The following is a 144,179-nucleotide window of genomic DNA, read 5'->3' on the forward strand; positions in this document are numbered from 1 at the left end:
CCTATCATATAATTTGGAAACACGTGAGATATTCCTGACGAAGAATCAGCAAGAGTAGCCTATCCTATGCATTTGTAGATGCCTATATGCAAATATAACAGCAAACACGAAGTCCCTATAAGAATACTATAGGGATACCATAGGACATAGAAATATAGATCGTCATTATAAATTCGCTAATAAATAGCACAGACAAAATAAATTATAGCCTAGTAATTTTCATTAGGAAGCCAAAGACTTTGGCTGAGTTTGAGTTTTATCTTGTCATGATTCTAGCATGAGAGTTATTGACATCCAATCACATAAAAAAAGTAGCATGCAACGCTTACAGTTACTCACGTCATACTACACAAATACCACAGCAAGTCCCTGTAGGAATATTTGAGGAATATTATAATATCACCATAACATTCCATATATTAATTCCCTATAGGAATATTTCTATCTCCTAGGGTATCACTATAAGATTCCCTTATGATATCATATGAGGTAGAAAATACCTTTAAGTACACTATGGTCACCATAAACTCACTACTGAATATAACAGACACTCTTCTAGCAATATTACAGTGATTTTTTTGTCCTCGGGGGATAGAGGCAAGTTGAGATGGGTTTCCTTTGGTCTGACTGGATGAGTCTTAGCCATCATGTTGTGGTAGAGAACAGAACTGATGGTGAACAAATTCATGTTAGAAAGAGATCCTTCATTCTATTAGCTAATTTGCTATCCTGTTTCATTTGAATAAGTACAGCTATCTAACATTTGTTAAAGAGACAGCTGTTTCTGGAGCAAATCCCCTAATTTGATCAACTTAATTGCAATAGATTCCGTAAACATCAAGATTGAACGCAGCAACTTTGTCAGTTAGTACAAGAATGCTTTAAACCTAATCTAATAAAATTGCAAAGGAACCTTTACAAAGCCACTTACCCTGTAAAAGGCTTGCATACCCATTAGGCTAAAATTCCCTTAGACAGGAATAGATAGCAATTGATTGGGACTTCCTTGAAAATATGTGATCGCTCCTCCTAATTTGTGATTTGGTGAAGTCATTGGGTGGTCTCCAAATGCTTTTTTGTCATTGGTCTCACTTGTCATTGGATCCTGGATTAGGAGGCCACTTTTTCTTCTAGATCCTAATAAGCCAGGAGAAGTCAATACTGTGGGGTTCTAGTCATTCTAGCCAAGACAAACCTTCTCCACTCTCCCTGCATGAGCCTTAAAGATGTAAGCCACATTTTGTTTCACCATCTACATTTTGGGTATGAGTTCACATATAGGCTACTCTAGAAGACTTTGTAGATGTAAAACCCTCTTTCAAACTTTTATAATCCATCACAACTCAAAATACAGGTCATTGTTTTCAAAGGTTGCATGTAGCGTATAACCAAACCTTTTACAGCTTTACACTGTGATTCTCTGTGTATCTGAAGTTGAATTTGAGTGGGGAAAAAATATGTGTAATCTGTTTCAGGATGCAAGATATGGTTTCCACCGGTCTAGCTGTCTTGTTGCTTTAAAAGAAGGTCACTCAAACGCAGAATCGAGGCACCAAAGGAAGGGAGATAACATTTGGCGTTTTGGTTTTAACGTTATGAAATACGTTACAAATTCAAAGGCAATAAGCACGATTTTTACTGCCCCATAGCACAAACTGGTCACTGATAGAGGTTGATGCAGGTCATGGATTGCTTAATGCCCCTTCAAATCATTTTCGTAAATCTAAGGTCTTCCAGTATTTCGGCACAGTGCACCAGTGCAGTAAATTATCTTTGAGGGACTCATGCTTTGCTTACAGAGCCTGGATATGTCTGAAGTGTTGGATCACAGTAACGCGGAGGAGCAGCTGCCCACAGAGCCCATCACTGCAGTGGGAGTGGTCGCGTCACAGAACAAGGCCCCTGATGGCTTCCATGTCGTGAGTATTAGTTTTGAACTGTTGAAACACTTAGGATTGGTTTCATAGACGTGGATTAAGACTCGAAGGCTGTTTATTTTCTTTGAACTTCTCTCATGAACTAAGAAATATCTGGGACTAGTGTTAATCTACGTCTGTGAAACTATCCCACCAAACTGCTAAACATGTTTTTGCCAGCAGTATGACCGAATCAAACTCCAAATGGCCAATCACTGATTGAAGGAATTGATTAGGTCTAATCCTTTTATTTTTGCCAAGTTTTTGTCTTTGCTTTATGTTGTAGTTTAATGAGAAACGTGTACAATGCAACAAACCACCATGAAGCTGGCAGCCTTCCAAGGTGTTAGCGAGTTTTTGTTAGAGCTGTTAGATGACTTATTCATAGAGTTTACTTTGATGATTAGGGGGATTCCACTTCCCGACATTATTATTTGTTGCCACTCGTATTCCAGACGCACCAGAGGCTAAGGATTAATGATCTTTGGCGGATGCCCAGCGCAGTCATGTAACTTTGTCCCCATATCTGCTTTATACTCACGTGAAGACGGGTTGATACCCCAACAACCTCAACGGTAACCTGGTTTTGTGAGGCAGTAAAGTAGGACAGAGCATCTACTGGTTTATGGAAACTTTTGGCTTGTTAGGAAGAGAAGAGAGTGTGTTTGTGAGTTTAACAGAGCACAAAACAAGCTCAAGGGCAGATCTCTCTTCCTCTCTCCCTCCCTATCCATTCTTCTTCTTGCGTTCACCCTACGCCCCCAATCCCTCTCTCTCCCCCCACATTTTTTTTCCTCTTCCTGCTCCACCCTACATACCCTGTTTGTTGTAATCTCTGGCAGATGATGGTGGGTTGGCATTGAAATGGAGCCACTGGCAGGGAGACTGCACACACACACACTACACAGCAGTGACAAACAGAGAGAAACCCCATCAGACTTCCTGCTCCGCTGCTCCAGCGCTGCAATACATTTCAGTTGATGTGCAAATACTGAGCGTGTTCTGCAGGGCTTACACCTAGTCACAGGCTGTTATCGGCTTTGGTTTTCCTCTGTAATGGATGTCGGCTAACTTCTAAATACTCTTCATGTCAACCTCCAAGTAGTACAGGAGTTAGTTGATAGATCCAGATTTCTACCATCAAATTTGGCATCACCAGTGCAGAAATATTAATAAACATCATGAAACAATTTCTGCGGTCAAGTGCAAAGAATGAAACATTTATTTTAAACAAAATCAACATTCAAAATGCCATTTATTGCATGCCATAACTAATGTTTACTAAGCTACTTTTTGGAATTTTTGTCTGTGGTTGCATGTCATGAAAAATTAATTAGAAGACTATACAGGAGATAGAAGTTGTTAAGTGCAAACAAAGCAGATCATCACAATGAGCATAAAGTAAAGTCTGCAAAGTCTGTTTTTTTTAAATTATTATTTCTCCCTATTTATTTACATCTAGGTAGTCTATACGAATCTTTGTTTAGTTGCTTAGTAACTGCCTGTTGGACCCCCCCAACCCCCCGTTTTTCTGGTCAGTTGGTAGTATAGCTTACTTTGTTTTGTTTGTCCATTTAAAGTAACACTTGTTTGGGACAGCCTGTCTGAAACTTAACAGAGTTACAGTACACTATTGTATTTAGCCGAAGTGATACCTTTGATGGTATGATGTTTTGTGATTTTCAGCACTGAGGCATATTGCATTCTGCCAATGTTTTATTTGACTTTTGTAAAAAAAAAACAAAAAAAAACCTCAATATCCCTTAAGGTAATAAAATGTCAGAATTATGCCCATGAATAAAAAGTCAGGTACAAGTCAGCCAACAAGATAAAATTCAAGGCCTTTCAGACTCTGAAGCACTATTTAAAGTGCATTTTCCCCATCTTCAAGAACATCTTTTCAACATCACTATGTGGTCTTTCATCTATACACTTGAAATACAAACAAAAATATCAACACTTGGCATCAGCGTGCCAATACAGTACCAAGGGGGGAATTCTCAGGATATTATGCTGTATTGATTTTTTTTTTCCTTTCCCTTTCATACTAGACTTCTTTTTGAATTCATCCTCAATGGTGACTGCTTACCATTCTGTACTTTTTGCACAGCAGATCAAGGGGCTGATTAACTCTTTTGCTCTCTGATACAGTGCGCTCACATCTCTGAACTTGAGCAGGTTGTTCCAACACAAGAGAGCACAGGCCCAGATCAAACACCGCTCCACTGGGATGAGGAGCTTTTGCTGAAGCACCAGCAGCCACCCCACATCAAACACCTTGAGCACACTCACACACACACACACACTCACATGCTCTACAAGGGGATGCAAAGGGGATACGTGTGTAATTCAAATTCACCTGAGCATTTGACACACTACCCTCATGAATTCATTACTGTAACATAAGTTTATTTGAAGAAGCAAAGTACCAGCTGGAGATCTGAGTCCTGTGTAATTGGCTGGGACGTCCGGTGAATGGGTATACAAACCTTAGATGGCTCCTTGTTGGCACTGGAGGGAGCGTCATTTACAGTAGCAACTTATTCACACCATCAATAGATGGATAGCATGCTGGAAAGTGAGACCAGTTGTAGCCTACGTTGTAGCAAGATGTGAAACAGGTGTATGTTTTTTTCTTTTTTTATGAGGAGCAGGTGGCACCTAAGTCAGAGAACTTTTTCAAAGTAATGCAGTTGTAGTTGCTTAATATAGTGAGAAGTCAGTTTACCTATTTTCTGTTTTAAGATAAGATCCAAAGAAGCATTTTTCTGTTCCTCTTTGGAAGGACTGGTTTGTTTCCCTGTGACTCTGTTATCTTTTCTCCAGCTGGTCTCACTCCCCAGAGATTCTTGATTGTATGCCTTTATATCCTTTTAGTTACAGCTCTGCCTCGCAGGGCTTCATACTAACTCACTAGTGGTGTCTGTCTCCTGAGATCCTTCACAGGAACATTTCCAGCACCCCCCTAAAGACTTGCTTCACAGCAGGCTTTCAGATCACCCTAAGCGGAATATTTCAGGAATTGGCAGTCGAATCTGTCAGCAAGTTTCAAATCAAATGATACGATCATATTTCAAAGATCAATTTCAACTCGGAGCTGTGATATCTCTTTTTTGTCAGAGATGTAGCTTTCTCTTTATTGAGTCCTGTGTGAAGATGGAGCCAGACAATGGCGGACTTGAAAGTACTAGAGAAGAGCCACCGCAACTTTACTCACGCCTTCTCCGCTGTGGCTCAGCAGTTGGCGTTTCACATTCAGGCTGCGTCGCCTCCTTGCTGCCGGGGGCTGTGGCAGGATGATGCCTGAGGTGCCTCCTAGGAGGACCGTGCCCTCGTTACTCCTCAACTTGACTTTGGGTTTCACAAAGCTAGCCCTTTGTTTACGCTGACAGGATGCGCTGGCTACTGACCTGGAAAAAGTGGCCAAGACGGGTTGTCTTGTAAGGAAGAGGGAGGCTGGTGATGTATAGGCTCCTTCTGGGACCTTTCACAGTGCTGCCGTTGGAGACACCCCGCAATCCTTCTCTCTCTCTGCTCATCTTCTGCTCTTTCTCCCCCTCATCCCGCTATCTATCCCTGTTCCCCCTCTCTAGTCAGCGCTCTCATCCCATCTAGTCAGTGGTGGTTTTGCATGAATCTCTCCATGCCACGTTTCCCCCACCCAGTCACCGGGGTCATTCATCATTATTGTCAAGGGGGTAATGTGTGTGGGTGGGTGCAGAGATCTATGACTTCTTCATTTGAATGAACCTCATTAGATTGACTCTTCTTTGTAAAGGATCCCTTCAGAAAATAAGTCTGGCAGTTATTTAGGTGATTCTCACATGATAGCCAATGGAACATGACGTTTCAGCCAAGCATATTTGCTCGAACGATGGAAGAGTCTCTGTGATGCAGTCTGCAGGTTGTGTTTTGCTTTATCATTCCTGCCCGCATACTTACATTTACATAGCGATGCTCTAGAAGACCTTGAGCTTGACTTGTGGTGGCCACATGCTATCAATATGATGCAATCTATTGTATTTTTACCAACCCCACTGATCATTTACAACTGTGAATGAGCCCATTACAAGAGGACAAGCGGCTCAATTCTTTGGATTTAGATTTATTTAGGCACACACATGAAATTGTTTTTAATCCTCAGTAATTTATTCTTAGAAGAATTGTCTCATTAAATAATAGATTGAATCCACACAGGGGTTAGTGAAGTGTGACTATTCAAGATGCATGTACACAATGTTCTCAGTTTACTAGTGTCTTAAAAATCAACATAGAAACAAATAAAACCTCTTCAAAAATGAGGACATCTGTCAGTGGATGCTCAAGGGAGACTACAGTGGGTTTTTAAAAAGATATATTCCATATTTACACCAAATATAATCCCTGCATTGCCATAGATGCACAGTGAAGTTTGGTTTTCCTTATTAGAGCAGATCTTTGTCAGGGCGTCTTTAATCAGCCTGGTCCCGAGGGATGATATTTTTAGCCACCTTTTTGGAGGCTAAGACTCCTTTACCCACACAGAGCACTAATGAGATGGAGCGCTAGTGCAGGCATGCGTTAATTAAGGCTAGTATGCAAGGGAAGAGGCAAAAGCAACACGCTCATGGCATACATACATTAACTTTATCCCACCTCCTGCATGTTTTTCTCTCCTTGTTTTTTTTTTTTCCTCTCTTTTTTCACGTAGGTTGCACAAACAACAGATGGCTCCGACGCCGACCTGTGGAAGGACGGCTTATTCAAATCCAAGGTCACCCGCTACCTCTGTTTCACCAGAAAAAATGTACGTGCGAATGTAAACTTCTCCCTTTCCCTATGCATTCTCCAGTAACACCTCATCTGCAACACCTTTTTTTTTGCCAGCGGTTACCTTAGTTTTCTGTCACTGGAATATTTCTATGCAGCACTTTGATCACCGAAAGTCCCATTTAAAAGGCCAAGCATTGCCCATGCAATTTTAAACTTTTACCTATTATGTATTTGCATGCATATTCTAGAGGAATAATACCTCAGTGAGAGATATTTTTTTATTTTGTGGATCCTCCAGAGAATATTATTTATGTTTATTCATGAAATAACAATGAGCTGTATCTTAACTATTCCAATTTATTCAATTAACACCATCCCTATAGAGAATTTGGATACCAACCAGTGATTCTTCAAAGTTGTTGCACACATCCAAAATATTGAAATTTTGAATATGAAAATACATTTTTTTATAAGAAATGACACATCAAAAGGCCCTTTTAATATGGTTGTAAATAGAGCTTCTATAATTTGAATAGCAGTGAAGACTCCTCTGTGAATTGACTGATCTTTGGATGTTCCCCACAGTATAATAGCTGCTAGGCCATTTTAGCTTTTCACTGACCGATAGCATTGCTCTTGGTGATTCTGGATTGCATAGTCCCTGAACAGTAATTGCTCCATTTTACCTTTTTAATGCCTTTTAGAAGAGTCCATCTACTCATAGCTTTTATGTCACACTGTTATTACTGCTGCTTCTGCTGCTACTGCTGGTGTGTTGTTGCATGGTTGTCAGCTGTAGCCATACACACTCATTATCAGCCTCTCTAACCTTAGCTCATGTGCCCTACTATTCACTAAGTTGTGTCAGTCTATTCATTTATTCTCCTTAGTTGCAGGTAGATACTGTAAACAGTATTGTAAAATATTATGTTTTTGCATTATTTTCAATTGTTCATAGTTTTGTCATTATTTTGCATCAACTCATTTTCTAAATATCAATCAAGTCTTTCTTTGATATCCTCTAAAAGCCAGGCAGCTTGGCACCGGCTGCCTCATGCCTGAGCTCAATCTGGTCCTCAGTTTAGTATATAGCACACAAATCGCCTTCCCCTAGTTCCTGTATATTATCTTAAAATGTGTGTCCACATTGTTTTAAAGACTTTGACACAAATAAAACATGACAGAGCCATCAACAAAGGCTATTTTGTCTGCCAGTCAATGGAGCTCCCACTGTAATTGTCTATGACAAAAACAGATTCTGTAAAATTAGCCCCTGAATTATGTGGGGGGAAGTAAATAGTTTGTGATTTATCATACTGTAGGTTAGAGGTAGATAGCTCTTTTGTCAGGTCCTGATGGGAAAAATCTCTCCAGCAAAAGGGGGAAAAAAACTAAAAAAGGTTCCATGCATAGTAATAACATTCATCCATATTCCTCCTTAAGTCAGTATAAAAACTATGAATAAAAAATGTCTCTAATGGTAATGACTGTCGGGCAACTGTAGCAGTGGAATCCAGCCTTTCGGACGCATCAAGTCACGGCTCGCTCGCCCCACTCTCTACTGCCGCTGTGTATTATTGCAATTTATTATGGCAAAAAATGAAAATGTAATGGGAGGCAGGGAAGAGTCATGCTTGAAAATGTCAACTACACAGTCCCTGATTGTTTTTAACCAATCCCATTCTGTTGATCAGGCCGCCTAGCCTGTCTCACATCATCCCACAGTTTCTCTCCAAAGGTTGAGAATGATTACAAGTTCACAGATGCAAAAAAAAAAAAAAAAAAAAAGCTATTAGGGAGTCATTACTTCCGCTATTTTGTCAACCCTTCTCTTTAGAGACTTCCCGAGCTTTTAGTAAATCATTGAATCCATTATCTCTACATTTTCTTTCCTGAGCCCTCCAAAAAATGAGTAACCTTTTATTTTTCTTGCTTTCTGTCCTTTTGAAGTTGAATTTGCATACGGTGGACTCGACTTTAAATTTGCTGCCTGTTCTCCGTTAGAGCCAACAAGGTGACGTTGTTGTGGACATGAGGCTGATTGACATTAAGGACACATTGCCAGAGGGCTTCACACCTGTACAAGAAACAGTAGACACGAGTAAGTAAACAGTCAATACCAACCACAAGCTCGCTACCCCTCTCCTTGTTTTCCCTCTCAAACCAGCTTATGCGGAGGTCCTCTGGGGCAGCTTTGCTTGAGATAGTGAATGTTTTATGGGTGCAGGTTAGCTTAATTTATGGTAGACTGTGGGAATAAAATAAACATTTTGCCCTGGAGGTACAAGAGAAGAGAATCATGAGTCATTGTTTATCTCAGCTGGAGCTGTGCTTTTCTTTATGAGGGGCTTATTTATTTATGTATTTATTTGGGGAGAGGACGAGTGGATGGGGGTTATCTAATATTAATGAAATGCATTCCCCAATGCTTTAGTGCTTTTTGAGTGCTATGTATTTCCCCCTCACTATCCATGCCTTGGAAATGTAATAATATTTTGGTGTGGGGAGTGAGGACAGCTTGTTTATTATTTTTATTATCATTGCATTTACACTGCACTTTCTAGTGCTGCTGGGGAAATAAATGAGCGAGCCACAGATGCAATATAGGAAGGCATGGCAATGCTTTTTTGCCAGAATGAAGAAAAGAGATTATGTTTTGTTTGGCTATGGTGTAATTTAATGTTTTATTACTTTATGTGAATCCATGTTTAATGTATACATGTGACATTATGTATGAGATTCTATCTAGAATATCCAGTTTAAATCCCTGTTGTGCACTATAGCTGATGGAGGGTTCACTTGCATCTGTCATTTTACCTACTAAAATGATGAAAATGATAATAATACATGTGGATTTTGTGGCTTTCCACTGTCCAGTCATTTCCCTTTGAGCATAGCAAGTCACCCAGAAACTGATATTAGTTCATCCCTTATCCTGAGACTGGTAATGACTAAATAGCAGAGTGAACAAAGTGTGAGTGCAATTTCCGATTGCATATTTCTCTTGGAGGATCAAAAAGTGCAGAGATTGTTTTTTTAAGCTTGAAACCCAGAGAAGATAGAGCTGAGTTGCTGCTAAACACCCGGCCTGTGGCTCCTGCCTGACGGCCTCATGTGTTCCTGCCTCATCAGAGGAGACTGCCATGAGGAAGAGGAGGCTCTGTGTGAAGCTCGGCCCTCTTGCAGCTGCCGAGACCGCTGTATATGACATCCAGATCGTTGGGAAGTCCAAGCACCATCTGGTTAACTACACTTGTATAGGGTGAGCTGTTTGGTCCTGGTAAAGTAAATGAATTAATGTTTATTTATCAGTCAATCTTGCTTTTACACACAAACAATTGCATGATATTTGATGAGAAGGATTGCTCACTTATGCTGCATTAAACTAAGTATGATAAACTCTTTACAAGTTAATGTATCTTTACGCAGTGAGTTAAACAGTATGGGAATATGGTACAGAGTGGGAGATGTCCTTCAGCATCAGTCATCCCAGAGAGGCCCCACCACAGCTACCAGTGACACACAACCCACCACAACAAGGTAATGCCTCCTTATAATGCCATGCCAGAATATTCAACAGTGCCTCTTGAAGTTCAACTTTCTTGCTTTCTTTCCATTTTATGCCCATTGTACTTGTGTATGCTGACTGTATGTATGACAATGAAGACACAAGCCATTGATCACTGGCGGGCAATCTGCTGTAAAGGTTGCGGCTGGACAAAGAGGTAGCGAGGGTGAACTGGAGAGACAGGATAACTAGACAGGATCCCCTGAACAAGAACATGAGTTCAATGAGGGCTAAACTCCTGCTATTTGTGGTGTGTCCCAGGAGGCAGAGGCAGGTCGCTCTCTGACTGCGGTGACAGGAGTGTTGTACTGCGCAGACAGAGAGGAAGAGCCGTAGCCTGGAGAGGGAGAGACAGCTGCAGAGGAAGGGAGGAGAGCTCCGAGATCTCCGCCATGCTGGAGCGCCCCCCCCCCCCCCCCCCCCCCCCTCCTCTCAGCTGCTCAGTCTTCCTCCGCCTCAGGCCCAGACAGAAGGAGCAGCCCTTTGTACTGTGTCCAGATCAAACAGCTCAATTATTTATCGCGACGAAGAACTGGGGATTTCCACAGCAAATTGTAAATAAACAATCGAGACTCCTTCGGCGTGGCAGCGCTGCGGAGAGGGGAGCTTGGCATGGGCGCCGGTGCGTTCGCCAGCTGAAGTGCTGTGCTTTGCCATCCAGCGCTGGGATGAGTAAAAACCACTTAAAAACCACAACATACGCCAGAGTGGCGAATGCCAACGGGAGTGTTCGGAATCGAGCCGCTGTGCAAATGGCAACTCAGGGGGATAAGAACAATAAAAAGGTCAGCCGTGAATTCCAAAAGTAAATTCAAACTGAAACTGTGATTTCACAGAGTACAACTGAGAAGTGGAGTTTTGCGAATCGTCCATATTTTGCTGGTTGATGGTCAATAATCTTTGATGTCTTGAAACGATGGCGAGAGCTCAGGCCATATGCCCTCTTGCAACTGTTACCGGTAATCCTCAGTTCTTTTGAAGCCCACTTTCAAGTTGGTGAGGCATTGGGGTTGGAATAAATTGCACCTCGAAGCAACTCACACCCCCTCCTGATGCCTGCTGAGATCACAGGCTCCTGTTTTTGTATTAACATTAAAATTCATGCCACAGTGAGAGAGTCTTCTTTTTAGTGTATTTCCATCCATAATGCACTGACACATAAGGACAGGACTGTGGGCAGAAGAAGCTCTTGCCAATTTAGACAGTGCCAATTCTTTGGCTATTTATCTTTGGAAACTGGCATCCTTTCTGTGTAGTTACACAGACTTTAGACAGCTATTCATATAGCCGTAGATATTTCTGTATTTTTTTTTAAGTCACAGATTAGAAGGTTTGACGCAGTGATTTATAAACAGTTGCTCACCAGTCACTGACTGCTAAAGTACAGTACAGTAGTACAATGTTACTGTCTGTGTAGCATCATTCGGCTGTGCTTTATTCATATGCAGCATGTGAAAATTCTCTCCTCCATCCCTCCTTGGGGCTATCTATAACAACTTTATGGCCTTCGGAGAATAGCACCTCTTAAATTTAAGTGCTCTTTACAGTCAGTGGAAAAGATGTTTTAAATACAGTCAATAATGTGTAAATTTTTAATGACCCTTATAATTTTGAAAGCTGCGGTGATCCCTCTCAAATGTTAGGTTGCCTCAGGCAGTGGGAGATTGTTAGAGTTGTGTACAAACGTAAACCACAAGGCAGGTTTTCCAGCAGTATGGAGCTGCAGTATACAGGAACCGCTGGGCATTGCGTCATGAGGCCTTTATTCAGTGTGTGATGTGCACAGTGATTACATCCAGACTGAGGTATTGTATTTAGGTATTGATTTGCATTGTGCCGCTTACACATCATTATTGTCAGTTGACAAATATATCCATGTATGTTTTTCAGGAATTAAGAGAAGAATGCATATTTTCTCAGTAATGCCCAATTATTTTTGAAATTTTGTAATTGGGTTTTAACAGGTGTCAACATGCAAAATTTCAGTCAAAGAAAAAAAAAAGGAAAAATACCCAAATTTAAATTCTTATTTCTTATTGGCTCAGGCTGTCACACCATATTGAGCCACTAAAACTGCCGCTGTAGACGACTGTAGCGGCCTGTTGTCCAAGTGCTTTTGAACCCTGCGTGTGTTAATGGCTCTTTATCAAGTTTGTCCAAAGCGTTTCAACCAGCGGCAGCACTCCCATTTGATTCATGGCTTCAGTCTGGTGTCAACCACTTTGGCTTGCTTTCTGTCAAGAAAGACCATATCGCCTCTCTCTGACTTTATAATGTGAAAAACCTGTACCATCCGGTCAGCCTTTTAATATGTCCACTATAGTACCACCGCCCCCCCCCCCCCTCCTTCTCCTGGCTAACAGTGCCATTTGTTCTCCTGATAAAACTGTCATTGCTGAGGCTGATATCTGACCTCTACAGTGACTGGTAGCATAAATTAGCCTTGTCCTAATATTGCAATTTCTTTCCCTTCCCTCAGAATCAAGGTTTTTGACATTTCTCTTAGAATAATAGCCTATTGTACACATGGACACTTTTTAAATCAAACGGTCCGACGATAAAAATGTCAAGGCCAAGTGTCTTTTTTTCCCGTTGCATAGCTGGCTGTTGCTTTAACACGTGAAGCCTAGAGAGTCATCAGTGTCAGGATTGGCATGCATATCAATACGCTTTGTATTGCACTGTCTTCCGCTTTTGACACTCCGCACATTGTTCCGGCTCTGCAGGAGTATTGTATCTGCTTTCATTGCTCGCTGGTTAACCAAGACTTCCCACTGCACATGACTCTTGAGAAAAAGAGACACCGTGACTGTCAGTGTGCTGTGTGACAGATCTCCCGTCTGAAATGTTGGGGGAAACAATCATTTCTCTTTAGCGCAATCTGATTCATTATTTCGCTGTGTTCTTAAAAGTTGCAAAAGTATCTCCGATCAAGCCAAAGGGACACATTCTATCATTTGCGACGCCGCAAATGATAGAATGATCAGCCGAGATCTGATGGGCTCAGACCGTTCGGTGATTTGCCGCCGAATTCAGAGAGATACTCTTTTCAACACCTGACACCGAGCTTAAAGGAGGATAATGATGGGTGAGAAAGCAGCTCCCACAAAGCAGCAGTGTCGGCACATAGAGGAAGGTGTGGAGATGTTGTCACGGGAAAGGCTGGATGTGTGTCAAAACAAGAGCTTCCAACTCTCTGGATCGCAGCTCTGGCTCTTCACTGATATTACTCTCATCCTCGTCTTGCCTCTCTACAGACTACCACTTGTCTGTCCCCACTGTCTCACACAGCTTCCTTTCCCTTCCCTCCCTCTCTCTCTCTCTCTCTCTCTCTCTCTCTTTTTTTTTAGGTAGACAACTTTGTTTCCTTATTCCACGTGGAACAACATATGAATGAACATACGAAAAACTCTGTTCAACCTGTAGTTCATGTTATCAAGCAGTCCTTAGTGCGCTGCTTTGCACCGCTGTACTAATATGATTTTAACTCATGGGACCGTAAGACTCTTGATCGGTGTTGTAATTGTGTAAATCTTGTAGGCCATGTTCCCAGTTTTACACTAATTTGATGAGGAACTACACCGTAATTGAATATTCAAATTAGGAATATGTGTCAATATGGCTTTCCTTGCCTGAAATGAGGATTAATTGTTGTCAAAACTCCAGTGGCCAACGTAATATGAGCCCAACCACTGCTGTTGATTAGCAATGCACTTGCCATGTTTTTGTTTTAAGAATTAGTTCTCAAATTGATTTGCCATATGTTACCCTCTCCAATGCACCTAAAATTGTATTTAGAAGTCACCGAATTTGGATTGAGACAGTTTTCTGTTTCAGACAGATGGGTATGGCAGCCCTAGAGGTTGGCTGTAGAAAAACACTTTGTGTACACACTTTCCTGCTTTCACACACTTCAGAGTTTTCATGATTTAAAGGCCACATTCGCTCTTATTTGTATGGAGAGTGAATAATTATTTTACAGAACACTTCCATTTGAAAAGCTGATGGAAATTAAAGTTTTGTTCATTTGGAGATACATATTTTTTTATAGATAGATAGATAGATAGATAGATGGATAGATAGATAGATAGATAGATAGATAGATGGATAGACAGATAGATAGATAGATAGATAGATAGATAGATAGGTGTTTTTCAACATATTCTTCCTTTTTAACCTACCATTCTGGAGATATTTCAACAAATGAATGTCTATGTAGTTTTAGTCCGGATGCTTTATTGGAATATGTTTTCTTTATTCATGGTCCTTCTCAGTATTGACGGATAAATACAAACTATACACAGATGCCTAAAAAAATACCATCTAAACCATTTTCCCTCCACTTTATCAGTTTATGGAATGTCTTGGCGCTTTGAAAGATATGTACCTTTCTTTCTCAGCAGTGGAATCAACCTTTGCAAGGTAAAAGAAGTCTGCATTGAATGTGGCAATCGTTCCCACAAGATTGATGCCAACCTTTTAAAAATTCACCATTGGCCTGGATTTAACATGGCCAAATGCTGATGTAAATGAGGAGGAGAAAAGTCGACCCTTTCATTGCAAATAAATCTGAGTTGCAGGCTTCAGCTCATAAATACCACAGCCTGTCAGAAGTCTTGTTTTATTGCTCTTGATGGAAATTATTGCATTTATTTATCTCGTGCGAAGAGATAAGGCTGTGAAAGCCACAACTCACGCACAGTAGCATCACCCACAGAATATGCAGATCTGCCATTAGTCTTAAATTTTAAGAATTTGGATTTCACACCCAGCCTCACGCTAAGATTGATTGTGTTATCCATAAACAGACCAAATAAAGAACATGGACACACAAAACACACTTTATCATTTGCAACTTCAAACTTGCTCAAACTTCCAAAATCTATTTATCTCCTCTTTTTTGATTCAGTAGTGTCTTCTCCTTCAAGATCCTCTCCACCTTGTTCTCTTTCTTCAACAAAAACCTCTTATTCCCGCATATCCTCTAATCAAAGCTATTCCTATTTTAATGATATTGCCAAGTACTTTGCTCCGCATTATCATTATAAGATAATTTGTTTTATAATGCCACTCTGGAGCTCATTTTACCTTCAAAGCATGTCACATTATGCAGCTCTCTTGAAGCTCTGATTTTTTTTTTCCATGCTTGCTGTGGATTTATCGATCCGTGGGGGTGAGTCACAGGGTGTAATTCATGATAGCTTGATTGATGAGGATTTCAATCTTATATGGTTTGTTAACTTCGGCTGCCCGCGAAGTGCATTCCATGCTGTTTTCTGTAATACAAGGCCACGGAACGGTAAAAACAGACTTCCCTTGAATAATAGAATCGCTCAGTTCCTCCAGAATTAACAAGATGCTGCTCCGAAACCGCTCTTAAAGGTCTATTCAAGCCCCTGGGCAGCCGAGGCACGGTTTAACTTTTACTGTATTTCACCTCTTCAGATTCAGCCCCCTGTGTCAGTGCGTACCTTACCTATTCTGTTTTGCCTATATACAGATGAGAATGCCATTTGAATAAGGGGTGAAACAGCTTCTTGATGCTAAATCATTATATTTTAATGTGTGAGAAATGTCTCTTTGAACATAATTGTCTGTCACGCGTTGTTTCTTTGTGAAATATGTGAAATATGTGTCCTTGATGTTGCATGCGTGGCCTTATGCATTATATTCTGTTCTCAGATAAATGCATTTTTTAACATGTCAGTGAGTTACATAGCATTGGTCAATTAACAGAGTGTTGTTGCTTTGTTTCTGCCCCACCAAACCCAGCAGGAAGACCACCAGCAAGCCTGACTATCAGCACCAGAGTAGTGGCATCTACACCATGTCAGGTAAACTGTCTCACACTTTCAATGTACATAAGTCAGCAGCATTTATGACAGCCTCTATATAGGCTTTTAACAGTTTGCCCTGTGTTATTTTAGTTTCTTACACTGTAGATCTCTCACTTTAAGGCAGCTTATTTGAAGAAAGGGGCTTATATGTTTAGATAACAGGTTCAGTCTTTGGTAACAGTTATTTATCCAGGAATTATGCTTTCTACAATACACTGCATGCCTTTACAAACGGTGTAATCTCCACCTGTGTGCAGAGACAGTTTCTCTGGTACTTTATCTACAAATGCTGTACGTCTAGATTTCCTCACTGATGGGTACTATACAGAGCCGTGCTTATCTGAGTGAACGTGGCTTCCCAGAGGAGCTCCGCATTACACTCAAGAGAACATTTAACAGCTGTCAAAGATGATTCATCACACGCCATACTTACATCTGTACTGTACGCGGCGCTGGACGAGTTCCCCTTCTCTTTGTCGAGTAGGAATTCAGCTACAATACTCCGTGACTAAAACTGGAGAAAGGCTAATTCGTTTGGAAGCAGAGCTTAGCGATGACGGCCCGGCCCGTACAGTCAGAGGCTGGCTGAGGCGGTCTAGCCTTAAGAGTGTGTGATTCAGACGAGGTGAACGAGGCGGGCAGGTTTTATCCAGCTGGAGAGAGACACCATGTGGTGAGGAATCCTCCTGCTTCCCCAGCAGAGGCACACCCAAGCCACAGCCACACCAGTTATCCACGTTACACCCTGCACTGCCATTCTGCCATCTAGGCATTTAACAACAATTACTAAATCATCAATAGGGCTTTGTTTACATGATGCAGATGCACTCTATAAGGACATATTTAAATTTCAAATAATTTCTTTCATTTGAAAGTCTCATTCTAAATTCAAATTGCTCAACACTGTTTTTGTTTTTTGTTTTTTTTCAGTATGCCACTACTCATATTAACATAAAAACACATAGAAATTATTTATTAGAAATTGATTAATACATTATTGTGCTGCTGTGACAGTCGCATTATAAGTTAGTTAAGATAGTGCAAAGTGCGCCCCTGAAGGAGCAGACATTAACACACAGCTGAATGGCTTGTGGCATTTGGTGTGCGATTCGTCCACTGGGACGGGGTTTGAGTGACAGTGAAGAACATGCAGATACAGTACGCTGCCAGCAATCATCATTTATCACCAGAAACTGTCCTCTGTAATCGCACACACTCCCTATTTCCTCCACCTTTATGTGTCTCTTCATCACTTGGTGAGATTTTAAAAGAAAAGAGGATCTAACCTTTAATGGAGTTCTCCTGAGAAGGTTCCTGCTTTATTGCCTCAGACTGTGCACTCGTCAACCTCCCAGCCTCACATTGTGAATGTGAGAGAGCGCAACTTCCCTTCATTAACAATGTGATAGCCTGCAGACCAAGTGTGAGGTCGTAGCCGACAGCCTATTTGTGTTAATTGTTAGCGTGGTGGTGGTTCTGGTGTGTGTGTGTGTGTGTGTGCGCGTGTGTGTGTGTGTGTGTGCATGTGCGTGTGTGTGTCTGTGTGTGTGTGGGTTGACAGCTGGCCAGGTTCGAGTTGGTCTAAAACCATGTGCGCTCTGTCAGGGTTGTACAGGCGCCTTCTTTAGGATTGATGAATTGCCTGCTTTCTTGATTAAACCCTCCGTCACTTCCCAACAAAACAAAAACCCCAACACAAAAAAAAAGAGTGAGTTGAGGGGAGGAGAGGTAACATGTCTGGGAAATCTGTCATCTGCAGTCACATCATGTACAGATGTGATGTGCAGGCGCTTTGACATTTATTACCAGAATATTAAAAACTAATTCACATTTATTTTGCAGCCCTCTCTCACTTGACAGTTCAAGCTCATTTGAAAAGTTATCAAGTTTTCACAGCAGCTCCAACCCTTTGCTTTTCTGCACCGGGGTCGGTTTGATCCGTGCCAAGTTCCTTTGCCAATTAGGTCTATTATCCATATATTTACAGAGGAGCAGGATATTTTTAAAGGTAATTAAAATTAAACTTGCATTCATGAAACGTGCCTAAAAAGGCATCGTTTTGCATAAAAATATCATAAAAGGTGGTGAAAATTGTCCAGTTGAAGCCCTATTTACATCCGCAATGGTCCCAGTTCTTTTGAAGGTGTGCGACAAATTTAAAGAACACTATGTGACATTCAGCAGCAGTCTGTTGCATTGCAGTCTCTCTTCATTACCCAGGGAACAACATATAGTATTCAGCAGACATCCTCCTGATAAAAAGGTAAACCTAATAAAAAGTAATACATTTACATATCTATCGCATTAATCAAAAATAAATCCTGACATTGGCCCTGATCTAACGTAATATGGAGAGCAATTATTTCCCTATCCATTAGGAGAACTTCAATTAACAGACACGAGACAGTTCATCCTTTAGAGGAGAGGGGAGAAAAAATGGGAGACTCAAAATTAACTTGGGTTTGCAAAATATCTTGGCAGGATGACAATGATTTTTGATTTTCAGGAAACAATATTAGAATTCTTATTAAACTATGTGCATCTGCTTTTAATTTGCTGCAAATAATTGGAAAATGCAATGGAGCTTTCCAATTAAAGCGCCACTTTATGCTGTTTAATAATACCCTCATAATATTATAGCTTATGAAATGACAGGTGAGTTGGTGTATGAATAAAACATAAAGCCCCGTAATAAGAGACAGAAAAAAAAAACGAGACAGTTGTTGGGGGGCTTTTAAATGCTCGACATAATTTGCATATATTAATCTCCTCTTTTCAGCCTTATCAAGTATTCCACTGTATTTGAAGTTAAAATAGTCGTGACAGGCAGGGGTACGCTTCGTTTTTCCAAGGATTTATTACTTGTATAATTCTGGATCTTTAATAAGCCAATATGACTGATCCTCTGAGTTCTGTGGAATTTGGTTAATTGTTCCAGATGGTGCTCACTGATTATGCAAAATTACTTTCTTTCTCCTCTTTTTCCCCCAACTACACCATTTTTTGATTGACTAACACGGAGAAAAAAGATTATTTTTGGCCCAGCACTTTCATTAAGAGGGTTCTCATCAGGTTTCAAACAAAAGTTCCATCTTATCTCCCTGTGTAGTTCTGGGCGAGGCTGTGCAGAGGGAGGAGATCAGCCGGCTCTTATCTCAAACCATGATGGATCTCAACTGCTTCTGCACCGCTGGGGCTATATTTTAGAATAACACAATTCTTTAGGCTGAGGGATTAAAAAACACGACCTCTGGATAGTGACACAAAAGTTATTATTACTGTATGCCGTTCTCTCTTTCTCTTTTCCCCTCTCTTTCTCTTTCTCTCTCAGGGATTGATGAAATTACTAAGCAGTGGGGTTGGTCCTGCACTTGCAGCTTGGGCTCCATCCACAACTCACTAACATTCTGTTTTGCATCAGCTAAATTGAGCTGAATGAATCATTTATGGAAGTGTTATGGGGGAGGTATGGGCGGATTTACTGCCGAGCTTTTACTTTAGATGGAACGGGATTTCTATGAAACCGTTCTTGATGTCTGAAGTAATGCCAAAGCTTACATTAAGACATGAAGGGAACGCTCTTAAAACCTACATTTCGCTTCTTTATTCCCGTGGTCAGCATAAAGGCAAAAGAGAGAGAGAGAGAAAGAGGTTCAGCACTAGAATATTATTGAACAGTATTTACACACACACACACACACACACTCCTAACAACTCATGTTATCAATGGGTGGTGAATTTCTTATTAATGCGTTGGTGATTTGTAAATTAAACAGTAGTTCATGCTTATTTAAATTTGCCTTAAATCATATTCTTGCATTGGCAATCCTTGCATTTACCATACTGAAATAGCTTATCGTTTCACCTTTCAGAGGACACACTCTGAATCAAACCTTGGGCAGAAAAACACACTGGCATGCTATGGGCATAGTGCTAGATTAAATGCAACTGTATTTTCCCTCATTTCATCAGTGAGATTAAAACAAAAGTTATACATGTACATGAGAAAAGTATGCAGGTATGACAGAGAGTGAGGAGAATTATGGGTTATTATCAAATTGCTAGATTGAAGACTGCTTTGCTGTCTAGTTTGTTGTCAGAATGACTTTAAATGGATGCATTAAAACTAGGAGCAGGTCTCCACTTTATTGTGACCAAAGCCAATCACAACATGCACTTTGGTATAACTCTTAATTGGACGTGACAATTTTCCTTCTCCTGATATTGAGGGGAATTTGTCCCCCTGCTTCCCCCCATATCTACACATATGAGTATATACATGTTTTATAGACTGTATACGTCACCCTAGTCAAAAAGTACTTTTGGAATCCAACAGTAAAATCATATTTTTTGTACAAACCCTGTGGCTGTTTATCCTTCAGATGTGTCAGAAATCTTATTGGATTATCCAGGTTTGGTTCCAAAATATGAAAGATCCCAATGGGATTGTGTCATGTCATATTCGGCGACCAATCCTATATGATTCATAGTGGAATTTTTGACTAAGGCCATGAGGCCCTTAGGCATTTTGGGCCCTTATTACAGTCAAATAAGCGACTTTGAATGGCTTTGCATTTGCAGGCCAGACTGGACTCTGGAGTCTCATCCCTCATTGCTTTCTATCCATCCCTGAGATAGAAGCAGTGCTCCATTAGTTTCAGTGTCCAGACGTGGACAGCCTCAATGGATGGGCCTGTCACGGCTCCCTCATTTGCCCCATGTACAGCAGGGTTTGTTATCACACATCTAATTAGAACTTGATAAAAAATATTTCACAAAAATCCAGTCATTAAATATAGTTTAAGGAGATTTATGGTCAAATATGCCTTAAAGATCTTTTAATGGCTCTGCTGACTTGTTAAGTTTGTAATTAATGATCTTCTAATACATACTGTGGTGTGATTTAGAAAGCACAATGAGATTCTGGGAATGAAGTCGTTTTGGAAAAGGGCATCTGGGGCTCCCAGAAGCTATATTAAATAGTTCTGCTCAGACTGGTTTGCTGAGAGCCATGAAGTCTGCTATGAAAAAGTTCAAACCGATCAGCCTCTTTACATAGACGAGGCCATTTCCGTGTGAGGGAGCGAGGCAAATGGCATGATTAAGAAATTGTTCCTTTGTGATTCGACAAGGGGCAATTAGTCTGTACAGTAAAGTCCTAGGCTTATCTGTAGATGGTGTTTCCATTCTACTGTACATTGTGCAACTGTTTTGTTTATGCAGTGGAAAATATCCCTTTTCAAAGTCTACTAATCCATATGCAACTAATAACTAAATGCATATGTATCAAACTGTAAATGCATTATACTAATAACAGTCGCCTGTTTCATCAGGAGAGTAATGGTGTCCTTATTAGCATAATTAATGACAAATGGCAGAGCGGCATTGGTGGATTGGTTCTGGGGGATGATAAATTGGTGGATGCCCAGGTTAGTGGCTGCCAAGGAGGCCTCTTTGGCTGTCATCCCTCCTGCTTCCGCTCTGGCACAGTTCATTACTCACCGTGTGAGGTGCCACTTTACATTGCCTGGTACTGTGAGCATGGAGAACTTAATAATGCCACCCACAACCACACAGGGCCTGCTGCTTTACCCACAGTCCAGAGGGCAAGTAGCTCAGCGAGGGCTAGGGATTTGGGGGGAGCAGGGCAGCATGGGAATCATCTCCTACAGCTGCACTGATCAAAACAGATCACACGTCAGTCACTACTTCAGGGGAACCAGGGCCATATGACCCAGTCTCCAGTGTTGGTGAGTGTTTCTTGTTAGGATTTCTGGGGCTCGCCACATCCCTCGCATCATTACGGGTTAGTTTGCCCACAGAACCGCTAATTAAGAGGGGATTTGTGTAATTGTGCCTTCTGCTGTGTCCCATCCGGCACATGCAATTTACTGTCAGCACTCTGCCAGCTTTTACACTTGTCCAGAGAGGCGTACCCCATTTATACACACACATTCTGCTGCACATTTACCAGCAGCCACAGCTGGGGATCAATGCCAGTGCCATGGCAATGTCTTAAAAGACACTGTGCGGCTGATTAAAGTCTGATTGTCCATTTAATTTCATGAGGGTTCTTAATAGTTGGCACCATGAAAAGCTCTCCCAGTACTTCTCAAACCCTGACAGCAATATATGTTTTCCTTTTGAACAATTGCTGTGCTGCACAAGGTTGAGGTTTTGTTATTATACCAAATGACCGCAAGCATAAGATATTGGTAATAGTTACAGTATTACCGCAAATACCCTTTCCACATAGCTAACCTATATGCACAATGTCTTTTCTGCCTATATGTGCAGCACAAGTGCCCATATAGGAGAAGCTATCACACATGTACACACCTCCTCAAAGCATTCTGTGTTATGTAGCCGTGTTTGTGGCCAACTCACCATAGGTGCTGCTGGCTCTGCCCACTTTCTGGAAGACTGATGGACCAGCGCCCGACTGGGACTGCCTCCTGGCTCCCTACCCACAACCAGATTTCAAGGACTGCTTGTCACAGATGGAAAAATAAGTGGGTCATTCTGCATAAGCTTGTCATTTTGCATCCCACTGGTAAAAAATAATAGTTAAAAAAAAAGTGAAATTTTAATATTGGTGAATTTGTAATGAACCAATCAGAAGACATGAATGGCATGATTCTGTTCATCGCTTTTTTGAGAACAGTATTTTCTGATGGTTATGATTATAAATGCCTGGATTTGTAATTGCAAAAGTGAAACATTTCATGCTACATAATTGTCAGTTAAACTCAGAGTAAAAAAGTCCATTCTATATAGAGTTATGGTATTTTGCTAGATTTTAGGCTGGTGTAAAGATTGACGATGCATTCAGTACATTTCAGAAATATTGTTTTAAAAAGTAATAGAAGATAGAAGATATCCTGAGTTAGTGCAACACGTTTTTTCCAGCCAAATGGCTAAAAATATTTGGTTTTGAAAGACAGTTTTCAAGGTGGTTGAATGGCAAGCTTATGTAGAATGACCCAACTCCACTCCCTCCTTACTAATCCTCTGCTTTCCCTTCCCAGTACCCCCCCCCCCCCCCCCCCAGCCGAAATAACTACAGACACATTCATCCACTGGATTCCACCCATATATTAAAAAATTCTTAACATTAAAAAACACTTTAATTCTTTTTGGAGTATTTTTATGACCTTTATTCCACACATTTCTGAAGAGAGCCTTGAGATGAATATTTTAGTATGAAGTAACTGCATGTCCTGACTGGCTGTCAGGAGAATTGCAAGAGAAAACCGCCTGCATACACTACAGTGAGACTAGGGAAATAAGCTGTACACAGCAGGCAGAAAGGAAAATAAAAATAGATCATCAGAAATCCTCAACATCATTTCAGTGCACGGTCTATTTTAGTATCGACGTTATACGCTTTTTTTTTTATAATGTTAATTGAATCCCCAGTAAACATTTTAATAATTCAAAAGTTACACTTCCACTTTTCCAAGTGAGATTTTCTGTAAATTGAAGAGTTTTTTCTTTTTTTTTTTTCCTTTTTTTTTTTTTTCACTGTTCTGTCTGGAGGGCTTGAAAAAAGGGGAGAAAGATAAAAGAAAAAGAATGGGTTTCATAGAGCCATAGTCATTAAAAGAATCTGAAAATAGCAACTCGCTATCATCTGTTCTCATAGCACGGGTCAGGAGCTCTGACACCTCCAAAATTCCTCCTGTCAGGGTAGGGGGCCATTTGTATTCTCTCTCATTAGGCAATTTGACTAATGACCTGCCGTGGCTGCAGAGCTACTGAGGGACCCGGAGCCTCGCGCCCTCTCTCTTGCAGCAGCCTGAACACACACCCTCTATTGGAATGGCACAGATGGCATGCCCGGGCGACAAAATAAACTACAATATGTCTCCGAGATGCTGTCAGGGCCGGGCACTATTTCTCATGTCAGAGCGGGGCTAAGGGCTGTGAGTGGGCATAGGGGGTCCTCCTCCAGCTCTCTGTTCGTCTACTCACCATTATCCGCAGAGGTGACAGAGAGAGAGGGGTCTGCAACTAGAATAGCATTTCCATGGTCTGCATAAAGAATCCGCCTCAAATTGAGAGTCACGCCGACAGGAAAGGTATTGCATGTGTGCAATGTCTAGGCTGGCTACACATGGGGGAATGGCAACATCCAATTGTTTGGAATATGAAATATGCTCCAAACTCAATCTCGATCTAACCTCTTTTGCATAGATTACTTAATATTTCTTATTATTTGATGGTATTATACAATAGGAATCAATTGAAATATCTGTTAAAACATATAATAGATACTTTTATTTATATGCACACTTCGCCTACTTGCAGTTATGAGATTTGTCAGAGCTATTACTCTGTGTGTGACTTTCTCACTTGATTCAGGCGCAGAGACAGATTCACCCGAGTAATCATACTAGACAGAGATCAATGCAATTCTGCTGAATTAGTGAAGTGTAAAATAAAAGTTCATCAACATTCCTAAGGTGTTACTCTTGAGTTGTGGTTCAGGTAATATGGGGTATGCTCGATCACCCACGCACATTTTTCCATCAGTCAATGTCTGGGCGCAACTCTGTGTGTGTGTGTGTGTGTGTGTATGTGTGTTTGTGTTAGTGTGTGCGCGGGCATACAAACCTATGCCTGTGTGTGTGTGTGTGTGTGTGTGTGCCCACGTGTGTTAGAGCCCTGCAAATGCGATGTATGGTTGCGAGTGGGGCTGCCGAAGTCCTGGGTGACAGTGCATCCAACAATGGAAGAGTGAGGGATTAGTGCTCAGCCCAGCGTACGAGGGAGCCCTTCCCGCCCTGAAACAGCCATTCATCTGTGCCCAGGGGCTGGAGATGACAATGCAGCCATTGCTCATCGCACCTGACGGAGCCATTAATAAGGCAATGATCCACACGGGGCCCGTGCTGACTCCGTTCTTTACACTACCATCACTCAAGCCACAGGGTCCTCCTTACTTAACGCCACCTCTGAGCTCGCCGCCGCCATCATCATCATCATCACCATCATCATCATCATTATCCTCATCATCGTAGTCATTGTACCAAAATTCCAGCCAGATGTTTCAGTATTGGCTGCGTTCACATACTCCAAATGCCAAATAAGCACTCAGTTCCCCATCCTGCAATACACTCATGAGTTAATGGACTGTAGCCTGGCCGTTTGAGCGGCTGCAACATGCTTCATAGTGGGATTCCCGGTCAGAAAATTGGATTTACATTATTTCTGCCCTTTGCCCCTCCAGATTTTTCCCCTGGTACCGGTATCCATTCCTTACCACCAAGTCATCCTCCGTGCCTCTCCATTTGTCTGGATGCAAGATAGCCTCTCTAGTATAGATGGTGGAGGAATACAAAGTGAGATCTGGTTTTAAATGTAATCCTTGAGCAATAAAGAAACTCTCTGGCCTTCAGCTCTGCGCACTCATCTGTCCGTGCCACACAGATCCATCAGCGGCCACAATCTCTGCTTCCCGTTGCCGGGTATTGATTCAAATGTATTCCCCCCGCCTACCTCTTTGCCTGGTGGTTGGTGCTCCCGGCGACACGGTAGCACATGTTTATTCACTTGTTTTTATGGGCTTAAACAAGCCATCATACCCACCCAATCACACTGGCTTGCTGCTCCGGGCGGCCACGTATCCGAAGCCGCCGCCGCTGCTAAATAGTGCCGGAGGAAGTCGGGTGTCAAGGCCGGGCCGTTGAATGGCCCTTGGGCGAGTGTAAATGGGGCCAGGGGCAAACCTCTCAGTCCTTGCAATTCTCTAAAGCTGCAGATTTACTGTGGGAGACGGTAGTTTGGGGAGCCAAGAAACGGAATAGGTTTTCCTCCGGTGGTGACGGTTGAGGGTCACGCTTTGATTACAAAGATCACATTGTACTACACTCGCGTGGAAAGTGCAGAGCCATGGATCTGTGTAATAGCCTCGAAAGGAAAGCAACTCACATAAGTGTCAGAGTGAGGGATATTTAAAAATTTCATAGTTTTAAATATTGCCGTGAAGAGGAAAGACTAAAAAGAGTGTCAGTTCCAAAACGATGACTCATGAGCGGCTTTGGCTTACATTTATGAGTTCCTTTTCCTGTGCCAGCGGCCTGATGGACTGTGGGTAAAGGAACACCAGTTGGAAGCTCGGCCTCTTGATAGTTGGGGCTCCCGCCGAAGCCAGCGGCAGCAAGTTTTGTGCCTCCAGATTTGGGAGTTTTATAATGAAGCCGAGCAGCTGTAGTTTTCCCTTCAGCCTGGAAACGAGAGGCTTTGTGTCCCCTGTCACCCCGTGTTAATTTGGGCCCTAATGTATTTTATAAACAAAGGGCTGCTCTCTAGCCTGACAGTCGTGACACCTTGATTCCAGTGCAGGATGCATGCAGTACAGGGTTACACCATTAATAATCAACTGGCAGCCATCACACCGTTTTAACCACGATCATTATGATAAAGGGCATACACTTAATTACAGGCCTGCTTAATTATAGCTCTGTTGAAGCTCGTTTGTTTGGTCAAATGCTAATTATACCACCACGCTCTTGGCAAGTCCTCATTTCAATCCACTTTTTGCCGGCTGAACAGTGCGGCTTATTTTCATGCAAATTTGATATCTGGTGAATGTTTTGTCTCCCTTCTTTCCGCTTTTCTGTGCTAGCGCGAGTGTGTCTTTGTTTCGGAGGTGAACATCTCTCAGACAAGACAGAATCAGGAATAATCAAGAGTAATTAAACTGGAAGAGGGGTGGGAAGGGCCGGGTGGGAGAGAGAGAGAGAGAGAGCGGAGGTGCTCAAATACAGCGGAGAATAAAAAAGCCTTTCATCTTCGTTCCATAGAGGGAAGAAGGGGAGGTGTTGGGGCTGCAGGGGATGTTGATAGCTCTGCCGCTTTATAATCCAACGTTTAGTCTTGTTGAGATACTCAGGATCAAAAATAGGGAGTTATGTTTTTTTTTTCGTATAAAAATGTCAAATAGTTTTCCTTTTGTGTGTGTTTCAGCTCAACTTTGTTTCTTTCTTACTTCTTTGCAGCCATGGATGACGTTCCCTTTGTGATCTCTGAGAAATTTCACGGCACCGCCAAAGAGGTAGAGATTGTTGGTTGATGATTCAACTTTTTTTCGTCTTTTTTTTTTAACATTTAATATGATATTGATCATCATATTCACAGTTTCTGATCCTGCATCCTTAAATGGATCATGGGCCACATTATGCTTATGATCTGCACTGTGTTCTCAAGTGATATTTAGTCCTCTCCCTCCTCACAGTACGCAGCCCATATTCCTCTCTCCAGGTCATGAACTACAATCAGTCCTCCTCTCCTCTCCTCTCCTTTCCTCTCCTCTCCTCTCCCCTCTCCTTTTCTCTCCTCTTCCCTCTCCCCTCCTCTCCTCGCCTCCTTTCCTCTCCTCTTTCCTCTGCATTCCTCTCCTCCAGTGCAGACTGAGTGATGAATGCGTGCAGTCAGGCAGAGCTGGCTCAATGCAGTCCATTTGGCTGGCTGGCGGCGGTTGTCACTATAGCCCCGTTTGTATTGACACAGAGAGGGAGAGGATTAAAGATTTTAAGCATGCTTACTTAGCCATGAGCCTAACCGCCATGTTTCTTGTTTTTTTTTTTTTTTTCTTCTCCTCTCCCTGCTTTTGATTTCAGATGCAGCAAGTCAATTTAATGGGCATTACGATCAAATCCCTGGCAGAGATCGAGGAGGAAGTGAGTAGGGGCTGCAACGCTCGGCTGCCACTGACGCCGCTGGCCCAGAATGCAAAGCAAACGGTCTTGGGGTTGTAATTAAGTGTCTGAGACAGCAAGGCCCTGTTGGCTCCACTAAGCCCCAATTGAATAAAAGCATGGCCAGCCTAGGCAGCCATTCTCTCTTAAAAGCTTCGTCTCCTGTTCCAAAACACTTGACTTTTATTCCCCAATTGTTCTCTCACACAGCTCAATCTAGCACATCTCGGAGTGCTTTGGATTTTCAGGAGCTTTACGGTGCAAAATGACGACCAGGACCGGATCCCGCGTGTTTGTAACTTTTAGTTCTCCGATCAGCTTGATCATTCCTTAACTCCACTGCAACACTGAAAAAGCGGAGAACGCGCACAAGTTATGCAGAGCAAATAAAAGCAGTACAAACACTTCCCCTTTTCTGATGAAACACTGTAGCCTGCAGGCATTCGGAGGAAGAAAATCATCTGTGTGTACAGTTGCTTCTTTATAGAGACGGGCCCATGTGTTTGTGAAAGCAAGTGAAAGAAAGCGAGAGCGAGTGAGTGTGCGAGTGTCACATGTGTGTGTCTGTGTGCACGCGTGCGTCGTATTTGTGTGTGTGTGTGTGTGCATTAAAGAGAGTGACACCCCCCCTCTCTCATTAGCACGGTATCTTGGTATCAGAACTGCCAGGAAGTGACAGACCACTGTAAAAGAACAGGTGCTGTTGGGTTTGAGATGTGTTACAGAGCAAACACTCCCTCATCAAACTGGGTGTCTGTTCTGCACTCTGCCTCTGTCTTCTGTCACATACTATCCAAATCACACAGAGTCGCCATCTTGTCATATGGTCATCTGAATGAAGCTCATTGTCAGCTCAGGTATTAATGGCGTATACACATGTATGTATGTGTGTGTGTGTGTGTGTCCAGTGTGGAGACAGCCTGGCAGCTCGTCCCATACGCTCTCCTCTCCTTTCCCCCTCTACCAGCTCCTCTCCTCTCTTCTCCTCTCATTTCCTCTCCTCTCCTCTCCTCTCCTCTCCTTCTCCTTCTCCTTCTCCTTCTCCTTCCTCTTCTCCTCCTCTCAGAGAGTGTGATTAGCAGGAGGACACATGGTGAGCTGAGCTGGGGAAGGGAAGGGAAGGGCGCGAGAAATCATTAATTACCGCCGCGCTGGAGCTGATGAAGTAAATGTGAGATAGTGTAACACACAGGATTTAGTGAAGTGGACGACAGCACAAGATTAATGGCGGGGCCAGGCTGATGAGGATGAAGTCACAGCTTAGCTTGATAATTAGTTTCCAAGTGGAAACATCCCTCACCATTGTGTTATTTTTACTTCTCTGCTCTTATTATTATCCCATGATGATATCTCCGGTGCAAGGGGGAAATATAGTGGTAGTGATATTCCCACTAACATGCAGAACATCAGTATTGCATGTTAGTGTATTGCTTATAGGAAATGATGAGTGTTTGTAGTACTGTTGTTACTTTAATGTTGTGACTTTTGTTCGTCTATCAACATTACAATATAAATATAAAGTCCACTGTGTTTACTGTAGGCTTCTATGGAAGTTTTTGCTCATTTTCTCTTTGATAAATGTATTATTACGAGATTGAAGTCCAGAAAGTAAAGCATAGTTAAGCACAGTTTTTTATATGAAACTGCACCCTAGGTTTCTAAGTATTGCACAGCTATTCTTTGCTGTTGTCCAGAAGAGGTCACTGTCAATGCTCTGCTGTACGTGAGGCTTTTTTTCCTCCTCAAGAAGTAAGAGGCACTTTCTGCACAGGATCTAATTGCCTAGTTTCTAAATCCATTAAAAAATATATATTCATGAAAGAGATGTACTTTCTAGTATTATACATATGCACATGTAATTGAGGAAAACTGTTGTAATCACAGACATAGTTGTAGATAAGACCATTTCCTAACAGGCATCACTTAAGCCATGTCTCAGATGATGTTGGTTCCAGCAATTAGGCATTCTTTTCATTTCCCAAATGACTCGCAAAACTTGCGGATATTATAATTGCTTTTAGCCACGCATATCTAATTTGTGTCTTTTTAAGTGTTAATTAGTAAGCGATTTAAAGTGACATCTTTATGTAGTTTGCTCTGCTGAAAAATGTTGTTGGCGGCTGGCTAATGATTTTCAGAGGGAGTGCGTGAGGGAGTGGATGGAACTGCGTATGCACACATGACAAGATTTTCATTAGCACCTATGTATGATGGGTTCTCAGCATTTGGGGGGAGTTATCCGTGTGTGTGTGTGTGTGTGTGCATCTGGTGTCTTTGTGTGCCTGTGTATGCTTGTGTGTGTGTGTGTGTGTGTGCGTGTTCCTATTTGAATGTATGGAAGGACAGTAGTGTACGGGGCTATGTGAGAGGTGTTAGAGGGAGAGCTCCAAATAGAGGTGGAATTAATGAAGACAACATGTCACATATTTTTGGCAGTGGAGCAGGGACAGGAAATGAAGCTCGGCTCGTCTGGGTGACTGCCGCCCATGTTCTAGTGTGTCACTGTCCTGTCAGCCTGTGTGTAAAAGTGGCAGACATTGATACATGCTCTCCCTGATAACACCCCATTCCCCCATCCATCATCTGCACACACGCACGCACACACATACACATACACACACGCACTGGATTATTTATTTACAGTGCCAGATGTTGAGACTGAATTTTTTTGTGCAGTGGGGTGGGGTGGGGTGGGGGACGGGGGGGGTGCTGGATTTCTTCGCAACTAACTGGCTTGTGATATGTGACAGGTTTTGGGTAACTTGCAGCTCCCTTCAAGTAGATGAAAATCGGGGTAGGAGGTATTTTGATCGAGAGAACCCTATTTCAGCCATTGTGGTTCAGTGGCTTCTCTTGGAGTTGGAAACTTATTTCAGTGATCATGCAGCATCACCTAGTGCTGTGTTGCAGTAATACAGCTCTCTAACTTGTTGAAACGATCACTGCTTCATATAATGGGACTTTACTGTTCAGTTCATGCAACTATCCAGAAAGAAAATGCTTATTATTTTTGTTTTCTGCTCTATTTTATGCTTGTCTAACACCCTCAGTCTAACAAATTATACTGTTTACATCATAGTTTTCATTGGTTCTTTAACCATGATGACGTAGAATTGTGTCTTTTTCACATTCATTTCTTCATAATTTTGATCTACTGAATAAATGTAATGTAAAATGTATTGATTGATTTAAGTTACATAGCTTGGATATGACTCAGTTACCATAAGATAAGATTCAGGGGGGAAAAAATCACATAAATGCAAAAAAAATTCTAGGGTCACTTCTATAGAATCCTGGAATAATTTATTTCACTTCGTCCTTCAAGTGCCATAATGCCAGAGCTATAACCACTGTTACCTTTGACCTTCATATTAGAGTTAGTGGTAAAATGGGATAAAATAGACAAAACAGACTGTCAATAGGCACCGGAATTAATATCTATAGTCAGAAGGCTACCATGAGTTGTTTGTCAGAAAATTGAGAAACAGAAAAAAAAAATCACTCAAATTTTGCTTTCTCCCACCTTTTAACTGCCAGGTTAAAAGGTTTGTTTGTTGTTGTGTCCTTGGTACTTTTTGTTTTATTGTTCGAGACCCATGCTGATGCCATTCCATGCCATAAGGGGGCAGTGTTTGTTCATATTTCTTTGTCCCTCTTTCCTGATACTGCCATCTAACCACTCTGCTGTAGGGAAAGTTGTAGGCCTGTAGTTTCCAAGAGGCTGAATAACATTTTCACCATCATTTCGTTTCTACCCTGTAGGTCAACTAAATGCTAGTCTCCTACATTCAACAAGTAGTATATCCTTGTATTATCCTGTGTATGAGGCTGTATAGTTTGTTATAAATGTATATTTTTGGTTGCCTGTAGGGATTTTTGTGTCTTGTTTTACTTTTGAGAATATAGTTTTATTAATCTTTGTTTGTGTGTGCTTCTCTTCCCATGCAGTTTGACTACAACTTCAGCACAGAGCGAAGCATTGCCCTGTGACTTCCACCCAGCTCTCAGAAAGCCTGCACTGACAGAGCCACAGAAACGCTATCAATGCGCAACAGGAATAGTTTGTAAAAATATTAAATAATGTAAAACTCTTAAATAAATAAGTAAATTATATGGAATTATACTAATTCATGAATGAAAACGTCTCAACTATTGTATCTTTTTTACCTTCATGAATTCAACTTGAATGATTCAGTTGCTGTATTATGTATGTTAAAGAAACAATTTTTACATAGACTTTGCACATTCAGTTTCAAGATGTTAACTTGTAATTTATCCTGAAAATTAATGTTTTTTGTGTGCGAGATAAGAGAGAAATAGTGAGAAATAGTTTTACATTAATGCCTTGCTTGAAATAAATCTGAAATGACTCACGTCCGGAAGAGATGAATTCCTAAAAGTATGTTAACTCTGACTCACACTTGATTCCGTGTTGCTCATCAGAAGAAGAGAAGAAGAGGGGGCACGCTGACAGTGAGTAGCAGTCAGTGGGACAACGGGGGAATAGAGAGCAGCCTCATCGCGCACAGACAGGCCCCTCTGATGTTCATCTTCCAGCAACAGCATCTTTCCATCACAAAGTTCATCATGAGCAGCGTGCAGCAAGAACGAGCAGAGTGTTGAGATATGGACGCCTTTACCCCAGACGCCCACCCACTCCAGCACAATGCCTCAGCACTGACTCCCGCACTGAGTCAAGTCTTAAAGAATAGAATACCATTACATCTCGGCTTTGAAATATGCTCTTCCTATATACAGCTCTATGCAGAATGAATTTGAAAAGATGGAAAAGGTGACTGTGACAATATCCTGCAGGAGTTTTTCCGGGGGGAAAAGCGTGCGTTTTCTAGAGGATAACTCACTTGGAAATTGCTACTATAATATAAAACTCATTAGACTGTAAAGGTTATAAGAAATTGTTTAAGCCCGTATTGTCAGTCGCTCATTCATCGTCCATAGAGGCGCTTCCTGTTGCAGGTCAGGGTGGCATCATAAATTAGATTCTTAGTTCTCTGGTTTCTGGGTATTTTTATATTCTCAAAGACAGAGTAGAAAGAATAAGAATATTATGAATTATTAAATTGAATGGCATTTCCCTTTTAGCTAAACAGTCTAAAGCCTACCAACCATTTTACATCAGTGTTTTCTCACTCCTGTATAGGTGTGTAATTTGCAACTAATGAAATGGTCAGAATCTACTTGCACATTTTTTTTGCAGGTCTAAAAAGTAGCAGAAACTCCATTGAATTAATTCCCCTATTGCTAATTAGACTTTCTTCCTGTTTGTGAACTTATGAATTCTGGAAGAAGTGTGGAGTTTGTTTTCTAACCAAAATTCCTGATGGCTTTTGGTATTCGCAGGTGTTTAATGAAGTGTGCAACAGATGACAACCCTCTAAGAGTATTTGCGCTAACTCTTCTGTTCTGCTGTTGAAATCAGAGCGACGGTCTGAGGAATCCTCTGCTGGGGGAGCAGCTTCCACGCTCATTCATGAAGGTAACACCCGTGTCAGTGATGCCCTAGAGCACAGTGACAGCCTCAGACAAGCCCTCCTACACTGCTGTACATAGAGTGCATACTGCACGCCATATTACACATACATGTAGCCATATTCCCAAAAAACACAGATTGCACAAGCGAAAGGTGCTGCTGTGTTAACCCTCCTTTATTTCCATCATTACTTATTCTTTGAATAATATGTATGACTAGAGCTTTGCAATAAATAATAGATGGAAACAGGTTTTGCTATTTTTATTAATTAAACCATTCAGAAAATGAACCACATAAATCTTAGAATATTAAGTTTCCAGATAAGTAATATTTACACATCTCACTGTCTATAGACTGTGTATATGGTTCATAACAGTAGAGGTTATGTACTTTCAGGTGATGCATAAAATTCAAACAAATTATTTAGCATGTAGCATGTGTCTTGAAAACCCTCAGACTTGACTTATGAGGTTCTTTTTCTGCAGAACCTACAGTGTCAAGCCTCATCTGTACACAGAGGGCTGTATGTGATATATTTAAGGCGTATATTGGCTATGTGATGAGATGGACCGCAGGTAGAGTCTGATGTTAGCTCTGCAGGTCAGATGTGTAGTGTTTTGAAGCGAAGCTAAATACCAGTTGGAGTTCTGCATCCGTGGCGAGCCAGGCAGCAGGGCCAAACTCTCCAGATGGGCACAGAGCAGTCCTGCTCAGAACCACAACTCCCTCATGAGCCGTGCCCAGCGTCGCCCATCAAAAAGCTGCCTCACATGGTTTCACTTTTCCTTTGACTCCATTTTATGATATGGAAAATAATGATGATATTCAGAGACCGCATTTTAAAATGAAAATGGAAAAGGCCTTAATTTCGTGCGCATTATGTGTAAGCCGCGCCGCAGTTAAAAGGCTAGGGGAGCAGCACTGTGGGGCCGCCGTGTGTCTAAGCGTTACACATATGGTGGATCTGTTTTAAGGCATCTTTTTAAACTGCCTTGCTATCTCTAACCTAGAAGGCCCACTTCATGCTCCTCAGTCACCGCTGCGTTGTGTGGAGGATTTGCCTGGCTGAAGTTGAGCTGAACTGCAGAGCAGCACATCAAAGCCCCACCCTCTGCGAGTCTGCCAGATGTCCCATGGTCATTTTTAAACTCACACCCCAGAGCATGACATGGAGCAGTGTGTAAGCATGTAGACAGAGGTGGATGGGCCGCTTGGAAATTGGAAAAGGAAGCCTGTATTTATGAGGTGGTTTGAGGTGCTGTGTTAAGACGGGCTTAGCCTGCCACTCTCCCTCTGACAGCCCTGTTTCCCCTGAGCTGTGGTGACCAGAGAGAGGGAGAGGTGAAGGAGTGAAGGCAGCAGGCCTGTCAAAGCCAGGCCCAGACCAGACCCGGACCCGTGGTAAACAGACTCGCAGGCAGGTGATCCAGCAAATCACGGCTTGATCTTCATGCAAGAGCACATGGACAGAACTGTTATTCCAGAAGATGTGGGGCCACGTCTAATGTTCACTAGATTACTGGCAAACAGGATAAACAAGAAATCTACACTACCAGTCAAAAGTTTAGACACATCCATTTTTCTTTATTTTTACTATTTTTCACTATTTTAGAATAATAGTGAAGACATCAGAATTTGAAATAACACAAATGGAATAATGCAGCAACCAAAAAAGTGGTCAAATCAAAACTATCTTTTAGATTCTTTAAAGTAGCCGTCCTTTACCTTGATGGAAAGACAAGAACTTTGGAAAAGAAATTCATACATAGGATCAACATCACTATTTATATTTGTCTAAGAAACAAATTTCAAGCATTTAAGCAGAAGCCTTTAGATCAAAATGGCTTCAAGATAATGAAAAAGTACATTCAACCAGGTGTGTCCACACTTGGCAGTGTATACATGGTGCATACTAGTGTGTTGCCTCCTACCCAATGCATGCTGGGATAGGCACTAGCCTCCTGTGACCCTGAGCAAGCGTGTAAAGAAAATGAATGAACGAATCCTAACGGGTTCCTCTCTGACACACTAGTGCAAACACTTTTCTCAGAGAGAGAAGTCACGTGGACTTAAGAGTCCCGTGGACCGAAGGAAGGGACGGCGCAATCACTTACTGTACCGCTTATTGGTCGGCAGTTAACTCCAGCAGTCTCTTGTCTCTCGGGCTGATGTCATCAAGCGGCGGGGTGCGCCACTGAGACTTTTAAGCGGGAGGTTTTTGGACGCGTGGTCTTCTCCGCGCCGCCACCTTATAACGAGCCCCCGGGCCGGACTCCGAGGGGAGCAGCACATCAAAAAAAAAAACCTGCCTGCCTTTACCTCAGCCAGAGGTACGATGAGTGATCTCCAGAGCAGGGATCCCCTCCTCCCCCACACACAACGCCTCTCCTCCCTCCCTCTGCCACGGCGGCCGGCCCATGTGAGTCAAATTATTGTAATTGAGCAGGGATGGAGTCGGGTGTGAGGTGATCTCTCTCTTCATCCCCTCCCTCTCTCTCTCTCTCTTTCTCTCTCTCTCTCCCCCAGATTTTTCTGCACATGTTGTGAAATGACCAGCAAGAATTTTTCCTTTCTTTCCCCCCCCCCCTCCTCTTGGGAAAGTACAACATAAAGTGCCTGTAACACAGAAATCAATTAACTCCTTTCAAGTCAGATCAAAGGCCCAATACACCGTCCAGGTCCCTCCACAAACCTGTGGGACAATTAGCTCTGCCTATAGGACAGCGGCCAGACTGGACAGATGAAGGGAGGCTGCTGCCACCGTTCACATACGTGTGAAGCAGTCGTAAACAAAAGGTGATGTGATTGGATAGAACTTATACTAGCAACACACTGACTTCGCAACCAGTTTGCCGCTAATAAAAAAGGATGATGCTGCATTTTTGATCCGTTTATGGATCCCGGCCGCTGCGAAGGTCAGGAAGAGGCAGTGGGAGGAAAAAGAGTCTTGATTTATGTGGCCAGGTCGCGCAGCACCACCATATATACCTTGGAGGAGGTTCATGCTGCCAGCTGCCAGCGCACGGCGATGTGACTGGCACAGCGGTGGCGGGGAAAGAGGAGTGGGACATCAAACCGGTCGGACGCAGGGGAGCGAGGGGAGCTTTCGTCCACAGACAGGTGCGCTGACCCCGTCCACCCTGAAGGTGCGACATGCATTTTATTGGACATTTATGGCCGGCCAGCATTTTTTAACAGCCACCTGGATGCAATAAAGGGCCGGCTCCTGAGCTCTGGCTGCCCAGAGGATTTCCCAGCGGCTCCCGTGGGACCGCTGGCTAGTTAAGATGTTTATTAAGCTGAAAGTGGTCCAGTGGGAAAAACACAGCACTTCTGAGAGATTCGGGCCAGCAGTTTCTTGTTAGTCGGAGCGCTCCCCGGAGGATTGGTTTTCTTTTCCTTTCAAATCTCCAAGGGAGGACAGGGTCAGTTCACAGGGCATGAGGTTGACCAACTGGTAACTAGGCACATGAACCCAGGAAGGGAAATATCTAGAGACCATCAAGGTCAGTTTGGAGCAGTTCCCATCTCACACAGAGGAGGAGGAGGAGGAGTTACATATGATACAGCCAGACAGACTGAGTGTATTATTTTAAACACGCCCTAGCTCTCATACACTGGTAGCCATTGTCAAAGTTTCATTGCCTAAAAGGCTCTTGGGCATGGGGCAACAGTGCAACAACAGCAGTAAGCGTATAAAAAGTGGGCTTCAAGGCCTTCATCTATATTTGAGGAGGTTTTTAAGTGTAAGTGACATTACTCTTTCAAAATGACTGCATGAAAATTAAAATGAAATAAATCATGGGACCTTGTGAAGGATAATAGGGCAACTTAAGTCCAGGATTGACAAAATTATATTATATTGATCTACTGTGGAGATATTGAACAATAAACTTCAGGTAATGATTTGACCCCAAAAACTGAGGCCTTCAGTTCTAATAACGCACTGTAGTACACACAGAAGCCCTTTCAAGAAAAGGTTTGGAATATAACTGTTCTCCCTTGTGCCGTTTGTTCTGCTTGGTGTTTGACAGATCTTGACCTCACTAAGCTCTGCTGGACCTCTAGTTCAAAGCCTCGGTTTCTAGCCCCAGGCACTCTGCCTAATAACTCCATTTTGCCCATTAGCCTTTGCTTTGCTTTTATTAAAGTTTATCAACCATATGCCGCGCCTGACTGAAACGAGTTGGAAAGGAGTCACCGACGAATAGCGCGGCTAAACTTGCATCTTTCTTTTACAGTTTGATGGACATCTCATCCGTTGTTCTTGTTTACTTGTGACCTTCAGGGCCTGAGCGCAGGGCCTTCGGTCCGCACGTTGCGCACAGAGCAGCACACACGGCCGGTGATGGGTTTTAGTGCTCTCTGCCTAATGTTCAGGACAGATTAGAAATGTTCGCTCGTGACAGACGCTGTCTAGATCTTCACCACACCACCAGATCCACCCAGCTGCAAAACATCTGGCGGATTTCTACCTTTTCTCTGAAGTGCGGCCTATTAATGACACACTCACAATCATACATGTGCTGAGTACACACACACACACACACACACACACACACACACTCTCACACTCATACGCACAAAACACATCTAGTGTGTATGTGTGTATGAGAAAGAGAGAAAGAAACACATATGTACAAGAGTATTTCGTTATGGCCAGCACCAGAAAATGAGTTATGTCTGATAAATCTGAAAGTCTGATTGTAATGGTGTTTTATTGCCACGGGCCTCTGTTGCCAAATTCTCTACAAAACTAGATTCCATTGCAAATCTTTTCTTTATTGTTATTTTTGGTCACTATCATTGGTCATGCAGTACTCATTTTAATGGTCTCAATGCCTGTGTGCCTGGGGATTAATGCTGGTTACCAGGTACTAACTGATTCTCCAGACTGGTGTTTGCCATGATTATACAGCCATTAAGCCCCAGCTCTGTGACACCGCCAGTATATGTAGATGTATTTAGAATATCTTTCACTACTTCAGCCACAAAGTCTGCGGGCACATGCAATTTAGACAGCAGACAGAGAATTTATGCATTCCACATGAGGAACGGCTAGTGAAGGCCTATACTTGTTGTTAATGGCACACATCCTAAAATCATGCTCTTGGCCTCCTGCAGCCTCGCTCTTTTTTCGTCAGAGGAAACATTATTTTTCTGGAGACAAATCCAATGAATAACATGATCATCTGATGAAAGGCGCTGCAAATCTTGCCTGAGCCGAGACACTTTCGCTAATGATAAAAACAGCCGCACATATACCAACAAACGCCATGTTTCCCGCTGTGTTTTCTGTGACATGAAGGATATAATATCCATTTGCCGAGCCAATGTTTGTTTTATGAGCTTGATTGTGTCACTTGGGTATGTTCTGCCCTGCCCTTTTATCTCCCACTTACAAAATACAATTCTCAATGGGCGAGCCACTTCCCTCACTGTTTCCTTTCTGTCTTCTGAATATGTTAAATATGAAATGTTTCTTGGTTGGAGAAATATTTAAGATGGCTAAGGCCTTCATCAACAATGTTCAACAGTTGGGGGGGAAAGTCACAAATAGATGTGGGTGTGTGTGTCTGATGGAGACATTCGGAGGACACGATTTAATTTTGTCTGAAATTAAAGTGCAGTAAGTTGTTCCTCATGTGTCTGAACCAGCTTAGGCTGTGATGAAGGCTTGTTTTGCAGTTTCCTGTGTATGAAGCAAAACAGAAGGTCGGGGGAGATCCCCACATCGCAGCATAAAAAGCTTTTGTTATTGCTGGGTTTGACAATGTTTCATCTGCTGCCATCTTTGATCCAGCCTTGAATGTTTTGAAGGTGGGCCTTTGCAAAAAAAAAAAAAGAGAGAGAAGAATTTTTATTAGACTTGTACAAAACACATTTCATATTTCTTGTGAAAAAATATTTGAGTTTTGTATGAAACTGTGTGGGAGAAAACTATTCTAATCTACTTTTTTATTATGTATTACTTGAGAAATACAGCATCAAACACACAAACTGATACAATACACTCTACATAATAGCAAAGATAAGAAAGTCAGTAATGTTAACAGAAAAAAAATTGTTATTGCCATAGTTTTTCTATTGGAATAAAACACTGAAATACACAAAACAATATCTGAAAAAACAGCACTAGTGTAGCTTTGAATTTTCAGGTTCTTTTGTAATAAGTGAAAAGTGAGAGTTCTTGTTTACGTCTATCTCCTGTTTATCCAATATATTTTGTGACTGCAAATACATTATTCTCTTATGATTAATCTTGCTGATTTTACATTTAAATGTCCCTTATAACACTGAACCACAAATTAAAAGTAGGCTAATACTTGGATATAATAATAGGTACAAAATAAATGATTGAAATAAACTTGGATAAACTTTGATGAAAAACTAACATTGAATGTCCATAAAACAATTTGTTCATCTGTCAAATCAAAGTGTTTTTTGAGAACCATGAACATTTTGTTGTCGTTTTCCTATATATTCTATGCTGTTTTGTAATATTTAATAATGTGAAAAAAACAATAGGCTATATCTTTTCTTTCAGATGTGTCATTACATATTAAGCTACACCAATATATTGTTCATCACAACTTCTGTTGGGCTTTCTTAAAAGCTAGGCGATGCCTACCTGACATTATAATGGCTCTTGTCAGGTAAGGGTTTTTAATAAGATAATTTAATGATTTATTTGTATAACATTTTTTAAAACACAATTGCAAAGTGCTCTACAAACAATGAATCAACAATAAATACAAGCCAAAAGCGAAAAATGCTAGACATTAATCAAAAACAGGGTTAGAGAAGAATAAAACAGGTCAAAACAATGAGTATGAAATGGCTACAAACAAATAATAAATGATCTAAAAGCCTATTTGTAAAAAATTGTTAGGATTAAAAGCTAAACAAAGACTGATTTATTCACTGATTCATATAATGAAACGCTGATTAAAAAAAACCTACACATATTTATATACAATTAAGATGAAATACTTAAAAATAGAGCTAAATTCTTACTTTGAGGAGAAAATACTACAACCCACTAAAACCCAACAGCATGTACTTAATTAAAAGTTAAAAATAACTTGGGCAAACTTAACTGTTTGGAGTTTATGTGACCTGGAAGGGGAGCTTAAAGTTTATTTTGTTGCATGAAATATTTACTTTGATTAGCTCTACCAACCATGTTATATAAAATGTAATTTTTGTTTTATAAAGAGTGTTGTAAAGAGCGTTGCATACGTTGCAGTGAAAGAGCACAACATGGTGTAATGTGTGGTTTTGTCCAGCAGGGGGTGATATTGTAATTCAGATAGTGGATCACAGAGTCTCAGGTGCCATCAGCCTACAATGTTTAGCATGTTTAGACCTAAGCTGAGTCAGTGAACCAGATGCATAAATATGGCTGCATGCTGATCACTGTCATCAGTCCCATCCCATACAGCTATATACAGTGTTTCTAAACTGGGAACTGATTGTTAGGATAATGTGGGGTGATATTGTGTAGAGCTGGTCTATTAAAAAGAACGATATGATAGAGGAAAATATAATGAATTTGACGATAATGTATTTCATTCTAACGATGTTCAGTTATGATATTAGTACATTTTCATAATAGGAGTTTGATTAATGGTTCTCATTCCTCTTCTAGGCTTAAATGCTGTTCTACTTATTGGATAAAGATATCAATTTGCATGGTTTGTTTGAGACTCACTGGCACGACTTTAGAAGTTGGTGTGTAATAAATGAGAAAAGTTGAACAACTTGAACAGATATGGCTGGAGGACTGTAGAGCCACTTTATATAATATGGACAGTGGTTTACACCTTTGATTGTGTCCTCTGGAGTCCCAGCAGTTCAGTTCTGGATATGAACTCATAACTCAATTACATCTGAATTTTAAGAATTTGATTCATTAGTTGCTTCTGAACAAGCAGCAGCAAAACAGTCAAAATTAATCTTTCAAATCTTCAAATGATCCATAAGATTTCCAAAACTTTATCTATCTATCTATCTATAATCTAACTACACATTGTTAGATTATTTATAACATATCATCATTCTTTGACTCTTGGATATTTAGGTGCTATTTCTTGTTGTTCTTGTTTGTAAGCAATGTGATCTTCATGCAATTGAAAATCCCCATTTTGTATTTTTTTATTTTTTTTTGTGTGTGTGTTTTGAGTGCATCAATTATTCTGAGGGGTCTAGGTGTACATTTCCAGATCTCCTGTCACTTCAGATGCAGCTCCATTTTGCTCCAGTGTTAACAACCTATGCAAATCCAGGTAAACAGTTTCCAACCTCACAGTAGATTTAAAACTTGCATGTAGCTGTCACACAGGAGCCTACTGTCAAGCCTGCTGTCGCGAACTCAATAAATCTGACAGTGGGAAAAAAGATAAATCCAATAAATCAAAACATAAACAAATCTAGCCTTGGGTTGACAGTGCTGTATTATACTTTGGCTTAATCCTTAGGGAGTTGGTATTATCCTGCAGTATCATTTTGTGACAGAGGTCAGATCATGTGGACCACGTGGTTTAGGCAGTAAAGGAAAAACTATGTGAGTGAATGGGAGGAAGGGGGTGTGACTTAAAAAAAAAACCTCCACTGCAGTTTATCTGATAATGCAAGTACATTTAAATATAGTGTAGGCTATGTAACTAAAGTGAAATGTAAAAAAAAAGCTCACATGAAATATGTAAATGTGATCTTTCCAAAACGAAATGGGCTTGGTTGTGTGACTTTAAGACAGATTTGAAATCAGGGCAGAGAATTGTTATATTTACTATTCAGGGGCCCTCGGGCCTGGAGGGGCCCCAAGCTGTCTCATATGCCACTCTGTTATTACAGCACCGCTTCTTTGCATGTTCTCTATGCAATCAATACTTAATGTTTGATCCATGAAAGCAACTGAAACTGTGCTATTATTCTAAAAAACATTTAACCACACGACTCAGCAAAGACAGATTAAATTACAGTTGATTCGTATCAAATTGCCGACGTGCAAACCGTCAATAAGCTTCTCTGTTGCTCCACGAGCGGTCAGCATTATCCTTGAATTGACGAGAAAAGCCTTGAAAAGCCTTGAAAACCAACCTTGGAAACAGTAATGATCTTTAAGAGTGATTTCCATATGAGAGATTTGGATATGGGCTTCATAATCTAAAAGAATGAAGGAGCATTTTATCCAAAAATATTTATTTTGCCAAGTATGAATATCTTTGTGCTAGGCTACACAGTCTCTGTCTATCTGATTAGCTTTTTAAGACGTTCAAGTGCATGTCGGGAGCAAACAAGATTGCCTGTATTTTTTTGTTTTTTTTTTCATTCCAGCTTTTAAAGAAGCATCGTGGAGAGCTTAAGCTTTTTAGAAACACTCATTAAAAGATCAAAGTGAGTTAACTATTAAAGTCCTCTCCCCCTGCAATTTAGGGTGCCATTATGTCTTTGGTTGGCTGAGTTTCTCCTTTGAGGACCTGACGTGTTCTTCCCATTTTCACCAAGGTATTTGATTTTTAAGCGCTCTCCGTGAGTTATTAGTGCGTTTTGTTTTAGGCATAATTGAAAATGTTCACATTGTAACAGCAGCAGACCTGCAGTAGTAGTGTAGAAATAGATTATGGCAATGATGCAAGGTTTATTAATGTAGTCAATTTAAATGTATTGTGTGTCGGATCAAATGCAGTTGAGATTATTTTTTTCATTTAGATTTTTCAATACATTTTGTGATTGCAGAAGCCCCCGGGTTTGCACCGGGCCTAGAGCTGTGTGTTATTTTAAAGGTTGGAGGGTCTGCGGGGCATAGCATTAACGGCATGATATCACTGTAATTAAAGTTGAACGGTAGCCTATGTTTATGTTGATATTTTAGTTTGATAAAAGGCATTGTTTATCCAAATATGACAATAAATTAAACGAAGTCGTCTAAGATTTTGATTTATTATATATTTATGACACTGATACTGGATCAGTTCCTTAGCATGATGATGATTATCTTTTCGACACACTTTCATGTAAAAGGTCTGACAAATTCATTTAAAAAAAGCCTAATGAACAATTTCACTTTTGCAAAGATAATTTACATTAGTACTTCATATATTCTTAATGCACTTACAGACTTCGTGCATACTATAATAGACTGCTGAGTTTTACTTTGAGTCCTTAAAACAGTACACGAATTTGCGCACTTTTTTAATTCGTGTAAATCGCCGTGTACTCATTTGAATATTAGAGTGATAATTTCGTATTTTCCAAAATCGATCAGTTGCCGAAGACTTCTTCTATTTCCAAAACTGGGGTCCGATTTGAAACAATTTCACCCCATTTTTCGTTAAAATTCAGTCATTGCACTTTCAGTAAAAACTCTAGCACAGCAGCCGGTGCTCCTGCCTGTAGGAATGCGCATTATAATGAGCTCTTACCTTTTCGTTGGATGCAACAGGACTGGTTGCTTTAAAAAGTAAATTGCTTAACTTTAGGGGACTATTGGTTTCTGCAGCACACCTGCTGCAAGGGCTTTCCTGCCTTATAGAAGGCGAGGGAGGGCTTGTCATGTAGAGGCTCATTAAAAACACCGCAGGCTGAAGCTGGTGGATTGATTTATTGATTGATTTGTTGATGCCCTTAATCACGCAAGTGACCTGCCCGATAACTGGTGAATGAATGGGAGGGGGAGGGAGGGTTGTGAACTACTTGCTTCATATGTTTTAAAATGATATTGATTATGTTATATTGATGCTCAGCTCATAATGCCGCTTAGTGGTGAGATAATCCAGTGTTGTGTAAGATGGAGGTAATTGACCCCGTGCTGATATATATATGAAGAAAAAATAAATAACGAAAAGACTGGGCCTAGCTGGGTTGGGGTGCATGACTTCATGACTTTAGGTATGTGCTCACTTTCACAGATCATGTTATGGTCTGTACACTCACTAAAATAACCACTATAATATTCCTATAATATTCCTATAGGGACTTACAGTATGTCTATGGTACTCAATAGTGAGTTTAGTTATCCTATCTTTTGCTATCTTTTATCTCCTCTATGACTATAGGACTTTCTGTGGTATAGCCTATTTTTAACCCATAGTAGCTGCATGATATTTGGACGTTTTGCTGTGAAATGTGTGTAGTATAGGTTTAAAATGTATCTAAAATTTGATTGCAGGATTACTATAGGCTAGTTATTTCCCTTAATGCCTTTCTGCGTTGTATTCCCCTTCTCTCTTAGATAACTTCAGCTATTCGCCCAGTGAACAGCAGAGGGCAACGCCAACAAAACAGCCCACAATCTATTCTCTGTTTTCCAAACTGGGCTACAGGTCATCGCCTTGATGCTTCACAAAGGACATCAAAAACAACCCGTAGGTAGGCCTAAGGATGGAAGGTAAATACCGCATAGACATTTCACATAATTGTACTGTTTTCTTCCTTTAAATAACCTAAACCGGGCTAAAGCATGAACTAAATTACGTCAAATATAGGACAAGTTTTTTTTTTATTCATATAAGTTGTAGAAATGGTAGACTGTGTGATATTATTATTATTAGTAGTAGTATTCTTATCATTATTATTATTATGATGCTATTATTAAGCTATTCATATTCTTATTATTATTATTAGGATATTGTTGTTGTTTTTGTTGTTTCCTGCAGGGCTGTTGCTGATGTCAGAGAAATACTCTATTCATACTATGTTGCTGTCAAAGTTATAGGCATGCCTTGAGTAATTATCGTCATTGTTGAGCAGCAGGTAGCTTTTTGTTAAATACCAAAAGCCCCCAGCACCCTGCAGTCCACGAGCTGATGTAAAATCTAACATGCAGCAATATTGCCCTATCTTTTCCTCAAAACTTACCTTGGGCTCTGATATTTCTGTCAAATCCACTTGGAAACTATTTGCCTAGGCCTGTAGCTTTTTAAACAAGTTAATATTGATAAGAGCCATCTGACTCCCAGCGTGAAATGGATGACGTCGCAAAATCCTATTAGCGCCCCTCTAATTTCAGACAGGCCTCAGTACAATATTCCTCACCTTTGCAAACGTCTGAATTTTCGCACAGGTCTCGGTGAGCCACAAAGCACATCACTGATGACCTTCAGCTGGATATTATTATTGCATATTGCCTGAGAATAAAGCTCACACTGAACACAAATGCTTCTAATATGCTTCCATAGCCTATCTGTTTTTTTAAGGACGGCTATTTGGATGGCGGTTATTTTCAATTAACCGTTTTAGCTTTAAATTCTGTACGAGGGCCCGTGCCGCAGATGAAAGGATGAATTGATAAATTGATGAATAGCCCATAATAAGGGCAGTTTGCCTGTTTTCTATAGCTGCGCTGTTCCTAATAAATAAATGTAGGGCAGGCCTTGGGTGCAAATATGTTGTCGTTATTGTTTTTGTTTTTTTATTTCTTGTCGGAATTAGACGAAAATGCATGTTTGCGTGTCTCTTATTGGCCATGTCAGAGCTGGACAGGCCGCTGTTATCACCACTGATCGCCAGGTGCATCAGTTGAAGGAGGTTAGCAGCTCGACTGGAAACAATACACAAAAGACCAGCAAGTAGGCTAAAGCATATGATGCTTCAGCAGACCTATAGGACCCACCTGTATTTTTCCCCACCAAGGAAAATATTACAATTTAAGATAAGTAAATAGAGTTTGGCAGCAAATGCGGTGAAATTCGCCTCATCATATTTTTTTTAAGTCAATAAAGAAAGATAGAAATAGAATCGATAGAAATCTCCGCAGCACATTTTGTAGAAGGGCATGCAAGCTGAAAATTAATAGGCTAGGTCTAATGATAATATGATAAGCCTAATAATAATGATCAAATAATAATGTAATAACAGAACAAAATAGGACTTTAAATATAGCCTAGTTGTATTATCATTGTTATTATTATTGATGTTATCAGCCTATCATTATTATTATTATTATCATTATTATTATTATTATTATTATTATTATTATTATTATTACAGCGTTGTTTTTAGAGCATGCCATGTCAATCCATGCCCATAGAAAAATATCTAGAATTTTTCTACTGAGTCTTCTTTACGGGTAACTGTCCCTGCGTGTTGTTATTGGACTGCGTGGAGCGCACTGTACTCTGCACCAATAGCATCCCAATGGCAGTGAATGGGGTGAAAAAAGTGTGGCCATGCATGCAGTCAGGAGTGGGAGGATCCACCCGCTTCAATCTCGATCTCAGACTTTTTGCAGCGACAGGGGCACGAGCAGCCCTCTCTATACTTCCAAGAGTTACTGTCGGAACATTTTTCACTCTCATATCTTTGGATTTGTTGTCATTTTTGCCCTTCTTCTGCTTGACTGAAACAGTTATTTCGTGAAGGAATCCGGCTTTCTCCCGTCGGCTTGCGGAACAGAAGATAAAGCTTCCTCAGTCCTAATAATAACAGGTGACTGTTCAGAGACTTTTCCACGTTTATTGTTGCTTTACTGTCTCCCCACGCTTCTCTGACATATCAGGGATTTATTTAGCCGACCTAGGCTGCGTTTACTTTGACACTGTTGTGAGCATCAAAGGCGATTTTTTTTTTTAACTTCTGTTAAGTTCATGTTTTTTTTTTTGTCCTCCCAGCTGCAGGCTGTTTCATACGGAACTCATACGGTTTCAACAGGTTTTGTGCTCAGCAGTGGTCTTCTTCCAGACAGTGTTGTGGCCGCGTAGGATTTAGTAGTGAAGTCTGACGGTGTTCTTATGGATATTGCAACAGGTCTGGTGTCACTGGAGCGTCTCTCCACGGCAAAACAGTCCAAGGCGTGCATCATGTTGGACGGCATAAAAATTGAAGATCATCCCCTGCGATCGGGACAAGCCACGCTCGGAGTCATGCTCGGTAAGTCTTATACTAGGCATTAAACCCCAATGAAACACACATAACTTCAATTAAAGTTAAAAGAGACTAGTATTCCTGTCTGGATGCCATTACCCTATGCTGCATGCTCACTGCCCTTTCCTTTTTCCGTGACACGTTTCTATCCTCCAATCTTCCTGGCAACCAGCATGCTAAAACAATGAAAAGTGCTTTTTTTATGTGTGGCAAACAAAAACAACAATGAGAACCAAAACAATAAGAAATGTAGGTTTATTCCCATAATTGCCAAGGCTATACGCATCCTCCATGCATGTGTAATGACCCTGCCATCAAATGGCTGGACGAGTGATGTAGGCTGTAGCCTCTATAGGCCTTATTCCATAGGAAATATATAACGTTCATCCACTACTTTCTTGGTTTGGCCGAATAGCTATAATATTAATCCCATTCCCAATGATTTTGTTTGATAAATCAGTGTAGATTTATGCGTTCGGTGGCTTTTATCTGAGAATATCGACTATGATTTAGGCCTTTTTCCCTGTTTTGTTCTGACGGGCCTGTGCAATTCCAATGCCATTTTAGGGACTGAATGTCATCATCCCTCCGTGTGTGAAGGATGCCAGCGGCCCATTTCCGACCGCTTCTTGATGAGAGTCAACGATTCCTCGTGGCATGAAGAGTGTTTGCAGTGCACTGTGTGTCAACAACCTCTCACCACCAGCTGTTACTTCAGAGAAAGGAAACTTTACTGCAAACACGACTACCAACAGTAAGCAAATTTCGCAGGATGTCTGTCTAGATGTCCTCAGATGTTTCGGCTGGTGTGTGCAGTGATCAAAAAGTCACTGCAGTGGCTCGGCTGCAGTTGGCCTGTAGGCCTTCTTTAATGTGTCTCACTCACAGTGCAAAAAATGTCCATTTTAACATTTCATTTAATCCAGTATGAAGTCTAATTTTGCTTAAAACAAGTTGGAAAATCTGCCAACGGGGTGAGAAAATACAAATTAACCGGTTTGTTTTATTTTTTTTTATAAGATTGACTAGTGTCGTTTTACTGATGCGTTATTGATACTTAGTGGCTTATTCTGCCGTGTGTCAAGATAGTGACACTTGTTTATTTAAATTCCTGAAATAAGTCAAACAACAATTGGAGAAATTGGAATTATCTCATCCCACTGGCAGCACTTTTCACATGTTAAAAAAAAAAAATAAGAATAAATCAGAGACTGAAAGATGGATATTTTTCCAGTGCGCTCACACTGGCTGGACGGTGATTGCATTAGTGGCTATATATTATTGTCACATTTATTGCTCTGTTATTGTCACAGTGGCCCACGGTATTTCCACATTTATTTCCACGGAACCAGTGAGTGCTTCACAACAGCGCCGTGGTCCCGACCAGGCCCGAGAGCGTGCAGGCGTTTTGTCTCTCCATTTTATTCCGCTCTCTGTCATATTTTCTGGTTTCATTATGCAGCCTTTCCCCAGTAACAGTTTCAGATAGTTTCAAAACAAGAAGAAAAAAAAAAATTCAGTAGGTTAATTCCTTACACACTGAGCCACAGTATAAGCCCACAGCGCAGTTTAGATTTACTTTCTGATTATGTCAATTAATAATTCAGTTGCTAAACCCGATGCCCCCTTCACTCCACTTTTGCGTTACGTTTTCTATTAGATTTATTCCCTCCCCTCATTTTATCTTTAAATTTTTTTGGTGGATTTTAGTTCATTTTATTTTATTCCATTTTATTGGAGATTTTTTTTTTTTTTTTGCGGTCGGCATGCGAGGCACGGCAACAGTTTAACAGTTTCATGAAAAACAACCTGTCCTTTATCCTTTGTAGAAGTTAGACCTACACGCAAGGCTAAACACAGTGAAGGGGAGTTAGTAAGAAAAAATAATTAGGCCTAAAACTTCACACATTGACGCACGCGCGACATACACACACACACACGCACGCACGCACAGCATAGACCGGCTATAACCTTATGAATAATTTACTGTCAAATTTCGAGTTTCAGAGTTCGAAACATCTAATTATTTTCGGACTTTTTTTTTCCACTTGAAACGCCGAATTTAATTACAATAGCAAACTATTGTGATAAAGTACAGATTAGATTGTTATTGAGATACAACAGCAGCAACAACAACAACAATAATAGTCATAATAATAATAATAGTAATAGTAATAATAATGTCAATTGTGCAATTGTGATATACTGCCTTACTGTTATTATAATAAATGATCATAATAATTTTGAAACTTTTGCATTCCAAAGTATGGCAGAAGCCAATTTAAAATGAATTACAATTCCAAAATGAATTTAGAAAAATACTTTTGCATGACAGTGATAAGCCAGGGAGTCAGATAAATTAGTAAACTGAATTACTAAATTAGTAAATTATCACATTCAACCGGTAATGGCAGAGCTAATCAAGAAATTGCTGAGGCTAAGTCAGTGAGGGCTAAATGCTGAGGACTGTGCAGACTGTGTGCACCCTGGGGTGCCCCTGTGTTTCTCATTGCATGAGTGCTTTTCATGCTTGTCACTAAATTTTCAGCTTTTTGTGTCTGGGCTTTTTAACAATTCTACTTCGATTACTAGGACATTATGGCTCTCTGCTAGATACCTTGCAACCAACAATGAGTTACATCTATTGCCATGCGTGCCATTCATCCAGCTTTGTGACAAGAGTGTAGTCAGTTGATAACAATGGGAAATTCATAGCAGTAACTATGGGAGACCGGAGTCACGGCGTCACGGCTTAGAGGTGGCTGGAAGCTGAGACAGTCCAGCAAAGAGACGGATCTCGTTTCCCCGCCTGCTTCACCACAGCCGATTATTCTTTATTTATTTGTTTGTCTTGTGTGTGTAGTGAAAGAAAGAAAGAGAGACAGAATCTATTTCCTAACCTCTTCCAAATAATATGTGGATATGCCTTTGAAGTGCCATACTTGGTCTTCCATTCTAAACTGACCCCCCTCTCGCTTTGCTACCTTTGGTAGTTTGAATGCTGTGAGCTTGTGTGGCAAGTCTGAACATCCAGGCCAAACACAACAACCTGCTGGGCGCCATCCTGTTCTCACACACTATTATTCATCACACGTTCCATCTTTTAATTCTTCCTTCTCTCTCTCTCTCTCTTTTTCTCTCTCTCTCTTTTTTTCCCGCCTCCATCCCTCCCAGGTTCACAGCTAGCTGGAGGGTCTCCCCTTCACCTAGACAAAAGTATCCCTTTTTTTTTTTTTGTTTATTTCATTTGCATTGATGGGATACTTAAAGATGTAATTGGCACCTTTTTGACTTTTATGACACCCATTTAAGATGCATTTGTCAGCCCACAAACTGCTTTGGGCGGTGAAGAGAGCTCCTAGCCTTGCAGAGGTCTACGTGCCTAATTACATTCCAACAGCAACTGATTCATGCCCCGTAATCAGCTCTAGCTAGCTACAATAAATCAAGGGATTGGCAAGCAGTCTTTTTTCACACCTTTGGAATAGGTTTAAGTGCAGACAGGGGAAAACAATTGTGTACTGTGCTATTAAAACTCCCACCAACACAGTTCAACACAACTTGCTCCATATAGTGCAATTATATAGTAACAAGATTGGATTTTATTATCCTTTATCCCATATGTTTTCCTCTTTTTATGTTATGCAGTTGACCTGTGTTTGTTTTTCTCTGTCTTTTTACCGGTGTTCGATGTGAACATATTGGAATTATAGCGATTTGTGTGAATGAGTGGAAGATGGTGAATGTCTGGGGTCGTGACAAGTTACATTTTTCTTCAAGATTTCATGCTAAAAAATCTGTGATGTGGAGATATCAGCCGAATTTTCCCCAAAAAGGGAAATCTTGAGTCTGAAATTTGACTACATTTTCACAGAGGGGGAAATACAACAATATCGGCGCTGCCTGCTGAGAGAGTATTTCAGAGCGAGTTTGATTGGTAAATAGGCAGAGTTGTCAGCTGGATGGGAGCCGTAGCCGAGTGAGGGAGAACAAGCTCGAACGAGACGGGCGGTATGTAAAAGGTAGAGTGGAATTACACCACCCCCAGAGAGTTTGTTGTGCCCTGGTGTTTGGAGGTCAATTATACATCATTAGAAAGAGGGAGATCTTTTCCCCAGAGGGACCTTTCCTCTAACCAAGCAGATGGTTTGAAGGGACCCGTGTAATAAGGCTATCACTTGACCGAAGTGTTGGACAACACCCCTGTAATGGACTGCCTTGTTAGAAAATGCCATGTTCAAGCAGTGGGCTCCATCTACAAGCATAACATTAAGTAACTATATTACACACTATGTGCTTTCGGTTGCTGCTGATGTATAAAACCCTGCATTCCAGGGTGGGATTTTTTTTTTTTTTTTTGCTATATAAAGTTTTATTGTCTAGAAAAATGCTATTTTAGAATGTTTTATTTGTAACGGATCCAAATACGTCAGCATGCAGATTTTTCCAAATTTTGCAATTCACGTGTTGAAAGCAAAATTAAATTCACGTTACGGTAGTATGAATAGTAGAAAAACAGAGCGGTGATGAAGCCATAAAACTGGAGCTCCCAGAACCTGTCTCACTTCCCTTGTAATTCTCAGTGTTGGACGATCCCCTGGTGTGCTGAGAGGTGCTTTTTAGAACTGTTAGGAGTGCCCTCCTGTGAAATTGTTGTTTTTTAATTAGCTGTGCTTGGGACGCTGCAGCAGTATGGTGGATAGATGCTGACGGCTGGGTTTCTGTGTTAGCTCACCGTGTGTTTTACTCACTCTGAGACACTCCCGCGTGGCCTGGCACTTTGTGAACACTCATACACAAAACGGGATGTGCTTTGTGTTGTCAACCTAGTCCCACAGTTTTGTAGTTAACTACAGACTATCTGTCCTGCCAGCGTATTTCACAACAAACAACCAAACAGCTCTGTAGATGATCCATAGGTGTGCATGTTGTTCTGTGGAAGATTTTCTAACTTCAAGCTACTTTGTTTTCTAATTCTACCTAAAAAGGATAAAAATGTGTCTATAGCCACTTCTCTTGGGTAAATAAAGGAGGACCTCTACAGAGAGACAAATCTAATGTTAGCAACACTAAGCTAGATAATATTGCTTCAGCTTGCCGGGATTTTTAGTGCTCGGCAAGGAGCTGGCTGGAGCTGGCCCCGTTCCTCTGTAAGGAAGTATTGGGTTTTATGTCAACATGGCTCGGCCTGTCCCAGCAGCATACTAGGATGCATCATCTGTCATCTCATGGCTTGCTAACCGTTCCCCCCTCAACGCATTTTGACCCATTAAGGACCTGTTGGAGTGGTATTTATTTGCATCACTAACTACATCTTGTATTCACTCGTTTTCGTCCTTTCCGGTTCCCACAAATAGCCACTTTCAGTCATAAATATTTGATTAAACAGATCATTTTACATGAACACACGTACATATGAATAGTGTGCTGTTATAAATTTTTACACAAGATACGTGCATATAAAAAGTTCTATAGTCTGTTGTTGATATTCACTTAACCAGGTGGTTATTTTTTTGTTGGGCTTTTTGCATTGTTATCCCAGTAAATTGTAGGTGAAATTGGCTGTATCATTAAATCATGGGTGATATCATCAAGGTTTGTTTTTGTAAAGGCACTTCCGATCTGTGCGTGTGCATGTGTGTTTTGGTAGGGATGCCTGGGTATGGAGTGTGTGTGTGTGTGTGTGTGTGTGTGTGTGTGTGTGTGTGTGTGTGTGCGTGCGCGTGTGCGCGCAGCAGCAGTTGGAACACAAAGCACTTCGCAGGACTCTCTGGGAAGCCACAGAGGCTCAGCCACGGTAATGCCCATCACCACTTTAGAGGCCAGACTGGTGGCTGGGGATGTGGAAAGAGGTCTCTGTGGCTTTGTGTGGGGGAGCTGGAGTGCAGGGGAGGAGAAGGATCTGCAGAGGGATCTGCCTGGTGTGCTCACATTACACTGGATGATAGCAGAGGGGTGCAGAGGAACTCAAGCATGCAATTTGTTGGTAGCCACAATTTAACCTCATCTCCTAAAGCCGGCTGTTAGGCAGCCAGTGGGACATGTCAGTCAATCGGGAATGCTAATCAGTGACGGTGGAGAGAGCGGCTTGGGCTCGGCAACGCGGCGATTTTCCTCGTTGGCTCCAAGTCCTCGGGCCTTCAGGTTTATTTTCACAGCATGACAACTCTTCATAACAAAAAAAGGAAGGCAACCACAAACCATTAAATGCAATTTACAAATTAGATTTTGGCTAAATCTGTGAAATACTGTAATCGGTTTGAGGTTGTTAAAGTGGCCAACCGAGAAATACACGCACTCAGCAAATGTTTTCACTTTTGGATCTGCCAGAGTCATTGTTTAAATGAGGAGAATCAAAAATTTGACTAGCAGGCTTTTTGCTAATCCAGGTGATAAAATGATTCATTTTAGATATCGTTTACAATGTATTTGCGAAAGTGTGTAAAAAATGACAAAATAACTCCTTCACATTCTTACTAATTCTAATTATGTTTCAGATCTGTTTGTCTGGTTTGCTTATGTGGAACTGGTTTCGTTTGGAAATAGTCCACACTTGTTCTCGAAGGCAGCCTGGTCGAACGTGCATGAGAAATTGAGACATGGCCTCTGCTGCTGGCTCACAGTATCGCTGCTGGCCCCAACTGTGTATATGTGATCCCACTCTGGAATGTTTTTCCAACACGTAGGCTTTTCACAGATACACTAGAGAGGACTGGCATCACAGTGGCAAGTGCTGCATTCAGACTGTTGTGTGCCCAAGGCTTACTCTCACACTCACGTCACACATTCTAGCTCTACATGGGAATCTGGGCAGAGCAGGGTATTTATCCACACTACACCCCGGGTTTTGTGAGGGTGTGGGCACATGTGTGTGTGTGTGTGTGTGTGTGTGTGTGTGTATGCGTGTGTGTGTGTGCGCACTTGCATGTGTGCATAGGCAATTTCCTCTGTTTCTCTCTCTCTCTCTTTGTCTCTTTCTTTTTCTACGCTCTTTCCGCTCTCCCAGATTTACTTAAAAAAAAAAAAAAAAAAAAAAAAATTCAGCAACTCGCAATCACTTCCTGTGGGACTGCCTCAGTTGTTGCATGTCAAATTCGCCTGCCTGACATCATTCAATAGTATAGGTATTTGTGCAGATACAACAAAACAAAACACATTTCTTTGTCTTTTTTACCCCTTTTAATCTTCATCAAACGAGATTAGCCCCCCAAACACCGGTATTTCTGCCCAAAGTGACTGACAGAGATTTGCACTTTTATCATTAAGTGTGACACTAAGCCGGTCGCAGCTTTGTCTTGAATGGAGGGTCTGACGGAAACGGGGGCTCCTAATCCTTTTATTTGTGTCAGGCCCAGAAAGAGGGGAAGAATGGGGCAGGGGTGGGATGGGGCTGCAGAATGCCACGGCCCCTCGGCCCCTCCAGACCCCGGCCTCCACAGCCAAGTGAGCATGAGACTCATCTTATGTGGTCTGTGCACTCCAGCGGACGCATACAGACACACACACACGCACACACACACAAGCACATGCATCTGTGTACAAATGGCCATATTTGCACAGACACACACACACGAGCACATAACGCATGTTCGCCCGCTCATGCATGAAATCACAGACACACACACACACATATCAGAGTGTGTACCTGCTCACACCGGAGCATGTGTCTGTATGCCAGTCTGTGCGAGTGCGTGGACTGCAGTGGCGGGAGGGTCCGGTTCTAGGATGAGATTAATAAAGTTTGCCGGTTCCCTGGTCGAAGGGCCCGACGCCGGCTTTTGTCTGTCCCATCGGGGTTTGCGGGGGCTTCGGCTCCCTTTGTGTGCGCACCTCCTCGCGGTAATCCGTCTCCAGCGGGAGTCCCCCGGGGGCACTTTATTTACTCATTCAACTGTTTGGAAGTCTGTTAGACTGCAGATCAGATGCGGTGAGACCAATGTGATTACTTTTAACGCAGCGGCGCGGATTCCTCGCCCCAGCGTCGGGGCCCTCTCACCCCGAGCCGGAGCGCTCGGCAGGTGGGGGGGGGGGGGAAGGTTCCGCTGGCTCGTCCCTCCTCTCTGTCTGTCCTGTTTACCGGCCTGTCCGAGGGCCTGTCCGATATTGCACTGTATGAAAATTTTGCATTAGGTATCGAACCCCCCCCCCCGCCACCCCTAGAGGGAATTAACTAGATTCTTTTGTCGCTCTCATTTCTGCGTGTTTATTATTTTCACTCGCCTTTCAAAAGATAGAAGGTCTCAGTTGCAGGGGCAGCAAGCGTTAACCTCTCTAGAACTGGAGGAAGTTTTTTTTTTGTTTTTTTCTTCGCTCTTTGCGTTTCTCAGCTCCCTTGCTCGGTAGATCATTATTCAAGTACCCCCCCCCGCCCCCCCCCCCCAAAAAAAAAAAGATAGCAAGTGTGGTGTCACAGTGTAAAAACTAACATCTTTGTTTTATTGCAAACCATGAGATGGATTTGGTTTTCCATCTATCAACATAAACCCGGAGCCATGTATTTTGGGGCTAACCCCCGTGCCTAACCACTGCAGGCTGTCAGGCTCTCTGAATTTACTCTCCTCCTGGTGTGGCTGGGGAATATGGTTGAAATCAGCTGCCAGGACAGCATCGAGAGCCCGCGAGAGCTCCCTAAACTCTCTGTTTAGAGCCGGCTGCTGATTGGTGATGGCTGCCTTGGCAAGAAAAAATAACCCCCATATGAAAACAGTGCAGATTGGGTTTCCACGCGTCCGACTCCCGTCCTCTCCGACGGCCCCCCCCCCCCCAGCCCCCCCCCCCCCCCCCCCCCCCCCCCCACGGCACGGCCGGCGTGATTTGTGCACGAGGTCCCGTGACCCATGGAAGCTTCAAAAAGCAGCGAGGGGAAATATTTGGATGATCTCGACGGGGGGGGGGAGTGGAGGCGTGGGAGGGAGGGGAGTGGAGGGGAGGGGAGGGGAGGGAGAGATGACGGAGGCTTGGTAAGAGCAGGGTTAACCGGTGTAAGGCAGGGCAGATGTGGAGGATCTGCAGTGCAGTGGTGATGACAGCGGAGTGTGTGCAGAGTACAGAGAAGATGACTGCCCATCCTGGACCCCCCCCCCCGCCCCCCCACCTCTCCCTCCCAGAGAGCTACGACATAGACGCCATGTTCTCCCCGCACACTGAGGTGACATACAGTGTAGAGAACTGTGCATCGGGGGATGGAAGGAGTTGCAATTTAAGAGGCATTTCATCATCAGATACCGTACCATGATACTGATCGTCTGTACCCCCCCCCACACACACACAGACACTCACCAACACACACACACAAACCCTTCTCCTCTCCCTTTACCTTATACCTCTGTTGGCTGGATATTAATATTTCCCAGAGAGCCGCTATAATACGTCTTCCTGGGAAATTCCACGACTCTTGAAACGCTGCAAAATGATCCGGTGTCTATGAAAGGGATGGCTAAGGGGATAAAACATGGAAATTTTTCAAAATGTTTTTTTTGTGTATGTGTGAGTGTGTGTGTGTGTGTGTGTGTGTGTGTGTGGGAGTGTGACTTTATTTTGCTCTATTCACGAAGATTTCTATTCAGTCGAGTTGGTAAGAAAAATGTCTTGCTGCAGGTGAAAGCTGAGATGTTTTGCTTGATTCACCTCTATTTTCTCCTTGAGCCTGTGATATTGTTTGACTCAACTTCGCGGCCTCGTAGCACATTATTTATGCACCGAATTTGCTTCTGGGGGCCAGTTAAATGGAAAACCCCATTGAACACAAATAGCTGTAGTAGGCTGTGGTTGGATGCAAACCCAAACTCAGCAGTTAAAAAAGCAAACCTGTGGTCTGAGGGAACCCAATCAGTCTTTTGCCTGTGTGCTTGTCGCTGCCTCCTCCTGAGAGCGGGTGGGTGAGTGGGCCCACCGGCCCCCCCGGGTGTCTGTCTGCCTCATGTCGGCCCCGCAGGCCTTAGCCACACAGGGGAGAGCCATCCCGGCCCCGGGCCGGCATTGCGCTCTGAAACCCAAGCTCCGCCGTTTGTGTTGTGATCCCAGCTGGAGAGACAGCTCCGGCTCTGAGCGGAGCCCTCTCGCAGCGTGGAGCCGGGGTCACCGCTGGCCTCTCCGCCCTCCATCACTCCGCTGTGCTTCTGCTCGCCGCTGACTTATTACCCCGACAGTCTAACAGCGGTTCCAAGGCTCTGACTCGCAAACCCATCTCCGAGAATCGAAGTTTTGATGTGATCGCGTTATCAATTACGACTAGCTTGAGAGCTTAAGCTTCCCAAATGTTAGGTCTGTCTGTACAGTTTGCTAAATGAATGTTTCACATGACTAGTAATGTCAGTGGAAACACACTGCGGCAGTGAAAATACAGCGAGGCCATCACTTGTTATGTCTGCGTTAGATGTTTTCACTCAAATATTAAAAGCCTGTAAAGCAGCAGGAATAATATGGTCTTAGCATGACGGCATTTTAAGTGTTTGTGGTGCGAAAGTGTTTTCATGTCTGTTCTTGCCGTCGCTTAATATGTTTATATCACAATGTGTTATATGTTACAGTTTGTCTTTGTATGTGTGTTTTTGCATTCTTGTGCTAGCATGTGTGTAGCTGGGCGCGAGTGTGCGTGTGCATACCCATATGTGTGTGTGTGTGTATGTGTGCCTGCCCGCATGAGTGTGTAGCGGCTCTGTCATTCCGCCAAGCATTGGACACGCTGTTGGCAGGCGACACAGTCTGTGGATTCTCCTCTCGGTTGTGCTGCTCTGGAGGCAGAAAGCGGTGCGTGCCACCCAAACCACCAGCACCCCCCCCCCCCCCCTCTATCATCAACCAACCGGCCCTCTCCCTGCTCTCCTTGCTCTCCCTTCCTGGGCCCCAGAGCCTGGGCTGTGGCCTGTGGATGAGTGCTACATCCTGGCTGTCAGCACAGGGGTTAGCTGGGGATTGGCCTGCGGTGGAAGTGCAGTATCAGGCCCTGTCTGTCAGCTCCTCGTTCCCCTTCCTCTCACCCCTCGGCGCGGGCTGCAGGCGGCGGCGCAACATGCGCGGCCCCGCCGGAACACAGAGCCGCGACTGACTCAGATCTCTGGGTTGAAAATGAAAGGATCGCCCTCAGAATAGGCATATTCATGGCCATGCCAATGAAAAGGGGCTGTTTAAAACCCTTAAGTGCTCTGGTGTTGTGTTTTCAAACAGACCGAGGAGGCTTTGACAGACGGTTTACTATTTCGCCCGGTATTTCATTTCAGGCACTTTTAGCTGTCGCTTTCTGACTTCCGAGGAACGACCAGTCACCCGCAGACTGTATTTGCATACAGTTACAGTTCCCTTACAACATCTTTTTCTGGGTGGACCCATGCCCATTTTTTCAAACTGGCTCATGGTAAATTCAGTGTATGCAAAATGTCACTCAAGGTAATTCATATTTCTTGTAGGTAATTTATTTTCAGCCATGATGTAGGATTTTGTGAATATTTGCATGTGTACACACACCAGTAGCCATTTATCTCTTTCACTCTATCTATCTATCTATCTATCTATCTATCTATCTATCTATCTATCTATCTATCCATCTATCCATCTATCCATCTATCCATCTATCTATCTATATATCTATCTATCTATCTATCTGTCTATCTACCATTCTACCTACCCACCTCTCCATCTATCTATATATCTATCTCTCTGTGTATTTCTCGTCATACATACACACATGCACACACATCTGTACCGCACATGGTCACGGACGGGCCTACACATGTTGGAGGATTTGCGACTATAATCAGATTAATTGGTCCATCTTTCCTTGGAAACATAACATATACACATGAAGCCCTCTGGTAGCTTTCAGCTGGATGCTGCTTACACTAACCAGAAGCCAGGCAGCAGGCTGGAGGTCAGCGGGGTCACGGCTCGCTCTCTTGCATAAGCATCTCTTATGGCTTCCATGTTAGAGAAGTTATCACAGCGCATACAGACCCATTCTATCTGACAGAGAAGGAATTTGTATCTGCTCCTCTGAGAATTGAGATTTTTCTTTTTTGTAAGCCGCGCTCTCCCCTTAGTTACATTTGACACCGAGAAAGCTTCATACAAAACTTCTTCAAACGCAACATGAAAGTTAGTGTTGCTTGGCAGAAGCCCTTGTCCTCTTCAAAGACAGTGGTGAAAACACGCTCGGGCCCTTTTTGCGAAGAATATTATAAGTGCATTAACTCTAATCCTTATTAACATTCTCCAAACTCGTGCATGAGGGTTCAGTGCCTCAGTAGGCAGCCTATGTTTTTCTTATTGCCCACAAGTATGTCTATGTGAGGGACTATCTACACACATGCTGCCATTCATGATTTTATTATAGGTTTTAGCCTCACCACAACTTACACATAGGAATAACTGCTGCTCTCTCTCTCTCACTCTTTCTCTCTCTGTACATTCTTGCTCCTTGTCAGATTGTGTAGTGCTCTAATTGTCTCCTGATAATTACATATGCTGATATCTCACTAATATGCGTGCATTTATGTCGACTGAAGCGTCATCATTACTGGCAGTAAATAGGGTCAAGGGGTAACTGCCGTGTCATGGTGCTACTGGGATAGAAATATGATCTTATATTTGCTTTAAACATGCAGGCACAGCAGCAACGTCTTTCCAAACTTGGGCCAAATAGTAGTTGCAAATGATTGTATGCATTTGCTTAAGTGCCATTTATTTTACCCAGCTTGGAATACCAGTGGGAATGCGGTTTACCAGATCAGGAGAATTCAGATAGTGTCAGGTAAGTTGTCAATCACAAAAGAAAAAAAAAACAACTTATACTTCCTTGTGATTGTCTAAACTTTCTGGCTGTGTTGCCTTATGTGGTAAACCCCACACTGCTGGCACTTAAGCAGAGCGAAACAACCCATAAAAAAACAGTATTTGCAAATGCTATTTCACCCAGGTCTGGTTTTTTCACACATTCTGGCACTAATAACCTCTGACACGCCCTAAACACCCACCCTCTTAAAGAGAACATCTAGTGTGGAGCGGTGGTTTGGTGTCTAGGGGAAGCCTGTGGTTCTGGAGCCAGAGAAGGAGTCGTGCCCTGCCGTCCCACAGAGATGACAGGAAGATAAGAGAGAGAGGTGGCCTCTCCGCACAAAAACATCCCACCAGGAACTAACCTAACCTGAGGGAGAGACGGAGGGCTGCAGGACTCACTGTCAAAATCCATCCCCGCTGAAAGAAAACACTCAAAACGTTTATTTCCTCATCGTCCCAAAATGCGTATTTCAGTGTTGACGACGTGTGCGCGGAGCGTTACTAACGCAGCATTCATCAGAATCCATTGTATCCGAGTCATCAGAGATGTTCATGCGGTATCACAATTATCCATGTCGAGTTTATACTGTAACAGCGTGCCTCTGTATGTCACAACTTTGGCTTTGTGGCATGGCTTCTCTTACCAACAGCCACAGAAAATAGGGGGGGAAAAAAAAAACCCAGAGTGCGAGCGACAGACTCTTGGCAGAGACAGCCCCTGCAGTTATAACTTAGAAAACCGCTTATAGTTTGCAATATTTGAGAAGGCGAAGTGAAAAAGTAGCCATTTCTCCTAGACGATGCGTAATGAGGGAACCGTAGGGAAGGAGAAACAGCGAGCGGTTTCTGGAAGCGGCACTAACGCAGGGATCAGCAGCATTAAAAGAGATTTACACCCCCAGCTCTTAACCAGTTTTCTTTTGCTCAATGGTTCCTCTTTTACAGATATTTCAAGGAAGTAATAAACTGCACTGACAAGCGTTCGAGTGGCTTTGAAACTTCCCTCATGGGCAGCAGAGCTCCATCACTTCTGCCACACTGCCTTGGTTCCACGGCACGCTCTCTATAAGCAGTGTGTCGCTTTCTCTGTGCGAGCGGAATTCGGCTTTTCCTGGATATTACGATGCTCTTGTTGTTGTTTATATCAAAGAAAGGTTGCGTAACTAACAACTAACAATAATGCATCAGGCGCTACGCTCTTTCAGAGGGCAACTCAGTTCAACATTTATCTCATTGTGAGTGCTGCTTGGCCCTGTGGTTTAGGCCTACAGACTGTTTTTCTTGATGGTTAAGTTCTTTTGAAGCTGTCTGCATGGTCCAGAATGGGGCCCTGCACAGTGTAAGATGTCATACTCCCACTGTGCTGACCAACATGCTCTCTGGGCCTTGATGTGCCCATAACATTTAATGGTACTTTGGCAAATGCTAATGGAAACTCTTACTTTGCCTAGCAATCACATTTCGTTCCCCACTTTTGGGGTTGCATTTCGTTCTTTTTTTTTTTTTGACTTTTTTTATTTACCATAATGATTCGTTTGCGTCTAAGATATGCGCAAGTATGAACTCATGGCTGAGAGGGGGGAAGAATATGCATTATCTGCTAATTATTAAGATTACGGATGGGATAAATAAACCAAAACGAAAGGGAACATTTGTCTTGAGTAAGGCACGGTTCCCCCGCGCTCGCTGCCTGCCCCACGGCGTGGATGTTTTTTTTTAAGTCGCGCTGGGATAAAGGAACATCACAGAGCGTCCCTTTTGGATGTGGAGCTGGGGATGCAGGGTTGGCAGGGTACTGAGGAGGAGGAGGAGGAGGAGTGGGGGTGGGGTGGGGTGGGGGGCAGGTCATGCCGTGGCACGTGTCTCAGTGTGCGATGAGGAAACATCTCGACCTCGGACAGGTTCAAGAAGAAGCGGCCTGCTTCTGATTAGCCGCTCTGATCCGCGGCGATAAACAATTCCTGTGGTCTCCTGCTCATAGGGAAATCACTGGGAACCATTGATGTGTGTTGCGTTGTGTTGTGTTAGTGTAGTGTCATGTTCTGGGGTGGTGTGTGTGTGTTTGCTTGTGTGTATGCGTGGATACTCGAGGGGGGGGGGGGTGAGTGTGTGTAAATCCATAAATTAAATCTTAATAGTAGTATATCACCAAAAATATAATGACTAATATGTCTTAAGTCTTTATGATGATAGTCGGGTGTATTTCATCTGGTTAGATACAGGGATCAACTATACAAACTTTAAAAACAAACATGGTTTTAAATGACATGATGTGTTCCATCTATGTTGAGCTTTGAGTTTGTGGTATTTTTTATTAACCATAGCAAGATGTTCACGTTTGAATAGCACAACTAATAATAAGCCCATGCAAAAACCTACAATAACCCAAAATAAGAGCGTGAGAGAATGAAAGAATAGTCTAACACATTTAACCTGGAGAGCCTGTTGTCCTCTTTGCCCTCGCCTGGTGAGTTTATCTGTTGCTACACTTCCGTGCAGATGCCTGGCATCAAACCTCAGGGTGATAAAAGTGTCTTCAGAAGGTAAGTGTTTACGGTGAGGATCCATAAGGTTCGCAGGATCAAAGCTCCGCTGAAAGGACATTAAGCGAAGAAGCAGGAAAAATAAACAAAATGGCCTCATATTTGCCAGTTAGTCATACAGCCAGATTTATGGCATCTAGGAAACCATGTCAGGGAGAGGCAAATTTCTGTCATGCTATTCTTTATTGCTGTGAAAAAAAAGATTTAGTCCAAAAAAGAAAAAAAGAAAAAGAAAACAGGCCACTTAAGCAAAAAGAACAATAGCAGTTAAAAAGGAAGGGAGGAAAACATTTGAGATTTCACACCACAGATATATATCCTAGAGGGGTTTTTTTGGCACTTTTTATTGCTCTTGTAATATTTTTTTGCGATTTTTTTTTTTGCGCCGGATTGAAATGAGACGCTGATTGGATGAAAATCATGTTTGACTTTTTCATCCTCGGTGAGTTTCTGGGTTTGTGGGGGGAAAAACGCTGAGCGGCCCTCTGCATCAGTAAAGCATTTTAGCGTCAGACAAGAGCCTTGTGTATCTGGCTCAGCTCTGTCGCTCAGCTTGGCTTCTCTCTGGTGCTCGTCGACCGGGGGAAAGGCTGATTGAGTTGACTGTTTTAGCTGCGTATGTTCACAAATGATTATTTTTTTTTATTTTTTTTTCAGATCTCACCGCGGGTAAAGTTCATAAATAAGCGGCGTTTCACTTTTCGACCTTAGGGAAATAGTTAGAACGTAATCTCTTTTTTTATGATGACTTTTGCACCCGCATTCAAATCAATCAGTCGGATTTTTAGGAGTTTCTGTGTTTTACGAGCGCTTCGCCACGGCCGACAAACGTGTTTTGGGGCGGCGGGGTTTCGTACGGTAGCGCGGACTAGCTTGGTGAAGCCTGCCATGGGAGCGGCGTACCACCCGGGCCCTGCGATTCCCGTCCTTTTTCCAGTCATCTGCTAGGGGGCCTGCGGCTTTAAGTGGGAATTATTACTTGTGAGATAAGTATGGAGATAAGCTGGTCCTTGCCTGTAAGATATATGAGGTGTCTGGACGCGGCGAGAGGTGCACCTGACCTGGAAATGAATGGCGCGAAGGTACAAGTGCAGCCCCTGAACCTCCTTTTTCATCCGTCCTCTGTCGTGCAGTCGCGACGCCCCAGATCATTAAACAGATAGGAGGAGGTGGAGATAATTGTGCGTTCGTGACACTGGAAAAATAAGCGTTCATCTGACATTGAGGTCAAGAAATGAGTTCATGTATTGTAGCTCTAAAAATGTTGGGGGAAAAAAAATCAAATTCTAAATGTATTTTGCTATGTAGAATGTGAAAAATATAAAGCTTAGTGTGACTGCAGATGGAATTCCAAGCTCACATATTGTACTTGTCTGATCTGTGTTTTCTTGAATTTAATTATGACCAAATACACAATTAAAGGGATTGGAGATTATTTATTTATTTATTTATTTATTTTGCAAGAATTGCAATTCGGTCTCTCCTGCTGTAGTGAGGTGTGTGGGAGAAACATTCCTGTTGCTTGGTATGTTAATTCACGGCTCCAGGGCCTGTACCAGCCTTCGTCCTTTGAAGTTCCTCTCCACGTTGCCTTTCTCCCATCACATGAACTTCTGCCTTCTTACCATTTTATTTATTAGACAATCCCTCACCTGTAAAAGATGATAAAGTTGACATCTTACAACTCTGCAGGCAGTTGCCGCTTTTGCGCGTAGATTAATGAGGAGGAGAGTGCTTTGTTAAACACCTCGACAAATTTGAGCTTTAAATTTGATGACACTTAACATGCTAAAGGAGTTTGCTCATTGGACAGCTGCCAAGCCATATTAAAAGAAGCCAGACCAGATCATTGTGATCTTACAAACATTGTCAGTGAGGCAAAGTACTCACAGAGTAATTGCGTGTTTACATATCTCTATCACTTTCCTCGATTTGCAAAGCTCCATTCCATTTGATTCATATTTTAGATCTTGATTTACTGTGTGTGCAACACATTTCTCCTGCTTAGCTACCTAGAACATTTCCCCTCATGTGCCAATATTGAGGGGTTTTTTTTTTCTTCTTTTTTGAAACTCTCTAATAAGAATCATTGTCAGGCAGCCAGCTAATGTCCAAAAAGGTCACCCGCTGTTATGATTGAAGCGAGCGCCGGTGGTTTGACCCGCCACACAAAGAGTTATAGGTGGCGGGTCAGCTTGTCAGTCAGGTTGGGTGGTTTTTTAATCATTTCATCTTTGCTGGGGGGCTCTCCCGAGACCCCTGCAACGTTTAGCAGTCTGCGGCTCAGGACCCCGGGGCTCGTCTAAGCCCTGCCTGTATCCGAGCTGCCATTATTAGCTCTGCTCTCCAGAGCACGCCGCTCATCTCTCCCCCGAGAGGGCGGCTGAGAAATGAAGCGCGTTGGCTGGGCGCGGCAGCGGAGGGCCAATAGCCCGACACGGAACAGTAATTACTCCATTGATATTCCTCGCACAATAATACTGTCATCTCTCATTTGCATAACCTCGCTCCGTTTCGCCACGGCAGATGAATGCGTATGGTCTCGTCAAGGGGCTACAGGAGTTTAGATGGCGTATCGGTGTGTGCCTTTTTCGGCTCTTTCTGGGTGCCGGATTTGTTTGAAACAAACAGGATAAACTGTTTGATTATGATTGAGTTCAAACAGAGAACAGCTTCTACTTCTGTTTTGAACATACAGCGCATTCTGCTCCAGTTGTCTTTGCAGTATTAGAATATAAACAACGGAAAGGGAGAAATGGGGCTGTGGTGGCTCAGGTTGGTAACCGTGTATACGTGTGTGTGTGTGTGGGTCTGCCTGAGAGAATGAGAGTGTGGTGAGGGGGTGGGGTGTCAGTGGATGTCATAGGGCCCTACCTCAGCCCTTGGTTAATGGCCATTGGTCATAGGCTGTCTCCCCTTTATTTCTTTTGCTCTCCTGCTCTATCCTCCCAGGTCTCCCACTGGAGCAGCGCCCTCAGGCACCGCATCATTTATTGCTGTCAGGAGTCGCGGGGGAGAGAAGGGGAGAAAGGGGGGAGAGAGAGAGGAGGAGGAGACGCTGAAGAGGAGGGGGGGGGGGAGTCGAGGAGGGGAAGAGGTGGGGGGGGTGGGCAGGGGAAGATGTGCTGCAGAGAGAAGCCAATGGAGGCGATGGGGAGAGGCAGGCATGCTAGACTGTCAAATCTCAGCCGTTGAATATTTAATGGAGCCTGGAGTGTTTATTTAGTTAGCCTGTCGATTTTTACCGCTCTGTCAATAGCGGCTCCCGTGTAGCCTGCTGATGATCTTTAGTGTCTCTTCCCCCAGGAGAGGCCAGGCACTAAATGCAATTATGGATTTTCCTCCACCGCAATGTGTTTGATATTTTTACTGATCTAATTTGCAATCTGGTAGTTTATTGTTTGGCATTTTAGTGGCGCTCAAGTGGCGAGGCAAATTTGATTTCCCCTCATAATTCTTTATAACTTCATTAATGCTGTTAGCACATTGGCACAGATCTTAAATAAAGCTAAAGAATCATCCCATGGATGAATGCATTCCTCTTTTTATTGTCTCTATGCCCCATTCTTTTTACTGATTCTGGTTCTAATTAAAAATCATCCTAGTGGTGTACTGTCTTTGTGAAATATGAAATCATAATCGGATTTGAATGGCTCCCTTCATAGAGGCATGTGTATTCAACCGAACATACGTCTAGATTCGTCGTGGGCAGAATGGAACGGAATCAAAACAACTTTCTTTCAATGGCATTCGGCATTCTGGGAGACAAATGAGAGCATTAGCAACAGAGCAACAAATGTAACAGAGGCAAAATAATGTGGGTGATTGTCTCTGAGAGACAATGCGGTTCCACGTGTTTTTGTGGAGCCGTAGGATTTCTAGCTCTATGACGGATGTGTTAGTTAGAGGGGCAGCATTAGCTGTAATGCTGTTAGCATGTAGCTGTGTGAGTGATGTGCTAGTTAGATGCCCAGCAGTAGAGCTAATGGTGTTAGCGTGTTGAGCCTTCAGAGGGATGCAATCGGTTAGGCTGTGATGGATGAGTGTCGCGCCGCAGAGGCCTGCAAGCCTCCTCATTCGCCAAGCTGTCAGCTTCTTAAGTGGACGTGCACAATTAGTGCTGAAATCAGAGCCTGCTTAATCTGATGCTAGGCTCCACATACAAAAGGAAAAACGGCCCATCTATGTGGTGGTGAGCGAGTGATGGCTACTATAAACAGAGGAGTCAAAGCAGTGTAAGAGAGAAGGGGCTGATACACATCTTTCTGCCTCATTTTGAACCGCTCAGTATTCCAGCAAATGCAAGTGGTACATGTCACTGAAACTTTGTTGGTTTCTGTGGGGAAAGTGGGGATGGTGGGCAGCTTTGATGCATTCATACACTTCTCTCTCACAGTTTGGCTGTTTGGTTTCAAATGAAAATGATTGACTGATCAATCGTCACAGGCAATGTCATCTGTCACAGCGAGCAGACAGCAATATGCATTCCTCTTCTGGGGTAATGAACAGGGCACGTCACACACACACACACACACACACACACACATATTGACACACTCAAGCACAAGACATTTTCACGCTTCAGTTTGTTCCCAAAACAAACAGAGGAAATATCAAAGGCAGATGAAGCACCACCTTTAAGAAGTACATCAGATCAACATAACCTGTTCTCACCTGGCCTAGTGCTCTCCACAACCACATAGCTGTCATTACTGACTGGATTATAGACTAGAACAGGCTGCTAGGTGAGACGAGTGTTTAGGCTCAGCGAAATTATGACCCACAAATAACATTAGCATGTATTTCTAGTTACATCACATTTATTCTGTCTTGATCTGATGTTAATTAAAGAGATTGAAACGAAACCCGAAGTATTTATCTATAATCTCATGTATTGTTTTGCCCTGTCTTAGTACTCTTTCTTCCTGTTTTGTCCTGGTTTAAGCTGCACTCACACAGCAAGATTTTCTTCTGCTTTTCCAGAGGTTGTGAAAATAAGTTCTTGGACTTTATGTGATGGAAACGGGGATGATTTATTTATTTGGGCAGATTTGAACGAGAGGGTTAAACTGCAAAATCTGGACGTTACAGTGTAGGGTAAGTTTGAGGTTTAGATAACAAACAGAAATGCAGTACAACTATCTTTGAGAATTCGTTGATTTATTTACAGGCAGTGTGGAAGTACTCCAAAAACCCGGGGTAGGACCCACCAAAGACCCTCCTTACACAGCCAACTCCCTGCCATAATTCTGTCTCCATTACCTATAAATTGTTAAAATATTAGAATCCTATTGCAGGCCACTGGCATTTCTGATGATTAATGAAAAAAAAGATCCACCATCTCAGTATGAAGCTCTTTGTTGCGTCACCACGTGTATTTTTATATAAAACAGAAAGCACATTGTTTTTATTTGCAGTAATCCCTACCATTGCTACTGTTGAGGCCCACTCTGAACATGGGACTCTTATTTTGTATAGACGTTCATGACAACAGAAGATCCCGTCTCTAATTGAGGACTGTCGTTAAATCAGCCAGAACTTTCACCATTCCCTTCTCGCATCAGCTGCGGTTTGGGAAGAAATCTCCCGCGTGGAGAATTCTCCAACCCTCGCAGCCAAATCTTAATGATCTGACCAGAGATGAGAGATGTTTATTCTCCAGCCGTGGCTTTTTTTTTTTTCTATCTGTATAAAATTCACTGCTGTTATCAGCTGAGATGAGAGGGGGAGAGAGGCTGAGGAGGATTTCTCTCCGAGAGGGAAATGTCATCTCTGTGTAATAGTTTATGATTCATCCCTGCACCTTTGACTAAATAATGAGGGATGACAATTAGAGCAGGCCATGGGAGTAGGAATCAAAGGACTGAGATTCCCCTTGGCAGAGTCGGCCCTGTCTGAGTGCGCTCCCAGCAAACTGGATCCAGATGTCAAGGTCTGTGCTGCCATACAGCCAGGCTGCTGCCACAGCCACACAACAGGGCCTTTCTGCCAGCCATCCAGCCATCCAGCCAGTCAGCCAGCCAGCCAGCCAACCAATCTCTCAACCTCCATGCTGCAAACATGACAGGAGACTCTCCCGGAGAGAGCCCGGGACGGGGGCCCCGCTCCAAATAAAAGAATTCCAGCTCGCCTTCACAGAGCCAAGGGCTGCAAAGTATCATTTCTTCGCATGCTGTGATTTATCTAACCCTCGGTTTGTGTCTCTATCCCTTCTTTGTCTTCCCTCTTCCCTCAGTCTCTGTCTCTCACTGCTTACTGTGCATGTGGGAGATCGGTGAAAAGGCTGGCTGGCGGAGGCAAAACTGTTGTGTAAATAGGCCTTTATAGGTGCAATAAATCTGCAGATTGGCATGAAATTGGAAGTGTGTAAAATATAGTATGGTGTGCTGGCACAATATTATAAACAAACTTGTAAGCTGTTTTTTAATTAATTCATTATTTTATTTATTTATTTATCAATCAAACATTTTTTTCTTGTATATTTCTTGCAAAAAATAAGGGTTAATAATAAAAAAAATAAATACAGTGCGTGTGCAAGCCTGTCGCTCACAAGTGGTTCGATGTGCCTGTTGGTTTTATGGGTTGGTGCTGCTGGTGGTGGAGGAAGGGGGGGGGGGTTTGTCACTCAGCGCCACGGCTGAATCAATGGTCCGACGTGGCAGAGAAAAGGCCAGCGGAGCGCTATTGATATGTTTAACAAATTAGCCCTGATGACGGCAGGTGTGATTGTGAGCGCGGCTCTGAGGTCAGCTCGTCATATGGTGGCTAACAGACACGATATTGCCGCGCGTCCTGATCTCTCCATTCCCACACAATGGCATTAGGGGCACCCCAGGGAAATAAAGAGTCCCACTCCCCGATCCCCAGTGCTCTTCAAATTAACTCCCCAGAAGGTTAAGCTCCCTGATTCATAATTATTCAAGCCCCCCCCCCACCACCACCACCCCCCACCCCACCCCTCTCCACATCCACTCCTCGACCCCTCTCTCTCTCTCTCTCTCTCTCTCTCTCTCTCTCTCTCTTTCTCTCTCTCTCCCTGCCACTTCTTCTGAGTGGCACTTGGCTTTTTGTGGGAAAGCCCAGGAATTAGATTAGCTAAGCCTGACCTGTGAACATACAGCCAGATGACGGGAGTGGGATTGGACTTGATCTCTGCCTGTCTAGCTGTCTCTCTATTCAATCTAGCTGTCTGTCTCTCATATTGTCTGTTATTGCTTGTGAGCGTCCCTATGGATGAGACATTTTCAGCCTCACCTATTCCACAATTGCGTACATGGCTCTCTGAGGAATGGCCAGTGTCACGAGTACATCTCACTTGCATGGACATCATTTGAATGATGCGAGATGTTATTGGCCTTTAGTTCTTCAGTTGTGAGCGGTGAGGGTCTCGGTGCTGGAAGCTCTTCATCCTCCTCATTAAATAAATGCCGACATCAAACAAAATGACATAGTGTAACTGTTTAGCACGGATGCGATGACAGTCTTAAAACTATTGTTGATGGAAATACTCATATTAATTGCAGTTTGAAGTTCTCTTCTGTGAAATGTTATGTACTTTCTGTATTCTGGCTCTTGATTTTTTCCCCCTGATATCTATGATCTTTAGAGGAATGTTGGTGGTCAAAAGCAATGCACTCTACTCCTCCTTAAAAACAGCTGCATTTCAAATGTCATGCACAATGATTATTCATGGTTTCATGCTATTTCTAGCCTCACTAACATTTTATATTTCACTGCAAAAGAAACTATCTTCATTTTCAATGTCTAGAAAGAAAATTACCTGAAATATTTGCTATGCTTTACAATTATTTAAAACAATTGTGAGTTCGTTCAGAACATAAGTGTCAATTAAACCCAAAATTCACATGAGAAACTGATTAACCCTCACAGTGCATTCTTTGCTGAGATGTACAGTAACATATCTACTCCCAAATCACCGCAACAATAGGCTTTAACCTCAGCAATTTTGATTGTGACCTGGTGGAATTACAGCAGCACTATTGAGACGGTGCACAATCAACCGTTAATAGTTGTCACAGTTCTCAATCAGTGTAAATCTACTGTGGATGCTTCACCTCTGCTGCGGAGGAGCTGTGTGCCTCTGAAGTCAATTGGGTTTCTCTGGAGGCCGGGGGTAATGTAATGAGGGACCACTCTGACTGAGGGCCGGGCTCCTTTTCCACAATCACATAATTAATCTCCTGATTCTACCACTCACCCTGTCATGACAGATACGTTTGTGTTTGGTGCATAATGGTGAAGTGTTCTGTGCTCCCGCATGCCTCTGTTTTGGAAAATGGTTATAAAGCCCATTCCTTTACAGCCTACAGAGGGTTACGTACAAAACAACACTCCCTTTGGGCCCTATTAGGAGACAAAGAGAAACACACACACACTTCTCAACCAGGTACCCTAATAATATGTCGGCAATTTAGATAATGACTGGGAGTGAGATAAACTGAAGTGTGTATTACAGGTAATTGGATCTGCAGTGTGTTGGCTACCTAAGCATCTACGGCCTGTGTATTGTAGAGCTTGTTCCTCAGCTTACCAGAGGCATTACGAGATGGACTGTCAATGATAAGTATGTCTTTCTAAGGTATGCTGTAATAATAGCCGATTTGAGATATTTTAGCGGACATCATCAGAGCCCGCAGCAAATCCGAGCTGGCTTCAGACATCCAGCTCTGGACAAGGCCGACTTTATATCATTTCTCCTCAGATCCCCGGCTCTTGCGGGCATGGCCAGTTAGTCGGAGGATGACAAATACAACACCCGGGGCTGTCAGAATGATCAAGTTGAGAGAGTTTTTTCTCCGAGGTGAAGCCTAGAAAAGTTGGAGTCATAATGAGAGTTGTCAAGCCTGTGAGGTGAGGCACGGAGAGCAGGCGGTGGGAGCCACGCCGGTGCCTTTGGGGGCCAGTGGGCTGGATCTCCTTGGCCTTTAAAGAGATTACCTTGGCAGTGTAAGGAGCAGGTCCACCCAGAGGGTTTAGGGGGAGATAGGCCAAGCAGCGCATTACCAATACTGCAGAAGACCCTCACAAGCTTCATTAATAATCCGATGATGAATCACTACTTTAATTGGACCTTTATAGCTGCCGCCTAATCCCTAGTCCCATCTTCTTCTTCTCTGTTCTTAATGGGGTGGTAGTTTGTTTTTACACACAATGATCACAGCTTATCTGAACTGATTAAGTTTTTAGTTACTTATTTCCAGAACTACACATTAGATAAATAGGAATCATGGCTAATGTGACTACTAAACGAAGCGTTCCTTCCTTTCAAAATCGCTACTTTGAGGTCTTTGTTTGGATATGTCCATATGGTTCAAAGTATTGCCTATTTTAGGACTACACACAGGGTCAAATTTCTCCCACTCTTAATTAGATGAGGGACGGCCTAATTAAATCAAATTCATTATCCTCAGCTCTAGAAATCAAGAGGCTCTATTGGAAATAAGGTTAGGCTCCCCCTCATCCATCATGCCCTAACTAACCAATTTACAGACCAGCCTTTTGCATGAGGCATTATTACCTTGTCATAAACAGTTACCTTTAAAATCCTTGAATCAAGCCGTGATAGGCTAAGCTTTTATCACATTAGTTTGTGCTACTGTGTCAGCCTCTTTCTGCCTAAGATAAAGTAGGCTCCAAATAATTGTATTAGCCACATCAGGCAGAGACAGTGCAAACGACTGCTATTTAAAGCCGGCTGATAATTCCATATAATTAAGACATAGCTGCTCACATAGAAGAGGGATATAGGACTTTTCTATGGGGAAACAGTGAAATACAAAACAAACTGTAGTGTTTTCATGAGTCCTTTTTTTTTAAGAAGAAAAAGTAGTGCTTTAAATCATTCTAGCAACACCAGTAAGAAGAATTTCAAGTCAGTCATGTCGTCTCTTGGCTGCGTACAAGTCTTACACCATTAGCCACACACTTGGCCACAATGTCTCATTCCTGCAGCTGCAAGTCACGAGTCACACTGCGTCCATTGTCTAGGAAACACAAAAAGCTACCATCATGATTATTCTCTGCTCAACTGATCTATCTGAACTGATGCGTCATTCATCATTATGGCTTGTCTTTGATATTTGTGATGACAAAAACAATAAAAACTCTATACTTTATAATAAACCCTTGCAGCTCCGTTTCACAGTTTAGATCTTTGCATATTTATTCCTGATTATTGCGCCTTTAGCATGTGAACAGTATGCTAGGGATGTGAGAATGCTGTTGCATAAAATTTATAACAGTCCACCATAGGGCCACAAGCCTTTTAAATGGCATTCAGTGGTAGAGCCATATTCTAAAACACATGAGGGCTGTCCTCTGATCTGTGTTGGAAAGTGAATTAGTAAGCTCCATTCTAAAGCCAGTGATAGCAATGGGCTGAGAGCAGTGATTTGTTGGCAGTGTATATTACAGCCCACGGTCAGGGAGGGAGGGATCAGAGAAGCGTGTGTGTGTGAGGGATAGGACAGGGGGCCTTATCACTCAGTGTTTACTCACAGTAAATTGAGTTGAAATAATAGTCTTTCTCTGAGGCCAGACAATGGAGCAGGCTGCAGGCCGAGGGCTCAGGCTGTGGCAGAGCTGGCCCAGGCCACTTCAAAATGAAAGGCTGAGCCCGGGGCCATGGGGAGGAGGCGCGGGGGGCCTTTATGCGGACGGTTACACCAGTCGCGGAGCAGACACCCCTCCGACAGGCACCTGGGTAGGACAACGGGGAGAGAGAGGAGTGGAGGGGCCGGGGGGTGGAGGTCGGTGGGGGCGGAGTGATGAGGCCTCGGGGCTCTGTCATTAGGTTGGCGGTGGAAAGGAAGATGACTGCCCTCAGGACAGGAGAGCGACAGGTCCCGGTGGGACAGGGACCACAACCTCTCACTCCCCTGGGTCTCAACTGGGACTGGTGGGACGTGTCGGTCTGTTAGCTCCCCCCCCCCCTCAACACGCTCTCATAACCTCTGGCTATGGCTGAGCTCCAGGAGCCTAACCTGCAGAGTGGGTGTGTGTGTGTGTGTGTGTGTGTGTGTGAGTGAGAGAGAGAGAGAGAGAGAGAGAGGAGATGAGAGACAGAGAGAGCATATCCATATAGTGCATGGGCCCTCCTATGCCATTGTTTCTGTGTCTGTGTGTGTTTCAGCTGCAGCTCAGCTCTGCCTCTTCCCCTTCATTTATCATTCTGCAACATAAAGTGCTGCCACAGCATTATAGAAACAGCTGCTTTTTTCAGACAGGGGCAGAGAATGGGCTGCTCCCCGGCACACAAAGACTACTCCCGGACCTAAAGAGAGTGTAAAATTGGTCGCTGAATGCAAAGCCTTTTTTTCTCGCTGAGAGGGCCGACCATGGGTGTCACTGTGGCAGGAGACATTGTCATCGTATCTGGAGACAAATAAAGATCCATATCCGCCAGATCATTTGTACAATGAGTGGCAGGGGCACCAGCGAGATTCTCCTTGTTCGCAGCCAAATATGCATAACTACAGCTGCTGCCACATCACGCTCCCTTGAGATTTTTACACCGGTCCGTTTAACCCGGCGTCATATATCAGTCTTCCGAGTTGAGGCACCTGTATTTCTGTGTGTCTCGGCACAATACGGCGTGAAAGCGTTGAGTCCTGGGCTTGAAGTGAGGGAGGGGGGGAGACAAACCGTCTCAGCGCTCTGTTAGGGGTCATAATGCGATCAGCAGAGGGCCATGGTTAGACCACCGAGTTGACTTGAGGTAAGCGCCGGAGGGCCGTGCAGATAGAATGTCAGTTGGAGGGCTGGGCTCCGGGTTGTGGAGAGACCAGACGTGCTGTGCCATGCTTCGCCGTTCCATTCTGTGCCTTAGAGGCTCCACGTGGAGAAAAGGGAATTTTGTCGAACCTGTTCCCTTCCAGCTGGAGAGATGAGATTATACACTCCGCCAACCACATGACAGAGAAATGCTCGGTGTGTGTGCCTGTGTGTGGGAAAGAGAGAGAAAGAGAAAGAGAGAGAGAGAGAGAGAGAGAGAGCAGAAAGGGCATCAGACAACTCCTTTGCCAGACCTCCTGGGGCAAAATGCATGCTTGAATACTTTAAGACATGAACAAAATAGTTTCACGGTAACATTAGCTGGTAACATGGAGAGAAAATCCCTTTCAAGATTAAACGCACAAAACACACACACACACACACACACAATGCAAGTTTCAGCAAGTATCAGAAATCCAGACAATTCATTTATTGTTCTTTTATGGTTATTTGTTCCTCTGGTGGAATTTATATTATAGATGGCAATGTATTGTAGGTGTTGTTTATAGGTAACAATAAGAGTAATAAAAAATAATTTTGTTTTGTTTTACATATTTCAGATATAAAAATTATTAGCTTCTTGCGTATATGAGCTTTTATGACTCTACAAATGTAAACCACATTTGTGTAAGCTATGAATAACATGACTTAACAACTCTGCTTAATATCAGTAATTACCAGTGGTATCCCAATTAATAAGGAATGTATTTGCAGAACTCGAATTTATTCAGTGTTTGCAGTGCACTTTCAAATGATAACTACAGTACACCTCATGCCAATACATTGTTGTAGATTAACTCTTAATGGCTCCCTTGACTTAAAGTACATTGTAATGTAAAAGAGAATAACGAGGAATAATGTAAGAGGCTAGGGCTTACATGATTTTACAGTAAATTGGCTCAGTATATTTTCAAAAATGTCTCCGTTTCCTTGCAGTAGCCTTCCTGGCCGGTGGCTGCTAAACCTGCAGCTCCCTGTGAGAAGTGTATGAGTGACCCTTCTCAGCCAGAACGGAGAGCACTTGACATTTTGTTGAACACAGCATGATTCTTCAGTGCAGTTTTACATCGGGTTTTTTTTTGTTTTTTTTTTCAAATTCTTCCAATATAAATCTGTCACTTTTATATTAGACTCCCTCGGTCGGTCGTTCTTAAATCAAAGCGGTTGGAAAAGCATGCATTAAAAAAAAAAAAAAAAGATGATGCAAAATGACCCTTTCTTTCCCTCTCGACCCAGAGATCCTTGGTATTTGTAGGTGGTCTCAGTAATGTAGCTGATGGTTTTTAGTGAAACAGCAGGTTTTTGGTTTGCTCTGCGGTGTGTGTGCGCCCCTCTGTCTGTTTGACACATTCCAACACTGCACCCCTCTCCAAGGCTCCTAACTACCATTCAGTCTCTATGGTTACAGCCATACATCCATGCCAGCCCTTCACACTCAAAGACATATTTGTTTGGCTAGTGTAACTACGTTCCGACAAAAAAACACAGCTTTTTAGCATAACACCTGCTAATCTTGGGATTTAGCTCTTTGAAGAGGATTGCTGATCAGAAATTCAAATATATTATTTGAATGCTAATCTGAATGTTAATCCCTGGCCCCTGGGTCTTAAAGCATCCTGTCTTTCAATAACACTGTTTATTTTTCATTTGCTTTCTCTTTTTCATTTTCTCTCACTCTCTCCCCATTAGCTCTCTAGACTATTCCCTTAAGGTTATTTTAGGTGGTTTCATCTTTAAAGCTATGTGGCGATTTGAGAGCATCTATGATTTGGATACTTCTGGATAGAGGAACTATGATTGTCCACCCTGTGGAGAATTTAAGGGCACTGTGGTCTCTTAGTGAATGTTTTCGGGGTGAAATTTTTGGTATTGACCCTGTTTAACGAATGAATCCTACCACAGTCCTTCAAACACCACCATCCCCTGACTATAAGGCCTGTCCATCTAAATCCCTCTCAGTCATATCTAATGTTAGAGTTGTTGCTAAATGTAATGTAATGTTAGCACATTACATTACACTGAATGCAATGCCATGCACCATTTTTGTTTTTTTTTTTTGTTGTTTTTTTTTTGTTGTTTTTTTTTCCCTCCCCACCACGCTTTCATTTAATTTTCTTGTCTATTTTCCTTTTCCTCCCTGTTTTTTTTTTTTTTGCTATTTTCCCTGCGAATGACGTTATCTGTATGCCTATGTGTTTATGTGTGTGTGTGTGTGTGTGTGTGTGTGTGTGTGTGTGTATGTGTGTGGGTGAATGTTAGCGACTGAGGGAGATGAGTGGGTGGGTTTTCTTTAAATTATATTCTAAATTGGATAAATAAATTTAAAAAAGGAGACGATAATGAAAGACAGACTAGACCAAAACACATACATCCTCATATAAGCTATTGTTGCTTATTGTCTGTCATCTGAGTAGTTATATAGTGTCCATTATAGCGTATACATTAGTCTAAAATATATATAACAGCTTCTATACTTTCACTACATTGTTTGGCAGTCAGCAGGCAAGGTTGGTGATATGTTTGATGTGTTCTTTTTAGATCTACTGCTATAAAGCTGATAGACTGATAATATTAAGTCCAAAGACAAGACTAGTCAGACTTAAGGGCGTTGTGTTGGTAAAGACACAGAGACAGAGAATCAAGGCGCTGGTAAAGCAGGATCACAAACAGATGAATCCGGATCTTGTGAACAACTCCTAAGTCCCGGTCGCCTCGCATTCTTCCCCCCCAAACTAATTTTGGGCTTAGACTGAATCTCCGTTAAGTAAACAGAGCCTCTCATACAGCACAGCCTCCATCACAATGATCTCCAGATCATCTCTGCCCATTAAAACCTGGGCAAACACTTTACTTCACACCAATATACTAAAGATCGGAGGAAGACGAGGGGGGGAAACACACAAGGGCTTTTTTTTCCCCCCTTCTTTCCCAGATTGTCTCTCTTTCTCCTTCGCTACCTATTAATCCAGTATCTTTCAGCCCTGGTAAACTCCTCAAGATGGACATTGCTTGGTTCAGGGTGGAAAGGGGTCAAGCTCCATTGGCCTCTGCACGGAGCTGTGGAATTTTTCATTAGTGCACAGCTGGGTCACAAGTGGCTCCAAAGCCGTCTTAATATTGTGTAGGCCCACAGATTAGGAGCTGAGAAAAGAAGCCAAAGCGTGATGCTCTCCACCAGACCCTGTCTTTGCATATTTGCAGACTTGTGCTTTAGAACACCTCATATTACTGTTTGTTTTATTTCTTAGACCCAGAACCTCTGGGTCAATAGTAATTATAAAGCCCTCCAATCCAAATGTTGTTTTTTAACCATTTCGGCGCCGAATCTGAAAGATGAGTACATTTATTTTCTTACGGTGAAGTGAGTGAAGTATCTTAGCGCTGGTTGAGACTTCTACTATTTCACTACAATTGAACATTTATATTGGCGTTATTTTAATGTAGTCTTTGAGAAAGATTTGCTATTGGATTGACTGGACACCAGATCGTGGTTGTTTTCATTTCTCCAAAGGTGATGTAAGCACTATGACTGGTGGTGAACACCCTCCCACACACACACACACGCACACGCGCACACACACACACACACACACACACACACACACACACACCAGACACACACATTCTTCAGCTGAGTTGGCCTTAGAGCCACTCTCATAAAAAAAAAAAAAAAAATTAAAAACGACTGTATCTGTGGGCAGTTATAGGCAGCCATAGCTCTATAACATGTGATAGCCATTAGACTTATTGTAGCCATCACTCTCTCTCTTCCCCGGCTCTTGCAGAAGCAGCAATCAGCGGCGATGGCTCGTTGAGCAGGCCGAGCCCTTAATGGTGGGCTCTGCTCCACCTCACCTAGATTAGCTTGGAAGGGGCAGACAAAGAGAGTCCCGGCGATAGAATTATTAAAAAATATAAAATGGGTGCAGAGGAATTTACAGTGGCTTTTAATGGGAGCTGCCCAGGCCTCTCTGTTCCCGACTCCTTTGCTTTTAGAAAGTGCGTGTTGTAAAGATGTCACATCTCCAGCAGAGATGGCCCTTACAAACAGCTTCGCTTACTGGGGTCGGGCTAGTGACAAGAGGCAGAGCGAAGCACTTTATAACAGCCTTGTAATTCACAGCCTCCTAATTTATTTGGTTAAGGATAAACTCGGCCTCTTTGGAAACAGGTAAAGATATGCAGACGAAGCCGAGAGAAAACCATACGTCGCAAATTATTGTGATTTTCTCACTCGCGCTGTCGCTCAGAGTGAGTGGCCGTATTGCTTGTTCTGGGCTCTAAAAAAGTGAGTCTAAATGTGATGTCGCATTCATTTTACATACTCAGGAACAGCAGCTGTCCAAACAACATCATGTGTGCTTGCCTGCTTACTCCTCTATTTAGCTGTGTACTTAGCCTCCTCTGCTGCCCACTACACTGTCCTTTCACCGCAGAGGCTTTGTTCTACCTGTTTGGCTGGGGAGGTGAATTCTTTCCATAACATGCAGAGAGAGGGACGCTGTATTCCTAGATCAGACTGGGACTCATTAGCAGGTACATGTGAACCAGAGGCACGGGGTCACTCGATGCTGCGACACCATCCTCGGCACGCGGCTGCTGCTTTTGGCACTTTGCACAAACACACAGCATTGTGAAAAAAACGGACTTTTGACTGACAAAGCGTCGTGTAGCAGAAGTAACATGTCTGGGCTTTACATCAGTATCAATATTACACAAATATCCCCATATCTAGCCTCTCGTTTGCATAAGGATATGATATCAACCTGAGCCACAGCAACTCCCACCTTCTAAATAACACACTGGCAATATGAAGCATTTGCTGGAAGGTAAACTAGTCAAACACTAACGCAAGATTTATCGACAGGATTTGCATGTTTTATAATGAGGATACTGATTTATAAGGCTCCTCTAGATCTGTTAGTGTACATACAACTATACGCTAAACTCTATTTCACCGGTTGACTAATCTGTAAAACACACAGCCACCGGAATGAGATCATTTGAATAACGACTTAAGGGTTAGGATTTCTTTGTGCAGCTGTGCGATACAGTGTTACGTATAGATACGCCTGGGTGTCTGTCTGGCCAGGGGCTCGTCTGAGGAGCTGCGCATTCCAGCACATAGGAGCTCATGCTGCCATAGAAATAAAAGTGGCCGTGTTTATTTTCACAGAAGTGGACGTGTGGGATAGCTGATCCTGGAAACCCTTCAGTTCAGACTGTCTTTTCACATGTACAGCGTGGTTCTATTCGACAACTATTACTATGTGTGTTCTCTTTGTAATGTAGGGCAGGTGCATACACTAACACGCGTCTCTCTGCTACTATCTTGCCGTTCGCTATGCCAAGAGCAATCAGCGTGTCTCATTCGTCCCCGGTGAGCTCCCAGGCAGGCGGTGCGGCGCGGCGCTTCAGTGCGGGGAACAAGCAGAACCCTGTGGCCACAGCTCTGTGATGAAGAAGGCACCTTTGGGCCATTAGTGGTGTACACATCTCCCGTTAATGTGTTTTACTTTTACCTGCTGGGAGTTTAATTAAAAAACAAAGAGCCTCAATTTAAAGGCCATTATTATGCTAATGTAGTAAGCGCGGGATGGTGATTAAGCAGCTTTTAGAGCTGACTGGAGCTGGCCCTTGGGACCAGAAGGATGGCACTTTTTATTTGGCTTCATTACTTTCCATGAATCTATGCTCCAAAGAGAAATGCTGATACTATGAAACCAGGTCAGTTACTGAGATCATTTATGCATACAGCATTATCGGTACCACTTTTTATACTGTACTTTTCAATACTGCACAATGTCTGACTATTGAGGAAAGTTGGTTTTAATGTCCTTTTCATATAGACATCAAGAAAGATTTTTTTTAAATCAATTAGAAATATGTTTAGGCTGATTGTGTTTACTCATTGTGTTAAAGTAATCCCTTTCTTTTACATGTTATTATATCTGCTTTTACCTCTGCCCCTCTGCAAGCAATTAAACACTTGTATCAGCTAATTTCAGGTTGCTATTTTTAGAGCAGTGTGGTCAACATGCAGTGTCTGCTGTATCTAGAGGACAGTAGGGCCGTACATAGCAAAGTAATTTTCATAATGTTGGGATGAAGTTGAAAAGGTTCGCCTTCATTCATCTGGGTGTAGTGAAACATCTGGGCATCAAATGTTTTCCTATTTAGCTTGCATCCACACTTACTGAAGCTATTGATACTGTTGCTCCGAGCCAGTTTCACATAAGGTGTGTCTTAGGGAACTGAGAAGTGACTGTTAAACAGCTGAGGACATCTGCTGCCTCTTTGGTTTCCAGAAAACAAGCAGATCTTGGATTTATAAGGTTCCACTTGAGATTTTGGACAAAAATAAGTTCTTTATGGAATGTAGTTCTTTAAACAGCTCTACATGTAGCTGTTAAATTGGGTTAAAATTTGTTAAAATGGGTAAAAATTGTAAATTAAAAAGATATCATTCATTTTTTTTTTTTTTGTGGTATGGGAAAACATACCCTATTTCAAAAGCAGACAAAACCTTCAAATCTCAAGCTCATGAGTTTGGACTGTAGCAGACAGACTAGCTAGCAGACTAGCAGACGGCTAGCTGCAGAGGAAAGACAGATCGGAGACGTAGCCAGTAAATCAGGAAGTATCAAGCGTGCGCGCTTGACCGATTGCTCCACATGCCCTCGGTTCTGCCCGGAGGCCTTTGTCTGACCTGCCTCGCAGGCCTCATCTCTCACCTCAGCATGATTGGCATGGCCACAGGTTTCCTGCCCGAACACGAGAGCCCATCTTCAAAGTAATAGCTTACAGCTGCTGCCGGGATAATCCTCATCCCCTCTGTCTTTGAAGGGATGCGGTGACATAATAGCCTGGGCTATTCTTCCCTAAATTGTTATGGTATTGCTCTGAGTGTTGTTCAATAGCGCAGGGGAGTAGGTGAGACTGTTGCACGTGTTGCTAAATGTAGCATGATTATCAAGCGCCATAAGCATCTCCATACCCCCCCCGCCCCCGCCCCCTTCCCCCGCGCTCATTCTTCTGGCTCTCTCTTTTATCCCACCCAGTCTTCCTGATTCTTATCACTATGGCAGAAGCATTAAATGTAATGTCTGTAGAGGGGAAATCATTGGCAACATGTGGTGAAAGCTTAAGATGTTGTCACACTTTAAGTTGCCTAGAATCTGTTCAAAGGGAAAGTGCATACTTCTCCAAAGTGCCTTGAAAGAGGGGAAAGAGAGAGGAGGAACAGGAGAGAGACCGAAAGTCTCTCGGCTGCACTTGGCTCGGCTGAAGTGTTCATCAGACAAAATAACTGCCGGTCCAACAGCTTTGTCTTCTTCATAATGCTCTTTTTTTTTCTTTACATTACTAAAAACACAACAGTGCGCGGCCTTACGAGCCTCAGCGGTGTGATGCGATCTGTCAAGCAGAGGCAGAGAGAACCATCGATAACGTAGAAGGAATAGACAAGGGATTATGTGGACATAGGATTAAAAAGAAGGACATAATGATTCCTTTGGGAGAGAGGTATGTGCTGAGATGGACTCCTTTTTTCATTTATGAGTCTAGTTCTGGGGAGGCCTGGGTAAATATTGACACTTCTCTGCTTGAGATGCGGTCATTGATCCACACAGGAGGGTCTCATCACTTGATCTGTGCGCTCAGGTGTGGGAGGAGAAAAGCGAGAGCTGGGACATAAGTTTCATCCTGGTGGTCTCCTTTGTGGCACTCTCTCTCTCTCCCCCTCTCTCTCTCTCTCCCTGTCATTTATAAACAGACAAGCGTAGGTGCTGATCACCCCAATGTTGACCCGCTCCTGCGTCAGTGGGAGTCACATTACCCCAAACAGTTGAAACGCTGAGGGCCGGAAAGTGGATTTGAAGCCGATACAAGTCTTTGCGTGATGGGTCACTGGGATCAAGTAGAAAAGCAGAGGCACAGACTGGTATATGATCACCTAAATCACATTAAGTCAGATTCCAGTCACAACTACAGCTCCTTCATCTCGTCTCTAATATCCCAGTAGATCTTTACAGAGAGCTTACACAACAATCTAGTCTCCTTTTCAGCTAATGTCATCCCTGGAGTCAGGAGAGCCCCTGTTGTTGATATGTATTTTAGGTGGGATTTTTATATATATATTTATATACGTATATATAAATGTATAATCATCATTTACACCTTCTCCCCTGTCTGCTGTTGGCATGCTGGCCCAATGGCCTGGGCCTCAATCCACTAATCAGGTAATGTTGGGGAGGTTGAATGGCGTGCCTCCCCCTGGTCAGCCTTCACTGCTCACACAGTGGTGTTGTTTTAAAGAGCATTCTTTAGCAGCTGAACTTGGAAAGGTATTAAAGTGGGATTAGGCTCCTCCACAATCCACTGCTTGTGTCATTCAGGGAGTTGTGTTCTCCTCTCCCCACTGCCACCTCCCCACTCCTCCTCTGTTTGATTGTGGCTAGCCGCGGGAGTGGGACTGACTGTGCCTTTCAAAGGAGAGGGGTAGGGTTAAATCCCTAGTCCACTGCTCCCTGCTAATTCTCCTTGTTCCTTAGAGAAGGATTTACTTCTGCTGCCAGCTTCTCAAAGGCCCTCTCTGCCCATCCGAAAAGTCGCCGTTGCCTTCCTGTGGAGGTGTGGTTGCCATAGAAGGGGCGTCATGCATGGCTATTCCATCTGAACCCCACTGAGAATGGGGACCAGGGACTGAAAACAGGCAGAAAGTCCGGATTAGACCGGAGGACAAAGCAGGACAGGAAGATTCCAGAAGGGACGAATGGGAATTACAGCAGCAAAAATAATGCAAAGTGACAGAGAGGGGAAATAGAAAAATAATGGCTTACAAGATTAGACTCGGCGAGGAAAAGGAAGAAAGGAAAGAGGGCTGAATGAGAATGTTTTCATCTGGATGAGAAGATTTGAGAGAGCGGTTGTAGGTGAATGCGGAATCCTGGACATATCAAAACCATGCTAACAAGTCATTTCCTCAGCTTTTTTTTTGTCTCTTTCTTAAGCCGCCAATCATTAGTTAAACATTAGAGTTAGAGCTGGGAACTAGTCTTGACAGATTCATCACTCCTTTTCCCCAATCCCAGCATGCAACATGCTAATCCTTTTGAAAATTGGAAACAATTGTGGTCCTTGATTCTTCCGTTTATCTTAAGAGGTATGAGTCGATGCAAGATTTTTTTTTTTTTTGTGAATGTTATTAATAGTGTTGCTCTCAGATTGTTTTTCAGTGACCAAAGTTGGTGAATTGTTTAGAAGATAAATCCAGGTTGGCAGGTCACTTAAACAAGAACCCTGCTTGTTTGAGAAACATGCCAAAATTTCTTTTTCAAGGGATTATCCTTGAGGTTTTTCCATAGTTGAATAATAATCTTCTTAACTTATTGTAATAAATGAAAGATTAAAGGATTTTATGAACCCCGCGAGTGCCAGTTTTGATATCTCTGTTGTTTTGCTGTTGCATGATAGTGAAAAAGAAAATAAGACACTAGAGCTGCTGTTTGCTGTGTCAGGTATTAGTTGCCATTTCTTGATTATAAGGGATGAACACTATCTAGAAGCGAGTAAAATTACCTATCAATTGTTGTGATGTAATTAAGATAGCGAATGTGAAATTGAACATTGAAATTGGACTTATACCAATGCTTTGTTGATAATGGTCTGATGGGCAGAAGCAAAGCAATTATTTTAGGAAGCTGTACGGACGGCAACAAAAACCACACTATCTTGTTTCCACCATGCATACAGCTGCTGTACTGAGCTTCGTGCCATACACACATGCACATGCACTAGCACGTGTGAACACACAAACACACACACACACACACACCGTATCAGTACTCAATCAGCACCTACAACGATATTACCATAACAAAACCATCCTTTGGTTTCCCTCCACTCATATTTACACATTATATTCATCACTATCGCTCATCCCTGTCCCGAACCAGCAGATGATGTCAATTGCTGCTCTCTCTGCCTCCCTGCCTTGCACAATGAAATAGATGTTCACCACAAATAGATAGGCGGTTGCCAGCTGTCTTCCAGACCAGGGCAAACAAAGAGGCCACTAATAAATCCAGCTTTACGGCTGGACAAGATCAACCACACTCCCTGCCTTCTTGCTCCATTTAATGTGGCTTCTTCTGAACAACAGAGAACGAATTAAATGCCTCTCAGCCACCAATAAAACAATGCAAACATCTTCCTCAAAGGATATAAAAGAAGATGGAGGTGTTGTCTGGGAAATGGTGATAGAGGCAGCGTTGCACCATAGAGTAGACCCAGGCATAATATTAGACTGTAAGATGAGATATGAACAGACCACAAGGCAGCCCAGTGGTAAGCAATGAATCATCATCAGCACTCACAGATATGCTATCTGATGGGTGTAGAATATATGGATATGAAAGAATTGGTAAGCAGAGGACTTGATTGGGATCGTCAGGGTTTTGGCTGAATCTCAGTGCGTTCATTGCAGCAGAACAAAATGATCCAGCCTCTTTTTCAGCTGTATGAGAGGGTTTGGGTGCCCATGACGGGGCTGGGTCCACCCTAGACATTTTAACAGATGAGCTGCTGTCAAAGGAATCACCTCCTTGGCTGCCCACAGGATCAGCCGGCCAACTTGACTCTTAATCAAAACCCCATGATGGACAAGTCAAGGGGGGAAAATGTCAAAGCCACACACCTAGAAAAGTACTTCAGCCCGTACAAGACAGGAATAACTTAAGCTTTTATTACTTTGTCCTCACTACAACTTGTTTCCCCCTTTGTTCCGTAGGTTGTTTGCGACCAAGTGCAGTGGATGCATGGAGAAGATCGCCCCCACGGAGTTTGTGATGCGCGCTCTGGAGTGCGTCTACCACCTGAACTGCTTTTGCTGCTGCGTGTGTGACCGGCAGCTGAGGAAAGGGGACGAGTTTGTCCTGAAGGAGGGTCAGCTGCTGTGCAAGATCGACTACGAGAGGGAGAAGGACCTGCTCAGCTCCGTCAGCCCGGATGACTCAGACTCAGGTGAGCTCTTCGCACTCTCTCGCACAGGAGTGAGAGCGACACTGTGGTGCTATAGTAGTGTGGCACCAGGGTGTTGTATTCTGTATGCTGTATTACCGTTACAGTGCTAGCCTCCATAGAAGTCCTCCATAATGGATCTATACTGATCTGTGTTGGTACTAGTGATATTAGAAGAGGCATATTCTTACACACAACATGTGTATGTCATTCAACTGGTTGCCGGATCATTCATTTTTTCTGGGAGTTTTCCTGCACACAGAGCAATAGTGGAGGAGTAGCTTGCTCTCGCATGCAGTGCAGGCAGTAAAAAGTGGGACTTTTGAGTTGGCTACATCTGCAGCTTTTTGATGGCTGATTTTGTAGTATTCTAATTTGGGCAGGGAGCGTAGGTTTATGATATACAGTAGGAAGTGGAAACAGGACGGAGCCAAGCCACCCTGTATTAATGGCTATCCATGCGTGGGCAGGATCTGGTGCTGGAAAGAATTAAATCACTGTATCATGGTGAGTGACAGAGGGATTTGGGGCCTTTCTGCAGAAAGCCAAGCTGCGCCTCCGCTCTTATCAGCTCGAGTGTTCCTCGCCTATAGCCTCCACACACAATGAGGCATCTCGCCAAGCCCCACTGTTCACTACCATCTGGCTCACATTTAGACATGCACAAAAGCAGGGAATTTGTCAAATACATCTGTGCCTGTGTCAACTTTTGTCAACTTATGGGAATATTTGCTTTGCTTCCTCGTTCGCTTGTGTCCCAGTGTATCACAGAGGCATGTCTTTGTGCACGGCTCCAAAATTCAAGATGGAGAAAATGTTGACATGAACAGAGGTTAACCTCGGCATGTGGCAGATGAAATGTAGGTTTTCAGCGGAGAAATGTAGAGACATATCAGAACCAGATGACACGAGACACTGAGCCATCATGTATGCCTCTCCTCGCAGTCACTAGACCCCCACATCATTAGGCTTCATTAACAGTGCTGCTGGTTCTGATTTGGGAATGCTTGTTTTCAGTCTCACAGACCGCAGATTGAAGGATAATTACTGTTTTTTGTATTTATTTGTTTATTTTTCATGTTTAGGTGGCTCTTTGACCTGAGGGAAGTAGAACACAAATCTTAAATTAAGAGGCATATTTCATAATTATTTGTCAAATAACATTAAATCACCTCAAATCTTCAACAACAACAGTTTAGAACATTTTAAATGAGGATGAGGAAATAATTAACCCTATAATTCATTCATTTACCATTAATGGTGGCTAAATTTTGCTGACATTTGTATGGCTTTTACCAGAAAACCAACAATGTATTCAAGTTTCATTGTTTTTGTACTGCTCTCAGTACAAAGAAATCCATGAACATCACATAAAATATGAGAATTATTCTTTTAAGTAATGAATTGCTCTGGGCCAGTATTGAATATGTTGTTATTTTTTGTGATAGCTGCACACACACATTGTGATTTTAATGTAAAAAACTAAACTAAGAGGCATTCCTCCTGTAACATACTGTATCTCAGAAATCTAATAAAGCCAAGTTATTACATAGTTTTAATGGCACATCGTAGGATAGAGACATAAAAATTAAACGGATTTTACTACCCAAAACTGTAATATCCTGCTATAGACAGTAAAAATGTAGCAATCCATATAGAAGTTGTCACTATTTGAGTTGAAATAGAGGAAAAATCACATCTTCTTTCAGTGTCATGGGAGATGCATTTCCCACATGTATATGTATCTTGTGTTGCCTTTTCATGTTGTACTAGATATAGTATTCTTATCAAAGATTGATTTTGTGTAAATCAGCCAAAGCTGAGAGCAATAAATTATAAGTGACACAATGTCCAGTTCAATGACAAATGTGCATATTTCATTGTACTCTCCTAGCAAACGCCACAGACTTCTGTAAGCCTAATCGCGCATGTGGCCTATTCTTTTTGTAACAAATTGATAACAAAGTATTAAAAACACATGTGTCTCCTTTGATTATGCACTTGTGGTGTCTGAATCTCTTGGAATAGGGAAGAACGAAAATATATTTATCAGCAGACTGTCACTGACTAAAGGGGTGTAGTCAGTTCAAACCCATGCTGATGCTGTAGAAAAATGACTCTTTCTGCAGAGAAAAGTGACGATGAGGAGTTAGACATCAAGCCAGAGAAAGGCGTAGGAGGCCAGGGGAAGGGGGATGATGGGAAGGATCCCAGGAGGCCCAAAAGACCACGCACCATCCTGACCACTCAGCAGAGACGGGCCTTCAAAGCCTCCTTTGAGGTGTCCTCCAAACCCTGCAGAAAGGTAAGACTAACTTTAGATTACATGATATGTCAAAGTGTGGAGAGGCAACAACACATTTTACACATTTCATAGGCATACATTGCTGCCCCTATTCTGTTTTTAACACTGAATCTTATATCCCCGGGTCTGTGTTGGGCGTAATGGACACATGGAGATTTAAATGCACACCACGAGCCCTACAGTAGTTTCACAAATAAAATTCTCAAATTCAAAAAAATCTCCCCCACCTCACAGTTGTGCTTTGAAGTGGCAAGCAGCACTCTGGTCTGTGTTAACTGAGGTAGTGGTGTAACGCAGTCCGCCTGCACCAAATGACATACTGAGAGAGGAGAACTGCCTCCATAGCCTAGGCCCTAAAAAACATGCGCTGCACCCGGTCCAAGGCTTTGAAGAGGCAATAACCAAGAGGTCCAAAAAGACCACTGCATTAATTCAACATTCATTGAAATCAAAGCAAATGAAAGAGGCAAAGTGCCCATTTGGAAACGCGCCAGTTATATAAAGGACACAAACTATTTCAATGTGCAGTGAAGTGTTTTGTTTTCTTGTGTGATGCTGGAAGTCTTTTGTCTGGGTGGTTTCAGGTGAGGGAGACGCTGGCTGCAGAGACAGGACTCAGCGTTCGGGTGGTTCAGGTGTGGTTCCAGAACCAGAGAGCTAAGGTGAGAGTTAACACAGGACTTATGTATTACTCCTGTTTTTATTTAGCGATTTGTGTGAAGACACAACAGCCTAGTTCCATCTCCGATTCGCAGGAAAGGAATCCAACTAATAAATCACTACAACTATGTGTGTTAAACTTATCACTGCATTCCTTTCACAAAAGTAAAGTTAAAGTGCAAGGGGTTGCAAATCTACCTCACTCGTACGTTGTCTACGCCCTCCTCTCTTCCGATGATTATCTTTGAAAACCTTTGATATTTGACGATGAAGTGCACTCCGATGCAATTTTATGCAGTTCATTCAAGGGTGAATAGCGAGGAGCATCCTTTTTAAATTAAGGAGAGTGCATGTTAGTTTTGGGAGTTCCTCACAACTTTGACTCCTTCTTTTCAGATGAAGAAGTTGGCAAGAAGACAGCAGCAACAACAAGAACAACAGAATTCTCAAAGACTTGGCCAAGGTATGATACATACTCTGCAAACACAATAGAGGACCTTTGTCTCAATACTGTTTCACTATGCAATTATTTTAGTAGTAACATTTTTTTTTTTCACATTTTTTGAAATTGTAAATATATCTTACCACAACAATATATTAGAAGTACTTAAGCGTGAAAAGTCTGTATCAGGCCAATCAGATGCTGTAAATGATTAGTTCTATTTGATCACTGCTAAACATAGTATTAATGGAATATCATGGGAAACACTGAATCACTGTGGGGTTTCTCACAATACTCTCACACTGTGTTCTGTTAAACTTAAAGTTACGACAACCTGTGTTTTACTGTAGCCAGGTAGTTCAGTTTAATTTGTCCAGGAAGGAGATGGACCAGAGTTCACACACTCACTACGCAGTAAAGAGTGAATAATACATTAGAAGTACGTCACTGCGTAAACAAGAACACTTCCCATCAAAAGTATGAGTTGGAAAACTTTTGGAAGCCAAACGGAATGAATGGCAGACATCATTTCACAAGGCCTCACCACTGCAAAGGAAAGCGCAGGGGGTTGGGCTCCAGTGACGAAGCCACAAGGCCTGTGTGTCCTGCTCGCCACTCACTGAGCCAAGAGCTGTGTTTTTGAAGGGGATTGTGGGAGACTCGCACTAAGCCACAGTAAAGAGTTGGTTGCCGTGGAAATACCAACAGACACACACGGGCAAACCCAGGTAGTCGGAGGGTATAGCTAACTCTCAAACACCAGTCTCGCTTTATCCCTGTTAGCATTACAAAGCTATTCATTCTCACCAGTTTGCAGTCTGCCAACAGCTAAGACAGCCAAGTATGTAAAGATCAACATGGCTAGCATGATGACAGTGTCAGAAAAATGCAGAGTAGAAATTTACATTCAGTTTAGATTGTGATGATCTAAAATTACCTGGTTTGGATGAGAATCTGCAAGCAAGGGACAAGTCTATACCCTGCTGTCATGATCCTGGTTTCCCCATTTATCCCCATCGTTCTGTGTGCATCCATTGTGCTTCGCTGCATTTACATTCTGCACGCTCATCCCACTCATCCGCCACCGAATAAAACAAGTTTTGCATTTTCTCTAACGGTATTTCCCCGCTTGATTTCGTTGCCCCTGCAGAGGTGATGTCCAATCGGATGGAGGGGATGATGAACTCCTTCACGCCGCTGGCTCCGCCGCAGCAGCAGCTGGTCGCCATGGATCAGAACGGCTACAGCACAGACCCGTTCCAACAGGGGCTCACCCCCCCACAGATGCCCGGGGACCACATGAACCCATATGGTGAGCATCCGACCACCTCCACCTCCCCCGCCCTCCCCACCCCCCAGCTCTAAAAACACACACACATGCCTGTCCCTTGATCAACCTCATAGACATGTGTTCTGGCCACAGCCCCCTGATTTAAGCTGCTCACAGAGTACGAGCAGCTTCCCCTCCCACATGAGATAACACAAGCGTACTCATAAGCCATTGGCTTTTTGAAGTTCATTTTCAAATCAATTTAATATGGTTTTAAACTCTCCACCCCCTCTTCTGAGGCACTGTTATTTTACATGACGGTTTCCAATGGTGGTAAATGCATGCGGTCAGTGAGGATAGTTTGTAATAAAGGCTGATCAAAACAATGAGTGAGGGTTGTGTGAAATGATGTATCCCAATGGAAAAGAACTCCTGGTCTTTGATTTCTGTGCGATTCAGCAAGGGATTCTGATGCGAACGAGGAGGAAAAGATCAGTCAATCAAGCATTAGTCTACAGGATGTAACTGGAATAACACATTTCTGAGTGGTGTCCTCAACAAGTCCCAGAGGGACCATTTCCTGAAGTTCATAACTTCCTTATAATTTGCCTCCATTTAGTTCTTCTCGGTGGTAAGAACCCAAATCCCCAGTCTCATCACTCTCCTTTGGTTTGGGGAAAAGAACAATATTGGCAAGGCATTAAAAGATATGTCTCATCACACTGTCCCCATTTTGTGCAACACTATCATTAAGATCCAGAGTGTAATAAAGTTAACTATTCCCTCCAGAGAAATAACATGTTGAGGTTTTATGAAAGGCGTAAACAGTTGCTATTAACCAGATCTTTTAGGAGGATGCCCCTTGTTTACATGCTTCCTCATAGACCACAATTGTCCCAGTGAGGGCAGCAAAAAGTGAGCTTTGATGATATCTAACAAAACAGTTTTCACAATTGTGATGACACACAATAGCAATTTCTCAAAGTGACTATTAGTAATTATAATTTCGCAACACCGTCATAAATCTTGAATACCAGATTGCATTGATTTTATAGTCGATGACATCCGACGCAGAATTCTTTTGGTTGTGAATGATGCTCTTAAAACCAGACCGTGACTGCTATTTCCAAATCCTCTCTCCACAGGTAATGATTCTGTATTCCATGACATAGACAGTGACACATCTTTAACCAGCCTCAGTGACTGCTTCATGGCGTCGTCAGAAGTCAACTCCATGCAAGCCCGCGTGGGAAACCCCATCGACCGGCTCTACTCCATGCAGAACTCTTATTTCGCATCATGAAAGAGTGACAGCATCAGCACGGAATAAACTGCCCATCTCAACTTAATGCCGGATGGCCAGGAGTTTCTACACTAATATGGACATGACAGAAGAAACGACTTCTTGCAGTAGCTCCTGGTTATGTGCGGAAGCTTACTCAAAGATAGTAAAACCACTGTTGTAGAACAGTGAAGATTCTTGGGGAAAAGACTTAAATATTGTTAGAGATTATTTGGTAGCATTGCTTATCTGTCACAGGAGATATTACTCCTTTCTTTGTTCACTTAAAGAAAACGAGTAGATATTGAAGCCACTGATTACACAGTCTCAAACCAAATAACACAGTGAGTTTATACAGTGCATGATCAATTGTAAACTAAAACTTTTGTAAGCCCCTGGTTAAGATGTGGTGTTTGGACTGTTTCTTCTTTACACTACATGGATTTCCATGTTCAGCGTTAGCATTTTGATCACTTTCAATAGGTTTAGATATTGTGTTAATAGTAAATAGGTGCAGCATGTCTGCAAGAGTGACTGTAAATTTGTGTATGTATGAGAGTTTGTGTGTGAGAAAGAATTGTTTAGAGAAAAAAGTGGAGAATTTGGTGGACAAGTAGGATCAGTGAAGTGTAAATACTTTCCCCAGGCAAATTGGATGTGCATGTTAAAAATGGAAAACATTCTATTTATTTAACTATAACAGGCTCTTGAAGGTACATATTAAAACTGAAAAGCTTTATTTAAAAAGGAGAACATTTTTTTTGTCGAGCAATTAGTGAGTACATGAGTATCACGACTCATCTGTATGCCTTTTTAATATGAAGATTAACCCTTTTGTTTTTTCAGCCAAGCTGTAAATGAGCGATGTGCTATTTATTTCGTACAGACCAGAAACCTTTCATTGTCATTGTCATATGTGCATTCTCAACATGTTAAAGTTGCTAAATGACCAAAGTTGACTGGTTTGATGAATAAACAATGTCTTTCTCCTGATAACATTCAATAAATGCCATTCAGTGATCATTCACGTCAACATTTCAAATCTCATGAGAAGTTCCTGATATCACCTGCGACAGTGAAGGACAAGCATTTGTATATGCAAGTATTCTCAACTGGTTTTGCATCAGGACTGAAGTTTTGCATTTGCGGCAAAATTGTAGCCATCTACCTTTCAGTCACCTAAGTTGCTCTTTGTCTGCCACTCCATCAGCTGACCTAATAGGCGTCAGACGCTTGTAGCCGTTCCAATGTATGACTTGTTGCTGAAAGAATGAGGCAGTTGTGGCAGAAACAGGCACGTGTAGCGAGGGTGAGGTAGGAGAAAAGTTCAGGTGACATACCAACACAGTTACATGACTTGAGCGCAGGCCCCGCCCCTCACCTCAGGGCTTGTCGGGCGGCCGCTTGGATGTACCATCTGGGTGCTCCTTCATCTCCTTGACAGCTCCTCAATGTGGCCAGGCAAGCTTGTATGTTCCCCCCCCCGCACCCGCATCCCACCCTCCAGCACCTATACCAGCACCCAGCCCAGCATCTCCTTGTGAAGGAGCGCTACCAGAGTTCTCTCTCTTATCAGACTTTACCTGCTGAACATGGTTATGTTCCCTTAACCTCCCACACAAAAACAGGCTATGAAGTTTGTCATGCTGCCAGCAACGACTTACAATCATTTGCTTGTCATGTGACAATAGAGCTAAATGGTAAATTTAAGGATGTTCTGTGATACAATTAGTTTATATTCATGACAGGTTTTTAACAATCTTGACAGCTATTCCTGGGCGGAAAGAGCACATGAAATTGGAAAATTCTGGGAGGGTTGAGAGTTGAACTGCTCCACTGGTGTGGCAGTGTGATATATATCTCTACTATCAAGTCTTGGATCTGACAGCCAGGTGTTGGAAGGAAGATTAGACTGCCATTTATCTTCACTTGTCACGCTGGTAGTATCCTTACCCCTGGCCCTGAAGGAGCGTACAGTGACATCATCTTAGTCTCATACCTTATTGGATGACCTGTTTGCGTATGCTTTACCCCAGCCAATCACGAACCGGTACTTTTGACTTTGCTGTGTTGGTTTCCATTCTTCATTACCAGATGATCTGCATATGCTTTGCTAAATTCTCAGTATGTCTAAGCCAAATTCAAGAGTCTGAACTGTGTGTGTGTGTGTATGTGTGTGTGTGTGTGTGTGTGCTTGCGTGTGTCTATGAATAAGGCTGATGATGACAGTGAGCAGGTTCAGGTGATGGGTCTAGTGTGTGTGGATTACAGCGTGAAAGACTCAGTAAACAGACGTGACAATGACTTCCATTTACAGTAAACATGGATGGAAGCTGCCATGCACACGCTGTGTTTGCACTGGATAGATAGTACGATTGGTTAGAACCTCTCCCTCCTCAGGTCAGGCCAGGTGAGCCAACAGAGAGGTGTTCAGGTGTAGAGGAAGACAGAGAGACCTGCCACTAGTGTAGTGAGAATGTGACAATTCAGAAAACCCTTATAAAACCCAACCATAAATTCTCCCGCATGGTAGTTTTGTTAAAGACATCTCTGTTCGAAACTATACACTGTTCCAATTGTTAGCGCAATACGGGTCTGCTATCATTATTGATATCATCAACAACGACCAAGGGTCTAGTTTCACAAGTCAGACCGTATCTAATTTTGTCCAAACTGTCCAACATTTACCTTTCTCCACCCAGGCTCTTGCACTGCATTAACGGGGGTAGGCAGGGTATAAAAATACAATTTGCCCAGAATGGTCTTTATCGACCATTTGCACCTCTACACTCCCAAGTCCTCGTGTCCTTCCTGTGTTTTTTTTCTTGCTTCCCGTCCCCACTTTCTCCAGCTGAAGTCTCCAGTGTGCCAAACAGTAGAGGCAACGAGTGAATGTGGCCTATGTCACTGCTTGTTCGCTGGCACTGGGACTTGAATCGGCCAAAGAAGACTCTCAGAGGCCGAGGTACTGTGGCCTGGATATGAAAACAGTTCTGCTGAAACCCGAGCTGGAGACACGCACACACACACAAACTCAAGGAACGTTAAGAGTTGGCCTTCAGTAAACTGTTCACACATTTTCTCTTCTGCCGTTCTGGCACCACATAGGAAATGAGTCTAGCGACAATATTTTCATTAGATAACCAAAATCCTGAAATTTTCCACCTAAGACACAATTGGAGGTTTGTGATTCATTTTCTCTCTTAACTATTTGCTTCACGCTCTGACCCATGAAAAGACGTGTGCAGCTCTATTTGTTATTCAGAAGAGTCCATTCCGCACCATTAGAGGTATTTAAAGACAGAATCTCACCAAGAGCACAGCATGGCCAAAGACAGTGGCTCAATAATAAGCAGTAAGGCTTATGTGAGAGTGTGACACTTTCAAACCACACAAATGCATTCATTGTGACATGGCTATTGTTTTATATTTACTGTACTTTTAATTGGTACGCCACTGACAGCTTTTAATGCGCATTCTCAACTGTCATTTCTCAACATTACATTTGCAACAGACCGATGTCACTTTTATTTTTTTGGACAAACCAAGCCCAATTAATTATAGCATGGGCCAGGCCAATGGCAGTCAGGCATTTGTGGGTTCAATACAGTCTAGATCTCTTCTCATGATTTCACAGAGTTCACAAGAGTTCACAGCTAGTCCAAGTGGGAGCAGGGGGAGCTTTTGGGTGTTTTTGTTGGGCATTTTCCATGGCGTGTGGTTAATTGTTAGGGGAGACTTTTAACCAGTGTCTGACACATATTCTTTGAGCCTTGAGGGCTTGTGCGTAATCAGATGACAGACTATGCTGCGGTTTAGACCAGAAAGAGGGGTCACAGCCAGCCATTCAAGCATGTCCTCACAGCGAAGCATTGCTTTACTGTGTCAGTCAGAAACGCACAACACTCCTGCCACTGTATGAGACATTGTTTGCATGCTACAGGTCTAACATAGTAGTAGTAATAGTGGTTTATATTGATCCCGCAGCGGGAAATCTTTTTATTGCTGAAATACCACAAGTGATACAACACAGAACAAAGAACAATCAGGACACTGCTCATAGCGAAGAGTACATTGGTAATATACAGAATCACACAGTAAATAAAAATCAATGCCTACAACACAGGGAAGCCACACTAAAAGGAAGGGTCAGGTATAATCCACTGATTTCATTCCGATACCTCATTTGTCTAGGAAGAAACGACCATTTGAACCTCTCTGCAGACATGTAAACCTATTGCTGCAACTCCTTTTTTTCACCTCCTGCCTCTGCTCCTCTGCTGAGAAAGAGCTGGTGCGGGATTCACCTCTCAGTGCCCAGGGGTGTAGATATAGCCCTGGATAGGGTTCAGTAATCCCCAGCGCTATTGGAGCCCATCTGTTTTGGTTTTCATTTTTCTGCATTATTAGTGCTTATTGGTACATGGTCTAGGAATGTAGCCAGGGTGTTTGAAGTGGAGGAGGAAGGTGATGCCAGGGGCATTGGTTGAAGGAATGATGACCTTAAGGTCTAACACAAGCCAGCACTCCTAACCTCCAGGAGTCGATCCCTTGATGTTGGAATCCAAGTCCTGCACACTTTCCTACCTCAGACGCCCTGGACTTTGCAGTTTGCCATTTCGTTTGGCAACTTAGCAATTTTAGATTCATGAGACTTCATGGCATAGAGACAATGCACTATATAACTCTATCCAGATAGTTCTATTCTCTTAATCATCAACAATCTTACATATCTCATTTGTCTCTAATATTTTAAGGGAAATGCTATTGATTTTTTCAGATTTAAACTGTGTGGTAGGACAATTTGATCTGTATTAGTGAACATTGTCTACTGTCTCCCATAGCCACAAACAAAGAGAGGAGTTTGTCCTGCCAACCAATCTGCGATATCATACCGATTTACAGCTCTAAAGAGAATAAAATAAAAAAAAGATGGAAAACATAAAAGTAGCCAGGATGATTTTTGAGGATCAGGATACATTTTCTGGCTCAGAACCGATAGCACTGCAGTAATATTAGACACTATAAGGTTCTCTTGGATATTAAAGTTCAGACAAACATTCTAATTGTCCACAAAGTGAACTTTTATTTTAACTCTTTTATTATCAATGTATCAGCTCCAGGCAATACATTGGTTTAACACTGCAGATTGGAATCATCTTTCTCTGGGTTTTTTTTAGCACTAAGAGAAAGTCGTTCATGCGCAGAAATCTGACTGGTTGTCTTAGATCACAAGAATATAATATATAAATGCATGAATTAAGTGGCATTCTCCTTTAATAAGGGTTTAGTGACAACACAGAGTAAAGATGTCACATTTGCTTTGCATAAACAGTAAATACACTGATTGATACTTAATATTGATAGGTTTTCTGGACGATGAAATGCAAAGTTAACTGATACCTGTGTGTGTTCATCATCATTCCTTGACTTAAGTTACCTTTTGGCAAATATAGTTGACACCAGTATTGACAAAGTAAACTTCTGACAAAGGAGTGTTCATCAGTGTGCTGTACGGATGTGCGTTTGTCAAAATGGAGTGGAGAATTAAATCTGTCACTGAGGTAGATAAAGTCAGCAATCATATTAACCACAAGGGTTGGAAGGGAGTGCGCGTGCAGTTCAGGTTACTCAGGCAATTTAAAAATCCTGTCAATAAAGATCCCTTTTTATGTGCGTTACTCCTCTTCCCAAAACATGTTTGCATATAAAAGAGTAACTTTATCAGTTTAATTTGAAAGCTTGTTAAAGTTTGAATACTGTCTCTCAGCACACAGTAATTCTTTTTCTCCTGTCTGGGTGAAACTGAAGAGGAGAGGAGACAGCCTCCTCTGGCTCGCACAGGAACTTTGGGTAGAGTTGCTGTTCGCAGCAGGTCCTCCAAACATTACCTCTGGACGGGGGATGTGGTGCGGGACAAGGTGAGCCCTCAGCTGTATATTTAAGCTGTGGATGTTTCGACAGAACTCACCTGTGAGGCTGATAAATCACAGGCAGTGTACGCTCAGGGCCGACCGCGGACAGTAAATCTGAAAGTCAACAGCCAATAAGGGCTAAACCAAACTGTTGGGAGTTCTGTTTTTGGCACACTTCCTGTCATGTACTCCCTATTTATTATATACCCTTAATAACTCCAATGAGAGGCCTTTTGCTCGGCTTCCTGGAGACCATCACCAACCTGTAAGACATACATTTGCTCTGAAAATAAAGCTTGACCTTTATGTGGCAAGTCATAAAAGAAGCCTGTTACATTATATGCCCTTTGTTTGTTTATATAACTTAGATCCAATTTGAAGTAATTCCCAAGGATCTTTATAAAACTGTAAATCAGTGGCTGGTGAGTGCCACACTGACTATTGATGCTGTGCTTCGAGTGTAACTATTGCACAGAGATCATCTAATGACCACTGGGTCACATTTGACCTCCTGGATGACCTGCTCTAACTTGATAATAAGTATTGTTAGGAGACAGAGGTCGGTGTGGCCGTGCCCTGCTGTGACCTTTTTCAGTGCGGTGAGACCCAGCATCATTATCAGTTCATCATCACAATTATAATCCATAATGTTACATATGAATATCATTTGTCAGTGGTGTCTCTGCGTCCCCTCCCCCTGGAGACAGAGCTCCCCTAATAGAGCTTTGATTTGGAGGGCATTGATTAGCCTCGCTCTCTCCTCCTGCTAACAGCAGACAATCATCCTTTGTGTGCCGGCCGGCCCTTTGCCTGTTTTTGACAGTTTTATTATGAGGACTAAAACAGCCCAAATAAACTGCAGATGAACAGCCTCCTCCGACTAGCTCTTTCAAAAGGTTAGTAAATTTCAGCATATGGATTTCTTGGTGTCTCTCCCAAATGTCATGGTTTAATTATTAACTGTGGGGCCATTTTGGCGAGAGATTTGCACTTTTACAATATTGTTGTGCCTGGTGAGGTTAAGTGTTGAAAGTGCAAGGGAGGCCATTGTCCTTCCTCTGTGTGTAATGAAGATGGATTTAGAGATGAAGTGTTGGGTGTAATAAAGACAGGATGACCTTTAAGGCCTTGCCGCTAAGACTAGGGAAACACTTTGATTTGTCTAAAGAACAGACAAATAATCTACTTCAAGAAATTTAAAAAGGATGCAAGGCTTGAGTTTTTTTGCTATAGTCTATTGAATGTTTTTTGACTCAACTGCATGAAGTTACAGCAATAGAAGTTTGGTCTATATTCCTGTGCTATGGTGTTATCATTGTAACTGTTCAGTGAGAGTCATTGTTTTTCCTGTTCAATAGACCCCATCAGGATCTATGGGCTCTAACTCAAGATTATAACCAATCACAAACAGCAGAGGTCGTGACCTCCCAGAGTGGCCCTTATGAGTAGATATTGATTACACTACAGTCAGTCAGCTAAGTGGAGCCACCAGAGCTGAACACAGCCATGTACTGTCGTGGTTTTTTTGAGGAGAGCAATATCTGGCCTATAATCCCAGCTCCAACCCTGCCCCCCCCGCCCCAGCCTGCGCATATCAGCGTGTGTGAGTCTGCAGCGGGCTTATGTTTCTCAGAACTCAAAGCCTTCGTAGCGGTGCGTCCGAGAAGGCTCCCGAAACTCAAAGTCCTTCCCGCCGCAGGCTTCTCCGGGGCACCGACTTGGCCGACTCCCAAGATGGTATGGCAGCGCATGAGTTCACATAGGTCCTCTCCCCCGCCTTCATATATGTCATCAGACTCGCCGTGCCCTCCTGACTGAAAGCTCTCTGTTGACTTCCTCTGCTGACAAGGGAGGCCCGACCCGCTCCATGGCGTTGAGCGCTAACCACTGAGCAGGGCCTTGAAACAGAATAAGCAAAACTCTGTTATGAAATACTTTACGTTGCCAAATTTCATGTTATATACTGTAGCGTTCTGTATAAAGTAGGCTCTTTTTGAGAGCCGGTGGTGATGTTTGACACTCATTCATACACTACAGAGATCCGCTGTATGATATAATGAGTTTGTTTTTAAAATTATTGTTTTGAGTGCTGAGGATTACTACATTCACCCAGCATACAAGATGATGAAAAAGGTGATGAAGAAGGATTTTGAGCGGCACAGCAGTGGTGTCAATCCATAGATTGACAGAATGGCCTGATTTTCTTCTTCAGGTGTCTCGGAGCAGGAGGCTCCGGAGCAGGCAGCAAGCCCTGACAGAGAGCTGCCATTGCACACAGCAGAAACCTACCCACAAACCTTGCCTGTGGCTGGCCCTTTGAAGGTACATGTCATTTCTTGTCAACTTGCCTTGGGAACATTGGATTCCATCCTCTTTGTCCTAAGTTTGTGTTCAAACTGTGTGGGATGATGCAAAAGATAAACCACTTCAATGTCATGTGTGAGAGTACAAAGTCATTAATCCTCTCAGTCAATATTAACCATCTCCAAAAATGTCTGTGGCCGGCTTGCTCAGATACTGGTTTGACTTCTTTAGGTCTGACAGGTTCAGAGTGACACAATGCAACGTGTTTACTATTTACTGGGGAAAATACAGAGTGAAATATGAAATATAGAAATCACAGAGAGGAACTTAATTTACCCTTACCTTGGTCTTAGTTTGCAGAATAGCATGGTATCCTTCTACATTCCCATTTATAGTCTGCTGAGTGTCTGAGCAAATGGAAAGACACCGGGGCTGATGGGCAACATGGCATATTTGTGTCAGCCAGGCAATTGGAGTGGAACAACATTAATAGACCATGCGGGTTGTAATACAATTAAAACGTAAATATGCAAAGTACACGAGGGTGCCGCTGCTGTGCGGTATCAACAGAGACAGGTGCCAGCCATCTTTAGTGTTCCTGACAAAGATCCCCCCCCAGTAAATGATATCACAGTGATCAAACTGGATTAATAAGTGATAGCTGGGAGCTTGAGTTTCAGCACAACTTCAGCCTAAAACAATCTAAAACTGTAAATGATCTCAGCAGGACGAGCCCGGGTCTAAAACAATAAACTAATATGAGGCGGACATGTAGAAACAACTCGCCTTACTGGGGCAATAAGAACCCAGTAGGCTGCCGGTGCTGAACAATGCCGTAATGAGTGCAGAGTTCCTATTTTCTATACTGGCTGGCAAAAGAGGAGAAATATACTCACCATATCTTCCTTCCCACACTTCTTCCCAGCCAAATTACTTAATGATTATTTTCTGTTCCCTGTAACAATTCTTTGATTTGAAAGGAGTGTTGTTTAAAACCTTCTGCATGTCTGAACAGGACACTTTATTTGCTCCAAGGCAACGGCAATACAAAGCATGTTCTAGATAGTGGAAGCTGACACAGTCCTGTCTGGCGAACTGATCCTGGCCTACTGACATGTTCTGTCTTCTTGCAAGGGATTTATTGTCTCTTTCATCAGTTTCAATCTTGCGGTCTTTGTTCAATTGGTTGATTGAGCCGACGGTTCCAGTTGCCACCTAGCAATTTCCATAGACGTACACAAATTGTCAGTCAAGTGATTGTTCAATAATATAGCCTTTACAGCCTTTGCCCAAGGACCTGTAGCCCATTACAAGGCCATTACCAGTGAAATCCTTGTCTGGACAAGTGGAGGGAAACTAATGTGTTGGTGTGACGAAAGATTCTCAGTGTGAGGGTTGCAGCAAGAGGCAAACAGGAGGAGCAGGATCAATGGCAAATTAAGCGAGTAGCTGTGTGTGTAGTGAGTGTGTTGCTACAGTATACGGTTCTCATCATTAAAAAAAAAAATCATTAAAAAATAGAAAGTTGTTGGTGGGAGTGAACACATCCCATATTAATGCCTTGGAAATACTCCAGTGGCTCCGTCAAATTATGTAGACAGCTATATTTGTTCACTTTTGTTGCAAAAGTCCAAAACTACAAGAACATCTACAATGCTTATAAATATCTCATGGCTCATAGATTCATTTCCCATCCTTTAGGTTTTGAATTTATTTGAGATTTGAGATTTACACAGTACCTTATAACGATACAGTGAGAAACACTCAGGCCATGTGATGACAGCTGCTGACAGCTGATGTTAACAGTGGCATTATGAATTAGATTGTTGTGATTGTTTTGAAATCTTTAAAATGATTGAATGTTTAAAATGACAACAAAGCTTGAGGTTGATTCAAACAACTATACAGAAAATTAAAGTGTAATTCTACCAGTATAGGATTTGACAAATTGGGTAAACTTGGTTTTAATCAACATATTGCCTTAATATAGCCAGTTTTTCATCATAAAAATGAGACGTCTAGACAATTTCATTGCTGCCACTGTTTCTGACAAGCTTAATTCTAGACTTCCACATCTGTCTTTATTTTCCTATGGGTTTTAACTGTCTATCACAATGTGGTTTCCAAAATTTGCTGGGTGTTTCTCAAAGTACCCACACAAATCTTTCCAACTCCAATAATAAATTTACCATCATATTTTCTCCATGGTTAACCTTTATTCATTCCTTAAGATATTTTTTCAGTAAATAGCCAAATACATAAATGCGTATCAATTCCTTTTGTGCTTTGTTTTTGTATTAAACCATAAAATACACTCACAAGCAAGCTGTGGTGAACTTCAAATCAATATTGAAGACAAAATCTGACCTAAAACTGCATAACTTTAAAGCTTTAACATGGCCTTTAACTTCCACGACCCTCAAAGTAAATAAAAATGAGCAGTATAGCCTAAAAATTTCTATAGGCTAGACTGACCATGACATTAAACTATATTAGTCTGCACTCCTCTGCGGAGTGGAGCAACATTTTGGTTGGGAGGGGGGAGGAATCTTGTGTCTTGGATTAATTAAGCTGAGGAACTCCCAGTTTGGGGAGCTTAGCATTGTGCAGGGTGATGTTTTCTTCTGAGTCTTTTCCACAGGGATAGGTTTGCACTCATCTTTGATAGTTAACCCCATGTGACCCTTCCCTAGAGCCAGTCCCACTCCCACCTCACAGCTCCTGCTTCTCATTAGAGCCTGTCCACTCGTCTGACTGGGTCTAAGTAGACCGCCACCCAGGCCACTGGCACACTGTTCATACCAAAAAAATAGCCTAACATATCCCTCTAAAAAGTAGTTCACTTTCACTATTCTGCTTTGTGTGTGTGTGTGTGTGTGTGTGTGTGTGTGTGTGTGTGTGTGTGTGTGTGTGTGTGTGTGTGTGTGTGTGTCTTTGTATCTGTGTATCTCTGCGTGTTTGTATGCAAGTATATCAGTGATTTAGACATCATTGATTAATTCACATTAGGAAAAAAAAATCATTGCTAGCTCTATTTACAGTCAAATCAATGTGCATATTTTGCATATTTCACTGAAATTACCATTCCACCAATTAAACAATTTACTTTGGCATGTGCTAGTGTTAGTGTGCCAAGTAAACATTTCATTGCTTTTCACTGTGAATTACATTAACGACCTTCACATATAAATATCCATTTATCATTCAGTAGATGACAGACTTGACTGCTTTGGTTACGAATTTCTTCACTGGTATAGTGTTAATAAAATATTGAGTGTTATGAAAACATTAAATGAAATAGCATGCACAGACACACACACACACACACACAAACATACATTGCCTTTATACAGTAGCATGCACACTATAATAATATATATATATACGTATATATATAATAATATAAAATTGTAATAAAATGTTGTTGTTGTTTTTTTTCAAATTAAATCAAAGCACAATATATACTAAAAAAACATACAAATAACTGAATGTTAATTGTCATTCATCTATGACAAATGTCCACAATTAGTTGGCTGAGCTGTGTGAGATAAGCTGTTTTGATGAACATTTTTTGTAGCAAAGGTGACAGGGTTGAAATTGCAGCTGAGTCATTACCCTGTATCATTGCTATCTCGGTGTATGATGAGACGTGAATTTGTCTGACCTCCCCGGGGCAGCACAAAGGGCTGAATTCAAAGCAGGGCACCCAGGGGCCAGGCTGGCGGCGGGCCCAGCTGAGGAGCACCAGCCAGCCACCACCTGCATACTGCTGCTGCTGGCCCGGTCTCCCTGGATCTGCCCCCCACCCAGCCCCCACCTACCCCCACCCTACCCCCCACCCACTGACATGCCTCATCTGCATCCCAGTCATATCCTACTCCCACTCCTAATATCTGCCCAGTCCATCTCATCTGTCCATCATGCGGCCCGAGTTGTGCGTGACGACGGCAACACTGTGGCCTCAGCTGTGAACGCTCCTTTCATTCTGTCACTGTGCTGTTGCCTAGCTGCTTTTCAGACGCAGCAGTGACAGCGGCGGGTGCAAGCTTTTCTCTTCCCACTCCTGCTGTCTCACTGTGTGATTTTGAGATTATGATTTGCTGTTATTTTAGTTTCATATGTCAAAGTTTAATGTCGCCAAGCTGGAGATTAGGATGGAATATCAGTAGCTGATATTGCCATTTTTTTGTTTACGTTTTGACAACATATTACTGTTGCTGTTTGTGGACAGAAAATCTAATCTTCAACACCTTCACCCCGTTTTCTTTTCCCTGGTCCAAAGTCAAAGAGTAGAAATGTCAAAGTACACACATCTTAGCACTGCTCCAAAACATCATCTTTTTTGTCGTGTTTATCAAAATAGCAATTATCATTTTACAGCTGAACGTAAACGTGACATCATGTGACATATATGTGTAATCAATGTGGTTCATTTAATCAGTACTTTCAAAAATATACATTGTCTAGCCATAACATTTTTCTTCACAAACAAAAGGTACTGTATGAAGAAAAATAAGCAATTGCAACTTCTATTTCACCGAAGTTGTTTTAGTCCAATGATGACTGCTATCTTATGACAAGGGCAACTTTGACACTTATTTCAGCTGTTGAATTAATATAAATGTTTGCAAAATGTCCAGGGCCCAGACTCTGAGTTATTGATAAGGGTTTGATTATTTGCCTTTTGCCTTTCATATGGTGAACCCACACAGAGCTGAAGTGTTTCTCTTCTAGCTCAACAGTAGCAAATGTGTTTCTCTCCCAGTTCAATACTGCCCCCTAGAAAACAGTTAGTGAACTGCAGTCACAGAAATTGGTAAGTGAATGGATCAGGGTGTAAAAAGATGGCAGCCCCCTGGATTGATGTCATTTAGTGCCATCTGATCCTACACAGGTTCTGAACTGGCAAGAGCAACGATAACATTTGGACACTTAAACATTTGGACATTTATGGGACACATAATGATGTCAAGCCAGAAGACTGGCAACTTTATGCACATAGTCCATTGGAGGCAGACTTTGTAGTTAATTAAACTACAAATTAAATGGCTTGTAAAGCCAGACGAAATAATAATATACTCATAATTATTCATCATAAGGATTATAGTTAATAACCATGGGGATAATTACATTATGGTTAGCATACTTGCCAAACAACAAAAGCTCTCCTTATCCAATCCTTGTTTATCTGCTAGAGTCAACCATAGTTTAAATTTTCACCTTTATTATAGTCACTGTTTACAATTCATTTCCCGTCAAACCCAAATGTCAAAACCCAAATGACCTTTGCCCCTGAACAAAAACAATATCACAACATTGAGCTGGGAAGACAACGGGGCCAGACAGGGAACACTGGGATGCCAGTCCCAGACAATAAGAGAGTGAAAACGGAGGACGGAAGAAATTCTCCTCCCAGCTGTAGACCTTGTCGGATCCCTATCCCGAATTCCTGAGCTGTCTGGAGGAGCCCTCGGGGCTGGCAGAATGGCAGGGTGCGTTGTGGGAGTCTGTCCTGTTTCTGTAAGCCCAGGCGGGGGGTTCGGGGGAGCTTTCTGGGGATCGTTTGATAACACTGCATTGCTGACCCCCTCACGCTCCCACTGTCTCTGCCACAGCGTCTGACTCACACGGAGGCATCGGCAACCCCTAGGCCTGTCTCTGAGATTCATGCCAGTGCTAATTCATGAGCGTGTTGTGGATGACAGCGTTTGACACTGTGCATCAGCTTCCGAGGTGGACTAATGGGAGAGTTCATGGCAGGTTAAAGGGTTAGTGTGCTTTACTGCGGCGCTAAACTTGATCATCAAAGTAATTTTGAGAGGGGAGGGACCAAAAACATACGGATGCCTGGGGCAAGACGTGGCACAGAAGAATGGCACGCTGTACTCTGTGTGTGTGTGTGTTTGTGGTTTGGTGTATGTGTGGGTGTGTGCACGCATTTAGTCAGAACACAAGCAACACCCAAACACCAGTCAAATATTTCAGACATTAACCCTGATGCTGCTGATGCCATATATGTAATGCAATGACTTGTCCAGGTGCAAAACTGATTGACTTAGGACTAGTTAACAAACAAACTAGTTAACAAACTTTGAATAACTAGTTAAGTAGCTATTCAAAGTAACTAGAATAGCTATTCAAAGTCCAAACAACATAAAAATACACAATTATAATGCATTTGGCTTCAGAATAATATATGTCTCTGTTGAGTTACTAAATGAAATGGAGCAGAATTTAAAGCACTGAGCGGTCACAGATGTGTGGGGTTTTTTTTGCAAGTGAAAGAAATAGTTCTGATGGAAACCAAATCCTGTGCATTGCTGCTTCAGCAGAAATATCAAACAACTGGAGAGAACTATTTCAGTTGCGGAACTCACCAAAACTTGGCAATTGTTCTTTTTCTTTGAAGTTCCACACACACACTTACAATAAATAAACAGCTGAGGCAAGAAAGCGATTACAAACTGCAATGGGCGGTGAAGGTATAATACATGGTACTAGTCCCATTCACCAACATGGAGGTCTAACGGGCGCATTCTTGGAGGCAGACACTGATATGAGAGAAAAGCTGCACATTGCTCATAATCTGTTTCAGGCTGTCATACTCCATGAAAGTTGACATGTCATATCATGTATGTTCATCAGCATGCTGTAGCTCTCCGGCTGGAGCTCTGACTGCAGCTCTGTGTCGGACCAGTTCTGCCTCTGAGGGGGCGGTTCTGGAGGCGATCCATTATCAGTAACGGGTCAGGGTCACACAATGGGGGCACTTTGTCAGATCTGTTGGGGATGCACTGCGGTAGGCAAGGGCCTCGCTTTGATCTCCGTGCGTATGTTCACCGGAGTGTGCCATGTCTGAAAGCTGATCCACTCTCTGACATTTCCCTCTCAAAACCGTCTCAGGATCTATATCTGTCCTTTGAAAAAAAATCAAAAAGAAAAAAAAAAGAATATTGCCCAGAATTGACTATGTCTTTGAGAAGCGAAATTACAGACTCGTGCTACTAACAACCGCTGCAGATAACATCTTTTTCTTTGGTGGTGTCTCTTAATTATATCAAAGTTAAATGGATGAGTTAAAAGTTGTGTGTGTGTGTGTGTGTGTGTGCATGCGTGCGTGCAAGTGTGCATCTGTGTGTCTTAGATAGGAGCCTGGACAGCCCAGTGTTTGTAGTTTTTGTAGTCCTGAGGGCCCCTGGTGGGTGTGCTCACTTTAAAGGGCCCAGTGAACTGTGAGGACTTGAGACATGAGACTGTGCCGCCCAACTGGCCCCAGGACACGGGTTCACCCAGAGAATGTGAGCTGTGCAGGGGAACTGGGCCGAGACGGGCTCCCACAAACCTTCACTCCATTCCACAACACAGCAGTCCCATTTGAATTACTCTGTTCTCACTTGTCAGCGGGAAACTCTAGCTTGCCTTGGTAACTTGTTAAGAACTGATTCACATCAGAATCTACCATCTTTGTTACAACTGCAGTGTCATTGCTGCAGATTTCTTGATATTTTATTTCAGTTATCTGCTGAATCAGTTATGACTCAGTAGTTATGTTTCCATCCAACTGTAGGCTAAAGCAAGTTTCATGCAAACTGTTGAAGTAAAATGTGAATTTTGTGTATTTCCATCAGCTGGATTGAATCAAATAAACAAGCTTCCTGAATGGCAAAAAACTCTTTGAGTCTTTCAAAAATGAATTAGTATAAGAAAAGTTCATCATTATTTTTTCAACATTTCTTTATTGCAAAAAAATTCTCCATCAAGTAATATATTTTAATTCCATACATCATGTGAAAAAAAATACTTTGGATGGAAACCCAGCTAATGATCTGTGCTTTATTGATATCAGAATACCGCTTTTGTTTATAATTCCAATAGATCGCTTTTTATTAGTTCTTTAGTAAGAAGCTAGCAAGAGCAGCATACTGTACGTGTGATTTATTTTTAGCTATGGGGATAGCTTGAGGAAGCCCTTATAGATTGTACCCTCCCAAGAGAGAAAAACAGAGACTACAGAAGTAAAGCCTCGCCAACAGCGAACTCCAGCTGAGTTTCGATATCAGGTTATAATGTTTGCTGTTTTAACATGAGCCTCTGTTCTCTTTTCTCCTGTTGTTTCTTCTCCTCTTCAAGGGTTAGACAGGCAGACAGAGCCCGAGGGCTGAATCTCCCCAGCTGGGATCTTAGGTTAAGCTCTTAAGAGAAAATACCAGTGTTGTTGACTTTTTGATGCATTTCCTTCATTGCAAACTCTATTTTACATTATCCATAGGCCAATTCCCATCACATGGCTTTGTTGTTGTAATTTGGGCGATGGTCCCTTTAATTTCACCGATTTTTAAACGTCATTTCCTACTTAGGTCAGGGGTTGTAACAACAGCCGTCCATGCAGGCCTGCTGAGCCGTGCCCATGATACACAGCATGTGTCATTCAAACGTTTACAGCTATCAGTTTGAATCACAAGACACAAACTTCTTCCTGCTTGCATTCCTGTATTCGAAAGCTACTTGTCCAGCAACTCGCTGCAAGCTACTAAGCTTATTGTCTTCAAAGAACAAAGACGTTTCCTCAACGCAGAAAGCAGACACTGATAAATTTATAGTTTTGTGGCTTTACATTGACAAGAATTTGTATCGGCAGGATATTTGATAGAGCTTTAAAGTGAATGGAGCTCTATGGCCAGTAAAACACTAAACTACATAGGACTGGGAGACATTGGTGAAATGATAGAAATAAGTAAAAAAAAATACAACACCAGCGTTTTCTTTTTAAGTTTACAGAGCACCATTCAGGCGGTGCTCTGGGTGAGGTCTGACAGATGTCAATTAAAGGGCTATTTAAATATTTAAGCAACAAAGTTTGCAAGTCGTCCCTTGGGTGCAGTTATGGAGGGGGGGTGAGAGGTGTGTGTGTGAGGGGGGCGGGGGCGGGGGGGGGGGGGTAATGCAGCCTCAGCTCTCCCAGGAGCAGCTGAATGCCAGGCAGGCAGCGTGGATAGTTGGGAGGCATCGCGGCTAGGGTTACAGTGTGAATTAAAGCTGACACTAAGAAGCGCTCCTCACAATGACCTGCAGAAAACAGCAGACAAAAGAGCCTATTTTCAAGCGGGACAAAGGGGAGGTTAGTGGAGATACCTGAGCCCGGCCTGGCCTAGTCAGCGTGTCTGTGGCAGGAGGAATGGCTGGTGCCGCGGGACCACCACCGCCAGACCCAGCGGGAGGAGAAACACACCGAGAGGCACATTCCTACACAGCCATAACACCAGGACACACATATGACGCAGGCACACACACACACACACACACACACACACACCCTCACAGACGCATGCAGGCACACACAGAAATATATTGAGCGAAAAGAAGGACAATTTGCGAGACATCGTTTTTGGTGGCAATATCAATGCTGTCAGTGGTTTGAGTGGTGGTATACTGGGTCTCTGGTTAGACACACACGCACGCACGCACACACACGCACACACACTATGATTTCACAACAGTTCAAAACACAGAGAGATTGTCAGCGATCTGTTGTGGTCCCCGGAGGCCTTTGTCATCTGTAAAACATTTGTAACTTTTCAGATCTAGTCGGAAATATAATTTTCTCTGCGGTGAAACTGATTCAATCACTGCTATAGATATTTCTGATGAAATTTACATTAACAAAAATACTTTCCAGAACAGCCTAGCGCTCTAGTAGCACCCCCCCCCCCCCCCCCCCCCCCACCCCCATTCTGCCTATGAATGCTTCTGAATTCCAGAAGAGTTTCTGCTATCTCCCTTCATCTGCTGTCACCATGGTCCTCAGCATGCTTTCACCTCCATCCTAATCCCCCACTTCATCTGAAAGTCAGGATGACAGCTCTGGCTCTTCTCCTCTCCCTCTGCTTGTGCCCAGTCTTTCTATTTCAGTAACATCCACCTGTTCTTGGAGTGGGGGAAATTACAGGTAGGCCTTAATTGAAGTAACCAGGATCTCCATGCAGAGGATTACAAATGGATATGGCGTGGAGTTTTGTGGTTGGAAGTTATCACCACTCTAAATTATCTTGTAAATATACATCAACCCCATCAAATTGGGACCATCAATATTTCCCCTAGTCACACGTTGTCTTAATAATTGATATGCTAGTTCAATCGGCATGCTCCGGCTCTGGATGATGCACAGTGCATACTTCATATCTTCCAAATTGAGTTTTTTTGCAGATAATAGGCCTACACCATTTGCTTCTAGCCAAGCTGACGGCTTCCTGGTTTGAAGTAATTACTTTTTGCAGACGTGTCCCAGGGTGCAAAGCGTCCAGACAACAGGCATTCCTAAATTGGCCCTCTGAGGGTCACAGCTTACTCTGGTACCAAATTGGGCTCTTCAGACTCCCATTTGAAATCCTGCTTGTATATTCACAGTGTCACCATCTCTTGTAGTGTTCACTCTTAGCACTCTCTTGGACACAGAGGAGGTGCAGCAGACATTACGAAGGTTTGGAATGATTGCTAATTGGTATTAAGCTAACCAGTTAAGCTTGCTAGAAAGTTTGCTTTTACATAGTTGACAGTTGTGGAAATAACCACAAGATCAACAACTTGTGGCACAACGTCTTGTGTCACAATCTTGTGTCACTGTGGCACAATCTTAATTAACACAGTGCAGGGTTAAGTTTTCCATATTACTTTACCTTAACGTCTAACCTATTTGAAAATACCTTATTTTTTACTCTGTGTCGATGGAGCTGGACTGCCCTCCACATTTTAACCTAGCATAAAATTGGATATAAAACAACACCAATACACTTATAACAATATTTAACCAGAAATGCTGCATAGTGAGTGTTGCACTGTGGGATTGGCAGTGTGGACTGAATGATGACATGATTTAGATGAACACGGTCTATTGGCACCACCATCTATCAGAGAAACGTTGAAATTAAATGTTGAGATTGTCAATGTACATGAAGTAAATGAAAAGGGATCTATGGGGAGAAACTGATGTTATGATGTGTTGGTTGTTAGGAAAAATGTCCTTTATCAGGAAGCTAGTAATGAATGATTAATAGTTCTTTATTGATTGTTGTTACATGTATCACTTTAGAAATTAATTTAGGTAAGTATAAAATAAAATAGGTAAGTCTATAAATCACCCAATTATTTGCAAATGTTTTTGAGTGAGTAGTTTCCACCTCAGATTTGTTTTTTTTCATTGATTATTCACAAATATCTACAGTAATAGAAAATTAACGTACAAAGTTAACATTTTTCAATTTAGAAATAACATGGCAATTTTCAATATACCACCTCTTTCATTTGCTTATGCCCATTAAATTATCTTCCATGTCCTCTATATTTTATATATTTTAATATCTGAAATATTAATAGCCAAATAATAAAAGTTGTTAATACACCAAAAATGCTGTTCAAGTAATATTAAGAATTTTCTACAAAGAATCAATGAGTCATTTGCAAATGTTTTACTTCAGTAACTAATGATATGAAAGTTTAAATCCTAAGCCACTCAGTAGTAGTAGTAGATGTTAGGTTAATGGTTTGACTAATAATTTCTAAATGACATGACTGTTTAATGGTGACTTTTTATTGACACAAGTTTTGACATTAAATGCAAAGCATGGTAACGCTGCATAGTCAGACGGACTAGCCCCAGCAGGAAACCAGCAGCTTATATGTCTCCGGTCTCTACTGATTAACATGGATAACTCTGACCCACAGATGGGGTGAGGATTCCTGTCTAATTGAATTACTGTCAGTCTCCTAACTTCCAAATATTGTCTTGAACTTATACCCCTCTGTGTTGCCAGAAACTATTTACATTATATATACTGGAAAGTTGTTGGTTTTTTTTCTTTTCTTAACCACAGTTTTGTCTTGGGCTTTGCAAACGGAATGACGTTGATGGCATTATTTTTTCAACAACTTTATTATTTACAGGGACTGATATGCCAAGCATCTGGTAGTGTCTTTTAGACAATTAGGCAGTGGGTAACGTCTTGCTGCTGTACAACGAACAACCCAGTTATTTAATACAGGTGTCATAAAATAAGTTTTTTTTCACTGGACCGAATGACAGAGCCCTCTTATGGTGCATAAGACAAAAGCACATGCTTCTTTTTGGGAAAGAAAATCAGAGCAGGTTAGCCTGAAGACAGTCAGTTTGGACATGCACAGTAGGCTTTTTCTTGATTATACAGAACAAAACACCTGCTGTGTTTTGGCCCCAAAACATTCAGCTTAAAAGGTCTGATAATATGTATTCAATTAAGCTTAACCCACGAGGGCATACAGTACATCTGTACATTGTAATCTAGAGGTCTGATCTAGGAAAGGGTGGACAGAGGTTGAAGGGAGAAAGCTTGTCTGTGAGTGTTAGTCTCATTCTTAGGTTAAGGCCAAAGTTATGTCACTTATTGCATCGCTCTGGAATGAGGTGCGAAAACATGGCTGCCAACCCTCTTCCCCCTCTGGCCCTTCGAAGCCCAAAGGCAAGACTTATGGGCAGTTTTACGCATGTTACCCATTTTACATCGCAAGACAATGCAGATAGGGATTCCTCAGCAATAAGAATTTCCAATGGATAAACTTTATTCTCACTTGTTAGCATCTAGCAACAGCCCCCTAATATAAAATGCATTCGACTTGGACATTCAAGTCACACCAACATGAACATTCTATTAAATATGCATATCTCAAGTGTCCATGTCGGATTCCAAAGTGGACAGTCTAAGATTTATGGCACCATTGACCCTCATTGCTTTGCTGTTTCCTCAAGAGAACCTGCCACAGGCTGTGTGCCAAATGCTTTAAAATTTAAAGAGGTGATGAAGAAACTATCCAGAGGAGACAAAAACACATCAGTTCTACCACAATAAGACTTTCCTCTTCCTTCCTTCCAGCCTCTCCTTTCCAGTTGATCTGTTTTACCCTGAGCACTCATTGCCAGCCATTTGGACTTGTTCTTATATTAAGACGATTGGCCATTCAACTAACAGTAGTGATTATGTATGTGGAAAGCCTGGGAAGATGTGTAGTAACTCAGACAAACTATCCTGTGTAAAAAAAATCCCTACAGCACCTGCTTATGGGCAGAAATAAAGATTTCATTAAAATACGCTGCATACAGTTTGGAGAAATTGAAGAAATCCTGGGCTTAGCTTCCAACAGATAGTCCTTTGATACGATGAGGTGTGAATGACCAACAAGCTTTACATTGCCAAGACTTGAAACCACAGATATTGGAAACTTCATCATTGTGATTGCCATGTGAACAGCTCTGCTTGTGCCTTCTCCCTGATTGCAGGATGAGGGAGCCTGAGGGATGGCATTGGGAGCCATTTTTTTTCTTCAGGGCTTTTGCTGCAAGCAGAACACCTGCATTCTTCGTAGGCTCTTTGGAGGATTCTGAGTTTGACCTCAGTATGCGAGTAAAAGGGTATCCAGCTTCCTCGAAATGTCAGAATGCCACATAATTCTATTGCTTCTGACATGCTCTCTCCATAGAGGTTAGGAAAAAGAAACACCCTTCTAAAAGCGACGAGATTGACATACCTTTGTAAGAGCGATGGAGGAAACAAGAACTCCCATAGTCTCACAGCAGTTCACTGATTTGTCCACACTTACTGGTAAACTGATGAAGTACTGTGACAATACCTCAGGAGTGCCTCATAAATGCTTTGTATTGACCTTAAAGCATTTGCTGACCACAAATAGTACCATGAACAGGAGGGCATTTCTCCTGTGGGTAGGGGATGATTTTCTCTGGCAGGCACACAGGATCACTGTCTCGTACTCCCTGTGCTGACCTTCCACTTCAGCAGCACTGCTCCAGGCCTCCAGCCTGCAAATCTCTCCTCTGCAGGATGGATTGGGTTCCAGGACCCTCTCCCCCTCCTGGGACCGACCCAACCCGGGAACAGGAGGCTTTCATGGGAGATCACAGGTGCTTATTTACAAAATGGCAATTTTCTTCTTCCATAATTCCATGTTACTGCATTACCAGATCTTATCGTGAGGCCAGTATCTCATTCCTGAGGTTTTAGACTTTAATGAAAGATGCTTTGCCTCCGGCCACTGGGGGCTAAATCAACAAGCCTAGGATTCCTGTTGGCCTTTGTTAGGGAATACCAAAGGCAGAGAGAGGACTGAGCGGAGGTCAGAGACAAGACATGGAGCTGAAGATGGAAATGCTATTCCCAAACAGGCTTGTATGCAATCTAGTCCACACTTGCAAGCCTACTTCTATATGCCACCCTTGTAATCCTTCCCTTGTCACAACTGTATTATTATACAAGCAGCTTAAATATCAAAATGAATACGTATACATAGGAGCCATGCATACTGTGGCATAATGATGCAAAATGAATATCTTATTATTGTTCGTCAAATGCATTTGAGAATTTAATCATTTTAATAACAATTACTCTTTATTCCTGTAGTAAAAAGCCATGGAATCTGACTGAAACTATCTCAACAATATGTGTTGTGGATATGTAATTTCATCCACTTAGGATCATTAAAAAGAGATCATATTGAATATCACTTCTTGAGAGGGAAAGAGAAAGCGAGAAAGAAATAAAGAAGAGATTTGTTTGTCAGTCAATTCTGACCCACTCAATCTCCTTAGCCCTGTGAAAGAGGGGGAGAGAAAGGGTCAGGGTCAGCTTTCTGTAAATCTGCTGATGAAATGTTGACAAAACAGCCAATTTTCTGTAATTTTGCTGCAGCCCTCTTTCAGCAGCTTACTCACTCAGAACCCCTTCATTTCAAACAGCAGCACATTGCGACCTCTGACATGTATCTCGTCCCTGACTTCTTTGGCCTGGCAGAAAGACGTAACAGTTGTGCCTTTTAGGTCAGGTGGATGCCGTTTAAGAACTCAGCTTCATAAAGGATGCCTTTGTCTCCCCAGCAGGCTCTCTTGGGCCCCAGTAAAAGGATAAGAAATGTAGTTAATAGCTCAGGAGTGGCCTAATCATCAGCTGCCATTACTGCTCCAATATCAGCAGAGATGACAGACTTATCAATAACAAAGGCCCAGCTGAAGCCTCCACCGCTCTCTCATTTTGATCTTTGCTCCACTAATCAGAGCTTTCATTTGAGCTAAGCACCGGGCAGCACACCTCTCATTCTCTTCATGCTGTGCCAGATATCACTCATCTTTACAAGCCACTCTGTATTCCCCCAACCCCAGGCCACCATTTCCACAAATTGGCTTAATTTCTCAGGCAAATATATGACACATCTGAGAGCTAATTATCCCTGCAATGCATGTACTTATTGTACTTATTGGTGCAAGTCTCTTAGTTTGAATTCAAGGTTTTTTCTTGGCTAGCTGTGGTTGGAGCCAAACTGATTTCAAAATGAAATTAAGACATGTCAAACTGACTGTCATTGTGGCAGATAAATATTTGATGTGCTTGTGCTGTGTTTACTTTACTAGTAGACCGTGCCTTTCCAAAATTACAAAAAAGATTTTGGGGCATGTTTTTTTTTTAGTTTCCATTGTTTATGGTCACAGTGTCCAATACAAAGCTCGGTCTAAAGAGTAGAGCTGTCATGTGCATGGAAGGAGTCATTTGCAAAACAAGAATGAAACCTATGATTTCAAAAGACTGTTCATCATCCATCCACAATAGATAATAGTCTTTGTCACTGGCTTCAGAGAACAAATTCCCCTTACCACATGTAGAATGTTACATATCCAAAAAGGGGATGATGTATACACTTTTCCCATTGGTATAAGTCACTCTAATGCCAATATTTCTCTTGTTCATTCTTCCACAAAAAAGCCCCTCCGTCAAGGAGAAACCTGAGAGGGCCAGAGAGGTGCTCCCGCACCTGGACGAGCTGGCCCTTTCATTTACAGTCATGGTGAGGATCAGGCACTGACTGACTCAAACACCTGCTATTGGGAAATATGTTCTCCATCAGTGAGCTATAGACTATTTCTGGACAGGAGCACTGGGAGACCATTGTTCTCCCAATGCACTGACGGCCAAGGTATTCTGGGACTCCTGGCGCACATAGAAAACAATGTGTTATTCATGTTAAACTTAAAAACTGGGCTCCTTATTCAATATTATCAAACTAACAAATATTTTGTGCTTGTTCATTAACACTTACAGTGAAAATTGAAGACTGTGACACAATGGTTATTAACACAGTTAAAATTTGAAGATGGCTACACTAAAACCTATTACATAGAATGAGCTTCCATATCTGGCAAAACATTTACTTTGCTATAATTTCAATTGATGGACCAAAATCAGTGAAGATTTAACCCAAGATATAAAATCAGAATGATTCAGAAACATATTTGTTTTTTAGATTTACTAGAGTATATTACCAACACCGTGTCAAATTTCCTTCAAGACAATTAAGACATATTAATCTTTGATATTTATATAATCTGTGGTCTCAGGCTTAGCACAAAACAGTGGAGCTCCTTATTCCTTCAGCCTGATACATGATATCTGGTCCTTAAACAAATCTGGTCCCTGCGCTTATACAGTCTTATACAGGGGCAGGGGGTTTGGGGATTTTGCAATGTCATCTGGGATTAAAAAGGAGCAGCACATCAGAGCCCCGGGCCACACCACCTGGAGCCCCTATATGATCCCTGGCGCTGCACCACTCAAAACCAGCCCCATTAGCTTACCGCCAAATAATTCCTGGTCAAGCAAATGACACTGAGCTAACAAAGCCCTATTTCAGGAAAGATTACAACTTCAACAGGAAACCCTTTGATTATGAGTCTGTTTGAAATGTTATCAATACCATGATCATTCCTGCAGGTCAACAAAACCATCTCTAATCACCATACCTTGGCTGCACCTTCAGTTGTGCATCAATCTCCTGAAAAAAGCAAATTACTGTCGAGAATAGAGGAGTGACTTGTTTAACAAGAAGCACGTGCAATGACAAAGCGATTCTTCTCTGTATGTTGATCACCCACCTGCACCCAGATTAGGTCAGATATTCACCTGAGCTGCCAAGCTGTCACTCACACGCAATAAAAAAGAAACACACACAGCACACATTCATTCCTCTCTGCTACAAGTATTGCAGACACAGTGCCCCAGACAGAAGACCAGCAGGCAAGAGCTCACCCATTGCTTCCTTCCAACAGAAAAACAAGCCCCTAAAAATACTTAGAAATGATCAACAAAATAAAACACAGCACATGTTTGCAAGCAGTTATCATACAATAATAGTACTAATAAGATAAACTGAAATAGGACCATGGACTTTGATATTTAGTTAGGGTCACAATAATATACACTCGATTAAATACTAAATGCAATCAAAGGTGATAAATAAGCCTACACATTGGTTTGAAAGGTACACATTCTGAAATCAGATTTGTGAATGTGCAAAGCATGCTTATATAAAGTTATGTACTTTGCAGGAATAAAGATTTTATTCAAAGCTCTATACATAAAACAGATTACTACAGCAAACTCACCTCTTTGCGTACATTGGTCCATGGCCAGAAGCTAAATTTAAGTCCTGTTCTCTTGAGCTCCTGCATGATGGTTACACTTATTTTCCATGATGCTGTTTTTGTAGTTTTATTGGATTAATGGGAGAAATATGCAGATAATCTGAGATATGTTTCCATTGTCTTGAGGAAATACTTTGATCTTTGTTATAGTGTGCATAAAGAAATCCTGCAATGTGTCCAACATCAAAGTCCTCATCCAACAACCCCTAACTGTAGTGGACAAAGTTTTTAAAACCAGATTACCAAAACTAACACAATCTGGTAGCTCATCATGATAAAAAAAAAAATCAATATTTATATTCACCAATTGACATGGCCTGACATCTATGATAAATTACTCTGTAATGCCATTTGATTGGTTGAATTGAATATTTACCTTCTTACTCTAACCCACTCAACCTTTTGAGAACTGTTTATTAAATAATGGAAGGGAGGACTGGGATGAAAGATTTGTTTTATCATCAGTTTAGTCTCTGGCGCCCCTTTGTGGTATCTATAGAGAACTGAGTGAATGCATTTTGAGTTAATGGAAACAATGGATTACGAAACTATAACATGTTCCAACATCTTTTATAACCCACAGGCAAACGGGTGAAGGACTGGCCAAAATGTGATCAAAAATTATATGTTCTTCTATAATATCTTATTCTTAAAAATTGACAACGAAATAGATCCTTCTGATGAGTTTAATGTTGCCCAATGCCGTCAGGGATTTTATGATGACCCAACTCAGCATTTTTGTATGATGAAGCAATTTATTTGTGTAAGATTACAATTTAGGAAAAATTCAAATTAGGAAACTGTAGTATCTACAGTCAATATAGCCTTAAGTCAAAAAGGAAAACTAAACTGATATTCTAGTTTTAATTGGTGAGGATTGAAAATTATTCTCTCGGCCACTGTCAATGTTGTAAAGTGAAAAAGTGTAAAATCATATGAGCAGATGAATATGCGTGTAGACTCATACGTGTAGTCAGGAGATAGGAAAATGAGTATAGGCCTGCCCACTTTATCTGTTGAGAACAATTGGGAGATTTTGTTTAACTGCACTTTACATTGATATTCGTAAGTGCACAGTCCTCCATCGCGTCATCTATTACAAGAACATGATGTCTCAGTACAAAACACTGACAGGAGCATGGGAGGGGCTGCTGCAAAACACACAGATAGAATGAATGCAAAGACCCAAAAGAACACTTCCTGTTGATGAAAAAATTGCAGCAGCAACTGTCTGACACATCTGGACTGGAGAGGGGGGGAGGCCTGGCTGTAGTGTTAGCGAACTACTGGGGGAATGGACAACGTTTGATCTGCAAGACGGTGAGTCCAGAACACTTCAACATTGACTTCACTGATGAGCATAATGTGTTTATTATGTCTGCGCGTCTTTGCACTTGTTGTAAGTAAAAGGGAAACGATTGCCAACGACCGTACGCTAGCAGGCTAGCTAACGCTAGCAACCAATTGCTAGCTAGCGCTAGCCGCTACTTAGCAAGCTGGCTTGCTCGGGATGGTTGCTATCTAGCGTTAACGGTGAACATAATATCTCATATGACAACTGACATATGGGTTGAGCCCGCCTTCGACCTAACAACTCAATAAAAAGAACACATTGTCAAGCTTGTGTAAAATTAAATAAATGTAGCTAAAGCGTAAACTAACCAGATAGGCGCGGATACAACTCGGTCCGAAAGTTAAGCCATTTTTCCGGAATGCTTGCTTGATGCTAGGTTACTGGTAGCTAGCTAACATCGCTAGTGATTAGTTATGTGTTGCTTGATAGTGGGTTTCCCGGCCCTTCGAGACGACGCAAGTCTTGTCCTTCAAGTTACTGTAAAATGACAAATCTAATATGTTAGAGACAACCATCAAATAGCAGTTAGATGTGCTGGTTAGCCAAGCTAGCTGCCGAGCTAGGTAGACCGCCATCAAAACTGACGTTATGGCTGGCTATAAACTTTTAGAAACATGGCATATTTGCTGCCCAGCGTATTGACATTGCACATAATATCAACATTACTTGCTAAATGTTGCCCGCTCGTCCACTTATATGTCCATGCAAGTTGCATGATGACGCCAATGAGGTGAAACGCGACTCTTGATGGATAATGTAGGCTAGGTGTAGCAGAGACTTGCAGTAAATAAGCCCAGTTATGTCCCCAGTTTGGGGATGGGGTGGGAGTGTAGGCCCACATAGGACCCAGTCTGTCTCAGAATTAAACTGTACCCTAATGATTTTGGCAGGGGCTTTGATGTTAGCTGAAAAATGGATAAAGTTGCCACTGATAAACATTGCCTTTGATGATAACCATTGACAATCTTGTAAACTCAGTGATGTTATGGCAGGAAAGGACAAAGTGCAGGGGTATGTCAGGTTGTTCAGTACACCTGGGTTCACCCGGGGCTGTGCTTGTTTTTACCATCAACATTTCTGTGACATCCCATTTCTTTGAAATTTCTGATTCTGGCTGTGTTAAAAATGGCCAGCTACCATACAGCATGCCGTTTTCCTTGGCAATTTCAGTTGGAGCCAGGCTAAATATTTTCACCATAAGGCATGTCAGAACAGAAGGGAGCCAAACCAATTACACCTTTTGCATGAGTAGGCATTATGGCTTTGCACCCGTTCAACCCTGCATTTTTATAGTCCTGGTTCTCTTCAGGATAAGCTGTGAAATTGTATTGGTTTTAACCACCTGCTGAAATCAGCGTTGATTGAGCAATACAAGGCATAGGTGATAGGTAATGTCTGGTGAAAACAGAGTTCTTGTGAGGTCCATCTTGGTAAACTTGTAATACAGACAATGATGGGATATTGTTAGTTTTAACATCATTATGGTGAGTGCATTATAGAGAACATGGCAAAGAAAGACGTTGAATAGACTTGACTAAAGTCTCAGTTTGGTTGGGGCTCAAAGTGTCAGAGGTTACTGAGAAAGTTTTATTTCTCTGCCCAGTGTCTTCAAGTTGCATGGAAGTATGTATATCAGTAACAGTTATTAGGCCATACCCAGCAAATTTGCAATGCCTGATTCTTTCTCAGCTATTTTTGACAACCATTTTTTTTAAATCTAGGCCTTCTTCTAGTTTTGTACTGTGCCATTGTTAAAGAGAAAATCCACCCTAAAACACTTAACATGTTATTTTGTGTCTTGTGCTTTGTTTTGTTTCCTTGTGCTTTATTTTGTCGCATGCTGTATTACATCTTTTTTTGTTTTGTAACTGATTGTTGATTAGTTAGATCTAGGTAGGCTCATTCTCTGTAAAGTCCTTTGAGACATGCTTGTGATGTAGGGCTATATAAATAGACTTGACTTAAACTCTTAAAAAAAACAGCTATAGACGATTTACCTTGCATTTTTGGCCCCATTTTGTTTGGTGGTGTATTTTTATTATTCCCACCAACAACTGGCCAAAAGTAGACAACGTCACGTCACGTCACGTCACGTCACGTCACGTCACGTCATGTCACGTCAACATATTTCCAGAATAGCTACAATAGAGATTAATAGCAGAAAGATTTTCAGCTATTTCAAATGTAAACTTTTTCAACTATCCAAACCATCAAAGGTAAACGTTTGGTTTTGGTGTCAGGGCTAGGGGCGTCCTCCTGCTCCCCTCTACTTGCTGTGACGCTGTTTGACCTAGAGATGTCACGGTTAATTACTGTATCCAACTTTGAAACTCAGGTGACAGTTTTGTCCAAATGAAATTCATTAATACAGTGAAATATTAATTTGCGGGAATTTCTCAGCCAGGGTGCCCCACCTTGGCTATAAAGCACTGAGTGAAACACTTGTGTACAAATTTTAAAGAATATAATGTCTAGACAAACTAGTAAATTAAGTAGTTTGCTTGTGCCGTTATGCTGCTTCTACACCCAGGGCTGCTCCAACTAATGTGATGTGGTATCATCATACTACTAAATATTGTGATGTTGATAATATTGCGGTATGCTATATTATAGGGTAAAAGTGTGCTTCCATGATAACCTTAATTCACTGTCACTCTACGGATTGAAAATAATTCTGTCCTTCAGTTATGAGTTCTGGTCAGGATTTTTTTTAGCTGTATGTGATTTTGCCAGAAGTTAAAGTAAGCTGAGAATGAACATGTGGTTTTGAAAAAGGGTAAAAGAAAATGGGGAGGGCCACTTTCCAGACTTCCACTTACCCTTGTGTTCATCTGACAAGCATGTGAGTAGGCTAAAATGAAATATGAGCATTTCCCCCCCAGTTATATTAACTCTTAACAAATCAAATAGGAGAATAGACCCGTAGGCTAGAAGTACAATATTTAGCGCCGAAAATTGAGCTCCCACTAAGCCTAAGTAATTTTAATAATGCCTGTTATTCTCACACCAACAAAGTTCCTCACATGATACCTTCCCTTTAATGTACCAAAATCTAGGCTATTTTTATCCTGTCTTTTACTATCTGTTTCATATTGCTCTTCCAACCTTTGCTTGTTAAGCAATTTTGGTCTAGTCTGCCCCATAAGCTGTTTTTCAAAATAGGTGAAATGCTGCTGATGTTGAGGAAAGCATTCATTGCTTGCTTGCTGACTTTCATTTTTCCTCTAATGTATTTTTCTTTCTTTCTTTTTTATTGTTTGACTGACATGTCCAAGTTATGGACTTGAGGGCAACTGGTCTAGGTGATGTCTGTCCACCAGGGTTGTGCTGGCCTTATGATTAGCCAAACTACCATAACATACTCACCATCCTTCATACATAGCTAAGTGAAGCAGCTGAGTCAAGTAGGTTTATTACTGGGCAAGGAACTTGAGCCACAAATGGAGTTTTTGAGCTGAGTTTAAGCATTTAAGGTTTTCCCACGTGAGCCATGCATGTGACCCTCACCCAGCATGTGCATCTCAACCACTGAGCATGCATTCTTTGGCTGCCCTTCAACTTGGCTCAGTTCAGTATGCATGATGTTGGCAGACATTACCAGATATGTTTTAGTGTACGTACATGCTAGATTTGAAGGCTGGTAATGGGGGAGTGAAAATAATGTATGCCTCTTTACTATTCTGTCTGTTTTGCTACTTCTTTCCCTCTCCTGTGCCAGGATGAAAACATATGGTTTGTTGGACAGGTGTCTTGGCAAGGCTTGGCAATTGGAGAAAGTGTTTACGTTCTAAAAGTGCTGACAGAGACTCAATGCGCAGAAGATCATGCTGAATTGCCAGCGAGAGGCAGGCAGGGAGGAGGAGGTGTAGTGGGAGAGATGGGAGAGGGGCAGATGGAGTGGGGGGAGAGGAGGGTTAAGCTGGAGAACTCACACAGACTAGGTTTTGTAACATGCCAGTTTGCCTTTATAGGCATAGCACTATACAGTAAGTCACCAGTGCCAGCGCCAGAAAACCTGATTGCCCTGTCCAGGTGTTCAACCTAAGTGTAGTTGAACAAGTTCTGCTGAGTAGGGCTGGGTTCTATTTTGGTTAGGCTAATATTTTATAACCAGCCCAAGTCAGTAAATTATTGTGGAAGAGTAGCATGGCACTATTGGAGCAGCAAGGCCTAGCATGGTGGGATTTGATCTGTCATTTTGCCAAACTGTATTCCACTCAAATCTTAATTTATAACTAATTTGCTAGGAAATAATTTTAATGCAAACAGAGGCAATTAATGTCCAAAGCTGTATGAGATCAACAAGCATTACCCACAATGGAGGAGGAGTTACAAAAGAGGTTGCTTCATTGCTTCATTACTTACTCTCAAGTATTCATCTATATCAAAGTCGCCTTGAAGAAAAGCATTGTAAAAGAGTCTGTTGAAGACCAGGCTAAGGATAGCTTGCTTCATGCTCTCCTGCCAAGCAGAACCAGATTTTCTTCTTTCTCTGCCAAATGCCGCCTATAGACTGTTATGCTTTACCACAGTGAGATAGGATCCTTCCATATCTCTGCAGTCATATAGGGCCTCTGAAAGCTCCTACCGCATGCAGAACACTAAAAAGTACTGTATGTACTGTGATCCAACCACATTGCAATATTACTTTACCTAATGTGTAGAATGCTTTGCATGCCAAACATAGGCTAATCATGTGTGCTGTGTCATCAGTTGTAGGGTGTGGCAATAATCTGTTTTTCTGTGCTTATTTCCTGATCGGCAACCATGCCAAATGAACAAATGAGTATGACATGAAGGGCAAATTGGTGTGGAATTGCATTTTCAAATAATTCCTTTTTGGTTTTTTTTACTGTTGAAAAATTTTATTACACATCATGCGATTATCCCTTCCCACACAATCAAAGCTGTTGAGTCATTTCCTTAATTTTTCGGAATTTTCTAAAACCCATCTCTTAATATACACCTCATCTCCTTTAGTGCTCTCCCTCCCTCTTCAGCTTGCACCTGACCCGGTTCTTGTCGTGTCACCCCAAGAAAACCAAAAAGTTTTCATAGCTCCTTTTGCACTTTCTGTAAGTCAGTCTGGATAACAGCGTCTGCTAAATGGTTGAAATATAAATGTAAATGAACCACATTGAAAACAACTTATAGTGAAATCTGTGTTCCGCAAATGAATGGCTCATTTTACTTATCACTAGGGCTGCAACTAACGATTATTTTCATTGTCGATTAATCTGTTGATTATTTTCTCGATTAATCGATTAGTTGTTTGGTCTATAAAATGTCAGAAAATGGTGAATAATGTCGATCAGTGTTTCCCAAAGCCCAAGATGACGTCCTCAAATGTCTTGTTTTGTCCACAACCCAAAGATATTCAGTTTACTGTCATAGAGGAGTAAAGAAACCAGAAAATATTCACATTTAAGAAGCTGGAATCAAAGAATTTTGACTTATTTTTCTTAAAAAATTACTCAAACCGATTAATCGATTATCAAAATAGTTGGCGATTAATTTAATAGTTGACAACTAATCGATTAATCGATTAATCGTTGCAGCTCTACTTATCACCACAACAAAATTTGATGCAAAATTTCCAAAGAGATGTTAATCATTTCCTTCACTATCACTTTGATGACAGAGCAGGTTATTCATTGAAGAGAATCATATGGCCCAAATGCCAGCTCCTCCTTAAAAGATGGCATGGAAGAGACTTGTCTGAGCTGTTAAAATCTCTCTTTAATATTTAGGAGGAATAATGTGGATTTTTTAGCCTACTCCCTGGATCATAGCCTACACTGAGCTTTTTTTTTATTGCAGTTTTAAGTTACCAGTTTTGCTGTGGTGCAACAGATTTTTTTTGTTCTTGATCTTGCGAACTCTCAACACAAGAGGTTGACTGATCCTAAAATGGATGGACTATCTAATGTTTTGCATGCCATCTCAAAACTTGGATGAGGCTACTGTTATCCTTGACAGTCATTCCTTTGGCAAATTACTGTGAAATTGCCCAGCTGCTGGATCTTATTTCCAATCCACATTTCCCAGATTGGACTCTTGTTCTCTTAGGAGAGTCAGTATAGTCAGCCTTATAGGCCTATGTCTGGCTTATGTAAGATTGTGAATGGATCACTGAATTCAGTCGTATGCACAATTACATGTAGGATTTCAGTCTGGATAGCCTAAATGGTGTATCATTTAGATTGCCGTGCATAGGCATTTCTTTAAGTAGCCTATTTCTTTCTTGCTTCCTTCCCTCCTGAAAAGAAGTGGATGTTCTCTTATGTCAAAGATTGATAAAGCTCAAGGCTCAAACTAGTCCATACTGTCTGTCAAATACATACAGTATTTTCTCAGGCTAGTGTGAACATGAAGTGCTGTGTTTGTAATGCACTCAATGTTGGCGTACTTTAGGTACAGGATTTCAGATTGCTCATATAACATAGCTAGTAAGCGTGTCTCTGTTTTACCTAGCCATTTTTCAGCAATTTTGAGAACTTTCAAATTGAATTTGAGATCAGCAATTTATAGACTGGAAAGAGGAAGGCTCAAATTGTACAATTCTTTGACTTTAGACAACACAATGGACCTCATGCAAGAACATTTTCGTATTCTTATCTTAAATTTCTCTTACTTTTTTCGTGAGGTGGACTCCTACGAGTGTGCCACGTCAGATTCACCAAACGCTCATATCTTCAGAAAACTGTCGTAAATGACCTGCGTAAACATGATGAATTCCACCTGTTCTAAATGAACGCGCGTTCATGAGAATTGTGAATTTGCATAATTGACGCCCCAATAATGCCATATAAGGTTAGGCGTCCGGCCCATATGTCGGGAAGCTTCATTCATAAAACTGACAGGAAGACTGAGGAGAAGTCTACCAGCTCTGAGATTGAAGTCCTACTATTAGAAATAAGTCAACCAAAGCCTATAATATTTAATATAATTCAATAGTGGAATCAAAGGCCCTGCTAAAGCCAAGGAATGGGGAAAAATAACTCTGTGCGTTCCCTTGTGATAAACAACTATAGTATTCCTATACATTTTAGATGAACACTAAATAAACATCACAACAAAGCTATAATTCCCTATAGGAATATTATAGTGATACTACAGAAGACAAAAATACCATGATATGGTCACTATAAACTCACTATTGAGTACCACAGACACTCTAAGTCCCTATCGGAGTATTATAGGAATATTATAGGACTATAGTGATTTGTCATTAGGGCACCGTCACAGAAATAAAAAAAGAAATGGCTTGACATGAAATTAGATGCAAAAAGCAAGGCAATCCATGTCTGCAACAGGAGGGCCAGGAGGAATTCTCCGTTACACAGACAGATGAAAGAATACGCCTATACCTGCCATAATTGGCGATATAGCAGTGTCAGGTGTTCAGCGATGTCGCCCTGGACAGCGACTTGCACCTCAACCTGGTGAGACCTAAATTTAGATTCACTTGCACTTACCCACATTAAAGTTATCAACTGGAGTAAAATAGCCTATAAATCAGATTTATCTCCCTCTATAATGTATTTCCCCCAATACAATCTAACCTTGCCTTTGTCTCATCTGAGTGTTTGTCAAATAACCTGGCAATTATTAGTGTTTTTTGTTTTCTCTTTGTATTGAAAATGTCTTCAAAGTGACAGAGATACAATCCATTAGTCAACAACAAAGGTTTTTTTGCTTTGGAGTACGACAGGTTGATTGTACGTGACTCGTACGACAGGTCTGGACCACTCGTACATTTTGTTCGTACCTAAGAGAAAATTCTAAATACGAGAAAATTGGTGAATGCGGCAAGTTCTCTTAAATCGCTCGTACGAGTGATTTAAGAACAAATCTGTTCGTACGAGTGGTTCTTGCATGAGGCCCATTGTCTCTTGAAAATGGACTTCCATTTCTTCCCTGGCAACCCATCTCAAACATGCTTCTCTAGGCCTAGGGAAGGCTATAGCTTTTAGTTAACTGTGCATAAGACCTGATGAAAATGCAGCAAATTTAAATGCATGGTCAAGTAACTCAGTTTCTTCTGCTCATTCATTCAATTTTGGCAAATAATAAATAGGACTTTAAAGAGTAATCTTGTTGCCACACTTGAAAAGGCTTGTAACCTACCTAAGATTAGACCCTTGAGGTTATTGTTTCAAAGCCTAACTGTATTCTGTTTTTTTTTCTTTTCTTTTTCCATCAGGCTGTCGACAAACTGGAGAGATATATCCGAGACATGGACGACGGCAGCAGCTACATAGAGTTTGACGTGCCGGAGTTCAGCAACACCGTTCTGAGCCAACTCAATGAGCTGCGGCTGCAGGGGAAACTGTGTGACATTATTGTTCACATCCAGGGCCAGCCATTTCGAGCCCACAAGGCTGTGCTGGCGGCCAGTTCGCCCTACTTCCGAGACCACTCGGCTCTCAGCACGATGAGTGGCCTCTCCATCTCGGTCATCAAAAGCCCTGAGGTGTTTGAGCAGCTTCTCACCTTCTGCTACACAGGCCACATATCTCTGCAGCTCAAGGATGTCATCAGCTTCCTCACTGCTGCCAGCTTCCTGCAGATGCAGGCCATTATTGACAAGTGCACCCAAATCCTGGAGAGCATCCACTCCAAGATCAGCATCCCAATCAGCGTCGGCAGCCCCGAGGAGGGCTCTCAGGCCAGCCGCAATGGGGTCAATGACAGCAACCTCTTTGTCAACCCTACCCAGATCTCCCCCCCTTACTACTCCCGGCAGAATCAGGCAAGCAACGTGGATGCACGCTCTGACCTGGCAGGAAAAGGCTTGGGCCGAGTGCGACAGCAAGAGGAAGGCCAGTCGGACCGTGGCAGCAGCGATAGTGTGTCAGAGCAGGAAGCTCCCATGGAGGGAGAAACGGAGCAAGTGGAACTGATTGGAAAAGACGGGCAAGTGACAGATGTGCACGTGAAGGTAGAGAAGATCGACAGGCCCACTTACTCAGACAGCTCCTCAGCCGGTGATGATGGCTACCACACAGAGATGGTAGATGGAGAACAGGTGTTAGCTGTCAGTGTGGGCTCTTATGGTCCTGTCATCCAGTCTGCTGGCTACTCTTACTCAGGGCTGTCCTCCCCCTGCTTTGTCAGCCTCAGTGGCTCCAGTCCCTCCCACTCCATGCTCAGTGGCTTCAGAGGTGGGCGAGCCAGGGCAAAGCGTCCTGTGGCCATCCCAGCAGGGGTGCTGAGTCACATCAAACCAGGCTCAGATGAGAGTGAGCCAGTGGGACCGGCAGGTTTGGAGAATGATGTGCGAGAGCGGAGTCTGCGGAGCCAGTGGTACCCCTACAACGAGAGACTCATTTGCATCTACTGCGGAAAGACCTTCAATCAGAAAGGCAGCCTGGACCGCCACATGCGCCTGCACATGGGAATCACCCCATTTGTTTGCAAATTCTGTGGCAAGAAGTACACAAGGAAAGACCAGCTGGAGTACCACATCCGTGGCCACACGGACAATAAGCCCTTCCACTGCCAGATCTGTGGCAAATGCTTCCCCTTTCAGGGCACCCTTAACCAGCACCTGAGGAAGAAGCACATGGGAGCATCAGAGGGCAGCAATCATATGGACTCTCCAGAGAGGACAGAGGGGAGCTCAGGTCAGAAGGACCCAGAGGATACCTCCGAGGGGATGGCCTTTGAGGCACAATATGCGGAGGAGGCACCAGCCAATGATATGGAAGAGAGTTCTAAGTGCAGTCCGGAGGAGGCTCAAGCATCCAGATGTGATTTTTAGGTCCTGCTTCAGGTTAAGGAAGCTTTAAGAAATGTTTATTTCAATTCAAACTTAAAGGACTTTTTTCTTTTTGAATCAGCTCCCTCAACTTGGAACATACCTTGCATCGAGGGCTTCTGTCAATTTTGTGAAAGTCAATTCTTGAACGCAATGAGCAAATGGGTGCTTTTTAGAATTTTGATTCTTTCAAAGGAAAGGGAGTAACAACTTACTATTTTTGAGGAGGTCCCAATAATCAAGACCCCTGTTTGTTTTCTCTTTTTTAATCTTTCCATGTTTTTTAAAACATATTTACAGAGTTATATAGGCATGTTGCAATAATTGATAATGTGAAAGCTCTGGTAAGATGCTTGTCATATCACCTTTTTACCTGACCTGTTTTTGCACATGTGGCCATAGGAGGTCACTTACTCACAAGGAATGATTTTTCTGCCAGTGCAAAGCTTCGTGTGACATATCCGTTCAATACCTCATGATGCAACTACATACTCATAACAGACAGTATTTTAACTTTAATGAAACTCCACCAGGTTCTACCTCATAGCCAAGAACCTACCCGGAACAGATGTTTTCACCGTTCAGAATCCGTTATAGGTTTTATGTATCTCATTGCCAAACCCTGTAAAGAACATTCTCTCAACACAAAGCCTTGATACTTAAGTGAAATATTCCTTGCTGATTGTATGGATTATGGACGAAGTCCTTGTCAAATGTTTCATGGTCAGCCAGGTTAAATTGTTAACAAAGAAGGTGCTATGTTAGGAGTGCGTTAAAATCGCTAGCTTACTTGTGTGTTTGTTTTTGGCAAATGCAGAGAATAGAGTAAGAGAATAGCCCTATATACATTCAAGACATGATTTCTGCTGTCTCTTACCAAGTTCTAGTTTGTTTTGCAAAACACTTAAGGATTTTATCTCTCATGATCACTACTGGAGATCTCACTCTGTTGGCCAAGGTGTGGTTTTAGATTCATCCATGGAATGGATGAATTATCCTCATACAGTGAAGTCATTTGTATTGTTCTATACTCTGATGGCAGTTTTATACTGAATTATTGTATGTGTAACTTGTTTTGTCTGGAGGTAGGCTTCTAGGTTAATACTCAGTGCATCTAACAGAGACAGAGTACTCTTCATTAGCTCAGCACAGTAGGAACAGCTCTGGATCTGTTCACGAAATCAATATAGTATACTACTCTGAATAATATGCAAACGGAAAGAACAAAGGAATCTCAGCCATCTTGACATGGTATTTCTTTTCTTCACCATTTGATAAGAGCTATTGGTTTGTTCCCTTGCTTTCATTCTGTCCTGCCTTTTATGATGGAACACTTGATCTGTGATCTTTGTTCTCTGCATCGGAGGTTGTCAAATGCAGACTTGGAACATGTTTTCCTCATTTGTCAATCCTACTTTATGGTATTGACCTAGATGTGGTATAGCTAGATTAAAGCTAGGAGGTAAAGGATTTTATAGGTAGCTGGTGATCCAAAGTATTGGTGCACTTTGCGGAGTTAGGGATTGGCTTGGGTGCTGACCAAGTGAAAAAAATGTGCTCATCTCTCTCTCTGTCTTAAATCTGAAGCAGCAGTAGTAGTGGTGGCACCGTAATATTGGAATGAAAAACTAATTCTGACACTGTTTCACAACAGTGATTTTTCTTCTGGGTTAAAAGTCAGTAATGCTTGATGCGGGCATAGATGAGACTCTGCAGTCACATGGATGCTATTGGCTACAAGTCATGCATATGACAACATTGTATTTTATCTATTCTATTTGAACCATAGGTAACAGGGATGGGTATGTTGGCTAGTTATTATATAGAGACTTGCTTTTATTTCCATTGTGCTTTAAAATAATCTGTATTCACAGTAAATACATAAAAATGACACTTAGGAGGCCAGATTGATTATCCTATCATAGCATTGCCCTTGTGCAAATTTAAAGCACAGCTGGGTGGTCCCTTTTATCCTGTCCTGCTTTCTTATTTGCCATCCAGCTGTTTAATGCCTTTTTTGAGGAACGCCTACTATATGCTTTTATTTTTTCCCATCCAGTCCATGCCTAATTTGTGTCCTTTCACTTAATTGAGTTTGATTATTTTACAATGTTCTTATTATAATTTTTAATTTTGTGTGTTGTTTTGTGGGAAGATATGGTTTTTTGTTGATTCTATGTCTTATGTTACGTCAACAGTGCAGTCCTTTTTTCCAATGAATGTGCGCTCATGGTCTTGGTTCACTCATGTTAACATAACCCAAAATGTAGGGAATTTTGCAAGAATCAGTATAGCTAGCTCTTCGTTATCTTTTTGTGTACGTATTTCTTTATGTAAACACAGTTTTGATTATCATCACCCAAAGTCAGTCACACTATACAATACCTTTTGTCTGAATGTTTTGTTGTTTTATTTTTGTCAGCTGCTGATGTGATGTTCAGGTTTGACAGCAGATTTGACCTCACCAAAATCAGTCACTGACAAATTTTGAATCTGCTCACGGTGATTCTATCCCCGCATCCAGAAGAAAAGAGGAAATGCAAAGCGTCTTGCAATATTGTCAATAATTGTTTGAGAATAATAGGTACAAACTGCTAAAAAAAACATTGTGCCAAGAGTTCACACCAAAGACTTAATCTAATAGGTGATTTTTAACAGTAATTTCTTGACTGTCTTATATAATTGAATGGTTATCAAGAAGCAAGGGGTCTTAATTTAATGTAGGCCTATTTCCCATTTTCTGATCACAGCTATTTGCAAGGAATGTACTTTTCCCCTGCTTACAACAATCACTTGTCTAAAATATGAACAAGTTGCTAAGAAGGCATTAAGCAGCTAAGTTATTATAAGTAACATAGTTAATTAAGCCATAAAAAGATGATAATATTAAAGTTGTGCAATAGGTATTGTAATTGTTTAAAGCCAGTGTATACAAAAGAAAGAATTCTTCACAAAAAGTGGCATCTTAAACTTAGTGCCTTGCCACAAGCTTTATATCTTAGACTCTGGCACTTAGACTTCTGTGCCTCGTTCCTTTTTAAATGCATTGAATAGAGAGATTAGAATGAAATATGGCTACATTGTTTATTCTAAAGTGATATTGAGAATGAGTAGAAATTAATTCATGTTATTCTTGTCCATTTTGATCGCCTTTCACTTGAAGTCCTACCCCTATTTCTCTTCATCATTTGATTCATTTTTTTCATGGGATGGACAGTTAATTTAAGGTAATATGGTTGTATAGCAACTAATTACAATCAAATGAGGCAGACCTGTTCCCTGCATCCCTTTGTCCCATGTTCAGAGACTGTTTGTATACTGTATCCTTCCTCTCTAAGCACTGAGGACAATCTAAGTAATGTACTTTAGTTACAGGCGTTTCAATGATGAGAAGAGATGCGTGAGAAATACAAATCTACTTCCTCTCCACATTTCTTTTGGAGCATCTGGCCAGGGAACAGCTGCTTGAGTATTTAGCAGACTCTAAACAGAAAATTTGTGGAGCAAAAAAAAAAAAAAAGCAAAAAAAAAAAGCCAAGCTTGCCCTGATATACTGTAGCTGAATTGCACGTCGCTCACCCACAAAATTGTATAAAAATGCCAATGGCTATTTTTGTAACTTAACATAAGTTCTCTTGTATTTGTGTCATCCAGCATGCACTTACAATTATCAGTCGATAATACATACCAATTCCATTGGGGAATTCTAGTTAATCACTCTAGTTACCCTTAAGGGACTCAGTTGTAACGGCCTCAATCACTTTGGTAAGGACCTTTTCCCCTTAAATGGTGCTTTTAGACTAGTCAGGTTATTTATTGATTTTTTTGTTTGTTTTTAAATCTTATTAAATGAGTATACCAGTCCATATATTCATCATAGGTGAACAGAGGGGAAATTTGTTTTAGTGCTTTTTATGAACTATAGTTACTAATACCATAATATTCACCTACAGAACCACCTGAACTTGACACACTCAAATCGACTCTTTGTTCCAAACTTTTGAGAGAAACAGGAGATGCATTATGGGCCACAAGTAATCAAAAGGAAGTGTTTACAGGGAAGGCTGTCAGACTACTTTTTGAATTTGCAGCTCGTCCTATTCCTTTTATAATAAACTCACTTCAGGTAGTTTACGAACACTGATACAGGCTTAGAAAAAAATCTTAAGTCTTCCATAGCTTTTCTGTCAGTTTCTGTCCACTGTGTATTATACAAAAGCAATAACCTTTTTAAAAGCGGTGTATTGGGATCATCAAGCCTATTGAAATATTGGCCTGTCGTATATCAAACAACTGAATGTCAAGGAGCTGTCGAATTGAAGTAGGACCAGGACAATTTGATATTGATTTATTTTTTATATGTTTCTGAAACTTTGGACAGGTTGACTTCCTCCTCAGAAAAAAAAACTGGTGTTGCTTGCTGGTATTCTAAATGCTCATCAAAATCCTATGACAGTCAGTGAACTGCAACTCAATAACTGAGCGTGTGGTTCAGTCATCAACTCAATGGCACTGGTCAGAGTTGCACCTCCAGCTGTGTCAAATAATGAAAGGGATTTTGGGCTGTATAGCCACTGTTTGGGAGTGGCTATTTGTTTTCATGTTCCGGTTCAATGGTCTCCCCTACCCCCTCAGGCACCGAGACTGTAGATTCAGTTGGGCAGCATCAGAGGGGAAGTGGCCACAGCCGGTTTGAAAAATGTTCAGTCTGGCCATTGTCCCCTTTCTGTCCAACTCCCTAAGCTCTACACTCTCAGGTCTCTGGCTCTCATGTATTTGGTGACAAGGCAAAAAAAAACCTAGAACTCAGGGTATATAGTGTTAAAAAGTGGTCTCACTGGGCATACAGCTTATGTCCATAGTATAAATGTGCACTTCTCTTCAGGTGGGGAAACAAGTCCTCAGTCAGTGGTTCCCAAACATTCTGCCTCAAGGTCTCACTGAGCCCATGTTTTCCACAGAGCTGAAGCTTGAGGAATACCGGAGACCATGAATTTAACCATGAACGCAGATCTGCCCGCCTCCTAATTTGTCCACTCTACACACAACCTCACAACCCAACTGTGAACCTCAGAACTCTACTGTTTTGTACAACTATGAAGTAAATGAAGCTAGCTAGAGCTGATGTTGTATCTATTGCCATTTATGAATTTATTTTATAGCATGAAATGAAATATATTTATTCAAATTATATATTTTACTCATAATCATTCTGTGCTGCTTTATTTTGGTTCTTAAGCTTGTAAATTGCTTTTTTATGATACAAAAAATGTCAATAGAATAATGCGTTTGTTTGTAAAATAAAGACGCTGATTTGGCTCTAATTTTGTCTTTTTTGTGTCTCTTGCCCACACCAGTGGACGTTTTTGTATTATTATTTTTACATGCGCCTGAGAACTCAGCAAATCAATCAAATCAGGTCAATGTCTGGTCTGGGTACGGGGAAGAAGGGAGCATAAGTTCAAGTGAGTAAAGTCGATGGACAGAAGCTACTCAGTCACTTGCAATGTTCTGTAGGCCAAACACACCGGCATAAGAAGGTGTAACATAACAGTGATAAATAGTCAAAATGTGACAGATATGTGTTGGCAGCACTATTATGGGCTCCATTTAACACCCACCAACAGTGAGACACATTGCTCTGGACCACTGCTCACTTTATTTTTATTTATTTACATATATATAAATGACAAATGACCAGATTTTACAGATTGTGCAAGTGGGGTTACAAAGAGTTCATCTCACCTTAAAATTTCTATTTTTATCGTCTGTTGGTGACATGACATTCACATTGTATGAAGCCCATCTGGAGGGAGAGGTCATGAATTGTCTGTGGGTGTGTGTATAACGTTGTGCCACCAGAGGGAGCTAGACAATAAGAAATATAGTAGAGGCTTAAAAGCTCTGATCCAGAGCTCATTTAAACACATAAAATGAAGGTATAACTGCATAAATTCTTTAATTTTCATTTGTATCTGGAAAATGTATTTGTTTATTGTTGTTGTTGGTGTTTTTTTTCAGAATCCTCAGTCCATTGTGACCCAAAGCAGGTCTGTTTAACTTGTTAACAATGTTAGAGTTACAGCATCAAACTACACTGGTAACATCCTTTGCTTGAATCAACAGTTCTGTCAATCAATCTGAGAATGAAAAAATAAATAATTAAATGTGTAAATAAAGCCAGCAGTGGGGTGAAAATGTTTCAGCAGGAGATAAGACTTCATAAATGAAGTTGAAACATTTCTATTGCTCATAATTTTATAAGCCAGACCTTTTGAAAGATCTTTTCTTGATCTCCAATATCATTTACAAAAATAAATGAATAAAAACTTAAATAAATAATCTGTTCATTTCAATTTGGGGTGAATTTTCATGCTACAGCCTACGTTTGTGGAAACTTGAGCATTTCCAAAGATCACAGAGGTCAAGCAGTAGAATATAAAATAGTAAAGCGCTTTAGCCTCAGATGGCTAGTAACGCAATGAATTTACTACCTAACAGGCCCTTATTTCCTGCTGGCTCTCCAGTTGAATGCTCTGCCTGATCTTCAGCAGTGTTATTGCTCCTGTCCCCACTGTGTTCAAAAATGCATCCAAAGGGAGAAATATATTCATCAAGTGGCGCAGCTGTGCAACAGCTTCCTAAAGTGTTAGTGGGTTTTTAAAAAGTAGAACCAGAAGGAAACTAAGTGGCAAATAAACCACCAAATAGGCTACCCATGTGTTCCACTGGCTTTTGCTTGATTTGGTTTACGCCACTTAAATTTCAGGCTGCATATCACACTTTGACACCGAGTTTCACAATGAGGAGATGAGGAGATTTTCACAATCAGTTAACACAGTCTACCTCTACCTTTCTCTTAATGCTTGATATCAAAATATGATATTGTCAGCTACTGATAATCTCTGTAAATGACATTTTACTTGACATTATATTCAATGTGGATGTGAACTGAGCATCAGTCATTGCTGAAGATTCTTATAAAGCAGCTGAATGGTTTAAATGACAGCGTTATACGGTTCCAGTAAAACCTGATCCTAAAATAATATTCTAAATTGCTCAGTACAGTGGAATATGAGAATAAAAAGAACCACAAAATACAAGGCCAGGAAACCCGGGGTAGTCATGTTTCCACAAGGGTCCTTTAAATGCATTCTAGGGGTATGATGTATTGGTGGGTCTCAACACAAACCCTACCAGTAAGATGGATGTAAGAAACTGATAGGCCTTCACACTATGTAGCTGTTTCACACATCTGTTATTATGTGCTTCAAGTCTTGATCATTCATAAGTTTTGTTATGGCAGTTTTGCAACCAGAACATGACCAGTAATTGTTTAATTCCCTTGATACTTGTGCTGGACTTTGGCTCGGCCTGTCTCATGGAGCTGGACCAATATAGTCCTAAAAGGGCAAACCTCTTACCATCTCACTTTTGCCTTAGTTCCTTATTCAAGTCCTGCTGGAGCACTGAATAGTTTCTGTGTCCTCAGGTCTGTAGCTTGATAATGTGACCCATTAATGAATAAAAATAAAACACAGCTGAATGAATCCATTTTCTGAGTGCTGGCATTTTAGCTGTTCCTCTCTCCTCCCACGTCCCTTTCCTCAGACGTGGAATGCTGTCCCTAAATGTTATATTAGTGGTTGTTGTTGCCAGTATGGTGTGTACTTCTAGCATATTGGCCTTGGTGGCCAATATATCAAAGGGCAGTTAATGAAGGAGCTCATTTTTGTAGTTACACGGTACCACTTTGATATTTGCCATCATTTCAAAAGTCAACATGTTCTGTCAAATTTTCCCTATTTTCTATAATTTAACAAGTTTAACTTGACATTTGTGGTGCTTGTTGGGCTGAATTGGAAGTGACTCCATATAACCATATAACCGCCTTCATAAAAAGGGTGCTTGACAGGGAATTATGGATGGTCCCACTCTCAGATTTGCTATATAATACAAGCTGTTTTCAGCAGTGTGGCACTCTTTTTTCCCCACAAGCTTTGTATTGTATAACTGGCTCTTTCGTCACAGTCTCATTTATCTATTGGAAAGTATTCTATTATGGTTGGAAATTTTTACTTGCCTGCTAGCCCCACTGGCAGTTTTGCGGTCAGGACTAGTGCAAAATTGATTTCATCAGTCAGAATAGGAATGGAACCCAATGGAGTTGGTGTTGAAGCCAAATGGCCCTAGTGGGGAAGAAGAGGAAACAGGTGAGAGGTTGGTTCCCCCTACACAAGATGAAAATTAAGACCACCCTCGGGTTCATCCCTGAAGGCATTCTGCTCTAACAAAGAGGGCACTGGAAACTCACTCAAATGATCCCGTAACCTTGGGGGCGCTAAAGCAATATGTAGGAAATAGTTTAGGAATACACACAAGTATTTGGGTGATTGGCCTGCTGGTCAGCTTACCTGCTAAAGTCACCCATGTGCAATCGTGTGCAATGGTGGTCCTTCACACGCCCCATGTGTAACTAACAGTGGTGGAAAGTAACTAAGTACATTTACTCAAGTACTGTACTTAAGTACAATTTTGAGATACTTGTAGTTTACTTGAGTATTTCCATTTGATGCTACTTTATACTTCCACTCCACTACATTTCAGAGGGAAATATTGTACTTTCTACTCCACTACATTTATTTGACAGCTTTAGTTACTTTTCAGATGGAGATTTGACACAATGGATAATATAACAAGCTTTTAAAATACAACACATTGTTAAAGATGGAACCAGTGGTTTCCAACCTCTTTGGCTTTTGACGTCTTACAAAAAGCAGTGTGTAGTTGGGGTCACATTTCTGATGTCTATGAGTTGTTAACAGCTCTACCAAATAGTGATTTTTCCCTCCAAACCTCTCATGGGTTATTTCAATAAATGTTCAAATGATCCAATATTTCAGCAAAAATCAAACATTAGAGAAAAAGTCCAAAAACTGAAAACAGATTTGTGTATCAGCATTTTGTTTTTTCTTCTTTCCTCTCTCATTAATCATCTCACGACCCCTCAGATTTATCTGGTGACCCTTTGGAGGTGCCCGACCCCTAGGTTGGGAACCACTGGACTAAACTAGCTAACTGTATATAAAGTAGTTCAAACTAGCTCCACCTCCAGCCGCTACAACAGTAACATGCTGCTTACACACTGATGCTTCACTATTAATAATCGAATGATGTCATATATAATAAAATATCAGTCAGAGGGACCAAACCACTACTTTTACTTTAATACTTCAACTACATTTTGCTGCTAATACTTATGTATTTTTACTTAACTAGGATGCAGGACTTTTACTTGTAATGGAGTATTTTTACATTGCTGTATTGGTACTTTTACTTAAGTAAAGGATCAGAGTACTTCTTCCACCACTGGTAACTAATGATCTTTGACCTAACTATTCAGTACTACTTCAGTCAACTCACAATTTTAAGGCAGCAAGGAAACTTATGTTTTTAAGTTGAACTGCCTTAATATTTTTTGCAGTGTAGGTGTGCAGGACAGGAGTGACAGTATACATCAGTGTTGTGCAAGTAAGGTAGGGTGGCCACCAAAGAGGCGAGGATCCATGTGTCCCTAGCAGGGTTGGGTAATAACAGAATACTTGTAAAAGCATTACATATTCTAAATATGACAAAAAGTATGTGTATTCCATTACACTACCTAAAAAAAATGTATTCTTATCTCAAATACTTAAGGTTTATTTTTGCCATTACTAGGCAGCCCAAGTATAGAGAGACAGGAAAGCTTAGGGGAGAGAGAAGGGTGACATGCAACAAGGGTCCTAGGCTGGATTTGAACCCAGGCCATCGCGGTTACATTGTACGCTGAAAAATATCGAACCTCGTGCTTAGCTTTTGACTTGGTGCAGAGCCTTTGTACAACTGATGCAACGGTTACATGGTACACACCTTAACTAACTGAAGCACCAAGACACATCCAATGGCACACTTTTAAAGTGAAAGTGAGGAATTCAGAAGGCCATTTAAATAGTGTCAGGTGTTCTGTCTTTATAAAATGTGGTACAGAAGAAGATTTGTGTTTGTATATGCAAACCTGAAATTTCACTTTTTCATTTTTTCACTTTTTCTTATCTGTACCAGTACCTTTAGCCTATACTGTACCTTAAATATGGCAAAGTAATTTGAAAGTAGCTGATGGTAATCAGAATACAAACAGAACGCAATGTAGTCTCAGTAACATTACTGAGTTTGGCTAATCCCTTGGATTATGCTACTGACACGCTACTGACAATCTAGGTTAATTTTGACGAGGTAGCTAGTAGTGGAACACCTTTTTAAAGTAACCTACCTAACCCTAGTCCATGGTAGATCATTTGCAGTGCTCCATGCTTTAGTATGCTGGCAGGTGACTATAGCATTATCTCAAAACTGAGAACATGAGAATTTGTAGCAGCTCTAAAGCTAAATGTTAAGTAATCTTAAACAACTCTGGCAGTTTTGTGTGGGAATATGATATAAAAACATAACTGGGATTAGGCCTACTTGTTTCCATAGGAAGTGATGGTAGTGGTCAGTGGAGTAAACAATCTACCAGGGACACATGGATGATTTCGGTGTCTACTATATTCTCTAAATTGACTAATGGGCCAATCTTCCTAAAACTTGGTGTAAGCCTTTAACTCCTACGCCAAGTTTACTTGGCTGTGCCAGAAATTCAGTTGACTTTGGGGGAACATGCCTTGCTGATTTATTAAACCTGTGTCCTTGGTTTAATATACCAAGCCAATCCCCTGAGAGGGAGGGACATCTATCAGATTCTGAGAAGCCGCTCCTTTTCCAGATATAAGCCTGCTCATGTTGCTCATAATATTTTCCTTTATTAAAACTGAGACAATCTGTTATGCTGGAGTTGATCCATGCTCCAGTAATAGTTGACTCATAGACAAGTAATGGCTCTGTGCATGGCTTACAGGTATTTGGTCTGTTGCTATTATTGTGTTGAGCTGATGAGTTAGGCTATATTTATTGGCAGGATTTTAACTTTTGGCCTATTTGTTTCTTTTCTGCTTACCTGCTTAACAGCTAGTGTCTTGTACGTCAGACAGTGAATCACAGTCTCCAGTGAATGTCTGGAGGTTTGACCCTAAGTCTTTCCATCTTGTCTAGAGGGGAGCCTCTGGCCTGTTTCCCCACCAGACTTGTTCCCCATAGCCCTAATGCTGACACTGGGTGATTTAAAATTTTTGTTTGGTGTAACATTTGAAGATTTTGGCACACATCCCTGTGTGAGCATGATTGGCTGTAGTGAGGTCACTTGCTCTAATTTGCTGATGTCAGTCAGAAAATCGTTTTTCCAATGCATCTACGAAACTAATGCCAGATGACCAAGAAAACATGTTTGTGTGTTTGCGTGTGTCCAGTGTCTTTTGGGAAGTAATTGCGTCTGTATGCAATTATTAACAAAGAGAATTGTGTTTGATGAATACACATGCTAGGGTCTGCTAATTGAACCTGGCTATTCATGGAGTTATGTCACAGGGTGCACATGGGAAAAAGGAAAATGTACCAAACTGAATTATCACGCGAAGGCCAGTCCCCAAATATAGGCTATGTATGAGAGATTTTTGTTTGCCCAACAGTAAAGATGCATTCTTAACATTGCCATGAATACAGCAGACATCCCTTGTCTTGATTCAGTAAGTTAATGGAAATAGACACTGCTTGACTCGCTACATTGTTGTCGAAACTATGGTTATACAGCAATACTGTTTATAATACATTAGACCTTACAATAGAAAATTTCCATCGGGGTTGGAAAATAAAGTCCTCTTCTCTTCTCTTCTCTTCTCTTCTCTTCTCTTCTCTTCTCTTCTCTTCTCTTCTCTTCTCTTCTTTTCTCTTTGATAGATAAGGTATTGCTCCATATGACAGGTTTCCTGCGAGTTCCCTGCAGAGGAACCACAGACATGTGTTGGAAGCACATGAAACAGCGGTCATGGCGTGTGACTGTAAAGCTATAAACCGACCTGCACATCTCCACAGTTGGAAATCAGTTCAAATGCTGAGCCTTTGGAAAACGGAATAACCCCGCATTCAAAAGTTCTATTATATAAGTAATAAACAATGATGCGGCTATTCTCTTGAAGAAAACCTTCACCACATTATTATATGTGTTTCTATTTTAAAACATCCATAATAACTCCCATATGGATCACAATAATTTTGCAACAGTTATGGGGAGTGGTTTGAATAAATGATTGGGAAAAAGTTGGTTGTTGGATGTTGGTTAGAAGGTTTGCCTTTTATTGCACAGTATTTTATTGGCTTTTACTATTCGTTATTCCATAGTGTCAGAGCTGTGTTTTTGCTGACTCTTTGTGACAATGATGACGATGATCGGTTGTGCACAACTGTTGTGTCATATATGCCACCTCAGTGGAACGCTCCAGTACTTAGACACAACAGAGACAGAGAAGTGATCCAGACACTGAAATGATAGCATAGCTGCTCCATCCCAGTATGTGTGATGGTCTGTGGTGAGGAATGACAGAAAGATGGAGTGATCACATTGAAAAGACGAATGGAGGGAGATTGCGAGAGAGAAAAGGGGGAGATGACAGAAAGATGGATGTGATCGTCTTTGCAGGCACTTCATGGTTACTGTCAGAGTGAAATGTGTTTTTGTGACTTGCTTTATTTACAGAATATGAGATTCCGCATTAGAACAGGTGTAAACATTAAATTGTCAGTGGGCTCTAATAATCCTACTTTATTGATGATTATACTCCTTAACCTTAATTCACGATTGTACTGGCTGCTTGCATGAACAGATTGCTTTTAGATGACACCGGACCACAACTACTGGAAAATGAGAAATGGATACACTGGAAAAATATCACTTCCCCCACACAGTACCATTAACATGTACTGAAGACATTAAGCTGTGTTACAGTCAGAGGTAGGAGTGCTCACACCTTTGATTCAAGTAAATTATAAGTTCTGAATGTACTCAAATAGAAGTTATAATAGTTATCTAAGAGTATTGGGTGGCTACTCATTTACTTTTAAATTGGTGTCATTAAAATAGTTTTCATGTCCTAATGTCTCCCCTAATGAATTCATCCCATTTAGATAGCTTGATTGAGATAGCTCTTAATAATTATCAATAATTATTAGTTATCAAGGTTATGGGACTGTCATTAACAGCCCGTTTTGGGATGGCTTCTGCTCATAGTAACAAAGTTAGCATCAGATGTGGGTGGTAAATGCCCCAATAGATAGACAAATTTATAAAGTGGTCACCACTAGTATGACTAAATTTACTCAGAAGTTGGAGTGAAAAGGAGTCGGGTGAGTGAAGGGACGTGAAAAATGATTCTATTAAAAGTTAAAGTACATACTTTTACAGATGTGAAACAACAGTATGGGCCAGTTTGAAGGTTCAGGTTTGAAGGTTCAGGAAATGCGGTTCTCTTTGTGCTGAGTGAGCACTGTGTCAGCTCATGGTTTTCCATGTCGGTGAAGGAGTGGGGGCTGCATAGGCCACCCTTACTGAGGGTTTTCCATAGTGGTGAGTCCTCAGACATACACCACATCCAAAGAGACTGCTCTGTGTTTATGGAGACGATGAAACATCGTCCTCTGTTTTACTGTGAATTTTGCTCAGGTTAATACAAAAACCAGACTGCCGACGTTTGCACTCACATAGACAATTCACTTATGTCTGAATTGTGATTGATTCAAGGATTATGCAGATAGTTGTTCTTTACTGTTAGGATATAATTACTATGTAAAGAAATCATTGAATAGTAGTTACATAGCGTTGTCCTCTCAGGAAAGACAGAAGGATCTGGTACAGTGTGTGTTTTACTGCCCCATCCATCTCCAGTGAAAACACAGCTGACAACAGTGACAGTCCTAGAGATGGATGTCTTCCTTTGTCCCATCCAAAGCCTCTTTGTCTTTGGGAAGAAAACCTCTTAGCTTTTGAGTTGTGAGCCAGTTTTAGCAGCCAGTGTTTGTCAGTTTAATATATGTCTTGGCTACTATCACATAAACATCCATCTTCACTTTGGCAGAGCAAAATACTAACATGTTAAGCTGGGTTTTACTCTGAGAAAGTAATTTTAAATACATACAGCACTCAACACATTTTGCTGTGTTGATAATCAGTCTCTTTAGTCAGTCCATCTTGGATATGTCAAAATGTCGTTCACTGACAAACCTGAGTCAAATAGTATTTTCAAATAAATCTCAGATAGTGTTTGTTGTCAGTCACGGAAATTCATGCTAAATTGACTTAAAAACTTTCTAAACTGTCTAAACTTTCCTCAACCCAGGTCTGGTCAAAGAATATTACAGTAATGGAGCTCAACTCATTGCAGCGTAAATTCATTCTTGCTACATTTTCCAGCTGTCTTTGGAAATGTCATTGACACATTGTGAAATAAAGGTGGTTTCTGCTGTGAGCGGAAGGGACTGCCGCATGCCTGAGGTTTTACAGTCCCATTTTATTTGTCATTCCCTGTTGCACTGACTCTATCTGCGGTTGATACATGATATATCACAGACTGTGTCACTTCTCTCATATGGACCAACGTTATCCACAGGATAGAAAGAGAATACGACAACTTCTCCAGTAATTGTCCTAATCTCCACAGTTCCCGTGGAACCATGGCTTTGCCTCAAGAGCGAACAATTTTCTCTATTTTGCCTGAAATATAACCACAATAATGCATTAATTTGAGTGGGTTCTGTTCACACAAATATGATCCTATTTTGTTGGTTAGGCTCAATTCTCACACAATAAAGGAGACTGCCAACTGCATTAAATGAAGTGAGGGAGAGAAAAAAAGTTAAGTGTGTAGGTTTTCTGATGAGTGATGTTTTTAAATCTCTATATGATATGTATGATATGATCTATAAGATATGTCTCTAATGATATGATGTGGAACAAATGATTTGAATTGACTCTATTTATGTGGGCTTTTTATAACTGTAAGTAATTTCCAAAGATTTCAAGAAAGGTTAAAGGTTATTTTAGTGGTTGCTGTGGAAACCCTATTATGATTACTTGTAACTGTATCAAGTATATACCAAGAGACACATGGAAACAAAGACACAAGCTGTACATATTTTATTGCAACTTAATAGTGGCACATAACAGGTTTTGTTACATTATATTACAAATATCTTTTTATGTACAGACGCAATGTGTTGGATCTATTGACATCAACAAACCCCTAAATTTATACAGTAAATACACTGCTTGATTCATACAAGCAATTGGATACCTGTTCAAGCAATTGAAGTTTCAAACATTTCAATATGTCTATTGAAAGCATGACTTTGAAGACAGTACTTCCTCAAAGGTTTTGCAGTGAGTTGATTGAGTTGACTGTTTATATACGTAGTCAAGTATTGCTATCGACAATAAGGAATTATTATTGCAAAAATCATAGGGATTTTAAGAGAAAATGGCAACACTTTTTATGCTGTATGTTAGTGTAATGGACAAGACTGGCCAGAATATCAACCCTGTATCACAAGTCAATAAATGTTGTTATTGTTCCTATAAATTACACGTCTGAAGGATTTATTTTAAATGAAATTAAAAGTTAGTCACTGGATACTGTTTCCTGTGTCATCCTCATTTGCATGTGATTGCATTATACAACATCACATACATACTAAATATATACTGTAGGCATTTCTACCTCAAAGCTACTCAACTGAATTATTGTAATCTGCCCTCTTCATGTCAATTTATATCTGTTTTTTTTCCCTCTTACACAGATCAAAGGAAAGTACTCTCGATATCCAGTCAAAAAAGCAGGCTATTGTTTGATCAATGACAGTGTATTCACACAACTCCTGAGCCATAAGCACATCTCTATACTGAGTCTAATGCAAAAGGGGTAATGGTAAGGACAACTGAACGACAGTGCACAATATTCTTTGGGTTGTCAGGAGGTACCAGAGTAGAGTTCACCAACAGTTCAGCCCGATGCTTCGATATTGCACTTTCAACATCATCATCCTCTTTGTCATCTGGCTTTGTATGGTGCCACTCCATTTAAAAAAAAATGTTTTTTAGGAGCTGCAAAGGTTTTTGAGTAGTGAGAGTCAGATATGTGTTCTTTGGATGTTCTAGTGGAAG

At 41.8% G+C, this 144,179-nt stretch overlaps 4 protein-coding genes across 6 annotated transcripts in view; 3 read left to right on the forward strand and 1 right to left on the reverse strand.

The window, feature by feature from the left end:
• The first annotated feature begins 1,808 nt into the window (after positions 1–1,808).
• LOC139657478 (multivesicular body subunit 12B-like) lies at positions 1,809–31,765 on the forward strand. The gene is made up of 9 exons (XM_071535339.1): positions 1,809–1,919; positions 6,607–6,714; positions 8,673–8,769; positions 9,801–9,930; positions 10,098–10,208; positions 16,009–16,070; positions 27,077–27,132; positions 27,698–27,757; positions 31,724–31,765. Exons 1-9 carry the CDS (start codon positions 1,809–1,811, stop codon positions 31,763–31,765), a joined length of 777 nt encoding a protein of 258 aa, XP_071391440.1.
• A 15,274-nt stretch (positions 31,766–47,039) lies between these two features.
• On the forward strand, positions 47,040–91,238 carry lmx1bb (LIM homeobox transcription factor 1, beta b). Of its 2 annotated transcripts, none has more exons than XM_071535332.1 (8): positions 47,040–47,138; positions 47,700–47,886; positions 85,029–85,261; positions 87,388–87,563; positions 88,148–88,225; positions 88,620–88,686; positions 89,816–89,977; positions 91,081–91,238. In XM_071535332.1, the coding sequence occupies exons 1-8, from the start codon at positions 47,069–47,071 to the stop codon at positions 91,236–91,238; spliced, it is 1,131 nt and encodes a 376-aa protein (XP_071391433.1). In that variant the 5' UTR covers positions 47,040–47,068. The 2 variants fall into 2 exon arrangements, with proteins under 2 accessions (XP_071391433.1, XP_071391434.1); XM_071535333.1 differs by having other exon boundaries at positions 47,069–47,096; positions 47,673–47,886.
• A 26,936-nt stretch (positions 91,239–118,174) lies between these two features.
• On the forward strand, positions 118,175–133,363 carry zbtb34 (zinc finger and BTB domain containing 34). Its single transcript, XM_071535331.1, has 2 exons — positions 118,175–118,262; positions 126,503–133,363. The coding sequence occupies exon 2, from the start codon at positions 126,536–126,538 to the stop codon at positions 128,060–128,062; it is 1,527 nt and encodes a 508-aa protein (XP_071391432.1). The 5' UTR covers positions 118,175–118,262; positions 126,503–126,535; the 3' UTR covers positions 128,063–133,363.
• A 9,807-nt stretch (positions 133,364–143,170) lies between these two features.
• The window catches only part of angptl2b (angiopoietin-like 2b), an 11,549-nt gene continuing 10,540 nt past the window's right edge, over positions 143,171–144,179 (reverse strand). For both annotated transcript variants that reach the window (XM_071535321.1, XM_071535322.1), the window contains exon 5: positions 143,171–144,179. This exon is cut by the window's right edge and continues 190 nt beyond it. In XM_071535321.1, coding sequence (XP_071391422.1) covers positions 144,170–144,179 — 10 coding nt within the window. In that variant the 3' untranslated portion in view covers positions 143,171–144,169.

Source organism: Centroberyx affinis, unplaced genomic scaffold (genome assembly GCF_046629955.1).
Source record: "Centroberyx affinis isolate AG114_WGS23_722 - 3 ecotype Tasmania unplaced genomic scaffold, CSIRO-AGI_Caff_v1 ptg002689l_1, whole genome shotgun sequence".
Classification (NCBI taxonomy): domain Eukaryota; kingdom Metazoa; phylum Chordata; class Actinopteri; order Beryciformes; family Berycidae; genus Centroberyx; species Centroberyx affinis.

What these genes read in the sequence shown, in the direction of transcription:
- LOC139657478 (XM_071535339.1), top strand. Translation starts at nt 1,809, where the DNA reads ATGTCTGAAGTGTTGGATCACAGTAACGCGGAGGAGCAGCTGCCCACA. An exon ending in CCCCTGATGGCTTCCATGTC is followed by an intron (nt 1,920 to 6,606) that starts GTGAGTATTAGT and finishes TTTTTCACGTAG; the next exon opens with GTTGCACAAACAACAGATGG. An exon ending in TGGCATCTACACCATGTCAG is followed by an intron (nt 16,071 to 27,076) that starts GTAAACTGTCTC and finishes ACTTCTTTGCAG; the next exon opens with CCATGGATGACGTTCCCTTT.
- lmx1bb (XM_071535332.1), top strand. Translation starts at nt 47,069, where the DNA reads ATGTTGGACGGCATAAAAATTGAAGATCATCCCCTGCGATCGGGACAA. An exon ending in TGCAAACACGACTACCAACA is followed by an intron (nt 47,887 to 85,028) that starts GTAAGCAAATTT and finishes TTTGTTCCGTAG; the next exon opens with GTTGTTTGCGACCAAGTGCA. An exon ending in TCCAGAACCAGAGAGCTAAG is followed by an intron (nt 88,226 to 88,619) that starts GTGAGAGTTAAC and finishes CCTTCTTTTCAG; the next exon opens with ATGAAGAAGTTGGCAAGAAG.
- zbtb34 (XM_071535331.1), top strand. Translation starts at nt 126,536, where the DNA reads ATGGACGACGGCAGCAGCTACATAGAGTTTGACGTGCCGGAGTTCAGC.